The sequence below is a fragment of the Paramormyrops kingsleyae genome, chromosome 14 (genome assembly GCF_048594095.1).
Source record: "Paramormyrops kingsleyae isolate MSU_618 chromosome 14, PKINGS_0.4, whole genome shotgun sequence".
Taxonomy (NCBI): Eukaryota; Metazoa; Chordata; class Actinopteri; order Osteoglossiformes; family Mormyridae; genus Paramormyrops; species Paramormyrops kingsleyae.
This window is the reverse complement of record NC_132810.1, coordinates 19,739,242-19,874,555: the sequence shown is the minus strand read 5'-3', so window position 1 is coordinate 19,874,555 and position 135,314 is coordinate 19,739,242. Positions and strand designations below refer to the sequence as shown.

General features: G+C 43.0%; 5 protein-coding genes across 15 annotated transcripts; 4 read left to right on the top strand and 1 right to left on the bottom strand.

Moving 5' to 3' along the window:
* Nucleotides 1–14,293: 14,293 nt before the first annotated feature.
* On the top strand, nt 14,294–22,598 carry LOC140578375 (interphotoreceptor matrix proteoglycan 1-like). Its single transcript, XM_072698974.1, has 4 exons — nt 14,294–14,493; nt 20,872–21,087; nt 22,177–22,343; nt 22,560–22,598. Exons 1-4 carry the CDS (start codon nt 14,427–14,429, stop codon nt 22,596–22,598), a joined length of 489 nt encoding a protein of 162 aa, XP_072555075.1. The 5' UTR covers nt 14,294–14,426.
* A 639-nt stretch (nt 22,599–23,237) lies between these two features.
* Nucleotides 23,238–41,580, top strand: LOC111857992 (interphotoreceptor matrix proteoglycan 1-like). The gene is made up of 15 exons (XM_023839342.2): nt 23,238–23,277; nt 23,356–23,411; nt 23,503–23,676; nt 25,870–25,928; nt 26,393–26,598; nt 26,842–26,873; nt 26,958–27,453; nt 27,926–28,239; nt 28,727–28,816; nt 34,931–35,144; nt 35,529–35,739; nt 36,104–36,289; nt 36,393–36,576; nt 37,340–37,420; nt 41,045–41,580. Exons 3-15 carry the CDS (start codon nt 23,509–23,511, stop codon nt 41,060–41,062), a joined length of 2,259 nt encoding a protein of 752 aa, XP_023695110.2. The 5' UTR covers nt 23,238–23,277; nt 23,356–23,411; nt 23,503–23,508; the 3' UTR covers nt 41,063–41,580.
* A 1,305-nt stretch (nt 41,581–42,885) lies between these two features.
* Nucleotides 42,886–81,542, bottom strand: myo6b (myosin VIb). Of its 7 annotated transcripts, none has more exons than XM_023839225.2 (33): nt 81,367–81,540; nt 72,529–72,662; nt 70,595–70,664; nt 70,284–70,357; nt 69,523–69,652; nt 68,716–68,821; nt 68,384–68,439; nt 67,851–67,948; nt 67,548–67,712; nt 65,790–65,870; nt 63,629–63,809; nt 62,467–62,611; nt 60,900–61,057; nt 60,726–60,817; nt 59,925–59,997; nt 58,545–58,672; nt 57,750–57,845; nt 57,259–57,429; nt 54,861–54,899; nt 54,645–54,738; nt 54,307–54,437; nt 54,141–54,218; nt 53,575–53,704; nt 53,125–53,215; nt 52,751–52,901; nt 51,688–51,896; nt 50,552–50,630; nt 49,623–49,783; nt 47,098–47,201; nt 46,323–46,454; nt 45,207–45,233; nt 43,736–43,954; nt 42,886–43,370 (listed from the first exon to the last, which is right to left on the bottom strand). In XM_023839225.2, the coding sequence occupies exons 2-33, from the start codon at nt 72,643–72,645 to the stop codon at nt 43,171–43,173; spliced, it is 3,786 nt and encodes a 1,261-aa protein (XP_023694993.2). In that variant the 5' UTR covers nt 72,646–72,662; nt 81,367–81,540; the 3' UTR covers nt 42,886–43,170. The 7 variants fall into 7 exon arrangements, 6 of the variants coding, with proteins under 6 accessions (XP_023694993.2, XP_023694994.2, XP_023694995.2 ...); XM_023839226.2 differs by lacking the exon at nt 81,367–81,540 and adding an exon at nt 81,236–81,316; XM_023839227.2 differs by lacking the exon at nt 81,367–81,540 and adding an exon at nt 80,761–81,207.
* A 7,880-nt stretch (nt 81,543–89,422) lies between these two features.
* colec11 (collectin sub-family member 11) lies at nt 89,423–95,304 on the top strand. 5 transcript variants are annotated; one of them, XM_072698963.1, is made up of 7 exons: nt 89,423–89,716; nt 90,549–90,720; nt 91,441–91,512; nt 92,677–92,748; nt 93,348–93,401; nt 93,578–93,676; nt 94,439–95,304. In XM_072698963.1, the coding sequence occupies exons 2-7, from the start codon at nt 90,591–90,593 to the stop codon at nt 94,846–94,848; spliced, it is 837 nt and encodes a 278-aa protein (XP_072555064.1). In that variant the 5' UTR covers nt 89,423–89,716; nt 90,549–90,590; the 3' UTR covers nt 94,849–95,304. The 5 variants fall into 5 exon arrangements, with proteins under 5 accessions (XP_072555064.1, XP_023695115.2, XP_023695113.2 ...); XM_023839347.2 differs by lacking the exon at nt 89,423–89,716 and adding an exon at nt 90,193–90,391 and having other exon boundaries at nt 93,581–93,676; nt 94,457–95,304; XM_023839345.2 differs by lacking the exon at nt 89,423–89,716 and adding an exon at nt 90,193–90,391 and having other exon boundaries at nt 93,581–93,676.
* Nucleotides 95,305–97,251: 1,947 nt separating this feature from the next.
* LOC111858000 (doublecortin domain-containing protein 2) lies at nt 97,252–112,979 on the top strand. The gene is made up of 12 exons (XM_023839357.2): nt 97,252–97,488; nt 97,615–97,663; nt 98,362–98,438; nt 98,587–98,718; nt 99,333–99,482; nt 99,697–99,751; nt 103,719–103,863; nt 104,394–104,441; nt 105,689–105,789; nt 106,411–106,533; nt 112,071–112,110; nt 112,295–112,979. Exons 1-11 carry the CDS (start codon nt 97,358–97,360, stop codon nt 112,101–112,103), a joined length of 1,044 nt encoding a protein of 347 aa, XP_023695125.2. The 5' UTR covers nt 97,252–97,357; the 3' UTR covers nt 112,104–112,110; nt 112,295–112,979.
* Nucleotides 112,980–135,314: the final 22,335 nt, after the last annotated feature.

Sequence of the window (135,314 nt, the reverse complement as noted above, 5' to 3'; positions counted from 1 at the left end):
TTTACACAAAAACACCTTCATTTTTTAAATATTCCTTTTAGACAAGCCTGATGAACAAAAAGCCGTGACTGTAACATGACGACTGTAACTGGGTCATGCTTTAAACAGATGGCAGACAAAATAAGTAGCAGAAAAAATATTGATCTTCAAAATGTTTTAATTCCTTTAGCTTTAAAAGAGAATTCCGGAAAGAGATTTGAATTTGTCCAGGAATCCTTCTGTATCAGGTCACCTTTTCAGAGAAGGAAAGGTTAAAAGAGATTGTGCATTTTTTCATATAAACCATGATTCCATACCTGTGTCTGTAATGTCATGCCCCACCACGCCCTGGTCAAGGCCTGGTACTGTCAAGCTGACCTCCCAACAGCTGATTTAATCTTACGCCAAATTGGGGAGGGGGTGTTTGTTTGTGTGTGTGTGTGTGTGGGGGGGGGGGGGGGGGGGTTGGTGGTATATTCATTGGCAGAAGGTTTGCGCTGATGTAGCACACGGTCTTGCGTCTTGTATCTTGCACTTTCCACAGCACACTAACGGGGTCCGTTCACAGCGGTCACTTTCGCGTGCCCTGCATACTCTCATGGTGAATTGTTCACTCTGTGGCTGTGTGCTTGTTGTTCTGCCTTGGAGAGTAGGTTAAGTTTCAACACTTAGTGGGGCGAGAACGTCTCGCCCCACTAAATACATACTGTACTCATGCAATATTGGTACACTGTCAGAAATAAGAGTACCAGTTTGTACTGGGGCTGTACCCTCAACGGTCTGCCAGTTGTACCCTTAGCTGTAGGTATTTGTAACTTTTAAGGTTCACAAATGGACTCTGAGGAACATTTCTGCACCATTGATGGCATATTAATGTTGTTTGTACCTTTGGGAAGTTCTTCAGAGTCCTTTTCTTTACCTTAAATTAAAGCAAAGGTACAAATGGGTACTCTTTTTTCTGAGAGTGTAGTGATATGTCCTTACCATCCATACCCAAGTCTATGCCCTTGGTTTCGAGGGGTGACAGTCAGGTAAGTTAATAAAATCCCACCACTGCTTGGGAAGCTCACGATCGGATATATATGTATTTGGATATTGCTTGGATAGAAATGTTTGGGCATCCCTGAATATCTACGTTAGCTGAATACTCAAACCTGTTAAATTATTGTAAAGGGGATATTGCAGAGCATTTTACAAAAGGATAATTAGCATAATGAGCACTTGGTCTTTTATGCACGTTATAATGTGTCACAGTAATTGCATTTTTAAAGCATCCTTGCAGAAAATGTGTTCAAATGTGTACTTTAGGAAAAACAAAGATGCAGTTAGCTCCCCTATTAAATTTCACCTTGGTTCAGTACATCACAAAAAGATTGGATTTGGGTGGAGGATCAGCTTTGGTCGAAATGAGTTTTCCTTTCTGGAAACATCCGTATATCAATATAGCACTTTCACCGTTCTGCTGTTAGTCTTCATCGCGTAAATCGCTCCGTTTACCATTCAGTTCCGCCAAACCCTTTTTTGTTGTGGCATTGGGAAAAGGCTTTGTAATTCAAACTCCCAGCTCAACCGTGAAAGCTGGTGGAGTATTTTTGTGGACACAGAATAAATATGTATGTAACACAACCCCCCCCAACATCTGAGCACTACAAGAACAGGACATCTGCCTTGAATTTCCTCATTCTTTCTGCTCATTGATTAAAGTTCCCAGTGAGACAGTGCAGTGATAAGCAAATAATTATGTACTGCGACATTGGTAGTTGTTCCATTATTCCGGCTTTAACCTTTCCCATCCAAGTAAATCTTTCGGTGCTCAGAAAATTGCATATTGCCCACAGCACACTTAATATTGTTTTAGGGGACTGGCAGAGACGTTTCATTAAAACAGTCAAAAATGGAAATCAAGACAAGACTAATAATTACCTCTCCCTACACCATAAGTATATGTTGATTGGACCACTCATCTTGATGTGGCGTCCTATGTTAATGTTTTTTTTTTTTATGTTGAGAGGCAGGAAAATTAATGTTTTGTCAAATAGGGACATTATGTGTGGCTAAAGAATTACAGGCATGGAAAACACAGATTAGCAGAGCTGTGGGTGAGCACTACGGATTTACATATTAACTGTGTAGATGCGTTCACGAGCTGAGTATGGAGAATCCATAGAAATTGATGTCTTTTCAAACCTCTTACTTGCTGAAGTTATTCCCTTAACACGATGGTTCAAGTCTGACGAGAACTCGACAAGCTGTAAACCTCTGCTTCATACCATCTTAAGCCAAAATGCCCCCCCACTACTTCCAGAACCTTCTGAGTTTGACATACACTGTCAACACTCAGTTTTACACCGATTCCAATGGTGTACTCCTTCACACGCTCGTGCGCCATGCTCTCAGACTAAGCGATGTGTCCTCATCCGAAATAATTCTGCAAACACTCTAGAAAATAAAGTGTAAAATGCATGCTTTTCTGAACGGGCTGCTGACATCTCACACTTTGGTCTCCAGACTTGAAAAATGTCTCATGCATTTGTTTGAGTGAACTTTTTAACGCGCAGAGCTCTCGGCTATGTCTCCCTGTCACTGCATCGATTGGCGTGACGGCATCTGTGATTAGGCTTTGCTGAGATTTTGACACTTCAGTGGGTGAGAGCCAGAGTACGAAAAAGAAATGGAGAAGCTGTGTGAACCAAAGAGGTGGTTAAAATCAGACTGTAACCTGACATACTGAGCTGTTTTTGTGTGTGTGTGTGTGTACGGTGGCAAAGGGAATGGTGTATTTCAGTGAGCTACTGTATCAAAGGCCCGACAAATTTATAAAACATTAAATCTCAGATCCCAGATTTGAATGTAACCAAACTGAAGCTATTGAGCACCTTTTCTGTGATATATGCGTACAGCTTTGATGGTGTAATGTGCTGTTTATGAGTAGAGAAAAAAAACACGGTGAGATGCATGCTGGGAAATGGATCTGATTTGTATTGTATTGGTCAACTGATTGCTTCCCATTGACTTCCTGACATTTTGCTTTATATGGCCAGCAAAGAAATGCACTATGCCCTGTTTATTATGAGTTCCATGAGTTGGCGGCCAATGAAACCGTCTGTCTAGTAAACCTTCTATTGTGCAAATGCAAAGGAGACAGAATGAAGCTTATTCAGAGTTAATCATTTCCATGGTGCATACCTTTACTCTCTCTTTTTTGTAATGTACCGCCTGGTATTGTTGGTCCAGGTGTTTTGAGGTATTTCGGTTGTTGGCAGTAGATATATGATAGATTGACAAAGCCTTTAAACCTGAAATAGGGGATGTCATTCCTGTTTCTATTGATACAAATACCTTCTCTGTTTTCCACCTTATGAATTGTAACATGTCTGTCTTGATTCCATTTGATTCCATCTTCTCTTGTTCTGCTATTCACAGCAAAATGCAAGAAGTAACATCCTCCCTCAGTCATCCTTCAGTGATTTAAAAGAATTGCTTTTAAATGTTTTAAAGCAAAATTTCAGCAGGAGACCAGAAACAGCGTATTAGAAATATATGATAACGTCTATTCTTTCATCCATTCTGCCAGCCATATTCTAGCTGCTTATCCTCATCAGGGTCACAAGTGGCTCTGGTGACTATCCAGGAAGCATAGGGCACCAGGCTGGGGTGCACATTGGGTGGAGTGCCAGTCCATTAGAGGGAACACACACACACGCATGCACACACATACACACACACATACACAACACACATGCACACACATACACACACATGCACGCACATACACACTCGCATGTACACACATATGTACGCACACACACGCATGCATGCAGACATACATGCATGCACACACACACGCGCACACACACGCATGCATACATACACACACATGCACGCAGACACACACAATCAAAATCCTAATCCCATCTACAGTATGACAACCTTAATCCCTACCCAGCCCTAACTTTAACCATAAATAACCGAACAAAATACAAGGATTTTGTCATTTTTTAGTTATTTGATTGCAGCCTCGTATTTTTATAAAATTGAGTTTACCCTTGTGGGGACTGAGAAAATGGTCAGTCCCCCCCCCCACATGCATATTATAGAGAAACCAATTAGCCTAACTGCATGTCTTTGGACTTTGGAGGCAGTCAGAGCCTCCACAGGAAATCCATAGAGGCTGAGGCAGGCCATGCAGCCTCTACACACAGCCAGCAGAGGCAGGACGCCAAGCCCAGAGTGCGTGAGACAACAATGCTGCCCACTCAGCCACCATGCCTAAATAACAACAGGGATCCTAAATTACCATGATTTTGATTTTATTTCTTCTTTGGAGAATTTTTGAGTGGGTGTTTTCACGGAGAACAAGGCAACGAAGAAGATAATATTGAAATTAGTAGTGTCAGATTCAAATTCTGAGGTCTGTTTCTCTGTTAAAGCTGTAGATATGACAGTTTAAAAAAAGAAAAAACCTGCTTTTCTGGATATTATCACTCCTTGCCAGTCCAGCGACTGACGCACATGTTAATTTTGTCTTTAATTAGAGAATTGAGCTTAACAGGATGATTCATATATGTAGTTCTCTGTGACGCAACAACAATAATCTATACTATGTGCTCCTTCTTATTTAATACTGGGAAACAAAGGGAACACAGGTACTATAATGGTTACCTAACTGGTAACAGAAAGAAAAGCATTTTATTCATGTCCCCAATAAATGAAATGACTCCTTCATTAGAAACCGCGGAACTTGGTATGAGTAGAATTATATAACACCATGCTGTTTTGTGACTGAAGGTGCACAGCCGATGCCTCACATTAAAGTGAACAAAATAAAGTCAACTTTAAGCAAGTATGGATTATACACTCAGAAAAAAGGAAAAACATTGTACCTTTGCTTGTCACTGGGGCTGCACCCTCAAGGGTCTGCCAATTGTACCCTTAGCTGTAGGTATTTGTACCTTTTAAGGTACATAAATGAACTCTGAGGAACATTTCTGTACCATCGGGGGTACATTAATGCTGTTTGTACCTTTGGGATGTTTCCCAGATTCCATTTCTGTACAATTACAAGGGTACAGCCCCAGTAACAAGCAAAGGTACACATTTTTACACTTTTTCTGAGAGGGTATTACAAAACAAGGAGGTGCAAAGAGTTTCCGCCGTCCTTGGTACTAGTGGGTCTTGGGCGTGAGAGGGATGCTTTTGCTTGAATCACAATCTGGGTGTCTTAGGACATTTACCAAAGCTTTCAGGTAGTGTCAGACCACTTACATTGGGAATTTGAAACCTGCCCTGTGTTCGGTGTGCAAGGGGTTTGCATATTAGTTAAACTGGTGTCTACGAACGGCCCATTGGCCCGGAACGTGGGGCAGGGGGCTGCACTGTATCTTTGTACTTCATTTCATTTATACGGTTGCAGTTGATATATTTACTTTTATTATTGTTTCTTTATGGCTTCACTACAATAATGACAGATATGCCCCTTTTATTACATCTGAGCTTCTCTGGACAACTGTAAGGGGTGTTGATGTGGCCAGCAGGTTAGCCCATGTTGTGGTCAGTATGGATCCCAGTTCCCCAGTGCAGTGATGGGTACACTGTGGCCAGCAGGTTAACCCATGCTGTGGTCTGTGTGGGCCCCAGTGCCCTAGTGCAGTGATGGGTACACTGTGGCCAGCAGGTTAACCCATGCTGTGGTCTGTGTGGGCCCCAGTGCCCTAGTGCAGTGATGGGTACACTGTGGCCAGCAGGTTAACCCATGCTGTGATCTGTGTGGGCCCCAGTGCTCTAGTGCAGTTATGGGGACATTATGGACAGCAAGTTAGCCTATACTGTGGTCTGTGTGGACTCCAGTGCCCCAGTGCAGTGATGGGGACATTGTGGCCAGCAGGTTAGCCTATACTGTCGTCTGTGTGGACTCCAGTGCCCCAGTGCAGTGATGGGGACATTGTGGCCAGCAGGTTAGCCTATACTGTGGTCTGTGTGGATTCCAGTGCCCCAGTGCAGTGATGGGGACATTGTGGCCAGCAGGTTAGCCTATACTGTGGTCTGTGTGGACTCCAGTGCCCCAGTGCAGTGATGGGGACATTGTGGCCAGCAGGTTAGCCTATACTGTGGTCTGTGTGGATTCCAGTGCCCCAGTGCAGTGATGGGGACATTGTGGCCAGCAGGTTAGCCTATACTGTGGTCTGTGTGGACTCCAGTGCCCCAGTGCAGTGATGGGGACATTGTGGCCAGCAGGTTAGCCTATACTGTGGTCTGTGTGGATTCCAGTGCCCCAGTGCAGTGATGGGGACATTGTGGCCAGCAGGTTAGTCCATCCTGTGGTCAGTGTGGATCTCTGAGGTTATAAAAGATTCCTTGGCATCTTTCAAAAGAGTAGGGGTGGTACCCTGATGTCCTGGCTAAAACTACCCACTGTGGCCCTTTCATATCTGGCCTCCTAATCATCCCCTATATCCAACTGGTGAATTCTCTCCTGCCCCTTCACCACCTTAGCTACTGTGTGGTGAGCGTACTGGTGCAGAATGGTTACTGTTACACCGTCCAGGTGGGGGCTGCACAGTGGTGGTGGTTGTAGTGGCTCCCCATTGCTTCTGTAAAGCCCTTTGGGTGTCTTGCAAAGCTACATAAATGTAACATTCATTCATTCAACATTCAGAACATTCATTCTGCCATGGGGTGTGTGTGTGTGTGTGTGTGTGCGCCTTCTGATAGACTGGCATCTGTATTAATAGTATTCATGCCGATTATACTTTTCATATAGTATATCATTAAATACAGCTTACAGTGTATAGATGCTATGTGCCTCATTAACGATATAGATTTTTTTGTGCCTCTCCATTAAGCTTTCATGTCAAGTGAACAGTTTGCATAGAAATTTGCCGTAGCATTTGCACTTGGTGTTCCATCAGTTGCATCTTTTGATGTAAATCACAATATCATACTGCATTCTCCAATGTTTACCTCCATGTTGCAGTAATTTGACGTCCTTTAAATTACAGAGAAAGACTGTGCCCATGATATCAGGTAAATATCGTTTAATTAATTGCATAAGCGGTTCGCGTTTCTCATTATTTATAGATGGTTCATGCGCCAGGACGTGTTTAGGTGTGTGTGCTGTTGTGGAACAACTGGAAGACCCTGAGAAGACTGCTGAAAAGGGATTCTTCATTCCTGCATCTGCGTGACGCGCCCAGGCATACTTAGAAATATTTACAGCAAGCCGCACAGATCAGTAATGTGACAGAATATAATGTTCTATTCCAATGGCCAGTTCTTTTCAGAACAAAATGCCCATATGTATAAAATAGTTTTGGTACCACAGTAGTAATAATAATAATAATAATAATAATAATAATAAAACAGCATTATCCTGCTCCTCATTCAAGCTGTCCTTGATACCATCCTTTAACATTTCTTACCGCTACGCTGAATCCTTCCTTAACCTCCCGAGACCCAACCCATTCATTTATGTCCATTGTAGTGGACATTTTGTTTTTGCATCTATCTTTTCACTGATGTAAGGAAACATATTCATTCCTGTTGTACACTAAAGAGGACATGCTGTGAAATAAAAATAAATTTGAAAAAATCTAAATTGTAAGATGTCTTATTTCCCCCAAAGACAAATAACCTAAAATTGAAGGATACTTTTTCCTTGAGTCTCAGGAGGTTAAGACATACTCCCTTAGTCACAAGATTCATCGTCTTTATATTTTCCCCTCTTTTCTCATTACAGCTTCAGCCAGCCACAGTCGCTTCCGCACAGTGCTCAGACCACGAGGCCCTTCTGTCAGCTTCCTACCCATAATTCCTCTACTGCTCCTCTGGCCATCGCTCACCACGCCGTCCCTAATGGTGCTATTTCTGCAGGCTGTGAGCTTTGCAGACTGCCTCTGGGAGCATGCTGTTTAAGGATGTCAAACTTTTCAACGTTTAAGTTGCTGGTTGGCGTTCCTGTGGTGGTGGTGGGGGAGGGTGGTGTCCTACTGAGCAGCATTGACTTATAAAAGGGAGCTAAGCAACAAAATGATTTATAATAATAATGAAAGTTATCTGACAAACTGGCTCATACTGCTTCATGGGAATATTTCCATTTCTGGTTATTAACGTACAGAAATGCAACTTAAATCACTGCACCAAGTGACTGATACTGGCGGTTGTTCCACAATGCAATGCGATCAAAATAATGAAGATTGGGTCCGACCTCCAATGGCTAACATACTTTTTAATAGGGCTCCACCATGGGTTCAACTCAAACATTTTGACGCTGATAAAGACCTGGTGCAAAAATGTTTGTGTTGAACCCATGGTGAAAGACCAATAAAAAGACCGTAAGCCATCTGAGTTCAGATCAGAACTTTATTATTGCTGGTTATCATAAATATGCAAACATTAACATCTGAGATGTATTATTTTGCCTGTGCTAAAACGAGACATCTCTTTGAGTATTCTACATCAAATAATAATAATGCTACAGGAATTGTTACAAGCAATTTTGTGAGTTTAGAGTTAAAATACACAGTCACTTTACTTTTAAAAATGAACAAACGGTACAGTGTATTGATTCCCAGTATGCGCATCCAAGATATGCACATACAATTATGTAATTATACAGTACCAGTGAAAACTCTGGACTCACCTACAGAAAATCATTTGTCTTTCAACAAGATAACGACACTAAGCACACGTCGAGGTTATGTAAGCACTGTATTTTCTTGTGAGCAAGCAAAGAGATGCAGTGCTGTGACAAATGACCTGCCCCCCCCCCCCCCCCCCCCCCACAATCCCCCAACCTAAAACATACAGAGCTGATCTGGGATAAGTTAGATTGAAGACTAAGAGCAAGGTAGACAACTTCTGCCCAGAACTTGTAGAAACCGCTTCTGGACTGTTGGAGAAGCATTCCAGGTGGCTACATCTGGAAGCTGGTTCAATGAATGCCAAGAGTCTGCAATGCTGTCATCAAAGTAAAGGGGGCTATAAAGAGTCTAAAATTTGAGAAAATTCTGAGATGTTGAGCATTCTTGTTCATTGCAATATTTGATATGTAATACTTTGCCTCGAGGCCTTTTACTATAAAGTGAATAACAGCTGAAATAGAGAGAAATGCATTAGAAGCAGGTGGGTCCCAACTTTTGACTCGCACTGTATATAATTCAGCCTACGCAGGGGGACTCAGGAGGTTTCTTGTGAGTAATGTATAAGCATTTTGTAGGGGTCAATTAAGATGAAACAGTGAGAATAAACCTGTGATGCGAGAAATGATCATAAACGATGACACACTGAAATTCAGATGAGGCGCGGCGGGATGAACGATACCCAAACCAGCTTTGATCTTTATTCACGAAGCTCGGCATGAAGGACCTGCACAACCCGGGGGGTGGATGTCGACTGCGTGATAATGAATAACCAAATTATACTTTCCATATGCATGCTTCACTGTCCTGCTGTAAAACAAAAGGAACTCTTATTTTAGAATGTAAATATAGTGTCACCACATACGGTATATCTGATTTTTGTCATATATAAAACACAGCTGGGCTGGGGCAGTGGGTCACGCTATGGCCTTAAACCACTGCCGTCGTACATCGTCAAAGGCAAAGTAAAATTGGCTTGCTAAGTCAGCGCCCCCTATAGGAGACAAAGTGAAGATGTCTTGCTATGTCGGCACCCTCTGAAGGAGACAAAGTGAAATTGGCTTGCTAAGTCAGTGCCCCCTATGGGAGACCTAGTGAAGTCTGGTGGCTAAGTCAGTGCCCCCTATGGGGGACAAAGTGAAGTCGGCTGGCTAAGTAAGTGCCCCCTATGAGAGACGCAGTGAAGTCGGCTTGCTAAGTCAGTGCCCCCTATGGGAGACCTAGTGAAGTCGGGTGGCTAAGTCAGTGCCCCCTATGGGAGACCTAGTGAAGTCGGGTGGCTAAGTCAGTGCCCCCTATGAGAGACGCAGTGAAGTTGGCTTGCTAAGTCTGTGCCCCCTATGGGAGACCTAGTGAAGTTGGCTTGCTAAGTCAGTGCCCCCAATGGGAGATAAAGTGAAGTCGGCTAGCTAAGTCAGTGCCCCCTATGGGAGACATAGTGAAGTTGGCTTGCTAAGTCAGTGCCCCCAATGGGAGATAAAGTGAAGTCGGCTAGCTAAGTCAGTGCCCCCTATGGGAGACATAGTGAAGTTGGCTTGCTAAGTCAGTGCCCCCTATGGGAGATAAAGTGAAGTCGGCTTGCTAAGTCAGTGCCCCCTATGGGAGACATAGTGAAGTTGGCTTGCTAAGTCAGTGCCCCCTATGGGAGATAAAGTGAAGTCGGCTAGCTAAGTCAGTGCCCCCCTCAGCTGGTGCCCTAAATGGCTGCCTATGTCACCTTATGTTTTTACTGGCACTGCTTCACTCTGCCTTCTGTGTTAGTTTTGTTTCTGTCGCAGCTCTGTGTGTGTGTGACATTTGTATGCTCTCTTTTTTTTTGTTTGTGAAGGTCTCACCCAGGTACTCAGACTCACTCCCAGTCCAAAAATACGTAGTGAGATGAACTGCTGTCCTTAAATTGGCCACAGTGTTTGTGCGCGCGTGTGTGTGGTCCAGGTATATATTACATTCTGGGGACCAAATATTCCCACGATGTGTTAAAAACCTGTTATTTTGACGTTGTGGGGACCATTTTTCCGGTCCCCTAAGGATAACCTCAATTTCATAAAAATTGGTGACCGCAATAAAAAAAAACTGCCAAAAGACTTGTGTTTTATTTGTTTATTTATGGTTAAGGTTATGCCTGGGTAGGGGTCAAGGTCGTCATGCTGGGATTAGAGTTTTCCCCATAGAAATAAATGGATAGTCCCCACAAAGATATAATTACAAACCTGTGTGTGTGTGTGGGGGGGGTCAGGGTGTACCCCTGCCTTGTGCCCTGTGCTGCCTCAGATAGGCTCTATTGACCTGGGTATACAGTTGGCAAGATAGATGGGTTCATGGATGGATGTTTCTGGTCAGTGTCCCAGGAGTGGCGTTGTTTGAAAAAAGTTATCAAACTGCGTATGTGGCTAATGAAGTTATTCTAGTTTCTGAACTACCACCCGCAGCCGCCCTGAGCCAAGGGGAGACAGATGCTTCTTTATTTTACTTGAAATTCTTGCCGCTGTGACCTGCAGCTCATTATAACGGCATCTTAGCACCATCCTGCAAATGAAGCATCTCTGGGCCACAGGAGACCCCGGTCGCGCTAGCATTGTCTACAGAGAGTGCCTGTTATGAATTTACCCCTTCAAAAGCGTATTCATATTGAAATGAATGTCTGAAGCCATGCAAATTCATGAGAAATGTAACAAAACGATAATGCGGCAGATGGAAATTGTGGGGCAGATTATCTGCTGTGCCATGCTCATTCTTGCTGAATTGGTACAAATTCAAGGATTTATTGTTGTTTATTTCATGGGTCGTTTTAATCCTATTCTTGCTTTGGAAATGCAATTTTCCTACCCTTTCAATTTAATACCTCAGAAGCTCTGCCGCCTACTGGCAGTTGCAGGAACTGCACATCCTGCCCTTAAAACAGGCCTTCAAGGACAAATACTTTCTTTTCTGGTCTCAAAGCCAACAGGGATACTTGAGTGGACATTATCTTTTAAAGCAGCCAAAACCATTCCTGGTTTGGCATTAAAATTGCTTTAAAAATGGTTCAGAGTAAATGTTCAAAACTGTGAAATATCTTGGAATCAGCTCTGCAGGTACAATAAATCCACAGAAACTAAAGGTCACGCAAAGAATGTTAAAATGTTTTTTCTAGAAAAGTCTTAAAAACAGTTTCTTAAGAGCAGCCTTTTGTATCTAATATTTATTAGACATATTATTGTGAAATACAGTATAATTGCAAAAACACCGCTAGACGTCAGATACTGACAAATTTGCAAATGCATTTCTCTTAAATATATGAATAATTATGAATAAATCTGTGCAATGGTGTGGTCAACTTGCCAAAAATCTACAAAAGTGGACGTTTACTGAGTGATAACTTACCACTATGTAAAATATATACTACTGCAACACTGATGGAGATAACGGCACTTCAAACAATCCAGTTTTGTAAAAAGTATGCAAGTAGTGTGTGAAATTAATCACTATTTCAATTGTATAATTTTTCAAGGTGCAGATGGTTTTAACAAAATAAAAAATGAAAATAGCTCACAAGTTGACACAGATTTCTCCGTTTGTATCCAGGTTGGGATCATCGTTCAAGGGCACAGCAAACCACCGGGACAGAAGTCTTGCAAAGTTTAACCAACCCCCCCTCCCCAACTCCTGAGACACACAATCTCAGTTGCGGCACTGCAGTGAAATGTTCCCACCATCTTTTCCCAACAAATATTAGATATGTTTTTTTTTTTTTTTTTTTTTTGGAAGAGATGGACAAAATAAAGCTATTTCTCCACTGAAGATTTAATAACCCCAGAAAAGTGCTCAGTTTGAGATTTTTCTGGAAGAAATAAAAGGCATTTTTTAGTAGACCCTTTTGTCCAAAGTGATATTTACTTGAGAAAGTCCCTGAAGCAATTCGGGGTGCACGGACCTCCCCATGAACCCCACAATGAAATCACTCTGCTGACTGGGGGATTTGAACCAGCAACGTTTAGATCACAGTCCCAGCATTTTCACCTGCAGAACAACAAAACACATTTTTCTCTTAGAAAATAATAAAATATTATCATTCTGGTGGCCATACAGCCCAGTTAACTGCAAAGAGAAACAAGTTGTCATGCTTAAAGTCACACTAATGACTATAATGACTAAAAAAAAATCTGGGGCATTTGTGGCGCAGTGGGTTAGGATGATGCACTTGAGATTGGAGGGTCATTGGTTCAAATTCCAGGGTCAGCAGAGTGATGTCACCTTTGGACCCTTGGACAAGGTTCTTAACCTCCAATCACCCAAGGGACTATCTAAGCACACTTTAACAAAAAATGGGTGTCACTTGGGATAGAATTGTCTGCTAAAATGAATAAAAGGTAAAAAAAACAAACAGGCAGTGTAATATATTCACAACCTCAAAATGCTAATATAAGGGATTTGCTGCCACTGTAGTTTACTGGATTCGATTGGGGCAGTTCTCCACTTACAGACTTCCTGGAGCATGTGCTCCGATTTCTCTGAGTCCTGGGAGTATCAGAAGTGTGCTGTCGGTCCGATTTCCGGCGTCTTCCTGGGGCCAGCAAACGACAGCTGTTTTAAACTCCGGGATGGGTTGGGTTCTCGCATATGCACACAGAAGGCTCTGTGCTCGTCAAAGCTGCCCTCGATCAGTCATCCAGGGGGAGATACTCGTCCCATTTTAGAGGGACTTTGAAGAGAGAATAGGTCATTATTTTTATTTCGAGAGCTGTAAGAGTAAATCAACAGTAGCAGTTTGGTTAAATGATAAGAATAGGTTACCCTGCTGTGACAATCTTGGACCTCTGGCCTTATACAACTATTAAAATCTTCATGTATAAGGAATGTTCTGCCTGATCCGTGGCTTTTCAGCCTTTCTGAATTGAAAGATGTAGGTCAACAGAAGACGTAGACTACGATGCTCAATCATCCTTGTCATAGTAGCTTTCATCGCATATATTTGCCTGGATTGTTCAAGCTGAAAAAGTCCTGGTGTAGAAAACGTAGAAAGTACACTTAATACGAAGAAAGGGGTTAGACAGAAGGCTATCGATATAATGTTTTTCAGCAGGGTGCTGGTGTTATGGGTCTTCTTAGGATTTGCCTAAATAACAGGAGGTCAAACAACTTTTCCCCCAGTTACAGAAATCTACAGTCAGAGTTCCAAAATTGTATTTACATTGTGGTGGATTAGCACAGAAAAATGTTAATAAAGTAGCTGGATGCTAATCCCCTGTGGCATTTAGTGTTAGATGAGCACCCCCACAGCAGTGCAGATGGTGGAAGCAGAGAACCTGTGGCTCAACCGTGGACCTCGTGCAGAAATAAAGGCCGTCATCTTGTAGGGGGATCGAGGTTTTCGCTTTGGGTGATCTAGGAGGACGGAGCGATCGTGGAAGGGGTGACCGAAACAGTCCATGCCAGGCTCGGGCTCCTTTGAGTGACAAATGCTTCTCCAGGAGGTCAATAACAAGATGAAGATGCAGGATTATGTCTGAGCAGAAGATCAACAGATTACTCCCAAAACAGAATGTGATTTTTTTTGTTTTTTCCTCCTTCCACTTGGCTGCTTTTGTGACACTGGGCCCATCCTCTCTCTCTCTCTTTCTCTCTCTCTCTTTCTTTCTCTCTCACCCCAAATTCTCTGGGATCATCACTGTCCAATTCCCACCATCTCCGTTCTTTTCTCCCGACCTACCGTCCAACATCAATGTCCACCCCTCTACGTATTTGCTTGAAAGGAGCCCAGAAAGATCACCATTCCAAAGGACCTTTTCCCTTCCTATGGATGCAAGATGAAATGAATCACGAAAATCCATCATGCTTTTGAAAATTACACTTTTCTTTACATTTTTATTACTTGTGGTCCAAGCATCTACAATCAAAGGTAAGCATTGAAATGGGACCTTGTGTTGTGATCATTAAATGGAGAATTCCTAGCTTTACTTTGGTTTAAATGAGTTCTACAGAGAAATTCTTGCTTGATAATGCACAGGGATTAGGGAGATTATTGGTGCCAAGTGACTGACCCATTGTACAGGCAGAGTAGACAATTCCTTTATATGTCGGTTCTAAAGGGCATTTAACTTGATTAGTTTAGTTTAACTATGTTGATAATTGTTTCATGTTCTGATTTTTATCACAAAGACCAGATGCAATTGTTCAAACTTTTTAAATAAACTTTTAAACTTTTAGTACAGAATACTCACAGAAACTTAGGTCCTTTATCATACAAAACAAGCCAAAATGACTTCTCATTCAACAATAAACTTTGTTCCCAATAATAATATAAAAATTTTACAGCACTTCCTAAACTGTTAATGCATTAAAATGCCAAAACAAGTCCAATGACATGATGCACTATGATTTCACGACTGCATCAGCTGCTTAAAAATAATTTGCTAATGGCAGTGAAGCGCTCAGATGCAAGTTACCTTAAACGGTCTTGATTAATGAAACACATAATGTCTGAAACATTAAACTGAGAATGAACATGTTGTAAAATGAAGCGCTTGGTGTTTCTGGATGATTTCACCTTTTATATGTGCTCTTGTTTTAAATGACAAAGAATGTTTCTCCCTCGTCTCGTTATGGGTGACTTAATGAGACAGGCCGTTACCCCAGAATGCTCCTGAGTGTGTGTGTGTGTGTGTGTGTACCACTAATGTTTTCCCAGGAACCCTGGCCCTGAAATAGATATCTCAGAGCTAACACTTTAACGTGTCACCCATATCTCCTTAAAGTCCTCCATCAATAATGAATGCTTTTAACAAACTATAAGAGTGCTTGAAACACTTCACAGATCCAAATGCTCTTTGGACTTGGCTCTCATAATTTCAGTGATTATGGAAGCGCACAAAAGCCCTCTGTTCTTTGGCGTGTGGGACGTTAATCTCTTCTGGCTTGTGCCCCCCCTCCACCCCATAGAACACCCATAGAAAAGTAACAGCAGATCTTCAGAGACAGGCGTGATGTAGAGCGATTACCTTTCTGCAGGTGCTCTTTGGGTGGGAGTTTAATTTCATATTTAATAAGGTTCTCAGTAACTTGTCAGCACGCTGTTGAGAGGTTAATGCTTCTCGAGGCGGGACTGCACAGACTCTGCAGGTACACTGCTCAGTCACACCCGTGACATTTTAAACAGACTGAAATGAAATAGGTTTCGTTTCAGTGTTTTGAGAGTCTCAAGCCGACATCAGATGTCTGCAGCCCACACACAGACATGACAGAGACGAAATTGCTTCCAGATGATTCTACGGTACGGATGAACCAAAACCCCACTGATGAGTGCGAAGCTGTTAACAGGCAATTGTCTACTGTCTATTATTTGTACGCTTCTATTAATTAGGGTCAGGAAATGGTTAATTGCAAACTGATGCACATAAGGCAACAAAGAACATACCAATGAGGCAGTGAGGTCTGTTTTGAGACCATGCAGTTCCTGCCCTACGTCGAGTTCTAATTCAGTCAGACATTTACAGGATATGTCATTGTTTTTCCAATTTAATTGTTATCCAACGATGTATGATAACTCATTGGATTAATCCTGAGGACAATCATGTCACCCACTGTCAGATTTGCTGTCTCCACGTCATGGTTCTCATTTTAGGAGATCATTGTGGAAGTGAATAAAGAGCTTTGGGGTATTCACTTGGTTCATACCTAAAAACTAGCTTGGGTAGCTAGCTAATGTTTTAGCACAGATTTATCCAAATTTTTGTATCATGACAGTTTTATTTCATTTTAATTTTATACAAAAACCCATATAGCTGTTTTCTTGTGTTCTATCTAAACTCTGTCCTCAATTTTAGTATTTAAATTCACTGTATGATGTTTCTGTCATCAGTGTTTAGCCATCGTCAGGAAAAACAAGGAGTTACAAACTCTTCCACTGAGAGGTTGATTCTGCCCCCACCTAATAGTCTAATAAGGTGAATCAGTTTCGGGGTCTTGGCTCAGAACCCCCATCTATGCCTTGAATGCTGCCAGTTTAGGTCAGGTGTGCTCACTAGTATCATCCTATGAAAACTGTTTCTGGAAGGTTTCTGTTCCTATGCCAGTTAAGCTACTCTAGTTTCTGAGCAGAATTCCAGACACTATAACCGGCAAATTCCATTAACACAGAGACGTGAGCAGGAACCAAGCCCACACCTCAGCAACTACAGGGAATTGCTCAGTCACTCCCAATCCCCTTCATTCTATTCCATGCTAATGTTTGTGCTTCTATTTTGAGTTTACTGAGTGATGCATCCCAGGATATCTGGCATAGCAGCGAAAAATTTTCCGGCTCAAGGAACCGACAATTATATAGTTATGGGCTGTAGCAGATGACAGGGTAAGAATGCAGGCTGTTTCTGCATGACCAGGAAAAAAACAGGTGGGCAATGTTGGGGCAGGGTTTAAGTTACACAGCACTGAAGGACCCAGAAAGGACCCTGCTTAGTGTGTTAGGTAATCGTGCCTGATTTTTAAATTCTTTTTTCCCTTGGGTCTGGAATCATACCACAAGTAAATCAGAGGACATGAAACACAACTAGATATATCTGCGTGGCTGAGCTGCTGTCTGGTTTCTTGCAGTGCCAGTCATGGCTGGATTTTGGACTGGGCCAGTGGGACCAGTACCCCTGGGCCTCGGGTAGGAGGGGGCCTCGGAACACTAGTCGCCTCAGGTCAAAAATCTGAGCTAGGAATGATGTCACACCTGAGTTAACGAGCAATACCAAAAATTTAGCAATACTAGTTCTAGCCAGGTTCATTACAGTATGCTAGCCATTGTTAGCAATTTCAATTTATAACAACACATTATGCGGTATTTTGCGCATACAAATGCTATAGCAGTATGTCCTCAGATAGAAGTTGGACAGTACTGTGTGTACAGCCGGTTTAATCAGGCACAAATATGACATAAGTGCTAATAAACAGTGTAAAACTACAGCTTTTGCTTCTGTTGATAAAAGGCGCTGCCATCTTGAATTCTGAGATAGGGACTATAGTGCTTCCTCCAACTTTCCAAGTCAGAAATTCAACTTCAGGGGCTGTTTCAGTGGCTGTTCCAGTTGAAATTTATGACCAGGAACCATGAAATTCCGACTTCCCAGTTGAAATGGAACGCAGCATAGCAGTGCAAGCTAAACGCTATGAGCCTCATATACAATGTGAATTCACCAACAGTACCCTTTGCTTATAGAGCAAAAGAGGACCTTCAGAACCCCTGGATCCTTTGATAATTAACCACCAGGGGCTTCCAGGACCTTCTGTGAGTGAAATGCAAGCTGAGCCCCACCAGCATATACAGTGAGCACTGAGCATTGACCATCTCAACATATACATCGCATGTTAACCACGATCACTGCACCTGTATGCCCCCCCCCCCACCCCCCCATGACAGGGGAGCCCCCAAACGGCTCCTGAGCATTATCTGGTCTTGGCGCCAACCTACTGAGTTGCAGAATCCTTTTGCTTGTGTTTTGTTTCAAAGACCTTCTGAGTGAGTGTCGACCATAATGTTCATCCTTCATGTTGGTTTGGCTTCCACTGGATAATAGGCTGATTGGATTTCCATGTCCATAATAGACTTAAAGCTCTGTGTGGTTGACAATCTTGAGTATTACCATGAACAAATCTGATCAAAGTGTGTTAGCTGGTGGAGCTGAAGGAGTAGCGATTATTTAATCCCGTAATGTATGTTGGTGCACTGGAAATGTGTCAAGTAGCCTCAACGTCATGCTTTGTTAATAGCTGAAGTTGAAGTCTATGTCCAGTATGCAAATACATCAAATCAAAATATTGTACGTCATTGTCCTACGCACGAACATATAACAGAACAATATCAAACAATATTTCCATCAACATAATTCTATGGCAACAGGATCTTCCCAACAACCCTACACTGGATAAGAACTTAGAAAATGGATGAATGTGAAGAACCTTTCCATTACAGCTAAACACTAGAATCATAATTGTTCTAAATGTTCTATTAACAAGAATTTAATTTATAGAATTTTATTATCATAAATAATTACAAGTTTAGCTGCTAAAAATATATTCTATTAGTAACAGATGAAATGTTACGGACAGCATTATGAATCGAGCATCCATCCATGGTCTTTCTCATTCTGGGCTGTGTTTTGAAATATGTTTAGTCTTACTCTGGTAATTGAGATGATCCCATTTTGAACATATACATTAATAATATAAAAGTATTGTTAAAATTCTAAATTGTATATTTGTTTCAAATAAATTTAATCAAATTTCTTCCCATCATAGTTGGCCTGTCCTGCTTAAAATATTTTGCTGCTAAAACTTAAGAACACTATTATTATTATTATTATTATTATTATTAGTAGTAGTAGTAGTAATAGTATCAAGGTCAGTGCCATGTGACCCCTGCCCTTTGTGACTCATCCCCGTTTGGCCAGTAGGTGTCACTGGTCATCCCACTTTTCCCCTCCCTGTCTTATAGCCCTGTAGCCCTAGTGTATTTTCCCTGGATGCTCCCCAGACTGCCACATAGCTCAGTGGATTTAGTGTGGGGCTCTGAGGCTGTAACCCTCTGGTCATGGGTTTGGGGATGTTTATATTTATTGGTTTTCTGTTCCCTAGTGTTTGTTATTAGTTATTTTTGCTTCCCTGTTTTGGTTTGACCTACTTGTGTCCTGTTTGGTTTTGGTTTTGCTTGTACTTGTTCCTAGTCTTTCCTTAGCTTTGTTAGCCCTCTGTTAATGTTCCCTAGTTCCCGCTCTTGTTAATCACAAGTTATTTCACCTGTGTCTTGTTGTCTTGCTCCTTTTTTGAATGGTTGATTTTGTGTCGGTCCACACCCGCCGTTATCTGAGTGTATATTAGTGCCTGACCTTGTCCTGTTCCTCAGGTAGTCATTGTGTCAGTGTTACAGCGTGTTGTTACCTGTGTTAAGTTACTGCTTGTTTGTCACTCTGTTCCATTGCCTAGTCCTGCTCCGTGTGTTGCCCAGTTTGCTATTGTCTTACTTTATGGTTATTGTAGTTCATTCTTGTTTTTTTTCAATAGCTTTTTCTGACCCCGGTGCTTTTCCCCGGTGTATTCAGTTTGTTAATGAACCCTTTTATCTTGGAGCCATCAGTGGATCTTCACCTTTTTCCTACCTGCACCATGTCGCACCGCAGCTAGTAGCAGTAGTATGTAAACCAGGTGTTGTTTAGACATATACAAGTGATGTGATTTTCGTTTATAATATAAAAACAAGTAATAACAGGTGAAAGCTCAGAAAGTCAACTTATAAAGGTAAAAATTTTCAAAAAGTGTTTATTGAAAGGAGCTTATATATACACAAAAAATCATATTAAATGCACAGTGACCTGGGAAGTGACTTTTGTTGATAGTTTAGAGTGAAATTTATGTGAACTTAATCTGTGTATATACACTAAATGCCTCAATCCCTTCTGTTTTGTTTTAAAATGTAAAGTGTATTGTAATTTTGCATTAAGGAAGAGGCCTTCCAACATTTTACACATTTTAATCCTTCATATCCCATGGCAGTAAAATAACTGCTGGGAAAATTAAGTATGGTCCATGTGGTATCACATTGTCACGTTATTACTGTATAATTCCTAACACAGAAAGTATGACAAACCCGTGAAATGAACTTTGGAATTGTCCTTTAAGCAAAAACTTTAAATGTAGTTTAAAAACACACCCGCTTCACTTTTCATGTTTTTCTGAAAGCCAGTCAGAAGTGCATGTGGGTATCTGTGCACGATAGCAACCTGAAACACACCATGTCACACATACTCCGGTACCTGACGCATCCTGCCTGCTGTTTCGGCCTCGTCTGCATGTTTTGTGCTGCGAGGAAGTGAAAATAAAAGACTTTTATTGCATGCTAGTAGCCATGTTTTTTCTAGACTTACCTGTTGTGCTCGAATGAACTTTCAATGACGTTCTGTGCCACCTAATATGAAGAGGCGGTTTTCCATTAGAGAGAAATTTCCTGTTTCTCAACAGCAGAACAAAGATCCGGAGAAATAGAAAATGTTATTTAAACATGAAGAAATAAGGGTAGCTATTGATCTTTTTAGTTTAATTCTGATGTAAATGATGCTGGGTATAGAAATATATAGCAGGATCTAATGCTAGAAAAGTAATATATACCTTCTGTAATAAAAAAAATCACTACTTGTTAGACAGACTTCTCATCTGTTTGATGCACATGTCTTGTGCCCATTTCCCCTTCAAAAAAATGACATGAAGAGAGTCATTTCTTTTTTGCAATTCTTCTTTGCTGTAGATCTAAATGACCACGATGCCCCATTGCCCAGAGACAGCCGGAAACACACAGAAGAACTGCCAGAGATGACCAAACAATTCAATGTCAAAAGAATGTTTGATCTGGGAAGACGGAGAACAAAGAGGTCTATCATCTACCAAACAGGGGTTAAAGTCTGTCCTCAAGAAAGCATCAAAGATGCCCTTGCCAGTCACCAAGCTTATTACAAACTGAGAGGTAAGAGGTCCCGGCTCGATTGGACTTCACGGCCATTACATTACGAATCTCGATAATTCTTGCACTTTCTGTTCTTCTGTCCTGTTTCAAAAACCGACAAATCCGTTCAAGCCTTCTAAAGTAATGAGAAGTCTCCCTTTGATCGTGCGCTGGGCCTTTCTTCCTTTAAAACTCCCATTCCGAGCCAAACAAGACTTCAAGAATTTCAAAGGTTGAGCATAGAGATACCCGGCTCTGTCTGATGGTTCAGTGCATCGCAATCAGCAATGCAAGCCAGGGGATCGTCATGAACATCGCACTTTTATGTGAACATTCTCGCCGTTAAATTATTCAAGGCCATTCTATAATGTCTGACGAGAGAGTACGGCGGAGATTAAGGTAATATCAGAACTTCATCGCTCAGTAATGTGGACCCCTGTTCTGGACGCTTATCTGGACATAAAGCGATGTATATCGACCAAAATGATGCCACGCCCCCTTCAAATAATTGATGATGGGTTTATGAAAATGATCATGCTGTAGGGAATTTTCCTTGAATCAAATTCTAAACATCGACCAGGGCCACAGGAGTAATGTGGTGGTTAGGGGCACATATTCAGATACAGTCTCCAGGAATAGAATAAATTGAATAGAATAGAATAGAATAGAATAGAATAGAATATCTTGATTATTATTGTACATGTACAATGAAACTCTATGTGCATTTAATAAAAAAATAATAATAATACATACAATGTACAGTCCATCTATCTATCCATCCATCCATCCAACCATCCATTTTCTGTAATCGCTTGTCCTATTTAGGATTGTGGGGCAAATATACAGTATATGGTTAAACAGTGAACCACAGTGCAGAACTTCCACCATATATTATTTTTATCGTCATTAAACATAATACTGATTTTTTTTTTTTTATTAGCATTTGTTTAAAAATTAGCTGCATGCTAATTGTTTGGAGTCAGTTGTTTGAAGTTGTGCATCTGATGGTATCGGCTGAATGAAGCAGGGAATTTGCTTGGGTTATAGAGCTAGATGTCAGGCCCCGGCCTTAGAGCTCGATGGAGAGGGAGGGACTGATTCTGCTCTCAGTTTGCCAGACGGCAGTGTGGGAGGCCTTCCGCATTTTCCTGGACCGGGTCCCCAGCACCAGCGAGTATGACAGCTGGGTCTCCACCTGTCAGCAGGAATCCCTCTGCATGAGCGACCTGCTCCAAAGCTTCAGCAGCTCTCGGGAGCACGTGGAGATGCTGCACAAGGTGCATGACTTGGTGGACACTGTAACCTTCTCGCTCTGCTGGAAAAACACAATTGTGCCTGTAAATTCTGATGACTGGTAATTTATCAAGATACAAATTCAGAAACTTTTCTCGAGCTGACCTTGCTACAAACTTTATGTTGGTACAAATCTGCATTTTTGCACTGCGTGTACTATTGTGTTCCTGCCCTCACCTCACAATCTTCTTTGTTTACAGACGGTGAATGTGCAACATAAGATTGACCGAGAAAGGTAGACACAGAGACAATCTGTTGTATTATAACGATCTTGACGTTAGGATAGGGGACGTCACACTGTTGTTTGGGGGCCATTTTCATTACCGAATCTCAACAGGAAATTAAGGACTGAGTTCCTAAAATTGAAATACACAGCTTGCTTTAGCGTTGCAGAGCTATCGGCTGTAAAGGGCCAGCTGCAGAATACAGATAAGGATTTGATACGGGAAAAGGTAATTCGCTGTGTACCACAAACTCAACCATCACAAACTGTCAGAGATGTCTGAAGAGTGCAGACATAATGCTATACTGGCTCAAAGTTAAAATAGCTAAAAATTCAAATGTTTTAGCTAAAGTTACTTCAATAGTTCAGAGCGTGAAAGAAATTGAAGCTAAACTTGAAATACAGCATTACTGTTCCTACTCTGAGCCAATCCCCAGACTATAAGCACAAAAAAAATCAAGCGCAAGAAATAAAAACCTTCTGAAATTGATCATGATCTGGTTAAGTCTGCATGGATCCATGCAGGAATGTGAGAAGATATGGGGAAAACACCTTTAGTGTTATTCAGTCTTTGCATTTAAATTTAAATTTTTATCTAAAACTGATTTTTTCCACCAGATTTCAATCTGACTGTAAAATCTTTCATCTCAGGTCAAAACAGCATGATCCAGAAAGAGCGAGCGAGAAAGTCCAAGGTGAGCATTGATTACTGCTAAAACCTTCAGTTTGCTAAACGAGGTCCTCACATTTAATGAATAATTTCTGCCCCATAGAAATTCCTTCTGCGAATCCTTGTGAATTCCTCCTTCCCAGCCAAGCGTCTGAAGAGGTGAGAACCTCGCCGACATCGGCCCGAACGAGGCCAGGATTGTCCCATAATCCTGACGTCGCTCATGTGGCCATAATCGCTTGCCTCGCAGAAGGTTATGGTCCATAAAGAGGCAGAAGCTGAGCTCTCCAGACCATCACCAGAGGAGCCTGAGGACCAGGTGCTGGAGTTCAGCATCACCATTGCAGATCCATCCTTAAGTGAGCTGGCGAATGAAACGCACGGCGACCGATATGAGGAGCTGACCCTCAACCTACGAAACCAGGTGATTACCGATGTTTCATACTGAATGGCCTTCAAAGGAAAGAGGAGACTGATTGCTTATAATGTGTATTAATGTCAGCCCAGTGTAATAGCCTTTCAGTCCTGCCCTTGGGGAACTCATACCACTGTGTTTTATTGGTTTAATCCAGAGTGACACTCGCATCTGTATTTTTCTTTTTCCCAAATTGGTGCTGTGATATAGGATTGTAAATGAGCTTGGACCTGAAACGGGTTTATGGGGGGAATGGAAGTGCAATAGGAAGGTGTGCTGAGTGTAACAGTGGAGGGCAGTGTGTGACTCAGTAGGTTAGGCTGCTGTGCCTGCAATCAGAAGGTTGTTGGTTTGAATCCCCGGGTCAGAAGAGTGACCTCACCAATGGCCCTTTAAGTAAAGCCCTTAACCCTCAATTAGTGCAGAAACAGGTTGACCCTGCTGAAATGTAGCTGTACGTTGCTTTGGATAAAAGCATATAATGAAATATACTGGAGCAGAGAATGTGATGAATCACCAAGGGCAGGCTGCCATCTGCCAAGATGTCAGAAGAACTTAAAAACATGCATTTTCAGTTTAGTACACTTAGAAATTATTATTGAGATATGCCATATAAAAGTTAATATGTTTTTCTTAAATTGAACTGAATCAATAATGAATCAAAAAGTACTTCGCAGAATTTCATAATTTTATAAGAAAAGATTAACAACAACAAATTTATTTTTGTATAGCGCGTTTTCACAACATTACATCGTCTCAAAGCGCTTTACAGCATCCCCACCCAAAGCCCCCAGTGAGTAAGCCAGAGGCGACAGTGGCAAGGAAAAACTCCTGAGAAGGAAGAAACCTTGGGAAGGACCAGACTCAAAGGGGGAGCCCGTCCTCCTGGCCCCAGCAGGGAAAGTCAAATCGGAGAGATGGTTAAGTGCCAAGTCACCCTGTCTAAGTCATAAAATTTGAGTCACACCTGGGGAGCAGGGAGGTGATGACAAGCCGGTGTTGGCGCTCCTTCAGATCGCCGGCCAACCAGTAGTGAGGCAGCCATGCATACGTGGAGGATGACACAGGCAGAAGGGCGAGCTGGACAGAAGGACGTCATGCGTAGTGGAGACGTCGCATGTACCAGGGTGTGCAGGATATCTTGATAATTTGGGGTCTCCGGGCAGCACAACCCAGGAGGAGCAGGGGAAATAAAATGTGCAATTAACCAAAGTAGGGGAGACTATAGGCATTGCTAACAGTTAGGTGAGTGCAGTGTGTAAGTGCAGTGTGTAAGCTCTGGCAGATATGGTATGGTAACATGAGTAGGAGGGAGAGGCAAGTGGGAATGCAGGCATGGGGAGTCCCTGAAACGTCAGCACTGCAATTCCACAAGGGATTGTGAAGCTAGAGTGACCGACTGACAGCTCAATTTATCCAAAGCCAGTGGCACCGATCCCCACCCAGCTCTACACCTCACACTACAGGTCTAACTGGGGGTGAACAATTAGCTAAAGCTATTTTATAAGAAAAGATTAATAACAACAATATTTTTTTGTATAGCTAGGTGAGGCTAGACTGAACAAGTGTGTTTTTAGTCTAGACTTGAATATTGAGAGTGAGCCTGAATCCCGCATATCTGGTGGAAGACCATTCCACAGCTGAGGAGCTCTATAGGAGAAAGCTCTGCAGCCTGCCGTAGCTCTTTCTACCCTGGGTACTAACAGATACCCTGCGCCTTGAGAACGAAGCAAGCGTGGGGGGTTGTATGAGGCCAGCAGATCACTAAGGTATTCTGGTACTGTTGCAGAGCTGCTCATATTGTAGAATTTAAGGAACAATATTACTGTAAATACTGAAGTTTAGCTGGCATATCATATGATTAAAGTGATTACCGACTCCTTAATAAATTATCTTGCTATGCTAAAGTGGTCGGGCTAAATTCTGAAGCACTAGGATAATTGTTTCAAATAGGTAAAGGCTCTATCGAGATCACTGGCATTTTTGCCACAGAGATTGAGGGTCGATATGGGCGAAAAGGGCAGAACCATAGATGATAGATTGCAAATTACCATTCATATGTCTCCAGTGATGTAACATCTAATACCTGAAGCCACATTGCAGTGTGCAGTCAATTTGCAACAAAGTGCTGCTGGAGTTAATTTCATTCAAGTAAAACTTTTGAACTTCGTTTTAAGTCTCACTTTCACTTTCTTTCGACAGATGCTGCATGTTCTTGAAAAACTGTCAGGATTTAAAGAGATTAGAGTTTTAGGATTTAGGTGGGTTTTCTGTCTGTCTGTCTGTCTGTCTGTCTGTCTGACAGAGGCTTGTATTTCTCCTGGAGCCTGATGCAGGAATCGCATGTCTTGGGGCAGGGGCAGCCTAGAGCACACACACCCTGACACACTGGGGGCTCCAATTCATCTAAATGCATGTCTTTGGCCTGTGGTGTGAAAAAATAGAGCGGCAAGGACAACCTGTGCAGACACAAGTATTAGAGGCTCCAAGCTAAACACTGAGCCACAATGCTAACTCACCCACCACCTATCCACAACCAGAAAGCAGAAATATGAGGAAGCCATCCATGCATCCATCCATGCGTCCATCCATGCATCCATCCATGCATCCATCCATGTTCCACCTGCCTGTCTAAGTCAGTTGGGGGAAAACAGGAGAAGGCCTCCATCATGTATTCTGTGATTTGACTAAACTCCTACCTTTCACTGTCATTTTTCCTTGGCAGGTCTGGGGATGTCTCCGTCCGCTACGCTGCTGTCTTTGACGGAGACGTGTTGGTCTCCGAGACAGCTGGCAGCGAGAGCACGGTACCGGGTTCTGGTCTGGGTGACCAGATGACAATTAAGACTCATCTTAAGGACATGGTCACCAAAGCCCTCAGAGAAGATACGTCACTGCCGTTGGACATCCATTCTGTCTGTTTTGCACCTGGTTAGGAACCTTCGACAATATGCACTCAGCAGGATTTAGGCAAAACTTTAAAATGACCTTATGTTGCATCATGTACTGGATATAATCCAAAAGAATAGTATCATTTGACAGATGATATATATATGTATATATTTCTGTGAATGCACTGTTCAGGTGGAAAGTAGCTTTTCACCCAGTATTTAGCATTGTCAAGAGTTTTTGATGTTGTAAAATAATTTTTCTTTTCACTTTTCATCCTGAAAGAGCAGGTAACAGTAAGATCAACGTTAGAAGAGGTAATTCTATCACCTCTAATAACAAGTTAATAATAAATAGCTTAACTGACGTTTTTTGATGTTTCATAATGTGTGTTTTCTCAGACGCCAACACCGGAATTTCACAGTGAAATGAAGATGACTACAGAGACCACAGCAACTGCAATTGAGGAACCTCATCTTTCTCCTGCCTCTGTGGAGGTGGGAAAGCATCAGGAGGAGAATGATCTAGAGAATCTTCTAGAGTCAGATGTCTTCATGAAAGAAGACATAGATCAGAGTGTGGAAACCACGAGCGGACCTGTGATACGCAACAAAGGGTCGGCAAGGACGGAGAGTGTCCCCATCACTCGAGGATATGACCTTTCCACAGGTGTCGGTGATAGGGGTCGTGATGTCGTCAACCACCCCGTGCTTTCATTCATGGACGGAGTGTTGGGCCTTTATGAAAATGTATCTGGCACTGTGCTGGTCACCATGACACAGCCACTGGATGAGCCAATCACAGAAGCTCAGCCTGGCGAAGGCACAGACAAGGCAGAGCAAGGGCAAGATCTGAGGTCAAAACACCCTGAAATCCCAGATTCACATGCTACAACAGGTGAGCAAATCACTTATGATCACTAATATTTGTTAGTTCTTGTGCGAATATTGGTGAACATTGGTAATATATCAGTTCCTTTCAATCCAGTCCTCTGGGACCCAAAGGCAGTCCACATTTTTGTTCCCTCCCAACTTCCAACACATTCATGCATCCGGTACCAGGCATTCGGTGTTTTTGTTTGCTTTGTTCAAATATGGTGGGAGCAGGGAGGGAGCCGAAACCTGGACCGTGTGGACGTCCCCAAGTACTGGGTTGAGACACACTGCTTTAGATGAAGGTACAAGAATATAATACAGTATCCCATCATTAATGTACATGAAGTATTTCATTTCAGGCACATGGGGGTCTTCTGCCTCACTGATTGAAAGTGCCCCGATTAGGATCGGTTGTATATGGTATGGTTGAACGAGGAAATAGCTCAATGCACATAGCCAATATGACATCTTGATTCTTCCCAAATTTGTTGCAGATAGTGTGGTCTCTGCTGTCCTCACCACTGCCCGTGGACAGGAGGATATGGACGATACCAGGCAGAAAGAGAAGGAGCAACGTTCTGAAACCAGCACCCCTATCCCGATAGATTATGACGGTGGAGATCCGGCTGGGACAGACTATCCCCGTGAACATGCATCTCCATCTTCAAAGACCATGACCGCAGAGAGTCACAGCAGAGAGATGGCAGTGGTGTTTAGCTTGCGGGTCGCTAATTTGATGTTTGCTAACAACCTGCTGAACAAAAGCTCCCCTGATTACAGATTACTGGAAAACGTCTTTCTTCAAGTGGTAGGTAAACAAGTTCCTATATTATTTTCTTCCCAATGGCTCCAAGCGAAACAAGGCAAACGATTCAGATCAAAGTAATTCATGCACGTTTTTTAGGCTGCAGTGTTTCAGTAGGAGACTGGACTTTCTGCTAATTGTTTAGATGTTTCAGACATAGACAAACGCGGTTTAAATAATTAAACATGACGAATGTTTGTTCTACATCAAGGAGCAGTGAGAAACCCCTGCAAACATTTATATTAAGTTTCAGTATGAGGAATAACACTCACTCCTCACTTTATTAGCTGCAAAAATCAAATATTCAATATGATAAATTATGATAATGCTTGATTTATCAGAAATTTGGTAATTGTGTTTTTCATTGTTGGTTTGTTTTGATTAAATCAGCCGTACTTTGTTTTTCAAAAGCGATTTCAGGGGTTTTAACCGATGCAAATGATCTTAAACAATCTTCATCAAACAGGTGGCTGTGTTTTCTCTCGCTTAGATGCAGATTTCCAGTTCTCACGACGGGCCAAACTCTGGATCCTCCGATAAATCTGAGCCTGGGAAACAGAGAATAGCCTTATCCATCCCGGTACCTATCTGCTATGTGCCTTTCATTCTTTATAACCAGCTAATTATAAGTTATTCGGTAATCACATGCACGTATGTTTTCATTGTCTACCGCTAAGGATTCATTTAGCTATGGAATGGAAATAGTCCTGTGCTGTAGTCTGCATCAAACTAGGCATGGCTGAGATCGACTCATTCCCCTATAGGTGTGCAGTGACGTTTCGATTCATCGCAATCGATTCCTCAGTCCCAGCTGCAGTATCCATGAAAAACTTGAAAGATTCATTGAGTACCCCTCCCCCCAACCCCCCACCCGTCCCCCATGCTGTCAAAATGAGTTTCGGGTGGTTGGCAGATTTCAAAGGCGATCCAAACTCTTTATTTTACTACCTCTCTGGTGCCTGATCAGGTGCAAACCAATTTCAGGAGGGTGTGAGGTCAAACCCGTGACTTTCCCACGTGGCCACATGCCTGCCCCAGTCACACAGCGCCGTCTCCAGCTGGTCTTGGTGTTTGTAGTACAGGCTGCATCTTCCCAACATCCATTTAAACGTTATTTTGTAACTTTTTATCGGTTTTATTTTCCTTTAAACATCCCTTGTCCCCCTCCCCCAGTTTCAGAGTGTGACAGTTTCCAGCTGTAAAACTTACCATGTTTTATACCATGCCTCTTGTGTGTGCCTCGTGGGAGATGACCTTTCTACCAGGGTGCTGCAGAACGAGGCCAAAGTGTCTCTTTCATCTCCCTGTGTCTCTGCCTGCATCAGAGGCGACTGCTGCCTCATTAAATCTTTCCTGTGAATCATCATTCGTTGCGATATGTAACCTATAACTGGTCACTTAAGTCAGAGATGCATATTTCATCGGGAGTTATCCGACGGAAGTACTGCTGTGGTTCCTAGTTTTAGGTGCCCCGTTGATGTTACTGTCGTGTACGTGTGGTTAGACACAGAAACATGTTGGAGTGAGTCAGCGGCAAAGCTGTGAAATAAGGGTCCTCTGTCTTCATAGCTTTGCGTGTGTGACCGGGCTGTGTGAATGCGGATACGCTTTGTTTCCCATAAACTGCCTATAAGTGGATTGTAGGATACGGAAGATGGCCTCGTGACTATGCAGCCTAATGACTAAAGCGCACTTCACTGTGGACTGGAGAGAAATGAAAAGATTTGGGTAATATGTAGTTAGACCTGGAGCTTTGTGATAGCGTGTTGAGTGCTATGACGCCCTCTAACATACACGTGTGTGTGTGTGTGTGGGTATGTGTCGGTGTGTGTGGTCTCCCGCTATGTGCGAGTGGGTAATATTTAAGTAATGCAGTCCTTAGCATGTGAGGATGGGCTGTTTTTAAACATGCACCCACTGCAACAGCTCAATTGCTCAATATTTTATGAGGAATTGATCCCCCCCCCTTCCACCAGACAATAATATGCGCTAAGCCTAGAAAGCAGCTATTTATGGATTTGTGGTTTGTTTGCATGTTTTGGATGTGGCTGGTGTTCAGTGGAGTGTTTTGAGATTAATTGTAGGAGTATATACCTCATTTAACGGTCTCAGGTCTCTGCAGACATGTCAGATATTTTGTCCTAGCCACCTTTCTGTTATTTGAATTTTTGCTTGTCAAAGTCACATTAGTTGCAGTACTGCATTTCTGATTATGTGAAATTTGAGAATGATATATAGCGAAGAACATTTATATACATTTCTGTTGTTTATCTAAATTGGTGTGGTTTCAGATTTAATTACCACAGTAACGTAATTTTATTGAGCACTGATGATATTTTGATATACCTGTTTTGGTGGGGGAGGGCACTGTGGTGCAGTGCTTAGCACTGTTGCCTCCCACCTCTGGGACCTGGGTTCAAGTCTCCACCAGGGTTCTGGGTGTGTGGAGTTTGCATGTTCTCCTCATGTCACCATGGGGTTTCCTTCCCGTACTCTGGTTTTCCTCCTACACACTGAGGTTAATTGTAGTTGCCAAATTGCCCATATGTATGCATGTGTGAGCAGAGTTTGGTAATTCAGGTCCAGAGAGTGAAAGTCCAGACTGGGATTTGTCACCATGGGGTTTCCCAACTCTGTGTGTGAGCGAATGGTATGTGAGTGTGCCCTGTGTTGGGCTGTTGCCTGCCTTGTGCCCATCGGGTCCAGACCCCCCACAACCCTGGATAGGATAAGCAGTTACTGTACAGAAGATGGATGGATGGATTGATGTCCTTACTCAGAAGATGGGACTGTAACTTGCATTCTGTTGAAATTTCATCCATTGATTTGCAGCCTCATCAGTGCACTTCTCTTGATTTTCTTAACCATGGAAGGGCAACTCTGCCTAGTACTTAAAGAGTTGCCTAATGTTAACACTTTGTAATTTGTAGCTGTGTTAGTTTCCATACTCAATCTCACAAACATAGAACCAATTTGCTGAACAGAAAGTGTTTTACAACCAGAGAGTGTTAACCACAAAGCACAAAAGAGAGGCATCTTGTTGTGCCTTCAGATCTTAGGAGAATGTGTCCACATGGACTCGGTATCTCATTCAGGTGGCCTTTGATGGCACCAGGCGTTGTTAAGGAACAGAAGAACAGAAGAGAAGCGAACACATGTAGACAACAGAGAAGATGGCATCTACTGCAACCAACTGTGGAAGGGCTGGGAATCTGCAGTGACCCGTTTTTATGAGTTCTGTTGGTCCCAGGTAGAATGGGGAGACTCCCCCGAGCTTACAGAATGAGGGAACAACACTGTCTAAAAATATACGTGGCAAGGAACACATATCCGGGTGATGGGGAAGCGTGCAGAGTACGATCCCTGGTCTGACTTGATGAACGTTGACCTGAATTCCGATCTGGCAGCTCTCGCTCAGAGAGATGCCGATGTGAATGCTGCCTTCTCGCAACTGGGGCGAGGTGATCCCAGAGACACTTGGCGGTCTGGTGGATGGTGGATGAAAATGAAAAAAATATTGTGTCCCTTTGTACCCTTGAATTGAATAGAAAGTTGGTGCACTAAAAATAAATGGTTGAAATCAAGAAAATATGGAGGAATTGAAAGTGTCAGAAAGGACTGAAAGATGCAAATATTGGCTGTGACTTTGTAATGAGGTATTTTACTATTTTTCTGTTGAATTCACTCCAGCGATCTTGTGCTGGATTGGTGGTTAGACGGCGGATGGCTTATTTAACTGCCAAACACTCAGAGGTTGAACACAAGTCCGTCTTCATCAGATTGTTGCTGGCTCATTTGGTTGGGATTATGTTAGTACCCTTGAATACGAGGTCCTTAACTTTAATTATTCTAGGAAAAATGTCCGTCATTGCACAACTGCATCTTATAAACAAGTGGATCCCGACCTGCGTCATTAGCTGACTTTCCAATTATGCTTTGCAGTCCAGCAAGCTTGAACTTACTCTTATTCTCAAAATCAGGACCAGACGTATTTGTTTTTAGGGTTACAGAGTGATTGTACTGTGCAGTATGTTCCATATTTAATAAGAACACGGTGTGAATTCACCCAGCACAATTTCACATTTCAGTTCACTTAGAAGCTATTAAGTACCTGCCCAGAATTATTTTGGCGATATCGTCCGTAGAAATGGTCAGGCTTCTCTCCAATACAATGGGAATGAATATTATTCTTTCTGTGGTGTTTAAAGCACCAAGAAAAATACATTTGAAACATTAAATAGCGACGTCATTTACCAGAAATCATGCCCCGGTTACTCAAGATATCCACAGACATTCTAGTGAGCAGTTTCATGTAGGAACTATTTTCTTCTACCAAACTCCACACACCAATCGTATCATTCTGCAGAAGATATCGCCGGAGTGCTTGTGCTCGTATCTTCTGCACGATGATACGATTGGTGTGTGGAAATAGGTCTTACATTAAAACTGGCAGCTTCCAGCAGAACAACCTAGATGGATAGATAGCACGAAGCCCCTCTAACTGCCCCTTTATGAATGTAGCTAGAAATAGTTCTAAAGTATGCATGTATGCATCTTTATTAAATATTTTAAAAGGCAAACAAATCAAAGGTGAGGGAAATACCCCACTAAGGGCGATTTTTAATAACTGCACAGTAGCTAATGCTCTTTGAAGGGGCATGTGTTTCATTAGCTCCAGCATAAACATCTGCTTCTGCCAGGGAGTTGAGCAAATGGTATTTGGAGTCAGTTTGATGGGAGAAGTGGCCTGGGGCGCAGGTCACGGGGCTGCTTACGGTGTCCGCTAATGCCTCACTGCAGCTGTTTGCGGGGCTCGACCAAAGAGGGCCCTCCAAATCGTTCCCATCTGTGTCCACCGGCTGTGCGCTGCAAAACTCATGTTATATTAGACTCATTTAGTTTTTAAAGATCAGCTTATGCACTTATTTGGCAGACATTTCATCCAATAACAGCGTGATCGGCCAGTCTCAGGAGTAATTGAAGGTTAAGGGTCTTGCTAAAGGGAACAATGGTGAAAATCATTCTACCAACTATGGGATTTGAACCAACAACCATCTGATCACGGACACAGCAACCAAACCAGCACAGCCACACACCCCCTGATTTTGTTATGTTAATTATTTATTATAATAATCTTTAATTAAGTTTTGGTCATTTTTTCCCACAAACTTTTCAAATCTAATATTTCCCTTTTTGGAGTTTTTAATGTAGTATCTCCCATAGGTTTTTTAGTATGCAAAACAATGCAATTAAATATACATTTTCATCTAACTTTATCCCAATATCACTTTTTTCTTACTGATTCTTATTTCTTATTCTATATTTCCAATAGCTTAATTACAGAAAATTGCACTACTTCTGTGAGAGTAGTATTTTGCGATCCTTCCCAGATTAACAGTAGCCCCTGCTGTTGTCTGTACTGTAAGTGGAGCGTAACCGAATGCAAAGTTAACTGTTGAGATGTGACCTAAGAGTCTGTATCAGGGAATGGATCTGAACAAGGGGCAGCACAATTGCAAAGCAGCAGTGGGGGGGTATGTTCACTGTTTCAGCTGCATGTTACTGACGTGTGACGTCAGCAGTTATTTACTTTTACACAACACACTCCGCCACATGTTTGCATCCACAGTGAACACACACACATTGAAATACTCACATTCTAATCAGCCTCTCTGATCTGCCACTAGCGAACAGGAAAGAGAAAAACAGGTATCGTTTGCCATGCAGGAAAACCTCATTCTTAAAAAAAAACTCTTTTAATCAGCGACTTTTTGGGGGGCAGGTAAAAATTGCTGGTGCCCCACAATTAAATAGTGCTGTAGCACTCTGTAAAATTTGCAGACTGGGGGGTGACCCCAGCCCTCCCTTCGCACATCCATGGATATAATTCATACTTTTATTATAAATTTACTTATTTGTAGGCCATTTTCCATGGTGCAGGGCGGAGAATGAGCTCTTAGAATACAGTGTATTCATCATTCCAAGCTCAGCTCCCACAACACTCATCTTGCTGTAATGATCCAATTTTTCCAGAACTCTGTCATTCTGTGCATTAGAACCTGACTTCTTCCTCTGTGCGCTGATTGTAAATGATGTCCTATAGACAGGCACTTGCCCTGGTCTTGAACCTAAGGGGTGACAGCTGGATTAACACTGGCTCTCCATTTATTTTTTAATGGGAGCGATGGATTCACTTCCCAGCCCCTGTTCCATTTTGCAGAAGCTGCTTATAGGTTTCAGTCCAGGTGACGTGCTCTTTTAGGAACCAGACCTACAAATATTGTGTGAAGAGCATCTGCGGTTGGGGTAGATTTTAAAGCCATTATATGCTGTAAGCACATTACCTACTACATTGATCCTCTTTTAACCTCGCTGGATGATGACAGTATTTGTAGTTGTAGTTTTTAGCCTAAAACTTTCAAGAAGGTAATCCGACAGCATGAATAGCACTTATTCAAGCATTATAAAGCTCTGAAGAGCGATCATTGATTTATTTCAGGTTTTATGATTTTATTTACCACCTTTCATTCTAATCCAGAAATAATTCTGAAATAATAGGTAATATTCTAGAAAATTCTATACTGCTTTAATAGTAGGGGTGCTGTTAGATTGCCAAGGAAAGGACAGAGTGAATATAACTCAGCCTCTCTGCTGCTTTTGGCTCTTACTTTTCTCGTTCTCCTTTTCACTCCAGTTGCTCCCATATCTGCATTCCAGTGTGACTGGATTTAAGGAGCTCGAGATTCTCAGCTTCAGGAACGGAAGCGTGATCTTCAACAGGGAAATGAAGACGTCTGGGCCGTATAATGTCACAGAAGCGGTCCATCGTGTCATCGCGAACTTCTGCTGCGGTGTGCCCAAGCGCCTCGACGTCGAGGTGGAGCACACGTCCCCGGGTGTCGAGTCTGGTAAGTTGTACCTGTCAGGTAGATCAGGTGACAGCAAAGCCGATGGCCGCCTTCACCTCTGACAGTGTAGTGTATGTGATCTACAGAACAGTCAGATTCGAAAGGATTATTCCAGAAGACAGGACGTCAGCTGAGTCAACAGTAACGCGCGGATGGCCTCGATGTCTCAGCCATTGTTTGCCATCTTAATTAAACAAAGCTGGATCACTTTCAAAAAACTTTACAAGGTTAAAAGCCTGTGTAAGCCAGGATATCCTAATTGAAGTGAGTCATGACTTTGGCCGTCCGCCAGGTGCGAGAGGAACATCATGTGCGTTAAGCAGAAGGGACGAGAGGGTAGGGAAATGTCATTAAAGTTAACGTGACCTTCCCTCCTGGCCCCAGCGGAGGTGACGGACCCTTGCAGGTTCCTGGCTTGCGGCGAGTTCTCACGCTGTGCGGTTAACGCATTGACCCGCGAGGCCGAGTGCGTTTGCGAGCCCGGCTACGGCGCTCCGGACGGGCCTCCCTGTCGGAGTCTCTGCAGCCTCCAGCCGGACTACTGCCTCAACGGGGGGCAGTGCCACATCGTACCAGGAGGAGGCGCTACCTGCAGGTACCCCGGCTGCAAGGCACCAGGCCCTACCCAACTCACCCGGGCGTCTAAGGGAGAGAACGTTTCCTCAGTTGCGAATAAGCCGTGGAAGTCATTTTATTTTCATTTCACACATGAAACCAATAGCGTAGCAGAGAGTTTGATATTGGGTGGGGGCACAACTTAGTAATTTAAATACAAAGGTCTATCTATTCATTGGGGGGTGAATAAAGCTAAAATTAAATAATGCAACCATCTGTGGCCCCCGAGGACGGGATTGGGAATTCGATCTTGCTTGTTGCGGTTGGTACTGTGCTTTACAAATGGCTGAGTGACTTCCCTGTTTATGTCGCTCATTCTTCTCTTTTTCTTTAACGATCCTTAGATGCCCTGTTGGTAGATACTGGCACTTTCACGGAGAGCGTTGCACTGAGCTGGTCTCGCTGCCTGTTGACCCATTTCTAATCATCAGCTGCCTTGTTGGCTTCCTTGCATTGGTCTTGGCCGTGATTGGGATCTTGCTGTTAATTAACAGGAAATGCATCCAGACCAGGAGGACAGTGAGTTTTGTGTAAGCACGGCTGTCTTATCAATTTCAAATTCACTTTTTTTCCCCCCGCAACACGCATGAACATGTAAAAAGCAGTAGGTCGCGTGTCTCTTCTGTACCACAGACACAAAAATGGCCCTTTTGCATTTGCTCGCACTGTGAAGTTAAACCCGCTTTTTGAAAGTGACGATGGTACCCTGATTCGCGTGTCCAGCTTGACCCGCACCCCGAGCACCGGGCCTGGCTTCACCGGACTCTCTGAGCAGGACACCTTGAGTTCAGTCGATGACACGCAGTTCACTATCGAGGTAAATAACTCCCCATCTTCCTCACTCTAAGAACCTTAGAATAGATTACAGTGCTTTTCTTGTCATAGTACAGGTAGCTGGATGCATCGCAAGCCTGGAATGAAGCCCCAGATTAATCCAAATAAGCCCTGAATGGTTTGTTTAACTCAGCAGCCAAAACCTCCATAAAGCTACAATCACTGTAACTTCAGAGACAGCGGGGGTGGTGGTCTTGCTTAAGGACCCAACGGCAATATGAGGCGTGTACCATCCACTTAGAACTCAAACTGTTAACACAATTTTTAAGTTTTTAAAGTTTTTTGCATTAAAATGTATGAGCAGAGCCCTGGAAAAGTTAAATAAACCAGTTATCGTATTTATGAATGCTATTTCCTACGTCAACAGATGCTATCATTTCTGATTAAGTGGAATTGTTCTTGAATAAGGAGAGACAATAGAGGAAAACAATTTCACTTCTGCAAAAAGTATGCAAACATAATTAAATAACTGAAATGACCCCGAGCAACAGTAAATCTTGCCAATATATGACACAGCAAATGCAAAATTATATTATGTTTGTCAGGTCAAGTTCCCGCTATAGAATTTTGATTATTATATCTCCCTACAGCCAAATTATTTCCATACTTTTCCTCTTGTGGTCATGTAATTACAAATATTTTGTCAAAATGAATATTTTGTATTATGTATAGTATATTCCATTCTCGTTCAGTATCTTGATATATTTGAATGTATATCGTATAATCATTTTAGATTACATCCACAGATCTCACGGCCACTACATGCCACAAGACCAGACAAGTTAGATTCAGAAATGGACGATTTCCGCCAATGTTTCCCTTTTGAGGTAAGAGCATGTCCACAAATCCTCTGTCGAATACAGCTGTAAAGGCTTTTCTGGTCTGATCGATTCGTTCAAGGTTCGGGAATTAAGTATCGTTTTACCTTTTCTGTCCATCTTGTTCACAGAGTCCAGCAAATGTGAACAATTCATTAATATCCCCGACCGATTCCCATTCATGAAAGAGATATTTTGCCCTGGTTGACTGCAGTTAATCAAAGATACGGCTCAGCAGAATAGGTCATTTTGTTACCGAAGGACCGTTTCATCGAACCAAATCACCTCCAGAGAGATTTAAGGTTTTATTCCGAAATGCCATAACCGATAATGAGATTTTTTTTTGTCTTTAAACTGGAAGAAAAGTTGTGAGAACAACACGTGAGGACCTTGGAAACATATAAACTACTTTCGAATGAAAAAAACAAATATTTAACAGCATTTCGTAAATTTGTTTTCAGAGTTAAATGCTATATAAAAAATATGGTACAGGGGAGTATGAGATAAAAGTGAGGGGATATTCAGTTTTTACGAAAATGCTCAGGGTTGCTGCTGTTAATTGTTACATTTTTAAAACGTAACTTAAAGCTAACATTCCTTTTTCGAAGAACATGATTGAAGATAAATGCGGCTGGACTGCAAACTGAAAGCAGTGATCGAGTTACTTTGTACCTTTCGATTTGCTTCGCTTGTGACCTTGCAAGCATAAACTACGTTTGAGGGTGTTTGGCGAGCATGGATGTTTATTATTTTATAATTGTATATGATGCAATGACTGAAACGTGGAAATTAGTTTCAGCCCATAATTTTCCTTGAGTGAACGTGGGATGGAGACCAAGGCTAACAGCCAGATTCTTTGTTCTTCTTCCTGGAACCATACTGTATGCAGTGACATTTGGGGGAATCATGCTTCAACTTTAATCATGCTTTATTTTGGGATCTCTGCTCTATTGTGGAAAGGGGAAAAACTTTTGCTTCTGTCCTACATCAATTCTGAAAACCTTTTTAGCTATGTATTACCTAAGATTTGTAAATACAGATGTTCTGTTCAATCCTTTATAAATATGAAACATGTCAGTTGCATGTAAAAAGGAGGGAATATCATTTTCATAAAAGAATCTCTGAGTGGTTTCTTCCAGGTACGCCGTTTCCCCCCACAGTCCAAAAACATTGGAGTTACCAAATTGCCCGTAGGTGTGAGTGTGAGAGTGAATGGTGTGTGAGTGTGAGAGTGCATGGTGTGTGAGTGTGCCCTGCCATGGGTTAGCGCCCCATCCTGGGCTGTTCTCTGCCCTCTCTCTGGACCCCCCACCACCCTGTATAGGACAAGTGGGTACAGAAAAATAGATGGATGGATGGATCCTCTATGAATTCTAACTAAACCACAAAAACATTATACAGTACTTGCAAATTGTTTTCTTTTTTAAAAAATAAAACAGTAATATACATTAATGACATACAAATTAAAGTATTGTTATATCCAGATAGTATATGTCATATATTGAAGGTAATTATTGTGTAATTAAATTAACTTGCATTAATTCACTGATGTTGACTTTGCCAATGATGCTGTGATCTTTGCGGAGTCAGTGGAGGCTCCGATCGGGGGTCTCGAGAGACTGAGCGAGGGGTCTGAGTGTCTGGGCTTGCAAGTGTCCTGGATAAAAACCAAGATCCAGGCCTTTAATGACCTCTTGGGCACAGCCGTCAGTAGTGTGTCTGTCTGCGGGGAGAATCCCGACCTCATCCAGAGGTTCACTGACCTGGGCAGCAACATTCATGTCTCTGGTGATTCTTCCTATGAAGTCAGCAGATGGATTGGGAGAGCATGGGGGGGGGTCATGAGGTCGCTGGAAAGGGGCGTGCGGCGTTCCCGATATCTTTGTAAGCGGACGGAGGTCTAAGTCTTCAGAGTCCTGGCTCTCCCTGTCTTGCTGTATGGCTGTGAGACGTGGACGCTACCCAGTGACCTGAGACGAGGACTGGACTCGGTACTGTGTCTCTTCGGAGAATCCTTGGGTACCGCTGGTTTGACTTTGTGTCGAACGAGCCGCTGCTAAAGGAGTCCCAATTGAGGCACATTACCTTACGGCACTACGGCCATGCGGCGTTTCCCTGAGGGTGATCCGGCTCGCAGGATCCTCATTTCTGAGGACCTGAGGGGCTGGACCAGGCCAAGGGGACGCCCACGTAACACCTGGCTGTGGCAGATAGACGGCCATTTCCGGAAAGTGGGACTGGACCACATGTTGGCCTTGGCGGGTCGCCAACCGGGATCCTGAGGGGTTTCATCGTATGGTGGCTGCGGCAACGTGCTGTACCAGTGCCTGCCCATCAACCTAACCTGACTTGACATCATTGCCGATTATATTGTAATTATTGGATGTTTTTGCTGTATAATAATAGTAAATAATATGGATATATACTAACTTACGCTTTTTAGTTAATATTGATTCACTTGGACTCATTTTCTGGTTTCCATGACCAAAGCTACACAATAAATAATTTACATTTTAAATTGTTCTTGTTTCTATATTGATATAATGTGTGCAACAACGAGTTTTCAGTCACATCAAATGTGCGTGATGGTACATTCTTCCGGTGATTATAAAATCATTTTAATTGTAAAAGTGATGACTGCTATACCTTGTCTCATGTTGTCCTCTGGTTAGACCTCGAGATTGCCTCGAGATTTCGGTCAACCCATTAGGCAACATAGGCGGCTGCCTAGGGCGCCATCTTCTGTCGGGGCGCTGACTTAGCAAGCTGATTTCACTTTGCCTCCTGTGGGGGGCGCTATGTGGTAAAGCTTTCCTAGGGCGCCACATGGACTGCTCATCCGTGTGTGAATCTGTCGCTGGGATTTTTTTGTTTTTCTTTAGTTTCTGACCTTATGGGCAGCCATATCTTACTAGGATTGCGAACTGAAAAGCCAGTGAGCAGTGGAATGTTCCACAGATGTGTTGAGCCCACCTCTGTCAATAGGAAACGTGAATGTATGCACTGAACTGGCAGTTGGCTTTGGAATGACTTGATCTCTGGGTGTTAGCTGTCTAAGGAGTATGTGTGCAGCCTTGAGATTAGTTTTTTCATTCTTTACCTCACAATGAGATTTTTATCTGCACCTTAACATATGGTAGTACCACTACAAGACCCTAAATGACATGAACTTCCTGAATCTGTATATTGTATATTTGTCTGAATATGTGTACAAATATAAACAATTGTGTCATTATTTATGAAAAATACTGTTTGGTTAGTCATACCTGGTATATTAATGCTGTTTTCCCACAATTCTTGTCTGTCCTGTTAGTGTTGTGACAGTCCAAATCAGGCATCTGAACATGCTAGTGGAACATTGAAAAAATGCAATTGTACCTGGAATGCAATATGCTGAATGTTTTTAAAAGGCTCATGTTGGATTATAAAAAGAAACACATCAAATTACCATTGTGTGTTTACAATGTAAACTCATGTCAATTTCACAACTAAGAATTAAACTAAAACTACAGTAACATCAGACTACTAAAGTCATTGTGATTTAATTTTGATATTTCTGAACTGTTACAAAAATTGTTTTTAATCAGTGTCTATTAGTAATACAAATTATTGTATTTTTCTCTTCTTTTTTAGAGCACGACAGATGTTTGAAATGTATCCACTTGCTTTTTCTCCTGTCTGCCAGAATATTCACGGTTCCCAGGAGAGTGCAAGTCAGTCTCAGATTATGGGAAAAGCAAGTAAAGAATGAACAGTGACTAATTAGGTATTTAATGACTACAATAATAAGCAAGCCATTATAACCTATAGAAATACTTTGTATATTGTGTTCTAATATTTTCTCACTTCCCACCTAGTTGTGAAAATTCTTGCATCTAGAATAAGAGAATGCAAACACTGCTAATTCCCAAGTACAATCCTAACTTTTAAGGAAATCGAATATCACTGCTAATTGAATTGTACCAGGTCATATTGTTATATACAGGTTTTAAAGGCAATCTTAACACATTTTTTTTCCGATAAACAGAACATACTGTTACTGTTCTGTGTAACACTCGGTGATACAGGACTGTACAAGTTGTTTCCTACACCAGAGACAGGTGGAAAAGAAAAAAGAAACTATATGCAGAAAGTATGATTCATGTAGGGCAGTTAGTCGAAAAAGAATTAAACCGGAGACACTGCATTACTGTTAATAGTTTTTATGTCACAAAATAAATAGCTATATCTTTTCTGTGGCTTGGGGTGAATGAGAATTTCCCCACAGGGATCAATAAAGGTATCAATTATTATTATTAACCTTAGAACATTACAGAAGATGCAATATACAGTAAAACCGGTCTAAGTCGACACCAGCTTAAAAGTGACGACTTAGAGAATTGACGAGATACACCTAAGTCGACACTTCGGCGACTTATGTCTATCTCGCCGTTTTGTCGACTAGTAAATATAACTCGCCGTTTTGCCGACTTATAAAGTCGACACTTCGGCGACTTATGTCTATCTCGCCGTTTTGCCGACTAGTAAATATAACACCATACCTCTACTACACCGCACTATACACGCGAGACTTAAGACCAGGGAGCGACTAGTGCGATAGGTGGGGACTCCCCGTTTCTACATTGCCGTGGTGACAAGCAGGCGGCGGGAATGCAGCGATTGGGGTGTCGACTTACAGGTAGGAAAATCCATTCATTTGTGTTGTTCGGGACCGGGATTTAGGTGACGACTAAGGGAATTTGACGACAAACGGCGAGTTACACAAGGAATTTTAAAGGAAACATCATTAGGAAAAATCGGGACTTTTGCTTGAGCGTCGACTTGCTTGACGAGTTACAAGCCGGCGACTTAGACCAGTTTTACTGTAGTGCAATATAGCACGAGTCTTAATTTGTTGTATTAAATATCAGAATATGTTTTTAATGTATGGTTTCCCCCCCAATATAAAATGTGCATTTTTTTTTTTTAAAAATCGTCTCCTAGCCTCAGTGATGGAGAATATGCATTAAAACTATGGTACTCAAAGTTACGCAATGCATCAATTAGGTCTGACATTTACCTCAGCAGCCTGAAATTATATCAGTACAGTTAAAGCTCCAGTAAATTAAATTCTTTTAGTAAGTGGTAACATAAATGTAAAAAGCCACTTAATTTCTGAAAAAGACAAATTACAATGGTTAGAAAATGGCAAAAAATGAAATGTTTTAAATGATATGCCTTTAAGTCAAATTGTATTTATATGGATGGTAAATGGTATCTGACTCATACAGATTAGCTTTTACATTTTGATATGATTTCGAATGTCATTCTTTGTGTAGAACCATTTCGGTATAACTTAGTCACACCTTGATGATGAGATGAGTCAATGTGAAATGTTGACCTATACCCAATCTTTCATACACAACGCATCAGAGGAATCCCCAATCTTGGTGTGAAAACAACCGTTGTGATAAATCAAAAACCATTTGGGAACATTCTTTGCTAATATTCTTTTATTAAACAATTCAAAATGCACACTATGCAGACTGACTTTCAGAGGAACAGCTCAGTAGCTAATTACAGTAATAACTTAGAAATGTCTCAAGGCCTCAGTAATCAGTAAGATTTAAGCGTAGGTCAGATCTTGTATAATAGAGGATCCACACTTTACCGATTCCTCTGAACAAGTTCACTGCAAAATGCAAAAATCAAAACTAAGTGATTAACAATAAAAATAACGATTAACAAAAGGTCCGTTATTCGCCGTTTGCAGACCGGTTCTACTTGAGCAGGTTCTGCAGCATGGCCGTGGCGTACGTGGGCCGGGCCTGCTTGTTCTCGATGGCGCTCCGCAGGTACTGGATCCCACCACAGCGCTCCCAGATTTCCTCAAACTGCCGGGGCAGGATCTCGGCGCCACGCTTCCGGGTCAGGCCCGTCTCCTCAAGGCTCAGCTCGCACATCTCCATGTCATCCTTTCCTGTATGAGAGTAGGGGGAGGAGCAGGATCAGAGCAAAGAAAAATTCTAATCAAATAGGCAATGCTGAAATTGTCAGCAGGCAATGGACATTTGTGGGAAAAAAAGAGGGAAAATGCTGAAAGCTGATTGGCCCCCAGAAAGTCCCCTGCCTTGTCACTCACCAATTCTAAACACATCATTGGCTAATGATAAGTTTGGCCCCTCTGTATGAGTTATGGCCCCTCTTATGCCCCCCACCTTTAAAAAAACATCTCAGAATTGCCCCAGTCTAGAAGTGCTAAATGAGTAAGACCGAGGTGTTATGGGTAATCATGATCATGGCGGCCATTTTTTTTTTTGGGGGGGGGGATTCCTTCCTTTTTACCTGCTACCAGCAGGATCGGCTGCTTGTCGGGGTGCAGTTCCATCTGGCGCGCGATCCAGGGCCCGTCGAAGTGGGCGTACCACCAGCCCTTCTTCTTGTTCTGTGGGTCCTTGTATTGGTCAGCTGGCCGGATGAAGGGGATGCGGAAATAGCGCTGCTGCCGGTTAACGGTGATCTCCTGCTGCCGTGTCGGAACAGCGGGGGTGGGGTTCTGCTGGGCTGTGGGGGGGAGGGGGGAGGTTAGAATAGCGTTTCTCAACCCGATCCTCGGAGACCCCCCAGATGGTCCACGCTTCTGTGGACTGTCTGCCAGGCAGCTGGGAGGGAGCAAAAATGTGGACCATCTGGGGGTTCCTGAGGACCAGGTTGGGAAACACTGGCTTAGAACACATCTACATTCTCAGGACGACTTAATCACTGTAATTCTGATTGATTGTCCCTTTAAGAGCCTGACAAATGGTCCTATATCAGAGACAGACAGATGTTTTCCGACATTAAATGTACCATATAATATACACAGCATGCGTGGCTGTACCTATAATGTACATTTTAGATGTTTAATGGCGCATTATCGAAAGACCCATCTACACCTACGATCAGTCACCGCAACCAGGACAGGAAAGCACAGCCGACTTTAACAGACCCCAGAGATCCAATGAAAAGCAGTGAGGAAAAGTTCACGTAGCTATTCTCCAGCAGGTTTCCCGACAGCTGAGTTGTAAAGATCGCCCACACCCCACAAGAGCAACAGGAAATGAACTTGACCGAATTGGCAGCCCCTTAGCACCTTAATTAGACAAAGAATCGACGACGGGTCATTACCGCCCTTATCACTTCTAATAAATCTGGCCGTCAACTTTGACTGCTCGGGGGAGGGGATAGAGATGTTTTTCCAGGGGCTGACGAAACGTCGCTAGGGACCGTCTGACTTTCAATTTGAAAAATGTTAATGGAATTAAGATGCCAGGAAGCACCAGAGCACAAACGATTGAGCGCACCTCTGGGTCTCCACTTAAGCGGGGGCCGGGCCCTCGCCTCCCTTTCGGGATACTTGGCCACGTCTTTATGCCGTCGTGGTCCAGCGAGCCCGAGGTGGACCTCGAGCGGAAGCAGTGCCGCGGCAAGCCCGCCTTCATCACTCCGTCAAGTTCAATCGTTTCTCTCCTTTCTAATCTGTCTGTTTATCTCACAATTAACTTGAGGGCTTCTGAGCGGGTAGCTGAGGCAATGTTGACGTCATACCCAACTGGGGGAAAGGTTGGGGGGGGGGGGGTTGAGTGTGAAGAGGTGACTTCTGACAGAAACAGAAAATGTTCAAGACAGAGGTTGTGACACCACACAGCCAAAGCGGACAAAGAAAATTCCCGAAGCAGCTAAAAGGGGCTGGCAGATTTCTCCTCATTCACACCCAACTGAAGATTTGAGACGACAGGGTATTAGTCTAGTTATTGGTGCTCCGATTACCACTTACGTGACCTTCTCAAGACAGTGGTGTGATCTGAAAACATTTTCATAAAACAGAACCAGAATTTTACCACTATATATATACATGATTCAAACAAATAAATAAAAAAGTGAACAAACAAATACATAAAAACCATAATTAATGCAGGGTTAGAGCACATGCAGTAACCATTTTAACCGGATAATTTTCAAAAAAAGACAAACTTGCCTAATCATCAAATTAAGTGTAGCTAGTAATATTCAGCGTTTCCTTTCAGACGGCAGGAAGACCGTCAGCTTTGGCACTTCTGCCTATGATAGCAGATTAGAAATGCCCATGAGATAAGAGCCTCCCTGCGGACGCTGCGTCAGAAGGGTAGCTGACTTCCAAACCGGAGACTCTCCTCTTTCGCCGTAGCGCAGATTTCAAAATTTAAAAGAGAGAGAGAGAGAGTGGCTTTTCCGACTCAGAAAAGGCAGAGATGTGTACGTCACGAGTCGGGTCCGGTGATGTGTACGTCACGAGTCGGGTCCGGTGTTGGAGGGTCATGTGAAATGTAACGAGGTGTGCATTCCTTTCAATTCCAACACCCTAATCTCTTTCATCGCCCTGACCGGTGGTCGGCTGTCACGTCGAAAGCCATTTCTAAATGACCTCAAAAACCTTTTAATCAGAAGATTAAAAAACACCCCCAGGAACTCAAAGTGCAATAAAGCAGTTTAGCAGTACTTATCATCATTTCTGTCATTATATAAAGAGTGACCTACGACTGCCACCGTTTCAGTTGGAGGTGAAGCAAACCATATTACTATTGTTGGTTTTTTTTAATATAGCCAGCAGATATTTTCATCTGAGCGTTAGAATCCGACCAGCATTCATGTTGGGTTTAATCTCTTCGCGATCGATCCGCTGCTGCCCTTCCCAGCTTCCACGCCATAGGTGTCTCCGGCTGAGGGACGTACAGGAAGGGGTGCCGATCCGGTTTGGTGGATTTGGCTGGGCCTTCTTTCCTCCCCTCCATGGTTCCCTCCCTCCCTCTCTTCCTTTCCCTCCCACCACCTCCCAGACTCGCACCCATTTGAAGCTATCCAGGGGTCATTAAAAAAAAAAGGAAAATTCTCTTCAAAGGGCCGAGCCTCTTACCGTAGTCGGTGACCGACTTCGGGGCCCTTTGCTCAGCGTCGCCGTTGCGCTTCTTGTTCTTCGACTTCCAGGCGTGGTAGACCTTCAAACGCCGGTGGAACTCTTCCCGGCAAGCTGCCAGGAGCTCAATATCTACCCAGGGGCCAGGAATATTAAATCCGGTCGTTAATATAGCGCTCAATGGCACACATATGCCCCGGCTAAAGTCAACACCGATCAAGGTGGCAGGCAGGGGAAGAGACTGGGAGATGGAGATAGCACAGCCATGGATGGGTATGACACGGCTTGCGATAATAGATGATGATTGGACAATAAAATGTTCACAATAGATTAGGCTAATTCTGTGAAAACTGCGAGGACATATTAATTAAACCCCAGGACTACAATTAAAAATGTTTCAATAGGCAAGAAAAATTCATGCCAGGGATGGTGGGAAATCGGGCCCCCTGAACGGTGCAACACAAAAGGCAAGCAAAGACAATGCAGAGACGTGACGTTCATGCTAATCAATTAATACTTCTTTTGAGCTACAAAACTCACATCTTAATTGGCTGTATGCCGGAACGCACAAAGGAAATCTCCAAGGACGCTGGAGTTTTATGCTGGATATTTTTTGAGGAGCTGGAATTATCTATCAATACTTTCTCAAATGAATTGCTTTGGTCATGTTGGGGGGAAGCAGATCTTCAGGATAACAGATGATCTTTGCGGCAAGCGTGTGTACAAGAATTCCCTGGTTCCCGCTAAGCGCTAGGGGGATTCCGGGTCAGCGTACCGCAGGACGTGTTGATGGCGTCCCGCAGCTCGGCGTACTTCCACTTGCTCAGGTCGTACTTCTTGGTGACAGCAGCTGCCTTGGTGGCCTGGACTTGGGGGCCCCTGGAAGGAGGAACAGATCCGTAAGCAGGCGAGTGGGACGTCCGGCCAGGCGGGCAGGGTCATTTTGGCGTGACGCAGAAACACAGTCTTACGTCGAATTACAGCTCATCGAGTCACATTGCATTTGCGCCCGAGGTCCATAGTAAATAAACACTGATTGAGAGATGCCTGAAAGCAGACTTGGGAGGACATTAGCGGGACCCCGAAACAGGCCCAAATGCAAGCCCAGGTTGACTGAAGGCTGTATAAATAAAAATAAAAACCCATTCAGGAGCAAAAATGCCCCAGGGTTTTGTTTTTATCCTGTATAAAAATGTATCTTTCTTCAAGCTAAAAATGGAAGGTGAGAACTGTAGGTCAATCAACTCACAGAAGCAGCCAGTGTGGCTAAACTTAAATTCTCATTTGTAAGGATAGGGGGCGGAATAGAGCTGCGCCCTGTCAGTTCCCTTTGTCCCCCACACACCCCCTCACCCCCCCCCCCCCGGACACTTTGAAGTTGCCAGTGTCGCCCTCTCCCTGCTGCTCTGTCACGACTAAATCCATCAGCTCAGCTTGGACTCTTCCTGGGGTGATTCTCAAAGCCTGGTTTGGGGGTGGGGGGGATCTTCACTATTAGAGAGAAATGGACCCCCCCCATTTTCCCTCAAAGCTTCTTTTAATGACTGCTATGGCCAACAAAAGGCTGGTCCAGCTTTTAGGAGAACCGATAGAATTCTCCCCTCCAGAGCAGTGTTTGATGCACATGGGTACGGGAGAAGGGTGGAAGAGGCTGGAGCCAATCAGAGATGTCGGCAAGGATCACCAGATCATGTGACACCTATCAAACCAACGAGCAAACGTGCGACTGGTGTCCGTGCCCAACGCCATCATCAGTGATGGTGGCTTTTGACCTGGCGCTGCCAAAACCTGTGCCGATGATGAGCTGCTTTCTCAAACCGCCATGTTGGGGCAGAAATGAGAACACAGGAATGCACAGGTGCGGCAGACCCTCAGCGAGAGGGACTGCCATTTTGTTACATCGCTGAGAGGTTAAAACGGGAGATGCACCCTTTGGTGACGCACATGTCATTTCTTAATGAAAGAGCCCTATTCAGGTTCTCTTTTCAGCTACATTAGCCTTCCTAATTCATGTACAATAACTTTCATGAGAATTTAAGTAAGAATTTACAGACACACAACACTGCAAAACACTGCAAATGTTATGGAGATTACACTTGAAATCTGTAACCTTCAAGAAACTAAGTCTAATCATTGAATATTATCAAGGAAGACTATACTGAATCAGTAGAGTAGTACACCTGTCAAGAACACGGTTTAAAAAATGAGGGACTTGTTCCGGCTAAGACTTCCAGGGCTATTTTGAGATTCAATGCTCTGTTTAATAAATTAGTACTTTAAAGCGAGTCAACATCTGTGCCTGAATGAATGTAGATCACACCCTCAGGACAATACAAAACACGGCTGCAACCAGAGCCCAGAATGTCTCCGCAAAGGCACCATCATCCATCGATGTAACGCGGTACTTAACGTTTCGGCACGCTTGGCCCACAGGCCCCCAAGCTATGCTACAGAAATTCAGGCTGAGTAACATCTCTCAAGGGCATGTTTCTGCCCTGGATTTTCACCTGCAACCCTTTCCTGACTGCTACAAAAATCAATTCCTTTTTGTAATTAATAAAAAAAACAAATATGAAATTATACTTTTTGCATTGGCATGCAAGCAACTAAATCATTCAATCATTCAACTAAATCATCATTCACTGCGATGCCTCTGACCTTTGGAGATCTGATAGTGCTACAATGAATGGACAATAAAAAAAAATGTATATATAAAAAAGATGAATATCACTGATTTATCAATTTTTGATTATGAATGTGTCTTCTATGGGCTGTCTGGCAATGAAATGATCCGTGAGCACCTTATTCACACCCAAATAATTTTGGAACACAATGATGCACTCATTAGTGATTTAAAAACACTATTAACAGCTGAACTGTTTTCTGGGTCAGTAGATCATGGGCGTGCAGGGCTGATCGCTGATGGGCTGGATAAAGGGGGTTTCTTGGGGGTTAGGGCTGTTTACTGGCTTACTTAGATCTCTCTGGGGATGCATATCACCCAAAAGGTTCTCGAAGGTTCCATATAGTTATGCAGGAGCTGCTACTCAGAAAGGGTTAAGGCTCCTTCTGGGGTTTTTGGCTATGAAATGCTCTTCCTGTTCCCCGTTTTCCATGTTTTTCCTTAAACTGGCTCAAGACCAGGCCTGTTTTTTGTCATTCTGAATAAAAGAGCAAAAAAGCATTTTCATCCATGTCTTGGATGAAATTCTGGTCCAGATCCCTGACAGGGAGTCCCCCACAAACGCCCAGCCGTGAACGAGCGGGCGTCTGCGCAATGGGTGCTCGCAGCCGGCGTACCTGCGCAGCGCTGCGTCCGCCTGCGCCTCCTCGGTGATGAGCTCGGCCTCACTCTGGGCGATGCGCATGGCCAGCTCGCGGTCGCGGCGCTCCTGCTCCAGCACGGCCTGCCTCTGCACCTCCTCCTCACGCTCCAGGGCCAGCTGCAGCTCCATCTCCTCCTGAGACACACCGCATGCCCCCCCCCCAGGGGTCAACCGAGCGTGACGTACAATGGACCCCACAGCCATCGGGAATCCCACATGCTAACATCGAGCAATGCTAACGCTAACAGGCTAAAGGTCAAAGGACACTAATACATGGATGTTTCCCAATATGCGTACTTGACCATACTTGTGTTCCCATGTACCCAGTTTACGTCATCTTCCATTGCTGATGATCAGTTCCAATACTAAGAACACAGGAAGGTAAAAATCCCCAGATTTGGTTCTTGCCCCACCCCAAATATCAAGGATACATCGGTTGCATCCTTACCAACCACTCCCATGATTCAATGCGCCTCAAGTTCATTCTTGGGAGACAAGTTTGCAAGACCGGTCTTGCCAAGACCATAAGTATGCATTCTTGGCATTGAGAAACGCCCCACGTCATTGGCTGATTTGGTCAAGGCCACAGCCAATGAGAGAAACCCTGGAAGTAGGCTGATGAGTAAATGACCAGGGAAGGGCAAAATAAATACTGAGACAGGGAGCAGGGGGGTGTATAAGTAACTGGAGCAACCCAAGAGCAACTAGCTAAAGTGAACAGGCAGCTGCCTGGGGCTAGGGGACGACAGAGAGGCCACCAGGACAGCACGCTCACCCCCCGCCCCAGGGCGGCAGTGTATTAGCCAAATGGGTCAGTCCACTGGTACTCAGAGACAGGAGGACCAGCTCAGTCTAGATCAGCCACACCAGAGCAGTTAACGGCAGTCCGTGGCCAGGCCGCACCTGTAGCCTCTTCTCATCCTCCTCCCGCTTTTTCCTCTCCTCCTCCTCGCGCTTCCGTTTCTGCTCCATTTCGGCTTTCCTGCAACAACGCATTGAATTTGTTCCTCTGATCTAAAGCAACATCTGATTTTTCTTGTGAGCAATGGGGGGGTTAAGGGCCTCGCTCAGGGGACCAATGGTGACATCACTCTGCCGAACCTGGGATTTGAACCTTCTGATCGCGGGCACCGAGTCTTGACCCACAGAGCCACAAACACTTTTAAGGCTAAGAAAAAAAAAAATATGCTGGTGGCTTCTCAACCCAGTTAACTGCGAAAGCGAAACATTGTGCTTAAAATCTCATAATGACTAATGATTACAATAATGGGGGTGCGATGTTTGTCTCAGTGGGTGAGGGTGCCGTGCTTGTGATCAGAAGGTCACTGGTTCAAATCCCAGGGTCGGCAGAGTGATTTTTGCCCTAACCCACTGAACCATACACCACCCCTGGTACTACCACACATGAAAAGCCAGATTATGTCACACGCTAGAAAATGGCTACCAGTCTATAACCCGAACAAGCTATAAACTCTCACATTTATAAAGTCTCTAGCACCATCTTACACCCGTTAATCCTCCCCTTGACCTTGACCTTAGGATGTTAATTCAAATCCAATTTGAGTTTTCAAAAAAACATTTAAAAAAAAAAAACAAAAAACAAACTTCAATGTTTCCAATAAATACTGGAGGCCTGAGACTGATTAAACAGTTATGCTCAACCAAAGAATTTCATTGGCACCTTCGTTTCTTGAAGGCGACACTGCGTGCCCTTCGAAATATTTAAGCAGGACGAATTAGCATAATGTGAATTATAATAGAGCTATAAAGTTACTGCCATTCTGTCACACTTCAGGTAACTTTAAAATTTAATACACAGTAAATTTTCCTGCCGGTGCCCTTCACAAACACAGTGGGTGTGTTCTTGGCTGTGGGCTATTAAATCCTGCAGTCTGGCCTGTCTAATTTAATAGCCTAGCTTTAACAGACTGATTCGGGGGACCAGGAATGAGCCATCAGTCCTAAATAAAGATTATGTGTGCAGGCAAATGTGTTAGCTAGCTACCACCGCCGCTGGACGTGAAGGACCCCTCACTCACAGGCGTCGGTCGTCTTCTTCCTGCTTGCGACGGGCCTCCTCCTCCTCGCGCCTCTTCCTCTCCCGTCCCATCTCCTCCTCGATCCTCCGGAGGCGCTCTCGCTCCTCCTCCTCCTGCTTCTTCCTCTGCATGGAGGCCAATAGCTGCTCGGACCGTCGCACCAAGCCCTGATGCTCCCGGTCGATCTCCTCGTGGGTCATGACCGTGGTCTGCCATTTGTGGGGGGGGGGGGAGGGGGGGAGCAGCATCATTCACGTGAGGAATTTCAGAGGCACCGAAAAAAAAAAGAATTATCCACAGAGGCGGCCTATTTTGACTCACTGCTTCAGAAGAAAGTACTACAAATTGCACAAATCACCACTTTACATTACTATGACAACGGTTTTCCATACTAATGGTCTCCAAGCGAAGACAGACGAGATACCAGGTTTCACTGGTGAATATGAAGTCCATGAAACAGATTTGTTGTATGGTATCCACTTCACAAATTCCATTTTTACCAAAAGAAGTCTACACTGCGTCTGCAATAATATACTCATTGATGAATATATTTATGTTACAATATTTGGTAGATTGTTGTTCTACCAAACATTAAGCATTTTGGAAAAGACAATCCCAGATGCTATAAAAGGATATTACAGTGACCTATACAATACAGCTATCAAGCATGAAAGGAAAAAAAAACGACAGATGCCCAACAGATGTTGGTGGACACAGACTGCTAATCACCTCACGCAAGGTACTGGATTAGGACAATGACTTGACCTTCGAGTTTCTTTCTGAGAACTAAATAATTACGAATCATACAAAAAAAAAGTATGGGTAATTAACACAGTACTTGTGTTCTGAAGTCATTCAATCAGTGTGGGATAGTACAAAAGTTACAAGTCATTATCATTCATGAGAAATAATTATCAAAGTGGAAAAAAAGAAGCCTGATGGATGACGGAAAAATTACTCAAACGACGTGGGTCAGCACATAATGATTCAGGGGTGGGGGCACAAAATTTCAAATGGCGGCCTGAACAGCAGTGAGCACAGGGTTCTGCTTGAATGGCTGCACCTTGACTTTTGCCATGAGGGCTCCGATAGAGGCGTCCAGCTCCTGGATCTGCTTGCTCATCTCCTGTTTCCCCTCCTTCAGGCCGTTCACCACCTCGTTGAACCTCTCCATCCTCTTCTTCAGGTTCCTGACCTTCACCAGGCCATTAATTCTGCAACAAAAGAATGTCAAAAGCCAGTAATTAGAACTACAATCACCGCACACACACAGACACACACACAGACACACACACAGCAACAAATCAAACGGAACTGGCTATCCAGTCATCTCATTCCCACCCAACCATTTCATTCCAAAGACAGAAGACTACTGATTAATTAACATGTTAAGTGGCCAATGGTGTCGCAGCATTCTCTACAGAGGCGGAGCCAAACCTTGGCATGTGTTTCCTCTTGCAGAGCCACATGCGGACCGTCTTCTGAATGGTCACACAGGCAGAGGCCCGGTATTTCATCTTATTCTTTACTACGGTAACAATGAGAGAGAGGCAAAGTTCGTGTGGCTCACCTACGCGGGACTTACACAGACTGCAGGTTAGGAAATAACTCGTGAAAATGGAAGTGAACATGAAGTAAAAAGCACAGCAACTCAAATAAAAGAATGTTTCTTCAAATCTGTGCAAGTGGAAAATATTTCCATATAACAGGAAATTGAAGGTGAAGGCAGCGAACAATTTGACACAAATTCTGGACAAAATTTTGGAGCATTGCAGGAGTATTTCAGCAAAGCGCTTTGTGAGATGTTTTCTGAATGAAGGACAGTGAATGAAGGCTCCTCATTCCAGGTGATTGAGTGGTCGGTGGTGGTGGTGGGGGGGTACGTACGCTTGATGACGGACAGCGAACACCACTGGACCTTCTTCCAGCGGCTGCAGACCAGCCACTTATTGACACGTTTCAGCAGCTCTGCCAGGTGGTCGGGGTCCGACTTCATGATCTGGTCAAACTCTGCAAACTGAGAGAGGGGCACATTTTTGTTGGGGGGGAGGGGGTGTCCCCGGTACAGGGACAATCACAGACAGTTAAATCCCGACTCTTCGATCCATGAGCTCTTTATATCCCAAACTTCATATATCACAATTACTGTTGGTGCAAGAGAGCCCAACCAGATACATTTCTAAAAAGAAAAATACATTTACAATACATTATTACTACACATTTACAATACATTATTACTACACATGGATTTGACTAGCACTAGCCACATTTTAAAATGTATCTTTTCAACATAAATTTATTTTATTTAGCAGAAGTTGCTCAAATGGCATTTTCATATGACCAGTAGGGGGTGCAATTGCACCCTCTGCACCCCTGGTAAAACTGCCTGTACCTCTGGTAGGGAGATCATTACCCATCTAATGATGGGGAAGAGCTAGTGGAGCACAAATCACCTTTCCGGGTCGGAAGAACACGCGGGTCAGGCCAAACTTGTAGTCCTTGTCATTCAGCCCCAGTGCTTTAAATAAAGCCTGGAGCAGGAAAGGAGAGCACAGGTCAGGGATATGGAGGAAGGCAGGGGGCAGGCGAGCAGGCGGGGGGGCTAATCCGCAGACAGACCTTGCAGAAGAGCCGGGGGTCCAGTCGAGTCAGCTTGGCTGGCATGTACTGCTTGTACATGTTGTAGAGCTCGTGGAACGGGGCCCGAGAAGGAAACCCCCCCTGCATGAGGTCCAGAACCGACACCATTCCTGATGGGGGCACAGAATACTCTGTCATGCATGAAGACCCCCACCCCTAAGCCAGGGTAGATTTTACACACACACTGCGCGCCACTTCATGAAAAATTTGTGCGTGAAAATACTGCAGCTACACATTGAGCATGTGGATGGAAATGATGCCGTAAGTCTCATCTCCAGTTTTTCAGCGGGTTCAGGATACATCGGGTCCATAGATACCTGAACACTGCAGCTGGGAAAGAATCTGGGATCCTTCAAACTGGTGGCTCACCATCTTGAGATTGGGCTTCACACAACGAATGAAGCTAGACCCCTTAAAACAAACACAAACAAACGGATAGTTACCTAACTAAACTATGAATGAGAGACAGGGATTCTGCTTCCCAATGGGGGAATGTCAATCAAAAAGCCTGAGTTACACCTATAGAAACTCACCGTGCTGCGAAGCTTTTCAAGTAGAAGGTTCAACTGTGTCTGTAAAAGAAGGTGAATACAGGGGCTGTTACTCGATGGCCGACACTCTTGGCTATAACATAAAGCAAGCCGGACAAGGACCTTAACGACAGTCAAATCTGCACACGCGCGTCTAAAGAGCAACTAGCAATTTAACGTGAAACATCCATTCTAGGAGCCGGAGGAAACTTCATGCGATCATATGTCATATGTCACACGCATGTTTGGGCTGGGATGTCGGACAGACGGTCTCTGAACACTCCCCACCAGCCACTGTGTAACACAACCATACAGAAATGGGGGCGGGGGGGGGGGGGAACCTGGGCCCGTGCAGGATAACTTCTGGTGCATTATTAAGGACACAGTGATGAACCATCACGAAAAAATGCCATAAATTACCGAAAACAGAAAATAAATAAATAAAATAATAAATTAGAATTTAACTTAAGCCTGAATTATATCTGTTTTCCAGGTGAGGCAAATGAAATAGATTATTCATTGAGTGGTGCATATTGAAATCTACCAATGAACATCTACTGTTGCATCATCAGCAGCATTAGCCAAATCTCAACATGCACTAGAAAGCAAAAAAAGTGTATCGTATGGTGAACAGGCTTTGGCAATTTAGAAATAAAATGAAGCAGAAGAAGGTTATAACCAAGTCAAAAGCAGACAGATGAGTGGACGTGACTTCATGCCCCCCCATGACCCCCATTGTTCAGATGCTTTCCGTGGTTCATGAATACAGCTGTTATAAATGTCCATCTAAATGTCATGACGTTGCCTCTCTTAATCGATAAATACCAGTCGAGACCAGTTCAGAGGGCCTCTAATCAGTATGTCAAATACAATTAAACATTTTCAACTTTTAACGACCCCTCACATTTGTGTGTTCTGTTCACATCTGGAAAAAAAATGTAAACGATTAAACTTGTGAAACTGAACAATCAGGTCATCATGAGCACTGGCTAACAGGCTGTTGGGGTGTCACTCAAGCTGTTCTCTCATTTATGATTAATACACTATAGGGAAATTTCAAGTGCTGAATACAACCAAGTGTCAAAATCGATTCTGCTGTTTTGGGAAAGTGTAGAAAGTGAAACTAATAAATGACATAGCTATTGATCTAACCGGTCAAGCTATTTCGTTCTATCCTAAGAAGCGATCTTCTTATTGTGAAGACTTTACGGTTCACTTACGTTTAGTCGCTTTTGCTGTTTCTTTAAAAACAAATTTGCACCGATAAAGCTGGATATTTTATTTGAGTAAATAATGGCTCTGCTAAACTGTTTTAACCAATTTACCACCTGCTGCCCGCTTTTCATTATAGACGTTTTGCATGAACGGCTCCTAAAATGTGATCTGTTCTTAATCTAAGCCATTCATGCAGAAATCAAGATAATTCCAAAGCATTCGCAAACCTCTCACAGCTGCACAAAAGCTATCGGGTTTTTTTTTGCAATCTAAAAAACTTTCCTGAATAATTCAATTGAAAGCACCGTAAACCGAAACTAACTTCCAGTTACGAGTTGAGATCCTTAACTATTTATGGGGCCGATGCACGGCTGAGTGGGTTAGGACGCTGAGCCTGTGATCAGAAGGTCACTGGTTCGAATCCCGTGGTCAGTAGAGTGATGTCATTGTTGGACCCTTGAGCAAGGCCCTTAATCCCGATTGCTCCAGGGACTGGCTGACCTTGACTTATCAAATGTACATCACTTTGGATAATAGTGTCTGCTGAATGTGTTTAGGCTACCTGTGATGCGGCAAACAGCACAGTTCAGTTTTATCACTAGAATGAATAGCTCCGCTCATCCTTGAGCTCAGAGAGGAGACGTGAATACAGTGGGTGGTTAGCAGACTAGGGAACAGAAGCACGGCCTTCACATTCCTCACAGATAGAACAAATTCACCACACGAGAACCAGTTACCTTCTCGCCCTGGCTGATTCTGTGTTACACCAACCACTACTTTACTCCCTACCGCCATCTGTCCCCCCCTCTAGACATGCTGAGCTGACTTTATTCAGCACACAAATCACGGCTCTTAGGGAAGAGATCTGGAGACAGGAGGTGGTGGTCTCTGATTGGAGGGGGAACATACAACAGAGAGGGAAGAGTCAAAAGGAGAGGTATCAGAACATTCAAGAACACAGATACAGGCAGCAGAATTTAGCAGAGATTATAAAAAAATCTACCACAACTTATCCTTCAGATTTAATACAAAGTCTTTTAAAGAGTTCTAATGCTAAGGAGTACTTGGTCAAAGCAAGTGTTTATATTCCCATTATGTATAAAACTCCATTATGACACCAATGACTTCTACACTGAAAGGCCTCTTTGTCCAGCAGAGTCACCACAAAGGCGTCTGCATTCTTCACCTTGAATTTGTTGCCCACACTGATGAAGTTGAGCTTGCCGGCCTTTTGCTTGGAGTCCTTGGAGTTATTGGAGTTTTCGAAGAGCTCGCGAACAAAGGCGTCCTTCGATTCACACACGAGACACTCCAAGGACATGTGGAGAGCATCATTGTTCTTCTCCACAAACTGGGCCTAGGAGCACACCGACATACCCCAGAGCATGAAGATCAAGCCAGGAGAGAGGAACATGATACATCTGATGCACATTCTCACGTGATGCCATAGGATGGCAGTTTATAAACAGTTTCAGAATTACACAATTACGATCTAATTAAGAGCTAAGCCCTTAATTGTCTGACTTAGTTTCAGTCATATAAAATGCCCCTAATTTTATGGCAAGATAAGGATGCAAGAGGTTTAACTCCAAATAGCATTACTGAAGCTAGACCCAAAAAACAAAAGATTCTTAAAGTCAGCATATGGACGAAGAGTCTTATTGTGGATCAAATTACCGTTTCGTAGCACACGGCGCCTGCAAAGTGCCTGATGATGAATCCCTCGTCATCTCTCACGTTCCGGTGGACCGTCAGCTTGGACTTCCTGGGAACCTGAGGTCGGGAGGGGGGGGGGGGGGGGCACTCAGCCATGACCTCACGTAACCTCACACTCCCCAAACCACAGGGCCGGGCCCATGTCGCCACTGACGGCTGGGATGCAAGGTCGATGCTCACATCAAGATAAACAAGCACCATTTCTCAGGAGAAACAAACGTAGCATAGAAAACGGACCAGAGCAATGGAATGAGCAGAAATGCTCGTGCTCAACCTCGCCAGAGCGAAGACAAGGCGAGAGAAAAAGCAGCGGAAAGGACAACAAAACAAAAACAACAAAAAACTAAATTTGCTCTTCTCCAGTGTACAGTTATGATTCTCAACTACTCTGCAGAAGCTACTCCAATAGCCGGACACTTAATTAAGAAGAGCAACATCGACCCATGTATGTGTCCCCACACTTATTTGTGCCGTCCTCAAGCAAAAACACAGGACAGATATAAAAACTTAATGATCCGAATATGCCAGGCATTAATTTCTGTGTATGATCAAATCCATACTGGGAGAGAATAAGTTTGGGGGGGGGGGGTCCACCATACACCTCCTTCCTGACATTAAGTGGAATATAGGGTCTAAGAAAAAATTGATCAAAAAAGTCAATGCAGCCTGACTAACAGGTGAAATTATGGCACCGTCTCTTTAACAGCAGGCCCCGCCCACCCGGCTGTGATATAAAAACACGAAGGTGCATCTCACGGTCAGACGGAAGTGGTCCTTGTGCTTGCTGTGCACAGTCTCCACAAAGTGCTGGTCACTAGGCTGAGGTAGGCGATTCTCTTCGTCCAGGATGTCGAGGATGCCGATGACCTTGGCCTCCACCAGGTCTGCGAGATAACATGGAAATTCAGCTTCCTTCTGCAGCTCACCAACTGATGCTAGAGTAACTTTATAAGGTTATGACTTTTATCCAATTTAAATCCAGCAGAATGGCTATAACTCCTATAGTATATTACCAAATACACATTTCTTCCAATACAAGAAATGATGACATTTCTTCTCTGATTAATAGAAAATTTTTGTTTTTATGTAAATATGCAACCATACAATAAAGGCAGAAGAACATTAGCTAATATTTTTTTTACAAAACAAATTGTAATCTATGACAAAATAAAGTGTTTGTTGGGTTTATTGTTAACATCAAACACTGCACAACTAAACTGAATAAAATTAATTTCCCAAACATTTCCATAATAAAGGCTTCAGAAATCCCAGATGCTTGTGAAATGAAGTCTGTCAACTGCAAAGCAAAAGTGTGTCAATTGCAGAAAGACACCCGTTTAATGGTTCTGAAATCTGCAACAATTCTGATAAATGGTCAGACCCAGATCCCTCTCCGTCAGATGCGGGGGTGTCCCTGTCGATTACGCTACCAGCCTCTCATCAGTATTTTATCTATCCTGTATTTTTATTGAAATATTTCTTCACAATGTGCAAGATTCTAAAAACATTCTCTCTCTGATCATCATCTTAGCAAATAACAAATATTAGGGGATTCAAGATGGTTAGCAAAAGGTTACCAGTGTGATCCACCGGAAGGACAAACGCAGCCTCTTTGAAGAGGTTAACTAGGGAAGCAGATGCTGCTCTTGGCACGAAGAATTTGTACATCGCAGATAAAAAGCTAAAGACAAATTAGCTAGGAAAGTGAAAGTGGCATCTTAAGCTCACTGGCTGTACTGGGCAGGCTCCAGTGATTCCAAAGACTATGGCTTTTCTGTCTAGCCCTTGTCTCCGCCGCTGGCCTATAGGATCAGTGCCAAGACTTTTGTTCCCAAGCACCTCTGTCCATCGCCACATTCGCTGCCAGTTTATCGGAGTCTGTTCCAATTTATGGTTGGATGAATTTTGCTTTTGTGTGTAGGCTGAACCTGAGTTTGATCTTGACTGCTGCCTGCTTTCTTTGTTCCTAGATTGCGAGCCGTTGTCGGAGGGGGGGGATGGGGGGACTGTCAAACTCAGTGTCGGCGACACACGATGTCGGACTTGAGAGGGCTTTTTAGCCGGCAGAGCTCAGGGCTATGGGAGACCGGGGGGGAGGGGGTCGTGCAGAAGATTTTGCTAGCGATCAGGACAGACCTATGCAGTCTTGGTTGTCGACGTAATGAACTTCGTTGACACCAAGGCCCTCCTTCTGGTACAGCTCCTGTTCCTGTAATCATGAAGAGAAAAAAAAGAAAAATCATCAGTTCATCATTTTACTTTGCCTTTATCTATAGGTATTTATGAATTCAGCAGTATATCCATCATTTAATTTTTAATCCTAGGCTGGGTCTCAGAGTAGCCTGGAGAATATCCGAGGCAGCATAGGGCACAAGACAGGGGGATGGGATGTTAGTCCCTTGTATGGTACAATGACACACTACATGTAATATAGAAACACCGATTCGTATCACTGAATGTCTCTGGACTGCAGCAAGAAACCTGCATGACAGGGGAGAACATGCAAACTCCATCCAAACAGAGAAAAAGATGGTCAGATTCAAACTCCAAGAGGCAAGATTGCTTCGCACAGAACCACACTACCACCCCCAGATCAGAAATATATTCCAAGAGAAAAATTGTCTGCCTTAAAAATATTCAATATTTTTGAACAAAATATATTTAGCAAAAATTTTTAGGCCTTAAGGTGCGTGATCTCGATGGTCCTAATGAATATGCATTTCTCTTACATCCCCAAGGCAACCCTACAAATGAATTAAACAGAGGGGAGATTTAACTTCATCACCTTCCCTTCTAGGCTAGGATTTAACATTTTGGCCTCTCCAAAGTGACGGAAAAGTCACCCGGCATTTCAGAGGGCTGCCTGGCGGCCAGGCAGCCAATTGGAACGCGAGGCACGTAAAGGAGCAGGACCGCAGCTACGTCCGGGGTCCTCACCTCCTTCAGGATGCGCTCGTTGAAGAACTGCTGCAGCTTCTCGTTACAGTAGTTGATGCAGAACTGCTCAAAGCTGTTGTGCTCGAAGTATTCTTGAGGAAATAAAATCGATAGTCAATACACGTTCATCCCAAAACACTATCATCATCATCATCATCATCATCATCCACTGACCAAAACCAGCGATGTCCAGGACTCCAATGAAGTTGGTCGAGTTCTCGAAAGGGAAGCACTGGTTGACCCTTTTCACTACATGATCAAAGAGACGGCTATAGACGGCCTTGGCCAGTGCGTCCCGGGCGTTGTTTGCTTGTTCTACCTTCAGTGGAACCCTAGGGAGACGAAGTAGGTCAAGAAAAGACGCCAGTCATTCCGTGGGTATACCTCATACTTGTAAGGCAGATGCAAATGATTCTATCAATGTGGGTAGGTGATTTTTCCTACAAATGAGCATGAAACTACAAAAAACAAAAATTTTGCATAAAAGTTGTGGGAATAGTAGGGCAATCCGTGAGCGGATTGGCCCGAGGCAAAGCGTGACCTTCCCACCTCTCTTCCGGCTACCAGACTAAGTAACGTGCAGCTTAAGGCTATGATCTTCGGAGGTGTGAGGCAGATGGTTCTGCGGATCCGACTGAATATGCCAGAAGCCTTCGGCACTGACCCAAGCCTCAGGGAACGGACCAGCGCTGAGGCTGACTTGGAAATGTGCCGGTAATCTACCGTCACCATGGATTTACGTATTTACACATTTTAATCACGTTGTTACTAAAGGGGGGGGGGAGGGGAGGTTTCAATCAACTCCTTGGCTTTACCACTAGGTGGAGCGATGCATCCACTGTCAGCAATCTAAACTCCTGGTGCCTCTCAGCTCCTCCTATCCTCCGCCATCTTTGCCATACCAGACACCAAACACCGCCCTACAAGTGTCACCTGGTTCTGCCCACCGTGACCACGACCTCCCTAGGGGGCTCCCGATGTGACTGCTGCCACCTTGCTGACCCTCTAGGACATCTGATCCTCAGAACCGGGGGTCGGGGGATGGGGGGGACCAGGTTCTCTGTGATACCACCCCTCTAAGGCCCCTTTCGAGACACCGGGATACTCTCTGTCTACATTATTCATCGGCTGAAATACTCCGAGGCCAGCATCTGTATATGCTAAAATATTAATCCGCTTGGCATTTCAAAGACTTATAGAAGCAACAAAAACAAATGGGGGAGGGAGGGGGGGGCTTCTGTTCAATGTAGCTTCCTGCTCCTTTATAAACCTTTGAGTCAAGTGCTCGATTCCAACCGAGATCATTGGTTCTGTCAAAAGACGACACAGAGGGCAACGGGAGCCTCAGCCTCCTGCACCCGCCACTCTGTCTGCACCCGCGCAGCGACCGCTCCCCGTCGCATTTCTGCCAGGCGGGATCCTGTGGAAAGTACCTGAACCCTATCAGCTTACCAGGGGCATCGCTTACCGCAGACTGTGCGCCTACGGATAACCAAAACATCAATATTCCTTTCACAAACCGACTCAAGTCACACTCTTGGAGATAAAAGTGGAAATAAAGTCTCCCAGGAGCATCAATGGTAGGCGGTCATGTCTAAGGCCACATTCTTGCATGAATAATCAAAATTATATTACTGAATTCCTTATTAATAAATGCACAAATTGTCAAGAGCATAAATGAAGATCATAAATTCACAACAGAATCAGAAATGATGTGGTACAACATTTAGGCAGCTCTTACTTGATTACGGTCCCTTTGGTGCCCCCTGATGTTGTGAGCATGACCCTGGTGGTGAGGCTGACTTTCAGATCCTCCTGGTCCAGCCCCAGCAGCTCTGCACAGTACTCTAGCGTCGGACTGGACGTGTTCTTCAAGGTGCAGCCTCCTGGAGAGAGACACAGGCCTTCGGGGTTCAAAATCTCATTCATGGGCACGCACACAGCTTAAAAAAACATGAAGAAAAGCTCAATAATCCAGGTGCTGTTGGAACGACAAAAACATATTAAGCAGATGGGCCCATCATTAAAAATAAGATTCTAATCAGATGAGCTCTAGATCTTTTCCCATGTAACATCTCTGCGGAGTTTAAAACAGATCTGTCAAATACTTTTTGAGTTATTGTGCTAATGAGATAAGTCATCTGAGGTGGTGGACCGGTAACAAAACCAGCAGCAGGTCTTTCAGGGTACCTAGCTTCAGGTGCCGTGGAACTGCAGGACAGTCAAGGCTCCCTTAGTCCTTCTACAACCCAGACCGAGCTGGCTGTTCATATCTGGACACGGCAAGATCGCTGCAATACATCACTCAAGGGTGGAATGTGGGGAATAAAATTACACTCTAAACAAACTTAAGCACAAATGATTTAACACGGGGGTGTAATGTCTTGTGACCTACAGGGTCATCACTAAACTGTGTCATACTTCGGGATCATCTAAATAACACAGACTGTCTCAGGGTAGACCAGGAGGGCAACATCACTTCTTCGCTTGACTGGACAATTTCAAATCTTGATGACTAACTGGAAACTTCAGTGTCCTGCATAAAGTTCCCCGTCAGCATTTCCAACCAAGGAGGTACTATTTGCTTTTTGAAGACCTGATCGTCGTTGCAGGAGTCTAATCTTCAGCAAGCAGCACCTGATGGTTTCTCTGCAGGTTTGGCACCATGGCGATAAACTTCAAATCAATCCCTGGCATTCCCTTGCAAATGTTAAACCGTTTAACCCTTCGTAATGTGCGAGAATGAGCACACATTTCTGGAGTGGGCACCTATGAGCCAAAAAAGGCCTAGATAAATGAAAGTAGAACTGGCAAGACATCAAAGAATTGATCTGGCAGCAAGTACATGTGGGTCATGTCCCATCCACTGTGGCGATGGGGAAGAAGATGGGGAGGGACGTCACCTGAGGTACTGCCGGTGTCTTCAAAGTCGATGTTCCCCAGGTGTAAAACCCCTGCGACCACCCGGAAGAGGTTGAGCTTCTCAGCATCATCCAGGCCGATCTTCTTCATGGCCACGCACATCCTGTTGAAGTCACCCTGGTCGTCCAACAGTGGGTCCTTCAGGGCACTAAGCTTCAGGTGCTGTGGAACCGCAGGACAGTCAAGGCTCCATTAGCCCTTCTGGTACCACCCAGACTGAGCTGGCTGTTCATAACTGGACACGGCAACATCACTGCAATGCCACACTCAAGATGGACATCAAACATGCAATAAGACTCCCAAGCCACAAGGGGGCACTTATACTTCCCTGGGCACACCTCGAACCAAACAAGGAGAGGGCATGCAGAATATTGCAGTTATTTCATATAAAATAACATAATCAGAATGCCACAGTACGAATGGACAATCCTTGTGTGGTGACAGTGCAACAACAATTACATTAAGTGGTTTCGCTTCTGCAAAAAAGGTCACATTTCCAAATTATGGTGGATCGCAGCTGAATATAACCTGCTAGACTCACTGCAGAGCCAAAATGTCTTCACAGTAAAAGCAAGACAGTAAGTAGGCTACCATCACAGCTATACGTGCTGTGCTGTTGTATACCGTACATTGCAATATGATTTCGTTAAAGACCTGGTGCATTTTTAGTTTGTACCTGACTGCCGATAAAAACGACAGCATCGTGCTCGGAGTGCAGTGGATTTTGTAGCCGAACCAGATTTTTGGGTGCGATCAGGGCATCATCCAGGTGGCATTCTGGGAAACTAGTTAAAACGGCACTTCAGATCCCACACCGTTGGCATAAAACCAAAACGCTTAATTAACGAGCAGCGGCATGCGCCTCCGCTTTAGACGGCTTCGATGCGGAGGCGGGCATTCACGGCACACAAGCACAGGCGAATCACCTTATCCTGCGTTAAACAGAGGAGGTGCCGTGTGGAGAGACGGCGTGGAATTAATGTCAGCAGGGAGTACATGGTGTTAACAGACAGTGTGGAAAAAGGAACAAAGACTCGCACCATGGGGCCCATATTTGTGGGGGGAAAAAAACCCAGTATTCAACCTGTGGGTCTTTATGAACATGTCTAAAGTTCACGCAGATTGACACTAAAAATAGCAGCCAGACTAATAAAGGAATCGTTAAGGTAGCTTTTGAACCGAGTACTTAAAATATCTCCATATATCTACAGACTTTGACATCTTTAGGAAGAATTCCTAGGATCTTTAGGGAATCGTTTCAAAGCACCAAACGTTGCGCGAGTCGCACCGCAGGTGGCCTTTTGTAACTGTGCTAAGTGGAAGCTAATTAAAAATAATCCCCTTAAAAGTGCTAGATGGCGAGTAACACCAGCTACACCACAGACATGCATAATTAGAGCATTAAGTAGAAAAAAAAGCCTTTTCAGTAATCAGTAAGTAATTAGCAATTAATGTTGCTTATTATTACTTGAAGATAATTAATAGCACAGAATCACTCAACAGATAAGTACCTAACACATATTTTGTCTATGTCATTAATAAGGCCTAGTTCTTAAGGGAAAATTATATTTTGTTTATTGATAGGTGTGTATACAGCAGTCAGCAATAGGAACATCTGCCCGGCTACATTTTCGGAAAATACACGACCTTTGGGTAATAATTACCATTAAGCTAATTCGGAGCAGAATTCATGTCTACACCGAGATAATTGCAAGTAATTTCACTGCACTCAATGTCCTGTTAATTACGGAGAAAAAATATGTGGAACTGATTAATCGTATCTGACAGCGAAATCTCATCCACTAAAATGCAAAATGTATAAGTTGTGTAAAACTGTAAGTATGAAGACATACCTGCAATACTATACAAGAACGATCTGCAAGATATTTTCCAATGTATTAACTCTAATCATCTTTAAAAAAAATATTTTAATAAAATTACCATAACCTGTTCTCTCGGTAATTATAAGAAAGATAAGCTTCACTAACTTGGAACACTCAAAAGCCTGTTTATAAAGGTGAGGTACATTAACAGGGACATTTTGTGAAAAATATCCCCTAATTTCCCTAATTTACAGGCGTGACTTTGCCCTGAATTTGTGGTGGAGAGATGCTGAAGGATGCAGGTTTAAACGTTCCCTACCTCTGGACTCTTGCGGTTCTGCAGAATCTGTTTTTCAGTGTCTTTGTTTGCGAAGAAGCGCGTGCATCCTCGATTCAGATACTGTCAAGAGAGAAGAAGCAAATAAATATTTAAACTGTACACAATAAAAATGTAAGCCAATACTATGTTATCAGATAAGGAAAGTAATCCTGAACCGAGTAATGCAAATAGTGGAGGGAAGTAATTCGGATAGTTATGCCATGCAGTGTTACCGATTTTAATATCATGTCACTAATACAAAATGCCCACCGGACCAATCTCAGCTAACGTCATTTGCACCGCTAGAGGTACACAGCTCAGGGCGATGTGTGCCTCAGACGTGGGTTAGGATATCATGCCTATGATCAGAAGGTCACTGGTTCAAATCCCAGAGTCGGCAGAGTGATGTCACCATTGGGCCCCTTAGCAAGGTACTTAACCCCCAGTTGGTCCAGTGACCGGGTAACCCAGATTTTTTTCAAAAAGTGTGCTTTGCTTTGGATAAAAGTGTCTGTTTAATAAATGTATTTCGATTCAAATTCCTACGCCTCACATCCACCCGGTTAGCATTCCTCTGTTTGACAGTACACTCCATATCCAGAGTGTGAAAAAGAGGGAACAGCCACACTCAATGCGGCGCAGAGGCTGGATTCACATAACCGGCCAGCGAATTAACGGGCCACCGTCCACTGAGCCACAGAGACGGTGACAGCAAGACACTTAATAAGTTCACAGAAATGTTAATATCCCTGTAAACAAGAGCAGCCCTATAAATCACCATAATGGCTGACTTTTCAGCAGGCTATTTTGCTCCAGATAATTTGGAAATTGCAATTGATAACTGGAAAAAAAAACACCAGCGTTAACATTTATGAGGAGAAAAAAACGCTCACTAGAGCAAGGTACATCAATTAAGACCAATAATTCTCATGCTACACCTAAAAGCTCATAAATAAAAACGATTTCTTTGTTTTCATTTCCAACATGATGAAATGCAAATGTCAAACACGGCCAGAACGGTATCAGATAATTCTTTTTATTAAATATGAAATATTATATTGGAGTTTTATTTTTATGAGTCTCAGGGACTTGGATAATGGTGAATAGACAATTATGTGAGCAAAAAGTTATAGAAAGTTTTAATTTTAGGCCTGGTAAAAAAAAAAAAGCGATTAAGTTATCAACACTATGACAACATGCATAATTGTAAGGTAATGAGCAGAGAACCAGAAAAATGAGGGAGCTGACAGCAAACGACGGCCCTGACAATTGACCTACTGCACCAGCATCACACCTTTGCATCACATGCTTTACTGAAAGAACCAAGCTCACAACACAGGAAAACATATCAAATGTAGCTGTTATTTGTTTATACTTTCAACTACCATATTGCTTTGCTGGTTGCGGACACTATTAAGTATATTCTAGCGACATCTAGTGGTCATTAAAAAAACAGTTTCATTAAGTCAGATCTTAACACTTATCTAGTCCCTTTAATGTCTTATCTGGGGAGAAATATGCAAATTAGGCAAAGTAGTAGCATTTACAGTATTGAGGTAATTAAACATCATTAGCATTCTTGCTGATAACCAACTACATATTTATAAAAATGACAAATAAATTGAATAAGATTCTGTTCCTATTAGCTTGACATGATAGTGCTGGACTCACATAACATCCACCATGCACACAGCCAGAAGGGGTGATGAGTAAACTCTGTTCAGATACCATATTCTGAAGATCGAATTCCCATCTCACCCTAAAGTTGTCCGGGGATCCAAGATGCAGCTTTTGTCGGATTTCCTCAGAGGCTCCGGCACACAGACGATAAAAGATGTGGTAGTTCCTCTCCTCCTTGCTCTGCATGCAGATGCGAGACTTCTCCAGTAGGTAGTGGGACACGAAACCCCCCACCACTGTGTTCTGAATGGTACGGACGAGACAGGTGGCTAATGTTAGCAAGCCCCCTCACCCTTAACAGTAATACTTATCAAAGTGCACTTTGCCTATGATCGCTGAGAAACGCCATCGCTTAATACGCCTCACGCGGGACAACTGTACCTTCTCGTTGAAATGGATCTCCACAAACTTCCCGAACCGGCTGCTGTTGTTGTTCCGGACAGTTTTCGCGTTGCCGAAGGCTTCCAGCAGAGGGTTGGCTGCAGAGAAACAGTGACTGTTCAACACCAGCCATGACAGGGATTCGTTTGCCTAACATAACACTGAAAATCCCAACCGAAAAGCGTTTTGTTGTTCTCCAGGTTCCAGATTTACCCCGTTACTGTGTTTGGAAGGTTACAATTAGAGTTAGTAATTATTTGCCAGGGGTGATTTTATCATTTGGAGAACATAACTGGGGCCATAATTCATACAGAAGGGCCGGACTTATTATCAGCCAATGACAGATTTTGAATGTGTGAGTGACAGTGAAGGGGACATTATGGGGGCCAATCACCTTCGAGCTGGCCCCTATAGCTCCACCCCTGTTGACTGCATTTGTAAACTTGAAGCCCCTTATTTATTTTAATGATGAATTCAGTTTTTTTTTCTTTAATGAAACTTCTACGTGACTTTATTACACATACAATCAGTACCTTCAACTATTCTCTCATCGATATCTTGACCCGTGCCATACGACGTTGTTAAATACCTGAAGAAAAAGAACATTAAAACAAACAATAAGCTGGAAAAAAACACTTTAATAATATTGCTTAGAAGTATAATTTAACATAAATACCCTCTAATATATTTGCATATTTTTTTTAAATAAATCAGTACATCCATAAACTCGTTTTAGACACATACCATCACCATCTCAGAAAAATACATTTTACAAAAAATAGGGATTCAGCATCTTCGCTGCTTGGACCCCATAATAAATATTTTTTGGGAATATCGCAAATGGGGTGGGGGGGATAACTCATACCTGAGAACAAACTTAGTGTTTTCCGTCTTTCCAGCTCCCGATTCCCCGGATACGATGATCGACTGGCTCAACTTAAGAACCTTCATGTCGCGGTAAGCCTTGTCCGCTGAGAAAAAAAAACAAAAGTATGGCTTCATGCTCCATTACTTACACATTTTAAACACTAAGGAGGACAAAATCCATGGCAAGGTTTCAAAGGGTGGGTAACACTCTGAAAAGATGTTGCTCCTGCCATTTAAGCAGCAATACAGAGGTATATTAACGAAAATTGGGGGATAGGAAATGTTTTACAGCCAGCCAGTCACCCATCACCTCTTAGCGTGACGACGCATGGGGCAACTATCTGACCAGATTCCCATTGATATTGGGCAAAATAATCCTATTTGAAAAGCTTTGATTGGCAGTAGGCAACTTTCCATGATCATCCAGATGCAGATGAGTTGCCCTTTTTCTCACTTGGTTGGCAGTTGCCCGGCAACACTGCTCAGAAAGTTGCCCTGTGTATCATCGCCTTTTTGGCATCACAGATGAGTTGCATACCGATGAAATAAAGATGCTGTTATTGCATTGAGCGTGCAGGCAAGAGCACCAATGACATAAGGAAATGTACAGCCACACTAGGGAAACTTCATATACTGTCTTGACAGTCAGTTAATACCAGCCACAACTTAAGCAATACATGTTCAGATAAATAGTAGTGAAGAAAGCATTTGGATCCATCCATCCATCCATCGCACGTCTTCAGAATGTGGGAGGTACTGTGCAGATGGGATGTAATAGCCCCCCTCCCCCAAGCATGATGCTCACCGACTGCGTAAACGTGGGGTGGCAGTGTGCCCAGGGATTTCCCCTGGTACTGCTTGATGGTTTCCGCAGAGTAGAGTTTGGGAATGTCATAATAAGGATTCACCGCAATCAGGATGTTGGCGACGAAGGTCTAGCAGGAAGAGTGAGTGATAAAAGTCACATTGCAGAAGGTAATCCGGGAAGACATCCCAGCCCCAAGAACGCCGTCAGGCACACAGAAGCACGTCAGGAGGAACATCTGGCTGACAGGCTGGTTTCCACAGACCAGACCAAGGCGTGAGGTTTAAAAGATGCTCAGTTACTCCTCACCTCAACCAGATAGGGGGGGGAGGCAGGCTCGTCACCGCAATAGACCTAATTAACTTCATGGTGCAACATGATAGCGATGCAGGAGAGATTAGGAGGGTCACCTGAGATGGGGGGGGGGGGGGGGTTGGGTTTGTTGAGGGTGGGGTAGGGACAGAGAGACAGCCCCCCCCAACAACAACAGCCCTCAGGACGCTCAGGAAACTCAGGAAGGGAGGCGGGACACAAATAACACCGCTGTCTCCTGCCACTACAATCTCTGTTACTGCTACACCCATGGGGACCTGGAAAATTCAGGAAGGAGGACGATTCCCAAACGAGTTCAAATGTGGGGAATTATTCTGCGTCCAAGTTGTGACTGAACCACCTCATGAATTACGCAAATTCACGGGGAAAATGAAAACCTCTCTCTGTATTACAGGGGCCCGGAGACGGAAAGGGAGCCCAATACTTACATATATTTTATCTTTGCTGTAGCGAACACGGATGTTGTTCAGCAGGGTGGCTTCATTCAGGTACATGAGGGAGCCTGGGACAGAATAAAATGGATTCCTTTGTTTTCATTTCCGACATGATAAAACGCAAACGTCAAACACGGCTGGAACTGTTCAAAATCACCCAAATCACAGACAACACATGACGGAATCAAAATGCCTCACGTGACACGAAACATTATAGCAAACTGAGGTTCTATAATTTTGCCCCCTGATGATTTTTTTTTTTAACTAAAGATTAATTACCGTCTCCCCGTCCATCATTAACTTACAGTTGTCTTCAACATGTTTGTTGACATCATCCTCAGCAGGGAACACTTGGCTGATTGGTGCTAAAAGAGTCTACAAAAGATGACAGAAATATATACATCTCAATACCTTTAATTTTCTCACACACACACACACACACACACAGGATTCATATCATTATGGTGACTCTCCATTCATTTATATGGGAAAAACCCTACACAGGCAACAGAGGCATTGCAAACTTTTAAATTTCTATAAATAAAAATATAAATATATATCATGAAGGTGCAGCCAAGAAATCTGCAGCAGCTGCGTGATGCTATCATATCAACATGGACCAAAGTCTCTGGTACGTTTCATGCACCCTGTTGAATCTGTGCCACTTTCATTTAAGGCAATTCTGAAGGCAAAAGCAGGTCCAACCCAACGCTGACAAGGTGTAAATAATCAAGTGGCCAGTGAGTATCACTGGTTATTCTGATGGAAAAGATGTGTGTTGGTTTTGATTTTGGCCTGTACCTCTAAAGAGGCGCCATACGACAGAGCAAACTGTCCTCCTCCTTTTCATGGGGTCACGGCGAATCAGTGTCGCATCAACAATCCACATTCCGAGCCTGAGCCGTCATGGTGAATCATGATAATTGTTGAGGGGGGGGGGGGTGATTTGACCCTCCAGCCAGTGCCCCCCCCCCTTTCCACCACATTAAAGAACCCCCCCCCGTAATAAAGTCGGCCTGTTTAAAGAGTGCTGGCTCCTCCGCACAATGACACATTGTTGCCGCCGTGCGTCACGTGGCCCCCGGCTGCCGTACCCTCACGCGAGCGGGATTGGGGGGGGGCGCATACGCAGCACAGACAAGACCGTGGCGTGAAACAGGCACCAATGAAGACAGACCAGCATTGTGTGTTGACCCGCTACAGCTCCAGGCTCGGCGGCTGGGAACGGAGGCGCTCGCTGCTCGCTAATGAGCGTGTTTCACACGGCGGGCCACCTCTCAACTCGCAGCCGGGCCGCAGGAGGCCTTCAATGGTTGGAGGAATTTGTATGGGATGCAACTCGACCTCCACTTGCGGTTTAGGATTCTGACGGACAAGGGAGTAGCGTGTCTTCGGGGGGGGAGAGTCGGATAACGGGAATATTGGGCGCCTTCGATCCACCACTCCTTTTTTGTGTAGCTACCATAAATGTTGGGTTTATAGTCACTTCCGCCCCCAGTCACCCTACCCACACCCAACCTATCGCTTATTACCCAGAAGCCCCTCAAATACCCAGGCTCGAATTAGCCCTTCTCCCGTACCGACTCGTACCGAAACTGAAAATTTTTGTGCAGCCCCACTTCTTCTATACTGATCCTTTTCCAGCTCCCTCCCTTGGGGCTCATAAGAGAAATACCGTTCACCCTATAAAAACCAGTCCATTCTCCCCCCTCCCGAGTCACATGGTTTTGTTTTTCCACTGTTCTGACCAGAATGGTTCTCACATTTCCACTGTGCTCCTTTGCATGGCAACACACAGCGTCCATCATAGGGTCTCTGAAGGAGGTAGTGAAGTGAACAGGGGGACGCAGTGGTTACATGCTCTCACTAGCCCGGCATCATGCCAGATATTAATATGCACATGCAACTGTCACACCACAAGGACCACGATACCGAAAAATCAATGTTACGCTAAAACATTTTTACTCTGTCATACGCAGGTATCAATTTAGCGAAAAAAGCCAGAGGAGAAGTGGTCATTCGTCTTCCGCTGTATGGAAATATTTTGGATTCCATAGAAACAATAATCGGCAAAGATAAATGACTTTTCACGCTGCGTTGTGTCTATCAATAGATAAGATTTATTTGGCTGCAGTTTGCTTTGAGTACATTTTCAACTGCAATATTTATCACAAAACATTTCAAACAACGGAACGTGCATTTTCCCACTCGAGTCGTTCAGCCCCTAAGCCTAACTTACCTTGCCCTTCTGATTCAGGGGCTCTATGGTCAGCGTGTCGGCCCCGATGTCCACGATGACTCCCAGCTGGAAGCCCTCCGTCGGGTGGGGTGCCCACACTGGTTTCCCGTCCTCCATTGCTCACGGCGTCCGAGCTGCGGAGCAGAAGAGGAGGTGCAGGTGTGGCTAAGCACGGCTTGCTAATACCTTACAGGATCCACATGGAATTGCAGATTGGACATTATTATCCTTCAGAAATAAAGCAACATCGCTCCCTTTTAATTGTCCTCTCACTAGATGTTAGATAAAACATCACCATTTATTTCTAGCACAGGCTAAACCAAACCATCTCCACTGTGCCCTTCAGCACAGCCCTACCCCCCTCCCCCCCAAAAAAAAAAATGCTCCTGGGATGTTGGATAAATGAGATCCTGCACTTAGACTACAAGCTTCACTCTCAACTGTTTGTGTGTGCACGTCTGAAAGCAAAGCATGATGGGATATGTGAAAAAAAGCATTCCAGTGTACCTGTACCCGTACCTGTGCAAATGGCAAATAAAGGATCATGTGATTTCATATCACAGTTTGTGCTAAGCTGGGATGCCACCTCTGCGATAAGAATGTGACCTTAAGTACCACAAAGACATTACAGAATCACAAAAGCGTCACGAGAAACATTTAGCTGAAGAAGAAATGTCACCCATCATTTTACTGTTTCTTTTTTTTTTTTGGCATGACAGCTTTATCAGCCAGCAAATACCACGGCGTTGTGCAAACTGCAGGGAGGATTGTGCAATCGACAGCCTGCTTGTGGGATTTCAAAAAAAAAAAAGAACACGACGGAATATTCAGCTTGGCTTCAGAGCCCACATTGCAGGATTGAGCTGCCAGCTTGTCTTATAATACACAAGATCTTATCAAAGGTGATCAAATGAGGACCAATCACAGGTGGCCTTGCTCTGGCGAGCAGAGCAGCGCTTCTCAGAAACTCTGACTGGCGTTTAATCACCTCAGAGCATGACTGAACTTGAGCATCTCCGAAAACAGTCGCTCATCACCTTGGCATTTCTCTTCCTGCTTGAATTACTTCCCTAAAAACAAACACTTCAGAAAAGGCCCAACAAATTTTTATTTATTCAGAAGTGAAGGAAGTACGGAAGAACATGCTATATGGCATGACACCTTTTCGGAGTGCTGGACCGTAAACAAGAATAAATCAAATGACAAAGGAATATGTCGCACTTTGGTCAGTGTGCTGACGATGCTGTTGGGATGTCTCTTGGACACAAAGACTCGTTTACCGTGTTAAGTTTCAATAATTCAGTCAATCCCCTGTGACTTTGCAACAACCGAGTTATTGTCTGCACACTGGAAAATATCTGCATCATCAGCTGGACTAGACCAACACCTCTAAAAATAATTAATACCCACGAGGAAATATGATGAACTGTCCACCACGAGATGAGGACTGCCAAGCTAATGAGCTAAAGATCGAACATTCGCATTCAAAGGCTTCCCTTCAAGTGCCTCTTAACGTGGTAATGCTGATAGATGAGAATCAAGAACCATCAAAAGATACAGCCTAGATGTGTCCCAAAGTTTTCATATAAAATTAAAGCTAAGAAATAGTCAGTATCCTAACTGGGTGCTATTTAGAATTGATGTCAACACGTGGTGCTAAGTTAAGGCTAACTTTTGGCTTTGACAACTCAACTAAAGCTGAAACCACAAGACTGAAGGGAACATCGAGGTGCATCTTAAACTTCCAGACTATGATGTGAACGGCAACAGAAGCAGAGTAGACTTTCTCAGACAGACTGGAGGTTAGGAATCACAAACTTGATCTATACCTTTGGGTCAATGACAGACCTGATTTCTATAATCCTGTCTGGGTCAAATGCATGGTTAAAGCAGTAGATCAATGACCAGCTGTTGTTCAGACACAATGAATGACAAAAGAGGATTTATTTCCTCTCTAAGATAGGATCATACTGCTGGATTCAGCAGACATACGCTCCCAAGATGTATCTCGTCACCACACAATCTTTCCTGAGCAGCTACTCTGAATATTAAACTTCTGCTACTGAAGGGGGCTCTACTGAGAGGTGCATCACGACAAACAGCAGCTTGCAGAGTTGAGAGAGCTCAGGCCTAAGCAGACGGCGCACTGAGTCTGACTGCGGTATTCAAGACGCTGCGATAAAACGCCATAATCTCTGAATGGGTAATTGCGGTTTACTGATAGCGTTCTGGAAACACGCATTACGTAAACAATCAAGATCGACATGCGGTGCATTAGCCTCATGTTTATCCACAGCAATCGAGTCATTTTATTTAAATGCTCCACCACAATCACCCAAGGGAACATTTTTAATTTATTTTTTTTTAATCCCGGTGGTTCAAAACTGCAGACCAACTATAGACAGTATTTCACTTGAAGATGTTACTCTACACGTTACACCTTTTTTAAAGTATCCTTGAAAGTATTCCTGCAGGGACGTTAAAGTCGAGCCAGTAAAACAGAGAGCGCAGTACCATATTAAAGATGTGACCTTACAAAAATCCAAATGATCCCCAGAACAGTAATCAAAAAGAACCGCTAAATCTTAGCGATGTAACTTCTGAAAGCATTTAAACCACCGCTATCAGTGCTCCTTCCCACTGCCTGGATTATACTACATTTAGTTACATTTATTTTATTTAGCAGACTATTTTGTCCAAAGCAGCGTGAAAGGGGGCAGATAACACATTACAAACATTTGGTTGTCAAAGTCAACTAGGCATAAGTGCAGCCAGGCCGAGCTTCCGATGAATGCCCAGGTACAAGAGTAAGCAGCACTGGAGCAGACTGGCCACCAACAGACTGCCACTGCCGTCTGAAGACTGTCTCGACGCACAGCCAGAATGAGGCGAACTAACGACCCGAGCCGCCCATGCTAACAAGCTACCGTAGCCTAACAAGCCTGGATGACTCAGCGTCTCAGTTCCCACAGGAAATGTGGTAAACAGAGCAGCTATATTAAATGCACAGCAAACGTATCCTGGCTTCAAACACGCAACACGCAAGTGACTTAATGATGATGTCATTTCAATACCGCAGTGAAAACAGTGCAGACTGAAGTGTAATAAGTGGGAAAGGGCACCCCCGCCCCCCCGCCCCACAATATTTAATGTGGCTCATCCATCCATCGCACTCAAGAATTAGACTTCTACATTTAAATTAACCATGTCCCCCCTTCCCCATATTAAACTGTCTCTTATGCCACTGCAACTTAGTATAAACATTTCAACAGAAATATTAAATCCGACGGATAGGGTCTCTCACACACGTTGCCAGTGTATGTTTTACTCCAGTCTAGACTGTCCCGCTGGTGCCTGTCATTTAATCACATCCGTAGTGATGTAGGGAGAGAGCTTTGTATATGAAAATGCGACGTCTTGAAAAGTAGCCGATGAAGTAAACAGACATTAAAATAACATGGTACTGGGGGGGGGGGGTTGGTCTCAGGAGGGAATCTCAGGACTCAGGTGACTCCAGGTAACCATGGAGATCCCTAACACTGCATTCCACCTGTTCCTTGCTGTGGGGTTTCTATACCCTGGTGTGCCGGCATGATCCGTTTTGTTTTGCAAGGAAAAAGCACCAGAGTCTTCCTGTCAGATGAAGGCCGTGCGGCTGTGTACCTGCGGTGTACTTCTTAAAAACACTTTTTTCACTGTCCTGATTCCACCTCACTCTCAATAGTCCCCGACAATGAAATACTGCAAACGAACCCGGACTGGTTACGTAATCTGGGCCCCACGTGGCTCCAGCGTTCCCACGGAATCCCAACAGCAGGATGTGAAAGATTTGCATATTTGCACATCACACAATCCGGACATATAGCACCAAAACCCGTGTGTGTATCTGCCGTATCGGAAGTGCCTTCAGCAAATTTAACATCTGCTCTCCGGGATTGCAAGCAGATAGAGATCACTATAAAAAAAATAATTAGAAAAACTTGAACATCTGGGAAGGGAGAAAGAGCGAGAGAGTGAGAGAGCGAGAGAGTGAGAGCGAGAGAGCAGCAGTCATGCAGTTTCCATATGAGGCAGGTGCTGCATTGGCGGGGAAATTTGGGGCATGTTTTGAGTAACCAGCAGGCAGTCAAAAGGGGGGCAACTTCACAGATACTCATTTGCCAACATGTTCCTGATGTTAGCAGTTTTTTTTTTGGGAGGAGACCTAATTTCTCCTGAAAACCACATTCCAAAGACTCCCTGGGTCTGACCACTATACAGCCACTGCTCTCTGAACCAAACTCATTTCCATTTCATTTCCATGAACATGATACACGACAGCAGTAGGAGGGACGTGCAATGTCAAGGACCAAGTAAATTAATTAAATCTTAAAACTGCTCGAGGTTTCCGGCAACCAACCTCATATGAAATTTTGCCGTCTGAGGCATTAATCATTTTCTGGGAGGTTTTTATTTTAACCATAAACAAAGCTGTTATCTAAATTCAAACTCAATTACAGCATTCACAATCATGAATTTCATTATAATTAGCTATATACTTTATTGCCCAGAGCCCAAATATATTTATAATGTGGACGCTGTTGAAAACAGGTTTAAAAATGCCTTCTGAAAATGCCTGAGAGGAAACAAAAGGGAATTTGAAATTAATGCAAATCTTTGCCTTCAGATGCAAAAGTAAAATGCCTCAGGACTTCCTTGCTGAATATCATTCACTGTGTTCTGCTTTTTCTGTTACATCTGATACACAACAGAACAGAAAAAAACAGCAGTTTAGAAAAGACGCAGCTTAGTGTGGATTATCGGGTCGCGTTACACACCCTTAAACACACCCCTGCGGCAGCAGCAGTAACACCACAGCCTGGCGTTCCAATTTTAGCTTTAATGAGAGCTTCTGCGAGAGCCACCACAGGCTGAAATCTATACTCTAGTGATGCAATCTCAGTAGCTGAGTGCTAAGCTCTACTCGTTAGCATCGTACGGGACAAAGGCAAACGTAAATCAGCACCAACTTGCCTTTTTAATACTTTATGCTGCGAGTGAAAATGATTATTACATGCCAGACAAAGCAAGTAAATTCAAAACAATACAAAACACTGCGATTTCGAAATAAATGCAACAACCAGCTTTTAAAATTCAAAATTCTTTTCAATCCATATTGATAAACTGTTCATTAAGATATAAATCTATATTCAAGTAAACTGTGTAACACAGGGTTAAGGACTATCCATCAGACCATCCATCCATCCATCCATCTTCCCCAATCTCTTATTCAGCAGATGTTCATGACGACCCCATCATGGGATACATTGGGCACAAAGCAGATATCACCAGTTCATTGCAGACCATCAAAACAATATCATATTCTATAGTCATTCTAACAGTTAAATGCCTGCTTCAAGATTACAGCAGTTTCAAGACCCCTGAATGCTCATAAAAGTTGTTATAGGTTCTGGTTGACTCCAGAACACCGACAGCCAAGCTAATACCAATCTTATCACATTAATCTGAGTTTTCATTGCAAAAATTCACAGCTACCAGCAAAGAACCTATGCTGCAGGATCTGGGCCATCTCAGTATATGTCTCAGCATACTGTGGCAGAAGATCAGAACCACACAAGATATTAATCATTTTAACTGTCAAAAAGAATGAATAAAATGTGTCTGTAACAATTCAGAACAACCAGTAGCGGACTCCGAGCAAGGGAATGCATATGGTGTAAAGAGACTTGGCCCAAACCACCTGAGTGTGTTCCCAGTTCAGAATACGAGTGAGATGTTTCTCCTGGCTGCTAGAGTCAGATTTCACTGGATGTGTGAGCTACGTGCTCACAACCCCCACCCCCATTGCCCCCCCCCCGACCCACCCTACATCAATGGAAAAACCAGCCGGCGGCCCAATGAAAGCCACCATCCATCCTGAAGATGTTTCCCGGTCTCCTCACAAAAAAGGCCGACTTGCATTTCCTGCTCGCATGGATGGTGGCGATAGCTGGGGGAAGGATGGGGTGGGGGTGGATGGAAAAACACATCTCCGGTATCTGGGAGGGGCAGGCCTGGCAGACGGACGGCAGGGGCCTGGCAGACGGACGGCAGGGTGAGCTAAACGAGAGGTCCCTGTACCTACTGGGGTCCCTGTACCTACTGGGGTCCCTGTACCTACTGGGATAAATAAAGTCATTTATATTACAGCACGAGCAACTGTGTTATACTGAGGTCACCCTTTGCCACCATAATATTACAATCATAACATATTACTGTCATGACATAGTTGCATCTTGGAAATTCAAGGATCTTCTTCAATTTCAGCGAGTGCCACAAGAGAGAGAAGCCAAAGCTTCAGGAAGCGATTCATCGGCAAACGTACAGTGCATTTAGGAGGGTCAACACCACAGAGCATTTAACTGCTAGAGTACTGCACTATTAACTGGAGCAGGACAACCAATCAGTTGCCGGAAGCCTCTGCCTGTATGCAAACGTGCTTTATTCATCAGGCCTGATTTCATTGTAAAAGAACCATCAAGAAACATTACAGTCAGTCTTTTTTTTCTATACAGCATTTCCCACCGATTCAGGGCAAAGGGCATCGCCATGAGGAGGTTTAGCAAGAAAAGAAATGTAACTGGATAAAACAGTAACTGTAGCTGAAGATTGTAAAATACAAATTATTTTGCCAGGGGGGCAGGGGGGGACAGATACAGGGTAAAGGACATGTCAACTACGACCGCAGTGACTCATTATGTTATCTCTCTGGGGAAGAATAAGTCCATTCAGGGACAGACAGATCTCCGCCACTCAGTTGGCGCGGCGGGGGGGCGGGGTGTTTCAATAGTGGAAAAGTGTTTATGCAAAACCTGGCCTGTCACTGATCAGGGACACTGCAGACGGCAGGGAAACCATGTACTGACAGGCAGTATCTGAAAAACCACCTGCGTACAGAATTGTGCTATTATAGATTTAATTACACTGTCACAAAAAAAGAGCACCAATGTGTACCTTTGCCTGTCACTGGGGCTATACCCTCAAGGATCTGCCAATTGTACCCTTACCTGTAGGTAAATGTACCTTTTAAGGTACAGAAATGAACTCTGAGGAACATCCCTAAGGTACAAACAGCATTAATGTACTATCAATGGTACAAAAATATTCCTCAGAGTCCATTTCTGTACCTTAAAAGGTACATATACCCTTGAGGGTACAGCCCCAGTGACAGCAATGTATTCTTTCTTCTTACAGTGTAATTGTTAAAGTTGTTAAAATTTATTTTCGTATGTTATTTTATATGAGTTTATGCAAATGTTTTGGTAACACGTTACTTGATGGGGCACAAATACTTAGTAATAACACAGCTATTACTGAAGCACAAATCATGAACAAATATAGTCGCTACTTGAGATAAAAGATGTATCACGATTCATTAATGATGAACAAACATGAGTTAAGTATGTAACTTGTTATTCATTACTTGTTCCTTCAGTAATTCACAAACGTTTACAGAATTAAGACAGTAACATATAGTAACTGCTTGAAATAAAACATGCCTCACGATTCATTAATGATAAATTAACATATCAGTATGTGACTAAGACTTAGTTTGTGGTTGATTAATACATAAGTAATAGCATAACACTATATTATTTGTGCGCCGTCAAGTGTTACAATGTTTTATTATAGTTTTCGTTAACAATAATAACCCTGCCAGATAATCTGTCTGAGGACAGTGGAAGTGATTTCGGGACGTCACTCAAGGACTGATCTCCCAGGCGAGGTCACTTATCGGCATTGCTGAACTGCGAGGACAATTTGTAGTGACGATTGCTTCACAGAGTATAATATTAAATATCATAAGTTGGCAGCACAAGGACTGGCGGAAACACTGCATATTGACTCTAACACCGCCACCCCCAAAATAAAGACGCACGGATTTGCTCACTTCCTAAACTCCAACTCAGCAAATTTTAACAATGCAACAACTTGCATTTTTACAATTACTTGTCTCCATTTGAATGAAAACATTCGTCTGGATCTTACCTTAGTTTAATACAGTTAACGTATTATACAAATGAAATTACCACATTAAAACAATCAGTATTTCAAAACCTATTAAATGACACTGACAAACACCTCCAGTTTTTGTGTTGTACTGCACTGCCCAGGTGCAGACCTGAAAACCACCGGTACCTGAAAACTACGATCGCAATTAATTACTTTTAAAAGCTCTGCACATTTACTCACAAGACGTATTCCGGGGCCTTGTTGTGTTTAATTTTCGGTCCCTGATGTAAGCTTTCTCCGCCTCTTTAAGCATAACATAAGTGCCGATTGCGGCTGAATTATTTAAAACCAAGAATACATTTTACCACATCCACTTAGCCAGAGAGCTGTTCCAACTAGCCGAGTCGGGAACAGAGTTCCACCCCAACTTCCAAAAAAAGAGTGTATATATAGTGTTATTTTAGATTAAGTAGCCCTATTATCGGTCTGCGATTGAGTGAAAAACCCGCACCAAACAATCGGTTACATGCAGGGGCAAGCAAATATAACTGTGTTTTTATACGATATATTTCCAGTAACGGGGGAATGTTACATCATTAAATGGTGGGACGGGAAAAGCAAACTAGGCGCCCCTCTATCCAGCTTGATGCATTCGCGAAAAAATATCCCGTCCCGCAGCCTGCACGCCACAATACATTAATGCAACAATACTTACAGTAAATATGCAGGCTTTTAGATCCGCGATCAAAGGGTCGCTCGGAACAACCCAAAGACAGCATCCGGGACGCTGTACCCAGCTTCAGGAAAAAAATAAATAAAATAAAAGTCATGCAAGTTCATACTTACTTATCTACGTCCGTCAAGATCTGCTATCCGTGCCTCTTTGTTCTATTTATTTAAAAAATAAAAAGAAAAGTTCTAGGTTTCTTTAACAAGTACCCATTGGCAGATCCGGTGTCCGTGTCCTTCCTGCCGTAAGCATAAGCTTCCAGTCCCGCGGAATAAGCGCAGGGAAAAGGGATAATCTGACGTCAGCAGGCGCGAGACGTAGTGGCGGTTCACTGTCAGTGGCGGCGCCACGCTATACACCCGTTTCATTCTCTCTTTTTCTATAGCGCCCATACTCGCATGACAAAAGATTTGGCCAGAAACGAGTTGTCTTGAAATTTCAGTTTAAGTCTAATGCATGGGCATAAAGGAATTAATGATGTGCAATTTACAAAAAGAAAAAAAAACTTAACTAAGAACTGCTCTGCTTTCCATAGGCTATAAAATTATAGACCCTTGTTATTTATATGTCAGGTATTTTACTACGGAAGAGGATTGGGGCCACCATGAAAATATTATTTGAATTCTGACTTTAATCTTAGAATTCTAACTTTAATGTCAGAATTCTGACTTTTTTCTCAGAATTCTGACTTTAATGTCAGAATTCTGAGATTAAAGTCAGAATTCAAATAATATTTTCATGGTGGCCCTAATCCTCTTCCGTAATTTTACAGCGCGTAGAATTTGTGGAAATTACGTGACTTAGACAAGGAAGATAATGAATCGACGTATTGGATTCCGTTCACTATGGGTAGTATAGCTATCTGATAATGTGATTACTGTGACTTCCTTGCTGCAAAAACCAGAATAGACCAGCATTACTGGTTACCAGTATGACCAGCATAAAGCACGCTAGTTATACCAGCATATGCTGTGTTTCGGTTTAATATTTAATATTGCTGATGGACCAGCTTCATGTGCAGGTAGACCAGCACAGCTACACTGGTCCGCCAGTTACACCAGTATGGAAATCATGCTGGTCAATGCTGTTTTTTTTTCTCTTAGCAGGGTTTTAATGACAGTGACTCAATCATGAGCGCTAATAGGCTCACCTACAATACCGAGCAAAAATGCTCATAGTCAGTCCCATTAATATCTGGATTCGTGCCACCCATCAGTTTCTAGTGAAAAAATAAACGAGGAGTTATTAACCGGGAATGTGAGGTTTCGCGTGGCTGCAAGATGTGTTTCTGCAGCGGGTTCAACAACAAGCCCGAAGCGGCTCTTCATGGGAACGTCGCGGCACCTGAAATCGCACCGCGTTTTACACGGAGGTGCCAGTTCGTGAGCTCATTTATTTTTTAAGGGCGGGTAACCCAAAACTTATGTACTAAGAAGATACCGTACCCCAGATGGAAAGTTAATACTAGATGAGTAAATTTAATTAGAAGGACGCCCGATGCAAGCCGAGCTGAAACGATCACGTTTCTGGTTAGGAGACAATGGCACACAAGCATGTCTCATGAAGTGTTTACACGACAGTTCATTTTCTTCATGTATAAGAAACATGGAGGTCCGGTGCCAGGTTGCACACTCGCAGCCGCAAAAAAGTGCCCCAACGCCGCATTTCCTCACCACAAGCTTGCACGCTAGGCAACTGATAGTTTTCTTTGAATATATTTAACTATCTGGCATATTCAGCCAATGCAGAAAGTCCGCCACTTAGGACAATGATGGATTTGATAGTATTCTTGAATCATATTACCCTTGCGTCAGCAAGGATTTGGGGTGCCTTTTGGCATTTTATGTAGAAAGACAGAGTGCTTATTAAAGATTCAAGAGATAAGGCTGTTAGAAGAGTAACTGCAATGTCTTAGCAGGAACAGGACATTTTATGGCCCAATTAAGCAAATCTTCACCTAAAGTCCATTTACAATTGTAGGGTTCCAGAATATATACTTACATTTAAGGAGGGAAAAGGAGTTCCTACTGACAGTTCAGAGATCCTACACAGATATTACTATTAAAGCATAGTGAGTTCATCAGAAACTCCATCCATTTAAGTTTCGTCATAGATCCTTTCAAAGTCATCATTTCAAAGTTGTGTTCTTTGTGTTTTTACGTACTTTCAACAACATTTTCCATGCAACAGTTAGGATAAAGGGGAAGTGTTGCATGTGGTAAATTCACCAAGAAACAACATAAGAAATAAAATATTAGCCTCTGTGCTAACAGGAAGCACAGAAAACTGGCCTGCGCTATGTCCGCTGCTCTGGAATGGCTGGAGTCTCCCACTCAACGGCGCCACCTGTTGATGGTACTTGAATAGCGCCTCCTTTTTAAGCATTGGAATATCTGCTGATGAAGCCTGCAGCCACTTCATTGCTGTCGGAGAGCTCACAGCTTTTGCGTTGTTGCTTTGAAAACATTAATGTCTTGAAGTCACTGTCTGATTTATCTATCTGTTTAATATTCGGGAAACAAGAGATATTTTTGTAATTTATAAAGTCACAGCTTATCCATCCATCCATCCATCATCTTCCGCTTGTCCGGGGTTCAGGTTGCGGGGGTAGCAGCTTCAGGAGAGATACCCAGACCTTCCTCTCCCCGGCTACCTCTACCAGCTCCTCAGGGAGGACACCGAGGCGTTCCCAGGCTAGCCGAGAGATATAATCCCACCAGCGAGTCCTGGGTCTGCCCCGGGGCCTCCTCCCTGTAGGACATGCACGGAAAACCTCTCCGGATAGCCGCCCAGGAGGCATCCGCACCAGGTGTCCAAACCACCTCAACTGGCTCCTTTCGATGTGGAGAAGCAGCGGTTCTACTCTGAGACCCTCCCGGATATCCGAACTTCTCACCCTATACCTAAGGGAAAGCCCAGACACCCTGCGGAGAAACCTCATTTCGGCCGCCTGTATTCGCAATCTCATTCTTTCGGTCATTACCCATAGCTCATGACCATATGTGAGGGTAGGGACGAAGATGGACCAATAGATTGAGAGCTTTGCTTTCCGGCTCAGTTCTTCCTTAGCCACGACGGACCGGTTAAGTGCCTGCAAAACTGCAGACACCACTCCGATCTGTCTGTCCAGCTCCCGATCTCGCCTACCCTCAGTCGTGAACGAGACCCCGAGATACTTGAACTCCTCCACTTGAGGCAGTAACTCCTCCCTGAGCTGAAGAGGGCAATCCACCCGTTTCTGGCTGAGAACCATGGTCTCGGACTTGGAGGTGCTCATACTCATCTTCGCACTCGGCTGAGATCCGCCCCAGAGCATGCTGGAGATCCCCAGCAGATGAAGCCAACAGGACGATATCATCCACAAAAAGCAGTGAGGCAATCCTGAGGCCACCAAACTGGACACCCTCCACACCCTGGCTGCGCCTAGAAATCCTGTCCATAAATACTATAAACAGGACCGATGACAAAGGGCAGCCCTGGCGGAGACCAACCCATACTGGGAACACGTCTGACTTATTACCGGCAATGCGGACCAAGCTTCTGCTCCGTTCATACAGGGGCCGACTCACCCACAGTAGTGAGCTCTGAACCCCATACTCCCAAAGCCCCCCCACAGAGCACCTCGGGGAACCCAGTCGTAAGCCTTTTCCAAGTCCACAAAACACAGATGAGTAAACGGGTGAGGTAAACAGCACCCCCTCCCCACTATAAATAGGAGGAACCAGGAGCTGCTCCCCCCTCCTGATATTCCGGATGGTTTGCCAGAACCTTTTTGAGGCCGACCGAAAGTCACTTTCCATGGCCTCACCGAACTCCTCCCACGTCCAGGTTTTTGCTTCTGCGACCGCCCGAGCTGTGTTCCGCCTGGCCTGCTGGTACCCGTCAGCTGCCTCCGGAGACCCCCAGGCTAATAATTCCCGGTAGGCCTCCTTCTTCAGCTTCACGGCCCCCCTCACCTCTGGTGTCCACCATCGGGTACGGGGGTTACTGCCACGACTGGCAACGACCACCCTGCAGCCACAGCTCCGTACGGCCGCTTCCACAATGGAGGCCCGGAACAGTGTCCATTCAGACTCAGTATCCCCAACTATGTAGTTGGAATTCTGCCGGAGGTGCGAGTTAAAGCTCCGGCAAACAGGAGCCTCTGCCAGATGTTCCCAGCAGACCCTCACTATGCTCTTGGGCCTACCAGGTCTGACCGGCTTCCTCCCCCGCCACCTGAGCCAACTCATCACCAGGTGGTGATCAGTTGACAGCTCTGCTCCTCTCTTCACCCGAGTGTCCAAGACAGAAGGCCGCAGATCAGATGATACGATTATGAAATCGATCATCGCCCTGTAGCCCCAGGCATGTTCGTACCATGTCCACTTATGGACGCCCTTATGCTCGAACATGGTGTTCGTTATGGACAAACCATGCATTGCACAGAATTCCAATAAGAGAACACCACTCGGGTTCAGATCAGGGAGTCCGTTCCTCCCAATCACCCCCCTCCAGGCCACACTGTCCTTGCCCACGTGAGCGTTGAAGTCCCCCAGCAGAACGATCAGAGCTAGATAAGATTTTAACAACTCTGAGCTATTACTTAAGTTCTCCCCAAACGAGCTTGATGGGCCAAATGGCCTCCTCTCATTTGTAAATTTCTTATGTTCTAAACCCCTCCACCACGATAAGGTGGCAATCCAAAGAGGAGGTCACAGCTTATCCAAATTCAAAGGTAATCTAACATGAATAGAGGAGATGTATTTTAATCACATTCCATCAGTGACAGCTATGCCACATCAAAATATAAATTGTGTAAACAAGAAATTAGAAGAAGGTCTGCAATTAAAATTGGAGAACGGTGACAATTTATTTGTCGAAGAAGCCTACAAATTAATTCTGTCAAATTTTTTGATGGTTACAACATTCAGAAGTTAATAGGAAGCATAGAGGCGCTTGGCACGCCAACGCCCCCAGGACATAAACAATTTCTTGCACTACTCTGACACAATTTGGTAACTGTAGTGGGTTTGTTTGCTATAATTTTGATGCCAGTTACCTTCCTGAGATTCTTGATAGGGTTCAGATCAGGACTCTGGGTGGGTCATTTCATCACCTACATGTCCTCAGCTTTGTGGAATTGGTTCACCTGTTTTGCAGTGTGGTAAGGGGCATTGTCTTTTTTGCAGTGTGGTAAGGGGCACTGTCTTTTTTGCAGTGTGGTAAGGGGCACTGTCTTTTTTGCAGTGTGGTAAGGGGCACTGTCTTGAATAAAAATGACTGGCTGACTGGGTGATGCTCATAGGGAAGGGACTGCATGTTCCTGAAGGAGATTCTGATGCTCATTAGCATTCACATCGTCATGCAGCATCTTGAGAGGCCTGACTCCTGAGGCAGAGAACACACCCCACACAGTTACACTTACCCGTCGAGCTGTTACTGACTTCTTCACACACTTTTGGTGGCATCTTTCCCCAATTCAGCGCCACACATAATGTTTCCCATTGGAACCAACGAAATTGAACTTGAGCTTTTGTCACCGAAATGAACCTTGGAGCAGTTCTCTGTCCACAAGCTCCTCAGCAGAGATAGTCTAGCCTTTTTATTCTTCTTGTTGATGAGTGGCTTGGTCACTGTGGATGACAAGACCCTGTCAAGACAGGTTCTTGTCTTGCCCAGACCTACACTGCTCAAAAACATTAAGGGAACACTTAATCATCCCAGTGCAACAGCAAGTCAATTAAACTTCTGGGATATTGATCTGTCCAGTTCGTAAGCGTAAGCGATTGTGAATCGGTCTCACCTGCTTTGGTGCAATGAAAGCAATAACAGCTGAACAGGAGGGGCAAGAACCAGACAAACCCCCCCCCCCCCCAAAAAAAAAAATTATGGTTTTGCAGGTGGTTTCGACAGACCACTTCTCTCTCCTTATCCTTCCTGATTTTTCTCTAGTTTTGCATTTTGGTGGAGGTATATCTTTGGAGGGTTGCATAGACCTCCACGTACTAGCTAACGGTACCCTGATTGCTGTTAGTTACCAGGATGTAATCCTCAGACCCAGTGTCAGAGCTTACAGTGGTGCAGTGGGCCCTGGGTTCCTCCTGGTGCAGGACAATATCTGGCCTCATGTGGACACCGTGAGTAGGGCATTCTAGGATGACGAAGATATTGACGCCATTGACTGGCCCCCATGTGCCCTAGACCTGAATCCAATCCAGGACCTCTTGGACATGATGCATCCGTGCATCTGATACCACCAAGTAGCTCCACAGACTGTCCAGGAGCTCATTGATGCCCTGATCCAGGTCTGGGAGGAGATTCCCCAGGTCACCCTCCGCCTTCTCATCAGGAGCATACCCAGATGTTGTCAGCAGTGCATACAGGCTTGTGAGGGCCATACACACTACTGAGCCACATAATGAAGTGCCGTGATGTGATTTGGAATCCAGCCCTCAGTGGATTAATGATTTTGATTTCCATTGACCGTTATTACATCATTTTGTTCTCAATGAATTACACAATATATATCAATAAAGATTTTGAACTTGCATGTTTCGTTCTTGGAGGTCAGAAGTGTGATTTAAGTGTTCCTATAATCGGTTTGGGGAGTAGAATTCGGCGAGCAATTCCAGCTGCGGTCTGATCCCCCACCGAGAGTCTCCTCATCAATCATGTCACTCGTGCCCTAGTCATATGTGGGGAACCAGCCTTTTTTACGGACTTGAATGGTTTAGTTTCTTTGTTCAGCTTCAATATTTGAGCAATGAAGCTCTTAAAATGACTGCTGTCTCCTCCAGTGGCTCAGAAAGTCATCCCATCTGCCTTCATCTGAACGTTCTGATGCCACTGGGTCTAACCTTGGAGAGGCCCACCGTCCTGCAAAATGCCTATTAATATAGCCAAATTGACTGGGGTTGCCAGATATTTCAAGATATTTTTCAGATTACATCCAAAAAATGTCCAGTACAGCAAATCGTTCTCTAATTTTGATCGCAGACCTTATTTGACTGTCTCGTTCGAACCTTCAATTTCAATGTGCGATAACTTTCATTGATGAAAAATGATTAAAATATCTCTCGTCTTTTCTTGTTAGAATAACTTATTGAATTCTGATAAGCAACGACTTTGTGAATTACAAAAATGTCATTCATACTCTAATTTTGATCGCCACTGTAGTAAAGTATATATATTTTTTTTTATTGAATTGCTGTCAGCCTAATGTCTGAAAGGACAGATGACAATTCTTTCATTTAGTAGGACAGGCTTCTTTATCCTGTCCATTGAACAATACGAGTTCCTGTCATCCACCTTGGCTTCCCTGATGAAAGAAAAATTACTGGTTCGCAGAAGCAAAAACTCCAATGACAGTTTTCTCTAAATCACACCCAGTCATTAACAAAAACATAACGGTTGTACTTAGATACAGTATAATATGTGCACATTTATCAATTGCTTTAGTTAAGAAAACCTTCCAATGCGCTACAACTTAGCGTTTGTAATTCAGCAAAGAGCAATGAATGTGTCATGGACTGTGTCATAGCGACATCTAGCGACACTTTGAGGCAAACACAATAAAACGACAGCTAATGGAAAAAAGTTTAAAATCTGTTTATATCTTGATCCTAAAATAATGTCGTAGACAACGCGCGCTTACTTTGGATATATGGATACCCGGATGATAGTTAACTTTAATAATTACAAAATTAAATTAATCGTTGCTGTTCCATAGACTGGATGCAGTTGTGACATATCACCACTAGAGGGCAGGAGCCTATGTAATTTTAATTTCCATCGCAAAACTTTCCCGAATGAGCTCCTTTCGAGTGAATAAGGGAGAGCGCCGTTCGACCATTTGTCAAATGAGGATGCAAATTTTATGCAAAGTTCAAGGTTTGTTAATTACGTGTCTCCTGCAGATAATTACAAGACAATAAGAAGGGCAAGGTAACGAGCTCCGTAACGACATTTAGAGAAAAGTATCGGGATATTAGATTGCATGCAATAAAAATGTAGCTGCTATAATCTACTTGAAGAAGGATGAAACTTCTAAGATTAATACACTGAATAGTCCATGACTCATTTTGTGAAGAAATTAAAAATATGTAACACTATTACCAAGTCTTCCTGGGCCCTTAATCATGATAATTCAGACATTTTTTTTCCAATCAGGGACCATGTCTGCTAATGACCGCAGAGCCGGTGCCGCCGGAGTCCTCGCCCCTGTCGGCCCTTATCGCATAAGCGGAGTCTTCCCACGCATTTTATCGCCGCTCCCTCCAGCTGTCACTCTATCAGGGAAAAGTGTTTACGGCTGCTCTGTCTCTCTCGCTGGCCTCGGTTCACTGGGGGTCCCGATGAGGAATAAGCAAAGGTCTCGGACAGGCCACCGGCGTGCATCCTTCTGCAGGCGGCCATGAAGCTCATTTATGCCCTTCTGCCCGCAGAGTGCGCTTGTCCTGGCGGCTTGAAAGGCTACATTAAAAGGTAAGGGCTTTTCTCATCTTTTTCTGTTCGGTTCCAATCTATAGAAACCTGTCTCGGGTGCAGAATGCAGAAACGAGAATTCGTAACACCTTCACAGAGGAGCACTTCTTTAATGTAAATTGCGCAACATAAACGACACCTAAAAGTTCCGTCTGCCTCTAGAGACCTGTTAATATATGATCAGGTTATGCGACTTATCCTGCCAAATGTTAAATTTTACTATTTATTTTTCCCCTATTTTTTTCCCATAAAGTCAAAGTTACAACTTAAATTAGGCCTTAATTACTTAATTAAAAACTATTTTTTTACATGTTTGCAACAATATTTTTACTTATCTTAAGTCTCATAGGTGGGGCAAAAGTTTTAGAATTCCTCACGAAACGGGGAAAATGAGAACGTAATGACCTTTAATTTAAGATCTGCAATAGGTCCCCGCTGTATTTCTGTCTGCTTTTAACCTGAGTAGTTACGCGATATCCATCGTTATTTAGCCCGCGTCAATTTTGAGGCACATCGTCCGTCATGCCGGGGTCCGTGTGTCTCCGGCACCGGCTTGCTGATAATGCCGCTCAGTGTGCCACTTGGGAGCCGAAAATCAGCGCACATTGCTGCTTTCCTAAAGGGGCGCTCTCGGCTTTTGTTCAGATAAATAATTGCGTGCATTGTGAATTTATGGTCAGCATCGTCAGTATGTCAGTGTTTCTGCATCATGTATGTCTTTCGGCCACAGTCCAGCAGCTTATTATCTTGTCTTATTGCACCTGGCTGAGTTTGCACGGATTATTTATTTATTTATCTGGTTACTTGTTAGGTTTTGCTCTTACCTTCCCAGGAGCTGAATAGCGAAAGGAGCTGTCTTTCCGCCGGCCGTGGGATGAGGGTGGGGGCGCTGTTCCTGTGTGGTCTTATTACTGTGCTGGGTTTGACACAGCCGAGGTCAGCCCTGTGTCAACACATGTCCGAAGAGTCTTGCTCAGTCCAGATCCTCATCCCTGGACTCAAAGGTATGGCTAGGGTTGCAGAGTTCTATGATTTTTGCTGTTAATTCCTGTATATTCCTGTTAATTCCCATGCAAAGTTTTCAACTTGGAATATTTCCAAAATTCCCCAGCCTAACTTCCCATGGAATGGAAAGTTTCAGGAAATTTTCCATCTCTTTGCAAACCTAGGTATGGGTTCACCTGCCTTGGGCTTAACAGTGAGGTGGGAAATGCAATTACTGTACTAGCAAAAGGGGTGCTGTAAAGGGGGAGGGGGGGGGGCAATAAAAGAATTTCAGGGACCCCTGAGTGACAGGCGCCCTGAAAAATTCAGAACATAATTGGATTGGTCGAGATTGGGGCCCAACATGATATTCTTTCATGGGCCCTGACATCTCTAGCAGCACCAGCAGTCATGCAAGGAGAATCAGGCAATAACTTGCTACAGTCGACACTGACACCATACTTGAAAAATGGTCATTGCTGTCACACAACAATGAAATGTGTCCTCTGCATTTAACCCGTATGTGACATAGTAGCAGACAGCTATTATTTAACATCCAGGGAGCAGTGCGTGTGGGCGGTACCTTGCTGGTCAGGGATTTGAACCAACAACTTTTCAGTCGCAGGCGTGTTTCCCTAAGCCTTAGGTCACCACTGCCCCGAGGGCATCGATACATCCAAACCACAGGCTGTGATCTTATTACCTTTTTCTCATTAATAATGATTTTCTTTTATTGATAGGTGAGGTAGGAGACAAAGGAGAGAAAGGTGCACCTGGAAGACCTGGAAGAGTTGGACCTTCTGGAGATACAGGTTGGTGTTCATGCTCCTTATGCATTTAATACCCAGTTCAGGGTGAGAACAAGGCAGGATTCCACCATTAAGCACTGGGAACTCCTGTTCCCTGAGGCTGTAATAGCATGAAAACGTCGCGTGACCAACACTGCTGCACCATCATATTTATAATTATAAATTTTAGCGTAAAATATCATGGTGTAGGATTTATGATTTGGCCCCGGGGGAAACTGTGGGATAAAGCCTTACACTTTCAGATGTTTCGCAAATTATATTTTTGTTTGCCTCTAATGAGTGACATGATGCTTAGGAAGTACAGAGCTGAGGAATGTTTACGCAAGGGGTCAGAGGTCACGAGAGCAGCATTAGCAGAGGCGCAGGGAGCCGTGCTCCCAGGCCGCTAATGATAGCGCACTTCTCTGGTGGCTGCTAATGAGGGGATATCATGGCTGAACTTAACCCCCCCCCCCCCTCCGCTGATAGGAATAAGGCAGATTTTCTTTCTGCATTTCCAGCTGAACTCCAGGCATGAAAACTGATCAGAACACCTCCAGCAGAACAGAAAGAGAATCTGGCATGTTTACGGCATGCAAAGTGGAGGAATGGACAATGAAAACCTTAGATCTGCCACTAAAGCCATATCTATTTTAGCCCCAATTCTCTGCGCTGACCCTGGCGACTCAAATCCGAAACGTCTTTTCTAAAACAATCCAGGCTGATATCGGAGAATCGCTAGCTAGCTCCCAGTAAAGCAACCGACAGTGTGTGTCTGACAGTAGCATTACTTCAAAAACTAATATAAATCTAGTTATAAAAGCCTTTTGCATTTTAATTTAGCTCAGTCTTTGCCATCATTGGCAAGGACAAAACAAAGTAGCCAATTCCAGGTAAATTTACTTATTATTCCAAAAGTTCCTTGCTAATTATGACACCTGCTTCATCCATTTGATGCTGGAAAATCCCCTGATCTCCTTCCTACCGTTTTCTGTAGTTGTATTAAAAGAGCAGCAGGTACGCAAATTAAACAGGGAACAGCACTTGTGGCAAAAGTTATAGCCTCGCGGAAGCAACTTTAAATCGCTTCTGTACAATTTCTATCCGAAATGCTGAGGCAAATATAGCATTTTAATCCTAATGATGATGGTGCTGTGTGGGATGTATCTACAAATCTCCATTTTCCAGGACATCCAGGGCCTAAAGGAGAGAAGGGATTGGTGGGGCGCTATGGAAAGATGGGTCCTGCTGGATCTCAAGGTAGAAACGTTTCTGGATATTAAATAGAGTGATGTGATTAATTGGATTGTGCCTGATATTCAGGATTTGCACTACAAGTCAAAAGTCTTTGCACCAGTGGTTTATTTATAACCACTTTTCCATTTATTCCATAAACTGCAGATTTTTTATTCTTGTTGAGCATTGAGAAGTTGAGTAAACAACTAATAATGAAAATATAAGTTAAAACAAAATTCCTTTATAATATGGAAAGAGTATGTAATAGTCTGACATCCTATTAACTGGTTGTGTGGTGATGACATAGTCAAATTCTAGGCTGTCCTTTAACTTTAAATGCACCAGTTAAGTGTTTCATCCATGGGAGAGAGCAGTATGTAATGTCCCTTGTAGTAAGAATGCCTCAGATTTTCTCTGCTGTTATAACTGCTAGAGGAGGTTACTTAGATGAATCAAAGATACAAAATTTTCTTGCTAGTAAAGGTACTCAAATGGTGAACATACTGTAAATGTATTTTTTGGCAAAGAATATTGAGTATACATGTTAAGTGAGTAACATGCAAATGTAGAAAATCTCAGTGTGTGCAAAAAGTTTTGACTGGTAGTATATGTTGGCTGGACAGGTTTAAAGGGGGATATGGGCGATCCTGGACCCAAAGGACCCGATGGAGAGCCGGGTATGACATACCGCATATAGCCACTACACTTACAGTGTACAGTAGCAAATGATTTTTTTTTTAATCTAATGATGCTAGTTGACTTATGTCGGGAACAAAATACCAGGAACTGTATTATACAATTAAGATATGAAGAAGATATACTTGAACTACGTAATGTGAACTTATGATGTCAGCAGGAGTTCCTTGTGAGTGTACACCACTGAGGAAGATGATTGGGGAAATGGATATCCTCGTGGCACAACTATCAAATGAGCTTAAGTTCATAAAAAGTGGTAAGTTCATAAATATACCGCTAAACTGTCGGCCCATAGCAATGCTAAATCTTCACAGAAGATTAACGCAGCTCAATTCCAGGCACCGTATCCTTAGTTCACACTATTTTATCATTTCAGTATTGTTTATAATGTAGACAATATGTCATTCAGACCTTTAAATGCCACAACTGACAAGAATTTCAGTTTGTAGAATAAGTGTTGTAAGCGGGGCAAGGCTTTATGAAATTTGGACATGAACAGCTACGCTGTCTGACGTCAAAATGTGAAAATGAAGCGCAGAAAGTTCTATGAATCATCAAACACAGTGGAGAGCACAGATATCGAACATTTGATTACCGCGCTCTGATGTAACAGGTGTAATCTACATGAACATTTGATAATGAGTCGTAAAGCAGGCTAGCTAGGCTACACTTGCTCATGTTATGTTTCTTCTCTGAACCCCATGTGCCATTTGCCAGGGTCACATGCCTCACACGTCTGACTTTCTTACACCTCCAGTCACAAAAGACCAACAAAAGAAATCATATCCAACCATGAAACCCAAGCTAGCCCCGAATCCCGTAGTGAGATTACCCGTCAGCTGCCAAACTTTTGTTTGCCTTGTATAATTAATGTTTCCAGATTAAAACGGCATGATCACATGACACGTATACAGCCTTGCTTCTTGTTATTCGTTTTCTTTGTTGTTTTTTTTTTTTTTAGCACATTAACCATGTATGTGGCAGAGTGATTATAGAGTCATAGGTGCCCATTTTTCAGCAATACGCTCCCCCGCAGCTGTCGCTGGCGTGAAAGAGACGGATAGCAAGGTGTACCTGCTGGTGAAGGAAGAGAAGCGGTACAGGGAGGCCGAGGATTACTGCCAGGGCAGAGGAGGTCACCTGGTCATGCCCAAGGACGACGCCTCCAACGCTGTGCTAGCTACCTACATCGGCCAGGCCGGCCTCAGCCGGGTTTTCATCGGCATCAACGACCTGCACCGCGAGGGCCAGTTTACGTACGTCGACCGCTCTCCCATGTCCACCTTCAGCAAGTGGAGGGATGGAGAGCCCAACAACGCCTACGAAGACGAGGACTGCGCCGAGATGGTGGCCTCGGGGGGCTGGAATGATGTCGCCTGTCACCTCACCATGTATTTTATCTGCGAGTTTGAGAAAGACAGCATCTGAGGTCCATCACAGTCTCAGACAACATCTACATACTCAGGAGGGCGGGGCCAGTCATTATGATTAGCATTACAGGAATATTTCAACCAATCATTGAGAATCTCTGATGCCAAATATAGAATTATCATTGTTAAAAACTGTACTTGCATTAATATGTTAAACATGAGTTTATTCATGCTAAAGCCATTTATCTGTGGAATTCATAATCTTTGACTAATCTATTTATTACCGCACTAATATATAAGTTGTAAGGATGCTCTGTGAAAGCACAAATAAATCTTTTACAGCCAAAAGTTACACCTACTGGAGTTATTACATTTTTGGAAGACTGTGTTTAGTTAATTTCTTTGTTTCCCTGAAAAGCCCAATGTATTGTCAGCATTCATGACAGCACAATGAAACCTTTCAGCCCTTCATGCTCTGGATTGAGTTAATTCAGTTGAACTGTCTATTTGGAGTAAATACACACAATAAAAATATATTTTGTAATAAATAATGAAAAGATTTCTCTTGTCTGCATTCTTATTTGTTACTTGGGGAAAAAGCTGTAATTATATTGAATTTCCCCCTGCACCAAACTTGATTTGAATGATCTTCAATGTCCACACAGTAATTCCGCATCATTCGGTCCAGCATACATCCTGATTTGGGTCACCGGGACCTTTGGTCTGTAGTATTATAATTTATAGGCAATAAATTTCTAGGTCAACTTTTGGATTTATCCAAAGCAATGAAAACAGTTAAAAATATCTTTGTTGCAAAAATAGTACAACATCTCAGACTTCATACAATTTATTTGAATAATTTGTAAAGAATGGGGCATTGTACACATACAATCCTCAGCCACAGGTCTAAACAAACCGAAACCTAACTATCAGAACTGTAGTTCTTAAGACTTTACATCAATTTATTTGATGCTTTCTTGAATGCAAGAAAACATCTGCAGGTGTTTCCTAAGAGACAGCGTAACCTCCAGAGGTCACCTGGGGGGAGGTGCCGTGGACGGATCGGGGGTGAGTTTCCTGAAACATTCTTAATGCAACGTCGTTAGTAAGTTCTATGTTAAAAGATGGAACTTACGAATGACGTAGCGTTAAGGAGGCTTCGGGAAAGTCACCCTGGCTCAGCAGACAGGGAAAGGGTAACTCTTCATACGTACTGCATGAAGCCAATATAAGCCAATCTTATTCCTCGTAGCAGGCAGCTACACTGCTGAGATTGCTGAGTTAGTTGAATAATATAAACATGTATATTTCGCTTTTCCATTCCCTAAGTTTCAGGGTCTGACGCTGATTCCTGATGAGACTGAAATACTGGCATTTTAACATCTGTTTATATTCATTATAGGAACAGTATCTTGTTTACATAGCCTATTTCCTATGCGAACTACATGCTTAGCTCTCCGGCCATACCGAGCGCTCCCTGCATTTGACTAAATTCTTTCTATTTAATATACCTCAACTAGGCCAACATTTTAATTTTGGAATAAATACTTTTATATCGCAACAATGTAGTAGATGAAATGATACGGATAAGTATTATTATCTATTTGTATGTAAGAAAATGAGTTAGGTGTGTAACACAATTGAATATGTAATAACGGGATGAATTATAGGCTACTGACAGGGAATTGATTGTTAGGAAACACAATGAGCTCCATTGTAACGAGGGGGTTTCCGGTTACTGCTCTCTTAAACAAATAATACTAATTATGGTTTCAAGGCTACAAATAAGGGCGTGAATTGGACGGAGTTATCAGTTTGCTTGAGTATTTTTAGAAAATAGCCGAGTTCAAAGCAACTTGTTTGTTTCTTTTTATGCAGTGTTTTATTTTCCTAGAAGACTAGAGAAGTTTGCTTTAAGTATATAGGCACATTTCATGTTAAGCAAATATAGTCTGTAGCTACTCAACGTTGTGACGCTAGTGTCTAAATTAATGTATAAATGTAATATTAACGTAATATGCAATGTATGCACGATTCAGAGGAATTTGGGATTAATGTACAGAAACCTGGACTGACTTAATGCATGCATTTTCGTAATCCTTCTGTCACGGTTATCAATTAAATTAAATTATTATTTATGATAATAAAAATCACTGTCTTCGGTAGCCAGGGAAACAGACCAAATAGCGCGAGTGAAAACCTCAATCGAATAAGAAATATTGGTCTCCCTAGGGTAAAAGAAAAAACAAGGACACTTGATAAGACGCTGCACGCTTGAGGGAGCGCCGCTGCCTTGATCGGATACCTCCGTGTCTCACCTTACCTGTAGCTATTTTAATAACTTTTGCCACCTGACCTGGGCGCTTGCACGAAGTGGCTGCTGCCTAAGACTTAAATTAACGGGGTTATGTCTGGGACCTCAGGTAGGTTACCTTGCGCAGCCTCCGCCCGCAAAAACCGTCCTTGTGTACCGCAATGGGGACCCATTCTTTCCTGGGAGGAAGATCGTGGTAAGCCAGCGTCGCACCTCGACATTTGACGGCTTTTTGAGCTCGGTGACTCGCGGGATGGAGGCTCCTTTCGGGGCGGTGAGAAACGTTTACACTCCGCGGGAAGGACACAAAATCGTTGCTTTGGAGCAACTGCAACACGGGGAAGGATATGTTGCAGCCGGGGCAGAGCGCTTCAAAAAGCTGGAGTATGTGTCTATGTGACTACAAATGCGATTGTCATTTATCTCTGTCATGCTATAATGCTAGAAGATCTCTGACCTCAGATCTAGGATCTAACTCATCAGTCTGACACAATGTTCTCCTTCTTTTAGTTACTGTCAAATAACGCCCAAAAAACCACAGAGAAAGAAGAACGAAATGGTAAGATAGTGTGTTAAATAACCGAGAAAGTAAGGATTTCCATTCTGGCATGAGGTTGTGCGGGAAATAGACTTGCTGGAAGTTAAGGGCCTGTCACAAATTATTGACATTACCGCGGAGCGGACCGGCCGCTGCTGCGGTCACGTCGGATCCAGTAAACGAGCAAGAGCGTGATCCGTATGATCTAAACCGTCTATAACTCTATAATTTTAATTTGCGAAAGGTTTTCTCGGGGAAACTCCGGGAATGGTTTGTTTTATAATGGAAACCAACCCAATGTCATTCTCTATTACCTGCAATGTACATAAAATCAGAGTTCAAGGCTATTCTGATTGCTTCTCTTCCTTCTGATTTTGTGCTTAATTTGTGGTGAAGGGCCAGGCTTTTGAACTGCAAGTGTGTTAATAAACGACTGAATCAAACAAGGGCAAAGAGCTGGCCTTAAGTTAACCCCATGCGCGGCCCCTTAGAATGCAGTCACGACTGCCGCTATGGATGACGGGTAACCAGCCTACTGAAAGACATTTCGGGAATCCATTTTCAGATTTAGCTTTCTAAACAAATTGGATTTCCATGAAATAACTGAAGGCAAATTGTAAAATGAAAAGACCCCACTTATTTTTTTTTTTTTGAAAAAAAAAAAATCAGTTATTACCAGTTTGGCTTCTTTGCAAAGCTTTTGTCCCGTTTCCTTACAGATACGACCCGTTGTTCACAGCAAAATAGCGGTTTCTGCGCGTTGGAAAAAAAGCGCCAATGAGCCATGCACTATAAAGTGAGTGTCTACCCTCTATTTTCACTGCGGATTAAAACATATCGTTTCCCCTTTACATACCGCAATGTGTTTAAGGAGAAAGTTTAAAAGTCTCATATTTATTGACAACTGGGCCACATTCCTAAGTACCACCCATTGTGTTTTGTAGTGTTTTTACCAACGGAAATATCTTGGTTCCTCCAGTTAGGATACTAATACCAAAGTACACTCTTAGAAGCTGGGAGAATGTACTCGCTATGGTAACGGAGAAAGTGCATCTTCGCACAGGAGCCGTTCACAGGTGGGTGTTGGAAGAAACTGTTACAGTCCTGGGGTGAGTTTCCCGAAGCGTTCTTAACGCTACGTCGTTCTTAAGTTCTGTGTTAAAAGATAGAACTAACGAACGCCGTAGCGTTAAGAAGGCTTCGGGAAACTCACCCCTGATTTGTAGGCTGCATCGCCCTTATCTTCTGAGACTGCAGGCGGTGCTGGAACGTTTATTTTATTCTACAAACAGGTGCTGTCCTCTACACAAGGGGCAATATATTTATTTAAAACCCATGATTTGCGAGTCGTTATAGTTCACTGCATGACGACAGAAACAAGCTTTTTGAATGTCTGATGAATTCCATTAATGTTGAATTTCAAGGATGCATTTATACCCTTTCATAAAAATGTGTACTTTAGCTTGTGACTGGGGCTGTACACTTGTAATTGTACCTTTTAAGGTACAGAAATTGACTCTGAGGGACATCCCCAAGGTACAAACAGCATTAATGTACCATCGATGGTATAGTAATGTTGAGTCCATTTTTGTACCTTAAAATAAGGTAAAGCTAAACCTTTGTTTCTAATAGTGATGGGTAACTACCTGTTTATAGAGAAAGAACCTCTCTGTGTTCTTTTGTCCTGCAGAATTTGCACGTTGAATGGGACTCCGTTACTGGGTTCAGTCGAATTAGAGAATGACCAGTATTACGTTGCCGTGGGTGCAGAGAAATTCCGATTCCTGCCGTACTTTCACTGGATTACTAAGAAAGGGAGGAGCCTGGACAAGAGTCAAAGGTCAGCAACGCTGGGATCAGTTTAGCAAGAATGCATTTAAGTGGCAGAAATGCCCGTGCTCTCAATAGACTATTTAAAGGTTTAAGAATCAGATTAGATCATGTATTACATGTACTTTGGCAGTGTGTATTATTTTCCTTGTACATTTATTTTGTTGCATGTCTGTGTTTTCTTCATGTGATTCATAATGGAAAAAATATTTTTTTCAATTTAGGGTCTTCGATGACTGTCATCCATCAACAAGAAAATATAAAAATGCAGAAGCTATGGTAGGTATTCATGCCTGTGAATGACTGAGGTGTAACGTCTGACTGGCACTGTTAACCACAAGGCTGATCATTTCTTAAATCATATCAGGTTTTCTAATTAGTTATTTAATATTGTAAAACAGAGTTTCCTTTCAAAGTGCACAGCAGAGACTGTGAGTACTACACTGACTCTTTTCATTCAGCCAGCGCCGCTGCCCCTGAATGCCTAGCCAAGATTCAATTACCAATACAAACATTAAAAAAAAATGTGATTCTAAAGTAAAAACTGCGTGTTTGACAGCCTGACCTGTGATTCCTTTTGGAATAAGTTACATTCTTCGGTCAGTCCGCGTTGCCTGTTATCTGTGAGGAGAACGATTAGGTGATGTTTATATAAAAACGATTTAAGCATGATTTTTTTTTCCCCGTCTGTTTTTCGTCTCCTTTAGACAGTTCGCTGAAACATTCCTTCCCAAAAGGATACTGCCTTTGAATGTTGCCTGCTGATTCAGACATTCAAAATATACTGTATACATACATAACGTATTCTATGTTTTTCACACCATTTTTTAATAGCAGTGATCAGTTACAAAGAATGATCATCCGTGCTTCTATATTGCAATTAAAAGTGCAATTGGCATGATCCAGGCAATCTGAGTTCTTGCATGAGACGTAAGCGACATCAATCACTGTCCGTGGGAGGTTCAGCGTTACCCCGTCTAACACTATGATAAGCACACCCCCCCCCCAGTACGACGTGGCCGTGCCGCATGATCAAGTGCGTCTACTCCTTGGGAGCGAGCGGACTCACCGGGGGAGGGGATGGGGAGAGGGGGGAAGGGCGAAGGGGATGAGCGTAAACAAAAATCGCTCTTTCTGCCAGCACGGAGCATTTCGGATTGTGATTAAATATGTGGCGCTCAAGTGTGTTCGCTAGGCATTCAGAAATGGCAGGTATACGGAGAAAGGCGCAGCTTGAGCGCCGACAGGGGAGAAACACGCACACTCAGCACTTCTGACTGGGACAGCATCACAAAGATATATCTGATGTCTGTTTATTATAACCATGAAAAATCATTGTTCACCCTCAACCGGTGAAGGTTGTTTTCTTTGTTTTGCCGCCTTGTCACAAACGTATAAGGATTTATATGAAGGAGTGCGATTTTCCACTCAGAAACAACAAGAGGTAGTTCAGTAAGAAAGCTGATTTATTTGTGTGTGTTGATTTTGTGCTTCATGTATGTTAAATCAAAATGAAACCGTGGCGGTTTAGTACACTGAATGGCGAATACGGGATTATGGTATTACTTCGAATCTTATGACCTGGTTTTAATGCAGTCATTCATTTAGGTGAATCAGCATATTACATATATGACTTGGTATATTTGCGGTATGTTTTTTTTAATTTGACTTTTTCATTTTAACATAGCTTTTTCAAGCATATAGTTATAACTTATGTTATTGACTGTATGGTGTGCATCTGCAGAAAGGCAGTCCTGCATAAAGAGTCGTTTCTCCAATATTCACCACTAGGGGGAGACAGTGACTAAGTAATTCATATGCGCTTTCCTCTTGGAGCGCTGTTCAACGCACTGTGGAAAAACATGACCTCATACATGCTATATAGCTGTTCGCTCCATCACACAATGATTCATTTTGATTTTTCTTCTTGCTTTCGCTTTTTTTCTCCCCTCCAAACACAATCTGACCCTTGCTTCTCACATGGGCACTTTCCCTCCGATAACGGAAGCCTCAGAATTTTTACACCTTTTCCACTCAATTCTTTTATTTATCGTCTGTTTATTTATGGAGGCCCTGTGAATTTTACAAATCCCCGTTCTTCCTGCTACAGTTTGCCACACTGTGGAAACTATAACTCACACCGCAGCGTGAAGGCATTTATTCACGGCCGCTTTCTCGTTGCGTTTTATCCCGAGCTGTTTTCTTAGTTTTTATTGTGCATGAGTCAGAAATTACGTGTGGGGGGCGCTGGCCGACCTGATCACCGACACACACAGCCACAGTATAGACACCGAATCGGGCGAACGCCGCGCTTTTTTTAATTTACTCACGTCCCCCCCCGCACTCTTCGCCCAGCATCTCGGTGACGTGGGCGCAGTTTCAGTCGCAGCGACCCTAGACGAATTGGCAGACCGGACAATGTGCCCCCACGAAGCCCCCGCTTGTTGTCCGGCACGGACCCCGGTGAGACGTGACCCCCCCCCCCCCCCCCCCCCTCATCGGTAACGCGCTCCCAGCACAGCGGGCCGTTTGAAATAGATACCTCCTCAGCTCACTATCATATCAGAGTTAGGGCGTGTGGGGAAACGGATTATTATTGCATTTCACACACTGATTACTCCTCAGTCTCAGCTTAGATTGATTCAATAAAAAATGCAAGGAACTATTCATGTTTTTTTTTAACAACTCTTGTACTTAATTCTGTGTTGTTGCCTTTTTACAGCTTTCATTTTACATAAAAAAGTGTTCCGAAGACCCAGCACACACATACACGCACACACACACACACACACACACACACACACACACACACACACACACACACAGGTTTGTAATTATATCTTTGTGGGGACTCTCCATTCACTTCCATGGGGAAAACTCTAATCCCAATATGACGACCTTAACCCCTATCCAGCCCTAACCTTAATCATAAGTAACCAAACAAAATACAAGTCTTTTGGCATTTTTACTTTTTTGATTGGATTCACAGATCTTTGTGGGGACCTGAAAAATGGCCTCCACAACGTCAAATAACATGTTTTCATCATATTGTGTGGTACATTTGGTCCCCACAATGTAATATAAACCTAATCCACTCACACCCACACACAGATCAGTCAGACGTATTACATAACAAAGCACCATCATAAATACATTTCTGTCATAATCTTTGCTCGGCTCTTTTTTATCAGCCCTGCAAATCTTGGAACTTTTGTTCCCCGTTTCTCCAGTCCACTCTTGGTTTGATAGTCACCAGTTTGCCAAACAGGGCTTGCGTTCAAGTTAAGTTTAAACGTTTTGTTCTTCCACAAACCCAGTGCTGTTAAACCAGCAGCTGCCCCTAGTGTGTGCTTGTGGATAGGCAGAGATTTGTTAACTACTGCTAAATGGGCTTCCCTTTCAAGTTAACCAAATACAGAAGATAAAAATGGAATTCAATTATTAAATTTAAAGTATAAACTGTGTGCCCTCCTCAGTCTATGACATGGTGAACCAGTAACACTGATTAGCACTGCTGACAGTAGGGTTTGGGTTTGAATCCCACCCTCAGCTCTGTTCATGTATGGAGTTTGCATGTTCTCCTGAGATACTCTACTTATGAACATGGATGGATTTTCCTTCATCCTCAGAAGAGACACATATCACCTAGATACCTACCACAAACGTGTAGGCGCCGTGAAGAGAGAATTGGCTCATTCAGGGGCATTAATTCAGATGTGTAAGCCACCGTGGGTAAAGCAGTTCGAGGTCATTTCCTACCTGCTGCTTTCTTTGACTTCCTCTATCTAGTCACCAAGACCTTTCCATCAATACCAGTCGCCGTCTGCCTCAGAATAAGTTATTCCCACGGAACACTTTTCTCTTCCGCTCCTTTTAGCTTGTTTGGATTTTCATTGTTTGAACTTGATAAATAAGACAAATGCAATTGGAAATTCATGGCTGGCCTGTTTCATCAATAAATGATTAGTTTGCAGTGCTCTCCGGTGATTGATAGGCTGTTCATGGGGTTGTATTGGAACCAGATGAATTCAATACCACGAGAGTCATCGGGGAACTACAAAGTATATGCTCATGAAAAATTGAGGTCAATGTAGAATGAAGAAAAAAAATAGGAAAGGAAAAACAAGTTTGTATCATATGAGCCAAGCAAGAAAGAATCCCCAGAAACGTTTCCGTGGTGATGGAACTACAAAAGTATACATCCACTGATTCAAAGCCTAAATGTGTGTTACTGTTATCTGTGTAGCTTAATGGTGGAAGGGGTCCGTCTCCGGAAGGAGGTCAGGAGCACGGGGTGCCGCTGAAAAACCACTGGGGCTCCTTATTCTACACCAGGCCGGAGCGAACGACACAGCAGATCGCTAAGGGCCCACATCTCCTCTCGACGGGAGGTGGGTACAGTACCTCCTCCTCCTGACCTCCCGTCGCTTAATGTATGGGTGTAAACCTCCACCACATGCTGGCTCTCCTGATATAAATTGGATGCGCCGTGGTTGTCGGAGGCCGGTGTGTGTGTGTACGGGTGTTTCTTTGTACGTGCAGGTTTCTCGGGCTGGCGGAGAAGGTCGATTGTGATCCTTGGAAGTATTCTCCCGAGGACAGCAAGAATTCGGAAAATCCTCGAGTTGGAATCTACACACTTAGGAATGAAATGCTTTATTTCCCATTTGCATAAGTACAGGTACATTGTAATGCGTGTTTCCACACATCCCATCAGGTCAGGCCATTTAATCCGACACCCCTGGGGGGGTTTCAGGGGTAAGGGCTTTGCCCGGGGGCCCAACAGAGATGGGGCTATGCTGCCAAGGACAAGATTCAAGCTGGTGCCCTTCTGTTCGCAGGCACAGAGGCGTAACCCGCTGAGCCTCAGACCCAAAAACATTGGATGCAGCTCCCTTACTCGATTAATTCTTCCAATCAGGAATCGCTGCAAGTGAAGAAAATGCAACCTTTGAACATAGAAATACAGGTTTGCCTTTTTACACATCGACAATGTATTCTTGGTTTTATTAACTGCCCAGCAGACAATCACACGTCACAGTGTTTCTCAGTCCGGTCCTCGGGGAACCCCAGCCGGTCCACATTTCTCCCTCCCGGCTACCAACAGGCCTGTATGATGTATTCGGTGTTCTGCACTGTTTGGGTCGTTCTTGATTGTTTGGTTCAGGTGTGTTGGGAGCAGGGAGGGGGAGTTAAAATGTGGACTTTCTAGGGGTCCCTGGGTACTGGGTTGAGAAATACTGGTGTATGAGGTCTCTGAAGAATCTCTCCCACTAGCGGACCCGAAAATCGGGGCCCTTAACGCGGCATGAGGCCACATCCCTGGCCGCTACTTGGACACGCCGTTGTCAGTAATGGTAAAAACAGTGATCCAGCAGGCCGTCTCTTTTAAGTAGCCCAGCCATCCACAGCAGGACAGTCTGGAGAGGCACGATGCCAGGCCCCGCTGTGGAGCGCCCCCGACGACAGATGTTTCCGGAACCTCGCCTTAGCCGATAAAGTTTATAAGCCGAGCAGAGCACAGCTTGCTCATTAAGTCTGATTTAGTAGCGCTTCACTGCTAAAGTATCATATATTCTCCTGTTCCTGGTTATTGCTCGGTTAGACAGAGCATTCGTAGTAATTATAAGTGTTGGGGCACCTTGCGATATTTTACACCGACCTGGTAGGTTGATGGCTTAGGTGGTGGAAGGCAGAGTAAGGAAATAAAGAATATGGAATAAACTAAACATATTATTTCATATATTATTTACCCCTATTAATTGCAACAGTTTTTAACAGATATAGCTGAACTTACCGTATTTTTCCATGACAGTTTGAGGTCAATCCATTTAGTATTAATAATAAGCTAGATTTGATTGTTTCATTTATTTGCAGATTTTTTTTTTATTGTGAGCTAGCTGGGTGTATTAAAGTTCTCTCAGGCTTTTATGTCAACTGTTTGGTTAATCAAGCAATAAAAGTGGACCTTGTGCTTTAGGGTTTTTCAAAAGGCTATTATGCATTAATGCGTTAATTCGAGTTCAATAACAAAACTTTGTTTCGTCTGCAGTGAGGACTTACGTTTGTTTTTCAGCTGCCTTGAAATGTTTTGTCTGGATGCGCATGTTGTATAAATGAATTGACTGAAGAGACTATTGATTACCCTGAGCACAATTTGGCTTGTTCGGTGACTGGCAGCAGTCAGAGTAAATAGTGATTTATTTCTTTCTTTAGACTGGGGTGTCTTCAAGGCAAAAGGCGTACGGAATGAAGTGGCAGGAGCGACCGTGGTGCACGAGGATGGCAGGACGATGGCGGAGCTGCCCCTGGATCAGGTAGAGGTCACCCGTCCGTGCGGCTCAGGTGACACTGCAGATATATCACGCAGTTACTATTAACATAGCAAGAATTTTGAACTCCCTCGGCAATTCTATGAAAATTAATTTAATACGGGACATTTCTACAAGGACATTGTCACGAACTGGTTTATAGTAATTGGTGGTATTTTTTTTTAAAAAAAAGAAGAAGAAGAAGAATTTGGGATATTGAAAATCTGATCCCAGTTTGGTTGTCTAATTTCTTGCTTATAAGAAATTGACTTACTGGGAAATTTTATGACCACAAGTCCTTATCTGAAATGGTGCTTTATTTGCCATTTGCACAAGTACGAGCACATTGGAATGTGTCTCATTTCATATCCCATCATGCTCTCCTTTGAGATGCACACACACACAAACACCCCTGGAGCACTTTTCAGGTGGTTATGATCCTCAGTCAAGGGCCCGATGTCGATTTTGCCAAGTGTGGATCTCAAACCGACGACCTTCCGCTCTCCGGCAGAGACCTGACTGGCTGACCCCACATCAGCCACGCCGCACCCTGCCTAAGGACCAAACACAGCATTGCTGCTCCCTCTCTGCTTACATTTATTGAGTAATTGCTGCAAATCTCCACAGACCAAAGCGGAGGTGGTTGATGAAGTGCAGGATCGGCATGGGACCTCCTGGCCAGGAAGCGATGCTCTGATACAGCCAGAAGCTCCCAGCGCTCAGAGAGCCGTGTCAGAGGGCTCCAGAACGGTTAGTCTGAGTACCATGGCGGTGCAGTTCTGGATTGGCACCGCCACACTATTAACCAGTGTGGTCCTTGGTGGCAGGCTTCAGCCAACACCGCGACAGGGGAATCACAGAGACCCTCAGCCGGTTTCAGAATCAAACCAACACCCGCTTCAGAACCGGAGACGTAGAACCGGAGACAGCTTACCGATCACACTAATCATTCTTTTCTTCTAATTAACTTAACTCAGTGTTTCCCAACTCAGTCCTTGGGGACCCCAAGTCAGTCCACGTTTTTTTTCCCTCCCAGCTCCCAACACAGCTGCATCAGGCATTCGCTGTTCTCAATTGGTTGGTTTGTTAATCATTGTTTGGTTCAGGCACACTGGGAGCACACTGGGTGCTTTAACTAATACTGCTTTAAAAACATCGATTGTAAATGTGGAGAAGGGGTGCAAACAGACTGTATTTTAGTTCTCGACCCCTGGTAACCAGTCCACAAGAAAATCCATTGTTGAAATCACCCAGACCTTACGATGAAACATAAACGGTTTACGATACGCAGAGTTAATCGTGCACTGTTTACGTTTGCTGCACCAATAGCAGTGACATAATGAGGTCCTGACCATGAAACGGGGGGGGGTTCTCCACAGCACTTTTGACCACAGGTCAGACACACACTTTCATAGCGTTTAGTAATTAGTTTCCATTTTTATATTCATGAAAGGGCCATTTTCCCATAATGCTAATTCTTTTTAATGGATCATATGAGCATAACAGAAGGTGTGATCGCAAATAATAACCATGTATATTACAATATCATGCAGTTTCATTCCCTTTTAAAACACCAAGACTTATTTTAGTAATCACCAACTGACCATTCTGCTTAATGAAATCTATAATTCCAGGCCAAAGCAATTACAATGAAGGAACTTCACCATGAGGATTATGAGAATGCTGTGCCTTGCACTTTTGCAATTAAGATACTGTTGTCAAAAAATATTGATTTCTGGAGGCAGTTATGACCTTCTTATAGGCCATATAAATAATACTATTAATTATAGCATTTCGTCAAATTGAGACATTGCTGGGTTAGAAACGTAATAGTCACTGGGAATGGCAGGGATATAATAGAAAGTATTGAATCATACTTCCTATCCCAAACTGGACTAATTAATGGAATAATCTTCAGTGAGAAGATTGAATGCCTCCTGCAGACCTTTGTTTGGAAAAATTTTTGAATAACAGTCAATGTCCAGCAAAGCATTTCTGCAGTTGGTAGAGGATTATAATATAATTCTCAATTAATAGAAATATGATATCATTGTAATATAAAGTCATTATGGGAGAGAGTAATCGGTGAAGGAAAAATACTGTGGGTGGGTGGGGTTTTTTCCTACAGTAATTGACAAAGTAAGTTGTTATGTTCACTTTGAAAAGGAAATTGTAGCTGTATTTTATTATGTGAGCCTAACTTCCCCGTAAAACATTGTTAAATTGCACCAGTCACTCACAGTGCAGCATGCTAATGTGAGAAAACCATGGATATTCATGCGGCATATTTTTTGTGGTAGAAATTTACGTTTACGTTTATTTCTTTGCGTTCCTTTGTCCAAACATAGATGCATTGCACATAATCTAATGTAAGCGTCGCAGTTAAATTATGACTCAGGTCAATTTAATGATTACATAATTTTGTTTTTTTTTATGATCTATTGTGGCACATTATTTACTCTAGCAATTAAATGAGAATAAATCTTTGTTGAGGGCGTTATGTTGATGCTAGTGCCGTGTTATACCGTGTTATACCGAGTTATCGTAATGATCTGTTGTTATCTTGACTGCGCCACTGTGTCAAAGCTACACAGTAAGACGTATGCCTGCTCTCAAGAGCCAGACCAGTCGTCTGTATCAGCGCCAATCATCTTTGCTTAGTCTAACTGTTTATTATAATGTAATCATATTGACAGCACAGCCAGTAATTTGGCTAAGCAGTTTTTCCTCATTTAATAGCTACATTAGTCAATATTAAACAAGACTTTGCCTTTTCCATCCTTTTTTGTGGAATTTCATCATAAATATCAAATGTGAATTGATTTTTCCCATTGATTTCTATATTACTTGAAGTTCATCCAACCCCCCCCCATACTTTTCAGTCTTATGAGAATTTCCTACCTACCTTCCTTTTGATGTTTTTTTTAAATATACTTCAAGGTGGGTGATCATTAACTCCTTGATGCTACTTGTGATGCTACTTACTGCATCCTTTCTGCTGTAAAGGTTCATGCACGGACTAAGGGTGTTACTGACGAGTAGGATTCGCTTAACGACTATGTTACTGACGAGTAGGATTCGCTTAACGACTACATTACTGAGGAGTAGGATTTGCTTAATGACTAAGTTACTGACGAGTAGGATTCGCTTAACAACTACGTTACTGAGGAGTAGGACTTGCTTAATGACTATGCACTATGTCTAACGAGCAGCGATAAAAACAAGCTCTTGGTTATGCACTGCCGAGCAATTGAATAACTTTTAAAAACAACTTTTAACTGAGTATAAGCTTCCAGTTTGTCAGCTTAATATTTGACTTTGAATCAATTTGCTTAATATGGCAATAAAATATAGTCACAATCATACACAAATATTGCATAAAGTAAGATAACAAATTAGAAAGAAAACATTAACACTGAAGGAGAACAGAGTAGCTTTGATTTTGCGAGTGTGCATGTTACACCACTGCGGATGTCCTGATGAGGTAACAATAGAATATATACAGTTTAGTTAACTTTTACTATAACTCCTTGCTGGGGGGCCGCTAGAGATTTTGGGCCCCATGAAAACATGTGATATTGGACCCCAAACCTAGACCGATCCAATTATGCTCCACATTTTTAAGGGGCCCCTGACTGACATGGGCCCTTGGAATCATCTTAACTCCCTGCCCCCCCCCGTTATGGTGCCCCTGACTCCTTGACTAGTTTAACTAGTCACCCTCCAAACTCAGTTATGGAGTTTATGATCTGGTACGGATTTGATCACTATATCTTAAAGTTCTGGGTATATAACATTTAGTCTGTGTTTTTGTCCAGTGCCTGGTTCAATGGTGCAGTACAGAGTACAGAGTCTCTCCTGGGGAATGAATGCACAAGCTTAATACCCTTAACAACTACGCCCCCCGCTGTTAGGGGCTTTATACTGTTTTTTTGTTTTGTTGTGTTACTTACTGAATATCAAATTTGGTTTGTGAGGCTGTTATTTCTCAGCGTGGATAGAAGTTGGGCAGTATTGACAGTGGAGAAAAATGGACCACATTTTGTGGAAGTCTATAAATGCACATTTTTTTTATTGTTTATTGTATTGCACTTTTTCTCGCATATACCTTTGGTAACATAATGTATTTTGCACAATATAAAATGTAAAATATGGTCAGTCTTTAGGACCATGACAGAATCAGCATCATTTCTGAATGAATCCAGATCTTATAATATCACCTACTGTGAAACAACGTGAGCTGCAGACCATGGTAGACAAGGACATTTTTCACACTCAAAAATAGTCAGAGAAACTACACATCTCCTGTAACAATATTAAAGTGTACGGCATAAACATATAAAGGAAACCCTGTTTGCTAACCTTCTATCCTGCCTGTCAGAATTGCATGCAGTGTGGAGTTGGCCATCTGTTGCCAGTGTTGTTCAGCTCCATCGCTTGCGGTGGGACCTCAGTTTGGCCCAGAACCACATGTCTGGCTCCATTTAAATAAAGCCAACATAAGAATGTCAAGCTTAACGGGCAGCCTCAATGGTTCACGGAATGTTCTGCCCCTTCCGTAAGGCCGACCAGCTAGAATACCAAGAACCAGCTCAGGTACAATCACAGCTTCAGTCTCCCATCATCAGTCACCAACAAGCATGTGATTTGTTCTACAACAGCTTAATGGCTCTACATTACCATTTACTTGATCCAGTTTTATTTCATAACAATATAATGAAGTCATTATGTATTCCAACACGTTTTGGGACGTTCATCTCATCCATTCTATTTGTACATTGAATGGCACTCTCCCTACAAACAGTACAAATTAATCTTAGCCATCTTCATTCTTAGAGAGCTCTGGAAGCTTCTCTGTCACCCTTTTAGAATAATGTGTCAGTGTGGATCGTTATATCAGTGTAACTATGAGTACAGTAAAAGAGTTTTGGATATCATGTAGGTATGTATTTCATGTGTGGTGGGAAAAGCTGTATTAACTCTGACGCTCGCTTGAAGATGATCCAAACACCAGTTATTTATAACAAACCTGTTCTGGGTGGCGATTCCGCCCCCCCCCCCCCATCTGTCGGGAAAACACAAAACATTCATCAAGGAAAACTCGTCAGCGCGACGCGCACATAAAGTGGTGGCAGGTTTTGATTATGCCGCCGCCTGTCACGCACTTTCGCGGGACGCAGGACGATGTGCGCTTCTTGGCCGAGGTTCTCCTTCAGAAGTTATTGGCGGCGTGAACAATGGCCGCCTAATTTATGAGCACCGTTAGGGTCTGCTGATATTGGCAGTAAAATACCGCAATTGACTGCAGATAAAAGATGTCTCCAGTCGCCATATATTTCCCCCTGCATGCATATCTTCTGCCCTCGTGCAGCTTCATGCATTACAGTTAAATTATTCCAAGAGCCTAAATGAATGTGCCGTACATCAAATTCACTACCAGGAATGATTATTCCTGAATGATGACCTTTACGTCGATTTTTGTTTTACTTGTATACATCATGGTTGCGACATTGATGAATACGGCGTATTAGACAGATACAAAAGAGACTGCATCAAAGGCTACACAATGTTTTTTTGCCATACAGACAAATGGCTACCAGAGCCTGTTCAATGCCTTGATTTTAATATTTGTTGACATGCTTCTCTCTTCATCATAATTTAAGAGCTGCTGTCTTTAAGTCCTGCAGATTTTGCATGTCAAAGTGACAAAAATGTTACACGTCGTTATAAAATGCGATATTAACTCACCTTGTTGGTGTAATTCTTCATATCTATCCTTCCTCCTAATGGATTATTATTATGTTATTATGAAACTATTATACGCCTCTGAAGATCATGACCTTGGGGTGCTGGAGAGGTGTTTGTGCTTCAGTGATCCACGAAGCTATGTTGTCTGGAGTGTGAGATCCTGGCAGGACCTTGGTGAGAATGGCACGTACCACTAGTTGGGGGTTGCGGGGACAGACCCAAGGCCTGCTGGAGGAGTCTCTTTTTCCAGCTGGCTTAGGGGCATTAGAGGAAGTTCCAGAATGACCTGGGGCCTCTGGCCTTCGAAAGGGAGGCCTGATCCATCCTGCTTGGCTCCCTGCCGCTGTTATACTCATCAGGAGAAGCATTATCATCATGATTATTATCATCACCATCAAACTATTATAGACGTCTCTTAGTGGCGGACCAGCTATTCAGCATTTTTAACTGACCATGACATCATGCTCAAAATTATCGGCTGATAATGCATAGTTTGCTTGGTAATCATTTCTGATATTCCTTTGTCTTATTCGCTTCAGATAACAAATGATGGTCAGCTCACAGACCAGTAATTAAGAGGTGAGTGAGTATTTCCCAGTATGTCAGAGTGCTGATGTTGTATGTCATTGATTAGTTGGAGCAGTATTGTTGGGCAAACATTTACAAAAACACATATACATTTTATTTTTTATGTTTTCCTTTTGAATATGCTTATAATGTTTTTATGTTTCCGTTGACATTTCTGCTTCTACGTACATCAAAGAGGAAACAGAGAATGGGCCGGAACGCTTTTGCTTTCCCAAGACTACACACAACAATACTCAGCCTCACTTCAGCTTTGGTTGTCAGTTTATCCCTCTGTCAGTTAAGTTCCCAATCCGGTCCTTGGGGAACCGCAGACAGTCCACATTTTTGCTACCTGGAGCTGGGAGGGAGATAAAATGTGGATCTAGGGTCTGTGGGTCCCTAAAGACTGGTTTGGGAAACACAGCTCTAGCGGAATGTTCTAGACTACCATCGTCCAGTGTGTCTGCAGTGTTCTGTATCCATTCTGGGAGCCGTCTAGGACCATGCTGACCTCAGCACACTAAGCTGAGGAGCATAGCGTAGAATTTACCAGAGTATTAGTTACCTGTCTACTTTGTTCTGTGTCAGTGTAAAAGTTCAGCTCTCAGATGTACCAACTCAGGAAAATGTTGGATCTGTTTTGCACTGATTGGAATTTGTTACGTCTTGAGCCCTTAAAGGCTAATGGCTAAATGATTCTCAAGACATGGATGGTGTCCTTGCTAGTTTAAGATTGTAGAGTATAAAGAATTTTTCAGGAATCCATGTTGCAGAGACTGTGGAAATAGGGGTATTTCTCACTCATAGTCTCCTTATATGTATGGTTTAAAAAAGCGTTAAAAGAGTGTTATAAACCAAATAAAATATCCAAATGTCATATACCCCATTGTGAACCTATATCTTTTTTGTTTCAGAAAATATGTGGGATAATTATGTATCTTATGAATATTACATGGACCTTCACACTGTGTGTAGGGTAAGTAGGGTAATTGTAGGGATTAATTATTAAAAAGAGAAAGTCCAGAGTGGATATCAAAGTAGCAGGCTTGATGGATTATTTTTTGCAATTTTCCGATGAATTATTATTGGGCTTTTTGTCTAATCAGCAAGTGCGGCATGCAGCATAATTGCGCGTGAGAGAAGCCTGTCGTCTCCCGAGACGAATTACTGCGATGATTAAAACCGGTGGAATCAACTAATAGCATAATGATATATACACTTACTGTCAGGCCAGTGGGGCGCGTTGGAGCTGCGGGGGCGTGTGATTATGTGCTGTCATGATCGCGAAGGCTGTGGTCAACCCTGGCCGCAAACTCAGTCCTCGGGAACGCTGAATGTTTCAGCCAGTAAATACTGCACAGCAATGTAAGACACGCTTGTCGTTTGGCAAGGAGATGAGGTCATACAGCTGTTTCCATTATTTACACGACACGAGCCTGCAATTAAATCCAATCCGTTAATATAGATGGAAACTTGCCCGCTCATGATTTAGTACCAAGAAAGTGACCTCCCCCCCCCCCCGGAAAACTTTACTTTCCCTTCAGGCTTAATTTATTACCCATATTTACTCTGAACAATGAAGTTTAGTCTCAGGTTTTAAAAAGCAAGCTTAAGTCACAGACTCAATACAGCTCAGGCTTATATTATGGCCACAAGGCACAAGTGAAGTAGGTGACTGACTGTGCTTGGCACCTGACCCCCCCATACACACCCCCCAATCTTACATTAGTAACAAGTTATACTACACGGATAAAACTGTCTACCGGCAAATAAATTAATATTGGATTAAAAACCAAATGGAACTTTTACAACTGGTTTTCAAAGCCATAGGGAGTTAGGGAGCAGAAAGTGGAAATTATATTTTACGTAGCTATTTTTTAGGGTAATGAAAGTACCCTTGCATTTTAAATTTCTGTAAAAAAAATATGATGCACAAAACTAATTTGTAGCAGGGCCTAATTCAGTGTTGCACGTGTGGCCTTTCACATATGTGCTTGCACCCCCTGCGACTCCACAGACAAATACACTTTATTTTTGCGGTGGTCAGCTTTCATTGCGCTAGCAGATACTCTAAGCGTACAGTGACTTCTGTGCCATTTTTAAGGTGCATCATGACCCCATTAGCAAATGCGAACTCGCAGATATTTCAGTTCAATGAAATGGACGGGCCTGCATCAATCTCGGGGGCCAGCCAAGCTGATTCCCAGTGCTGACCTCCCTCGTTACAGCCAGGGCTGCAGGGAATCAGTTTAACCCCTGGATTGCATGCGAGTCGAGTCCAACGTGAAGGTCATAAATCTGCCCCCTCAGCAGAGTTATACGCAAAAATAAATAGTAGTTTGGGCAATATGAAAAAGAATAAAAACATTAGATAGTAAAATCATACTTTATATTCATTATAGTCCTTGTATTCTTGCCTATAGATAAATTGCTCTAGATTTTAAGCATGCTGTAAGCATTAGGGATGGGAGAAATTAGGAAGTAAATTAAGAGAATTACAAATGAATTACAACAGTCCATTCAACATCATCCTACTTAGTATGCTTAAAAGATTACAATTAGATGCAATAGGATCGCAAATTGGCCTGCAATTTGTAACAAACATGGTAAAATGGCTCTGTGAAATAATAATAATAATAAAAATAATAAATGACAGTGCTTTTTTAAAAAACCAGAGCATCCCCAACACAGAACGATAAGACGGGTCACCATTTCATCACGGGACGATGGTGAGAAAGTCATTTGTTCACAGGATTATACCGTTAATGAGGGCCCCAAAAGGGGAAGATTGATTACACTGATGCAGCATTGATGGATTCAATTTATTGATGCCAGCGACTGCTGGCTAATTAGCTGACTGTCAGCACAGGGGAAGCTAAACAGAAAACACAGCTGGATGGAGCCCAGAACCGCTGCATTATTCAGAATTTACCGTGAGTCGCTTTTGTGGCGCCTTTAACTTGTATTCAGCTATCAAGAGTCGGCTAATCATTTTAACGTTGAACCTGTAGGTATCCTGAACGTTAAATTAAGAGTGAAATCAGCTAGACACAGCAATACCCGATCTCTCTTCAGGAATCCTTCTGGGACTGTGAAACTATAGATTACCAAGAAATAATGACTGCTCCTCTATCTTGGCAGTTTAATTACTGAGGTTAAGTTCAAGGATTCTTTGCTAAGTAATGTTTGGCGTTACAAATTTATGGCTTGAAGGTGCTACTTAAGGTTGCCCAAACGATTTTGGGACCATTGATGAGTGACTCGAGTCATATTACCTGTGTCCTGTTGTGTTAAGAATCTGAGGTGATCCAGTGTAAATCGCTCAAACGCAGCAGTAAACACATGAATACGGAATGTGACATTAGATGTCAACACATGCAGATGGTGACGGCCCATAAACCCTTGTGCAGACAGAGGCCATGTGACCTTATAAAAAAATAATTTCTTTAAGAGAGCTGTAATTTTTCCGCCCATATCGTTTGAGGGTGGTCTGAAATTGTGGTAGTGAGTTAGCAGGAGAGAGGAAGGGCTTCATCCAGAATAACAAGCTGTGTCTGTTTTCCCCTGGTGCTGTTCGCGGGTCGATTCCCATAATGCCCTTGAAAAGCTCAGCTGAAGCGGTGTGATAAGAGAAGGCTCTGAAAAATGTCACTGGGGCTCACATGCTGATTATACTGCCTTGAGTAAATGTACTAAAAACAAAAACGTATGCAGGCAGATTATGTCGTTTTCAATGTGGCTGGGAGCTGGAGAAGAATCACCTCCTGGGATTCTGTAATGACTGTGAGTTTTCCACTCGCACCTTCTGCCTCTGATAGTTCAAGGGGTGTTTTCTTCTGCTGTAATCTAAACCCTGTCACCCGCCTAGTAGGCAGAGATTATGTCAATTTCCTCATTATCATTGTCTGTACAAGGCAGTGGTGACACAGAATCCCATGTATTCGCATAACAATGTAAATCTGTGATGTCACAATTGCATATGTGATGCAAGAATAGGTTTTGTTAACATTGCATTCAAATGGGAATGCTGCCAGCAGCTGTTTCGTCTGCCGCAGTTGATTTCCTCCAACACAGCGCGAGGACGGGGAAATTTGCTAGCATTTTTTTCAGTTTTCACCCTCTAAATAATTAACACATGAAGTTTCTGAGATTTCTCACACTTAGTGGTCGGATCAGGGAGTCAAGAAACACGCTCACAAAAAACAGCGATACAAATGTTACAAAAACGTAAAAGCAGGATTTACAGTGAGTACAGTGGCAAAGGATGTGACTGGGCCGTGCTGATCTTTAAGCTTCAGTGTCTGACAGTCTGCAAACTTTCCATAATGATCTTCTTTCCACGCACATGATGTCATGAGAACCGTATTGCTGGGGATTAGCAACACAAAATATTGTAGAGAAAATTCACGCCTGACTAAAATACTGACTCAACACTGAATGCAAATTCTATCAAATTATTTATTTAAATGCAGCTCACTGCCTGTTCTTATGCAGTAATATTTTGAGCTCAAACATAATTATATATTGAGTATTATCATACTTCCCACAGTATTCTAATTTTAAAGGGATGTTTATTTTAATTATGGGAAAAGGAAGAATTTCACAGTAAAAAATATTTAAATATTTTAAGACATTTATATATAATAAAATAAAAATACTCAACTGCATCATAATAGAAAATTAAATCATTTTATTTTGCAGATGTTAAGTTTTTTAGTTAATATGTTGCCAGTCTTTATTTTACCAGAGTAATATCATTTTTTAAAGCCTCTGACAAAGTACAGCTACCTATTCAATGCATGTAGATATAGATATTAAGCTTTACATCCCCAGATCACCCCAGGAAAAGTGTCTGAGATAATTTATTGGGCCCCCCAACACGTATCAACCTCCCCCCCCCCCCCCAGGCCAAACCTTCAGCTGCTAGGGTCTTTTCACGACACCTCATATATATGCTCCTACCCCACAGGAATCATCTTGTCAGCCAGGATTAAAAACGACAGAGATGAATTCTTTAATTAATTAGTCAACAAGCGGCAAACAACCACGGCGACTGCGTGGAATAGACCATCTTCTTGCTCTTCAGATATCGGTATTCTAACGCTCCATAGTGACAGCCTAAGAGGATGCAGACATATGCTTTCTCATTGACGTACAGTCTACCGCGCATCAAAACAGCCTTCATGACAACCATTCCGATGCTCTTCTGATTTAACGGCCAGCGGCTGTAAAACAAACAAACCTTACCTTTTGTTATAACACTGTGATTTCGGAAGCTTCTGAGAAAGTGCCGCCCCCCCCCCCCCAACACAAGCTGGCAGTGTATGAAGTTCCATAGGAGACTTGTGCACATTTACATGCTAAAGTATCTGAGCAGGACCAAGGGAGGGAGTTGAGAAAATGTGCAGCTTCTCACTCATTTATATCATGTGGTACCAGCCTCCTAAATCCTCATAGGAGGGAACATTCGGGAATCGAACCTAAGTGTCTGGCCCGGAAAAACAGGAATGTTTGATCCTATTTTCGGAAAAATACTGCAAGAGCCTAACCATGAAAAAAAACATATGTATGTCATTTGCCCTAAAATAATCTTGTGTATAACCTCAGTGTCCTGCAAGCTGTATTGGGATCTTGCAGTATATTTATATACTGTACATATATATTGTGTATATATACCTTTGGGGATTAAACCAAATGAAGGGGAGATGAAAACCAAAGTCTTGCTATTTGTGTGAAATTTCCACTCAAACTGTCATGGCTGACACCTAGAAATGCCACCCTTGCCGTCAAATGAAAGGAGATAAAATGCCATCTTAAGCAGTTTGGTCATTATTTTCAAATGAACTCATCGCTCGTCTCCACCCCCCGAAATGGTCAGCCCCCCCCCCACCTGGGGGTATATATATACGACAGGGGATGAGAAAAGCAAGAGGATGCAACAGAAGCTGTCATTTCTATAAACATGATGTTTTTCCTCTGTCAGCTGGTATCTTGGTGATTGTCTCCTGCCGGGAGATCACCGTTTTCGTTTTGGGGAGGGTGGGTGCTTTGTTAAAGGCCTTATCTAAATGCATTGAAAACATCTCACCTCTCTGCATATGCCCTGCTGAGGACGGCCTCCATCTCCTGGCAGCATTCTGCAGACTCAGCACATTTCTGCTGCACGGCTGTGCGCTGGCAAAACTCGTGTGGGGATGATGAGCTCAAGGGGGAAAAAATGGAAAATATAACCAAATTAGAATATGTGTTCTCGCCCCGCCGCTATTTGCGTTTTGAGGAGCGATGTATCAATTACGTAACACTTAGGATCATGTTTACAGACCCCCCCTCCACACACACACACACCCCCAAACCTAAAACTGCAGGCTGCCATATTATTAAAAAATCTGTTTATTGAATTGCTCGGGGCTAGAAAACAGAAAACAAAATTCTTGCGGATAAAACAGTTCTCTTCTTCGCTACCCAATGACGTGAGTTTTTCTTATCTTAGGCTGCAGGATCCATGATTGAGATGGGCAAGCGTTGTCACGCCAGCAGGATTTCCCAAGATGCAATGCACTCGTTTGTTCCAAAGACGTGCTTAAAGATCGACGGCGTAGTTAATTGGGCAGATTAAACATCCATCAACATCATTCACAATAAGGCAAATAAACACAGATTTTAAAAATAGTACTGGATGTCAGGTCAATTTCAGGGTAATGCACTTCTAAATCTGTCTATTTTAATTTATATTTTTCACATTTCATTGATTTAGCTATTGTTTATTTTCATACTTGTGTTGAAAAACAAAGCAAAACTGAAGCCTGTGGGATACTTGCGTCCACTCTGCAGTCGTGATGGTCACCCGCTTTGGGCGAGAGGTTAAAGCTCTTCTGAAGCCACCTGCAAGGTGCAGGAGGCGCAGAGACAACAGTTTACGACAAGCTAAAGATCACGTGAAAACGAGCGAAAAAGAAACAACGCAGAGCAGATCCAGCGAACATGTGGAATGAGGTTTTCTGTGTGGGGCCAGAGGCAGGAGAACCAGGATTTCTATGTAGAATGTGCCGACGTACACGGCTCTCTGAACCCAGGCGGGGAATCAAGGCTTCAGGCAATTTTCGATCCGTCATCATTTCTCATAAATCCAAACGGCGGGCGAGCCCGTGGCCTCTGACAGCATGACTGATGAGTTCGCCGTCGTGAATGTCAGGAGAAATGGTCTCCGGCACCTTATCTAGCCATTCCTCATTGTACGTAAGACTTAAGTTTTATGGGAAAATACAGCTGTTCTGATGGGCTTCGCTTGCCGATAAGGAGGGGGCCACTGATACGGAGCCGGGCATTATGGGATGGACTGGTACCCATTTGTGCGCTCTTTGTAGCCGGAAAATGAGTCCCATGCTCTGAATTCATAGTCATTCTAGGTCTGTGTAATGACTGAATGTTTTACAATCACACCTAGAATTAGTCATTTGAAAGGCAATCATTGCAAATGTCTTACTGGTATTATGCTCTATATTTTAATGACGCTACAATAATGTAGAAGTGTAAATTCTCCAACCTAATTTTCATCAATTCTGTTTAATCTCACGTGGGACATATAGCCTTTGAGTACAGTTTTTTGTGGGTCGACTCAACTTTACTTTCAAAATGGATCGTTTGAATCCAGGGGCACAGCTACAAATCATGGTGCCCTTGATGAAATGTCATGAGCCCTTTGAGGCAGTTGCCCAGAATGTGCCAGTGTCCTTATGCCCCTGTATGTAAGTATCAAATGTATTCTAACAAGTATTCCATTGAACCACTGTAGCTGAAACAGTACTTGCTGCTTGTAGTACAAGAGTGTTTTATTTTGCTAGTACGTTTCATGCTTACAAAGCAGCCATATGCTATGACTAATTCTCCAAATAAAAGTGGAACAGTGATCAAAACATTGTTTAAAGTCAGCAATAGAAAGGTGCTTTTATACCATATCTGTTTCATTCTATCCATACCCTTCCAATGCCCCTATATATACTATAAGTAGCAAAAGTATTTTTTTTTACAGTATTTCATGTGACATTGAAAAACAGCAGCTGGGACAATACTTGTAGCTCGTAGCACAAAAAGTACTTTATTTTTGCAAAATGCTTTATTCTTATAAAGTAGCCAGATAATATGACTCTCCAACAAACAGGACAGTGGGAAAGTGACGGAAACATTGGGTAACATGAGCAACGGAAACATGTTAATTTTTTAAGCATAATGTTCCCATACGTCCGTTCCAATCATATTCGGCTGAATAACATAATCGATAAACTCGTTGCCGCTGTGCTGCGGCTCATCCCGCTTCACCTTTGACTCCGCCCACCCTCTCCCAGGTTCATTTCTATATTCATGGCTCCTTTCTACTCTCTGTCACCCTGCCACTGAAAACATGACCTCAGCGCTTGCTGTCGCCTGGCCCAACTCACGCCGCTAATTGGTTATTTAATAATTCCAGACAGGAGCTTGGATTTCTTTCCGTGTTCTAATGCCAGCGTCAAACTGAAACTAATTAGCCATCCATTGAGAGTCCTGTGACATCACCCGTTTGAGTGCTTCTTACAGGATATATGGACTTCTTTCTTCCCACGATACAAAGCCTTAATGATAATATTTATCATTCTCAGCTGTTTGTGCCACTGCTCTTTTTAGCTAGTTAGCTATCAGTGTATGTCTGATGTATGTTGTATGTAATCTTGGCCATTCGCGAAGAAAATGGGGTTTTGAATGTTTTTTTCCCCACTCTATGAAATTAACTTTTGAATGACTAGTCTCGCTTTACATATAAATTAGCAGACAACCTTACTGAAGTGAAGTTGTAATTCCAAAAGATACACACTTACCAATAATCTAAACCAAATCAGTATTCTTTGCTCAGGCATGGATTAAATTCAACCATATTATTTAACTCTACAGATAAAAATCTGTAAAAACAGCTGATTTTTTGCCTTTACCAAAAAAATTAATTCCAATTATATATAATATACTCAAATACTAATATAAATCGATATCTATAATGATGCACATTCGTGGCTACAGTTACCCCCCATTTTTTAAGCCTAACTGGATCAGTTTTTTGGAATTGCAAAGGGAATATTTATAGGGGAACTCATAAGAAAAATGTTGAGATTTACTTATCAGCTCGTATCCTTTGTATGTGAGTCCCAGCGGATGTGAAGCTAATCAGAGCTGAGCTGGGTTTTAGCAGTAGCTATTAGCCTGCCATCTGCATATTCATGAAAGCGTTCGGGAACATTTTCTGCTATATTTCAGACAGTTTTGCACGGGGACTTGACAGCCCTCCTTTGAGATTAGGATCTAATACCCTTGTTAGATGACAGTGCTAGTTGAGAATCTCGCTGCTCCCGCCCACTCTGACTTTTTTTCCAGCCCCAAGCTTGCTAATTTTCGTGAAAAGAACCTGCTTATCTAATGGAAGTGGATTTGTGGTCCGTGTGGTTGTTCCTCGCATGACGGTAAATGGCTGCAGCTACAAGTTGATGATGTAGACCTCTGGAACAATAGCTTAGCAGTCTTTACCTCACCTCATAGACTACGTGAAACAATTTGAAGCCCTTTATTTATTTGTTCAAGCTCTATGACTTCATAAGAGACTAAATTCGCATATATACTCTCATGCATATAAATATTCACCACTAATCAAGGAAGCACTAGCATAACACCAACAGATGAGCCCGGAGACAACAAAATATTACAATTTCACCATAATTTAGACTTTGCTGTACAATAAAGAGAGTCATTTATATCAGCTATGACAGTACATGCATTTTCCAACAAACATTGATTAATTGATTAATATAAGCATCCACCCATCCATCCATCCATCCTTCAGGGATGCAATACTTGCAGCAACAGATCGGTGTACTCTGTTATTATTTATCCATGCATTGAGATGAAAATCCCTCCACCCATATTCCATAAACACTTGTCCAGTACAGGGTGACGATGAACCTGGTGCCTATCATGGGAATCACAGGACTCGAGGTGGGGGGCATCCTGGATGGGACCCCAGCCCATTGCAGTGGAAACCTAAACAATCATGCAGATCTTACATGCTTTTATATTATAAATAAAGAAATCTTAACAACAACAGGATTAGTGGAAGTGAAAAAGATAACAGTAACCACTAGTTAGTAGAGTAACTGACCATGATATAGGGTGCCAGAGCATGGAAACGAGGTTAGGAAATGGGTTTGTGTTTTAACAGGAAAGTTGACCAGTTCAGGAGGTACCATAGACCCTTGTCTTGCTAAAGAGAGGTCCAGAGACTTGGGAAGCTATGTTAGATAGATACCTCTTTGGGTAGCATATTCTCTATAAAGGATTCTTGTTGCTGCATGAAATAAATCCTTAAATTAGTTCCCGTTATGTCGACATACAGTAACATATGTATTTAGCCAGTAATAATTACAAAAATTCCAAACATCATCACATCCTTAGGCAAGTGGTTTAAAGACTGTGATAAAAATTCCCTTATTTTCCTTTTCTAATCCCTTCATGTGTTACAGTGCTTCAAAGTGTGAGATTACAAAGTCTATCTTTAAAGATGTTTGTTTTTTTGTTCATAAGCTCTCTGGAGACTGACTTTTGAAAACACGCTCAATAACTGTCATCTTACAGTCACCTGATACATTACACTTGATGTACTTTGTTTTATGACTGGATCCAACAATGCATCTTTGTATACATCCAAGCACATCTGAATTCATATTACACATTCAGCACAAATACTTGACCATCAAAGCTTTCCTTAAGATATTCCGTGTGAGACGCCTTGAGTTTGAATGAAGAGCGGTTGCAATAGAAATATCTACCAGAAACAGCAAAGCTGTCTGTATTTCGCAACAAAAACACGTGTTGGTAACTCAAGTTTCAGAAATCAATCCTGTTTGTAATAAATGACTTCTTATTCCTTGGTTTGTCTTTGATTTCTCTTAATGTAAACATTCGATCCATAAATCAGTTTAAATGGACCAGTTTGGTGAATGTAAAATCAAACAAAATGAGGTTAGTATAAAACAGTGCTCAAGCAAAATAAGTCACCCGGAGGATAGATGCACTCTTTCTCTGCAGTGTATTTCATCAGACTTGAATTACTGTCTAATTTACTGTTTTAGATATAATACATTTGGTGTGACTACAAATATAAATTCTTGTAAAATAATAATAGTCTGTCACACACAATTTTTAACTCAGAAAATTTATTGTTGAATTTTGAGGGCACAGTACAAATTCCCTGCCTGTGGTGTTATTCTGCAGTATTTTCAAGTTGAGTTCCTCATCCAACAAAACTGGTGTTTAGACACACTACATCGTTCTATTGTCTTGTCTGAAACATCTGGGAACTTTGTGTCGCGTTTCAAGTTTTTATTGTCATGTGTTCAGAGGAACACAGTGAAATTCTTATGCCACAGCTGCAGGGGAGGGGAGGGGTGCATAGGGGCACAATGGGGCAAGCTGTGTGACACAGGACAAACAACAGTGTAACACAGGACAGAGAGCAACACGATGCAGGACAGACAGCAGCAAGATACAGGACAGACAGCAGTGTGACACAGGACAAACAACAGTGTAATACAGGACAGACAGCAACGAGATACAGGACAGACAGCTGCGAGATACAGGACAAACAACAGTGTAATACAGGACAGACAGCAACGAGATACAGGACAGACAGCAACGAGATACAGGACAGACAGCTGCGAGATACAGGACAGATAGCAGTGTGATACAGGACGGACAGCAGCGTGATACAGGACAGAGAGCAGTGTGATACAGGACAGACAGCAGTGCGATACAGGACAGAGAACAGTGTGATACAGGACAGAAAGCAGTGCGATACAGGACAGACAGCAGTGAGATACTGGACAGAGAGCAGTGCGATACAGGACAGACAGCAGTGCGATACAGGACAGAGAACAGTGTGATACAGGACAGAAAGCAGTGCGATACAGGACAGACAGCAGTGAGATACTGGACAGACAGCAGTGCGATACAGGACAGACAGCAGTGCGATACAGGACAGACAGCAGTGAGATACTGGACAGACAGCAGCGAGATACAGGACAGACAGCAGCGTGATACAGGACAGACAGCAGCGTGATACAGGACAGACAGCAGCGTGATACAGGACAGACAGCAGCGAGATACAGGACAGAGAGCAGCGTGATACTGGACAGAGAGCAGCGTGATACAGGACAGACAGCAGTGTGATACAGGACAGACAGCAGTGTGATACAGGACAGACAGCAGCGTGATACAGGACAGACAGCAGAGCAATAAGACACAAGACAAAGTGCAATTTGCGTCTAACACATCCATTGATCACACAGGATTAAACGTGGTGGATGTAAATATGAGGATTTCTACGACCGCGTCTCTGATCCGCTTCCACACCAGGGGTTGGGTGGTCCTGCAAAGCATTGATTTCAGCTTGACGGGAAGGGAGGGAGACCAGCTCCCACTGGCATCGTCGTGTTTACCAGCCCTATTGCGATGCGGCCCACATCGGCATGGAACTCGCCCACTGCAGTGCGCTGCTGTACATTATGAGTGTTCTGGGAATAACTCGCGCTTGGCTCTTAAGCTACAGCAATCAATATAAATTCAGCACAGTAATAATCATATACTCTTGCTGGAGCTCTCTTGTGCTTTTTTGCCTCATATTGCAAGTGGCAACAGTATATAAACCCAGGCATTTATATAAAGAGAAAGTTGGATCCGTTTGCAGTCTGAGCCTCAGTGAAAATTATGAGGGGGAAAAAATAAATAAATAAGCTGAGAGCGGAGGGCTCTTGCAAATGAAAACCACATGTCACTTCAACGACACAAGACAGCGTGACATTAAAGTCTGTTAGGCCCCTGAATGGGACAGGCAGCGCGGTACCAGAATACTGCTTTGACGAGAACCGTGTCCTGGAGTCCAGGTCCGAAGTGGAATCTGTAAGCACAGGAGACCAAACGTCATTGCATATAGGGGGTGGCGCAGGCTCGGGGTAGGGTAGGGTAGGGTGGGGTGGGGATGATGTCGAAGATGGGGCTGTTTAAGTAATCCGACTACGCTAAAGGGTTTGTTTTGTTTGAGGATCACCGAACAAGCCCTTTGTGCATCAGAGAGCCAGGGATAGAACGTAATTTCACGTAGCATAAACAGGAGCAAACTTTGAAAACGAGCAGAACTTCCAGAAGTTACTTCCATTAAGATAAAAGGATATTTTTTTCTCATATAAACGAACACAAGTGTTTACCAATTCATGTTAAATTCATGTTGTTTTCATTTCCTTTTGTTTTTTTTACTTTTTTATTTTTTGGGGGGCTGACGTACCGTTTGTTGTGACACCATTGAGGCATCATTTAGCAGAGACCTGAGCCAAAGCTCACTGCCATCTTAAGCACTTACCGGTTTTTAAAAATTTGTCATGTGGAGCACACAGAAACCCAAAGGGAAGCCCTAATGCGATGAACAACCCTGTGTCCCTGACATTAATAAAGATTGAACACGTGCAAGAAATTAAACTTGCACTTTTTCTCCCCATTGTGATGAGACGTTATCCATCACCAGACTGTTTAGTCCGGCGATCAAATTGGAGCTTAGTCAGCCCTCAAGCGATGCTGTTTTTATGCCTGACTGAATGCCTTTTATAAAACTATGGAAAGATTTAAATAATCTCTCTATATGTTAATGGTTTAGCCTGAGCTGCCGGCTATTCCGCAGCCTCCGGTGTATGGAGGACAGAGGCCACAAACCTTCCACCTGCACACCAGCATCACAAAGCACAGCAGACAAAAAAAATTAACGCAGCTTGGCACCAATTAGCTTATATACTTATGTAAATGCTGCTCAACGTGCAGCGCTCTGGTTTAATCATAAACAAAATCCGTTCTCATAGTGGCCACAAGAGGGAGGTAGTTACACAGAGGAGGGCCTCGCTAATGCCCAGAAGCAGGTTAGTTTCGAACCAAACACAATAGGGTCCAAGGTGCATTCATTTGATTCGGTTCTTCAAGATCACCGGGACTTTTTTGTGTTTTCTTGAGAGTCGTCTGTCTAATGTATACAGGGGAAAAGCACTAGAGGCAGATAGAGGCAATACTGGCTCTGATGTAACAGGCTTTTATAGGTAATAAGGACCGTGATCAAAGGTTTGCATTACCCAAACGCGGTGAGGTTGCACTGAAGAGGGGAACAAGTGCTCTTTCTCTCATCTTGCTTACTAAATTGCCACATCGGCCAATCGGATTTTTCCACCGGATCGAGCTCACGCTACAGTAGCTGAGGGTAATTGAAAACAACTCTTGAATGTACACATCTGGACACTTACATACTCTCTCCCCAGAAGCAAGGTGACACGAATGTTTTACGGGTAACGGTGGTCCTGTAAAAACAAACATGTTCGGAAGTACTTGGTCCTGCAGTTTACTGGGTGTGACTTTCGCCTACGGTGTGACGAAGACCCTCACTGGCATTGAAAAATCTAAACCAGCAGCACTGACAGGTAATTGTGTAAGACGAAATAAATGTATCCCAATTAATAAAGCATTAGCTATGGCTCAACTATCAACAGTTGTTTGTCCTGAGTTTTGTCAACGGGTGGTACTCCATGAATTCTATCCGGCTTACAAAGGGAGGGAAAACGAGAAATAAAAAAATGGCGGATGGCTGCTACCCTTTAGCATAAAGCGCAGATTAATGAAATACGATATGAGAAGTACAAGCGTCACCTCTGGGAAGGATTCACAAATTTATGAAACAACCTTCCCTGTGCAAAGAACAATTATTTTAAGACCCGGTCAGTTGGCGTTGAGCGATTTTTCACATGGGCGACAACTGAGATCAGTCCAAGATGCCGTGTTTCCTGCCGGATATCCTACGTGGCCCAGGCTACATCGTTTGTCATATAAACGATAAACAGAGCCATGCCGCTGCATGCAGGAAAATGGCCACAAGTATGTCGTATTTATCTGTAACGGCAGAAGATAGCTAGGGCGTGCAGCATAGACGTCCTTCAGCGTGATTCTGAAACTGTGGTACCCTTGTCTTCTGGGAAAGCCTGTGGGATATGGAAAGGCTATTATCTTACGAAAGTAGTTCTCTGTGCGAAATGTGTACTTCCTGTTACTGATGTCTAATGACGAAGAAGATAGCGGTAGCGATGAAAATTATTAGGCTACCATCTCGGTCCATGTGAAGCCCGTTTCTTTATTTATCTTTTTGTTCTATGTGAATTTTCCACTTTGCCTGTGGGGAGTTGGTGCACCTTGCTTAATCTGCGAGCGAGCGCATAGTCAAAACGGCACTAAGGAGGCAGGTGTCTGGTTTCAATTCCCCAAACAAACCAGTGCAGCTAGGTGCAGATTGCATGCGGAGATCGCATTTGGCACTAAAATGATAGGGTGTGGGGGGGTATCCACCGAACACTGGCACAGAGTATTTTGAAACAAATGAATTCCACTCCGAGGAGCAAATGTCATAATGACAGTTCCCAAGTCAAAACTTACAGTTTCAGATTTGTTTATTTCAAAAAAGAAATAAGCGTGAAGTAACAAATGAGAAATAAGAAACATGCTGTAGATTTTAGTATAATTTATATTGCGTGTACAGTTACTTTATAGATATTGTCATAGATATTTAAAGATTTTAAAAAAATATATATATCTGCACACATTTTCACAGGACTTCTTCTTATGGAGCACATTCAGCAGAACACAGCGAAGTAATGCATAATGCATCATTCATATTCAAGATAACTGACAATGCTTTTAAAGTTCATGTTTGAGTTGGGTAGTGTTCAAATTGTTTTATACTAACTATGTGCACAACTACAGATAAAGATTGGCAATAAAGGGGTTTCTAAGCATCCGTATTAATGGTCTGACACCATTTCCATTCCCCAGTTGCCAACATGATTTCTGGATGCTTCTGCGGAAACAGCCGATATAGTCGATGTATAGTAATGAAGGTAGAAAATGTATGCTTGTAAGAATTTCAGATGAGTGTCTGAGTTCTTTCATGGTCTATATTGAAATCAGTTCAATTTATTTTCAATTTCTTTTATTCTTGTACGGCACTGTTCCTGCATGCTACCATTCAGCACTACATATACAAAATCACAACAAAATAAGCGAATGGGCTATATCAGCGTAGCACCATACATGGAAAGTCAATCATTCATAGGGTAGAGAGCTATCAGTGTGCAGTACTATATGTTTTCCTAACACTATGTGCATATTATACTCCATCATATATAGATACTGTATCTATATAGAACAGGAATCCCTGACTCATGCACAGACTAGTAAAATTCCCTACCATGTAATTGTTTTCAAATTATAATTAAGTTACTGGAGGAAAATAAAATATTGATTCTATACATTTTATCTGTTCTGGAATGCAGAAAAAATGGTTCTGCTTGCATAGTGCTGGGAGATGGATTATGGAAAGGCGGTGTCACCTTTCGTTATTTGAACAAAATGAGATTTATGCATATGCTGTCTTCTAAAAATGTTGTGTGTGTGTGTAAATACACTTTATCCCCCTTGTAAGTACAGTGAGTGTCTTCTGGAAAGTTCTGCAGCAGCTCAGGAAAATATCTAAGGAAACGGCTATGTGGCACTCCCCAGAAGAGTAGTAAAACGCCCTTAATTACCACTTCATATTTATTTGGGAGGTCTTAAAAACACTGTAGGAAGAGGGAAGGGCGACATCTGTCAGGGGAGCAGACGGTGACCAGGGGATTCCAGCTGATTAGTTACACCTGTTCCTTGTTCCCAGCAGGATTATTGAGTGGTGTTTTATGTTTTGTACAGGCCAGTAACCTCAAGTATACCTTAGTACCATCTAGTACAGGGTTCCGTAATTCCAGGGATTGTCTGCAATGCAGTTTCCTTGCTCAAACACACCTTATTCAGCTCACCAGCTAATTGCCAGGATTAGTATTTGTGTTTGAGCAGGGAAATCCGCAAACTGTGGGGCAGTCTGACCCTCCAGGACTGGAACTGGTAAACCCTGGCCTAGTACCTGAAATCTCTGTCTCAGTTTGTGCTTTTCAACCCATAAATGATTCCTTCTTGTCAAATATTGAGGTCATGTGACTCCGTTTGCTTTTTGGGCTGACGGGATTCTAACGAGCATATTTGGAGACTCAGTTCCAGAAGCATTCCTATTCAGAAAGAAGATCTTTCCATTCAAGCGTCTCTATGTAATGTAATGGTGTAGGAGAAGGTCCAGTGACTTTGGAGGCCATGTCAGATGCTCACCTTTGTTTCAGTGATCTTATGCATCATCTTCTGTAGCATCATGCGCATCCAATCTTATAAACAACAGTAACTGCTAATGCATTTTGGTGCCTGGCCTGCATGGAAATCGCAGTGTTATGGTGGCTATTTTAGAATTGCCTCAATAGGCATGAGCAATAAATCAGGCAGCACGTCTGTGTGGTTTTATCCATTTGCCAGAAGGCACCAACAACACACAACTGGCCCTCCATTAAAGCCCAAATGCACAAACACAGGCCAAGACCAGCGTATTTGTAGCTTCTGAGAGCCAGACCCCAAACACGCCGCCTACGGAAGCCCAAAGGGAAGCCTTTATAATTCGTAGAGGCCTTGATGTGAATCTCCCTAATACAGATCCTTCAGTCTTGCAGGTCAGATGGGGTTTAATTGACTGCCTGAAATATTCATGGCGACATCAGATAGACAAATGAAGTTATAAGCACGCTGTAAAATTTATGACGGGTCAGGTGTCGCCGTCTACTTGGGAACAATTTACTGTTTGATTTTTAAAATGTAATATCAATTAATATGTTAAGCACATTAACAATAACCCAATGGCACCAGTCATTCATCAGTTATGAAATTGATTATTTGAATGAGACCTGCTACGCTAACGCCTGAGCTCCCAGATACTCTGCAATGAATGATTTACGTCATTTTATTTGAGATACAATTATCTTTATGAATGGTTTCAGGATAGATGAGACCTTGTAAATCTCCACATTACATTTCAGTGGTCAGGATCCCATGTGTAATGTTCTGTTCCAAAAACATCCCAGCATCTCCACGTTAAGGCTGTCTTGTTGTCTTACGGTGCATGTTGTATTTGTAGATAATTACCCCAGAATCATACCATCTGCAGTGCCGTGGTACACACGATTAATAACTTGACTTCTCAGCAAAGTCCACACTCACTCCTGTGTATGTCTTAAAGCACGGAAAGGAGACCATGGCACACCAACGTTTACTGGCTTGCCGAGCGGGAGCAGATCTTGGCAGATCACAGTCTGCGCGCGAGTATCGGCATCTCGCCACAGTAAATACGGCGCGGCTAATTCGGCGGCATCTCCGACACCCTCGCAGGTGTCCGTGTCGCGTTGAAGACCCGCCTCTGTTCAGGAAACAGACATAAACACCTAACGCCCCTCAGATCTCTAACACACCTGAAGTCGTTTGCATTCCGAACTAGAGCCCTGCCGTAAATGAGATTTCAAATTAACAACCGACAACCCGTCTCAATAGCTTAATGACTGTGAATTGCGAATGTTGTCAGAGATAGAGGCCTTATTTATTTCCTATGTGTCAAACCTCCACATCCACCCCAGACAGAAAAATAAAACCTTCCCCCCTACCCAGGTGTTTGCGCTCTAGCTGCTTATTCCACTGGAAGTAAACCAGCCTCGTTGGCACTGGAAATCCATGCTTTTGAAGAAGACGGACCACTGTCTTCACTTTCCCTACTTGTACGCGAGTGGCTGTCCAGGAAAGTTGTCCAGAACTCTCGCTCAGAAGGACGTGCTGCCGGGGTCCCTGTCCCCCCAGCTGCGGCCGCCGAACAAAGGCGGAGCGCGTTTAATTTTTCATAAACAGAGAAACCGCTGAACGCACCCGAAGTGCAGTGCGGCCTCAAGCAGATGTACTGGCTTTTAATTTACAGGCAGCAATACGGGCAGATGGAATAGTTTGTGAGGTCCAGGTCTGCCATGGGACTCAGTGTTTTTCCCCCCTTCTCTGATCTGCCTTTTCTCCGCAACCCGTACACACACACGCACACACACACACACACGACGGCTAGGAACTGGCCGCACTGATTATCTGCGCCAAACAAATGCCCCCCGACTTCATTCATTTTCACATTTGGTGGAGGGTGTATAAAGGAGAGGCAGTGCAGTGAAATCAGACAGAGCTCACGCTGCGTGGCCATATGCCAGTATGAATATGCATGGGAATCTGTTACACACACCAACAGGAAACGCATAAAAAAAAAATAAACCACAGGTCATTTATCTGAGGAGGCAAATTAAGTCACCTCTGGGCAAAGTACACTGTGATACTATATTAAGACATACAAGAGTGTGAATAGGATAAATTTCACATGATGTATAAGGTCATTAGTGGGTTTTTGTGTGATTTTTGTTGTTTTAAAAGCACATACATTAAATGGGTAAGTCCTTCTAGCAGGTGATACATGAAGAGAATCATAGTACTGTAATGCTACAGGATCTTCATCAAATCCGCATTGATCCAGCTCGGTGAGTTTAGTTCTTAAGCAATGCCTTATGAACCTCTAAAAGATTAATTACATGAGATAATGAGGACCTTACTAATTGCTAATCCACACTTCTCCGTTAAATTAAATTATCATAATTCTTCTACCACTTTAAGTGTTTCATGATTTTTTTTTTTCCCATCCCATTAGTGTTTTGGGGATTTTAATCCAAAACTGACAGAAATATTAGGTTTGCTGTTTTACGAAGTGAATAAACGGAGCCTCCGTTTTGGTTAAATGTAATGGCACCATGCATATTTCACTGGCATTTCAGATTTATTCATTATATTTCCCAGGTACTGAATCAAATTTAAATGTATCATATTTCCGGTGAGTCCAAACAGGCAGTGAAACTCCCTAACTGGCACATTGATTAATTTGCGCCTGCAACTATGTGACTGACACACTTCTAAGCCCGGAAATCCTTGGGTTGTCATCTATTTGAATCCCACAGGAGCTTTACGACTCAAGGTAGAGTTCCCCAGCACCAGTGGGAATTAAGAAAAGAAAAAAAAAAAGAGTGATTTTAATTGTACCGGGCTTTCTTATTGGTCCCAGTAAAGGAAAATGACAGCACCTTCCGGAATGTTCTGATACAATAAAATGCCTGTGGGTTTGTTCGATAAAAGCGGAGCGGTTTTCACCTCATCAACGTGGTACTCCTTCGAGTGCCAGCAGTTGCATTGGGACCAGCCGTGGTGTCGAGCCATAAACGTCCGGAAAATGACTAGTTGATAAGCACTTCCTGGATATGCTAGTTTAGGTTAGACAGGAAAATTACAGGGTTTACTGATCTGAATAGATATCCTATAGCCTGAAAGATTCCCCTGTAACCGTTTTTAATTGTCACAGCACAATTTATAGGAAGGTCTTTGCCAATCATGATATTAACCTTAAATAGGTCTAACTATTTATGGAAACGTGGTGTTTTTGCCATTGAATTGTAAGCTCTTTCAACAAGAGGCGATGTACAAGGCCTCTGCAATTCATCACCATCAGCTGTGTTATTGGGGTAGAAATTGGCTCAAAGACCGTTTCTGCTAATGATGTGACTTCGTTTTGTTCGCTAACTGCCTCCAAGTTATTTCAGAATCAGCCAAATGCAAAGGAGAAAGATGGATGCAAGCGCCATGTCAAAACTTAAGCCTGGCCACCCAAATTAAGCCAAATGGAATTCCTTCACCAATAACTAAGTAGTAGACAATGCAGCTGATTCCTCAGTTTAGTCTGAATGGGTCTGATAACAGTCCAAGTAAAAAACATGTAACGGACATATCGGCATGACAACAAGGAATCGCATCTTATATGGAAAGATCAGTAGTGCAGACTTGGGATCAGTCTCCTGATTAGCACAGCATGAAGCTCCAGTTGAGTTCACAAAACAGATTTAGTAAAACCTTATTTGATCTTGTTGTGACCCATTTGGATCTTTCTCTTTTGTGTTTTTCTCTTTCTGAATCCACTAAAAAAATATTATTCCATACTTGTACCATCAAATGATACATAGTTTAATCCAATATACACCAGAACAATAACCATAAACAGGGTATTAAACGGCCATATTTTTCCTACTCTTGAAAAGCTGCTGTCAGACATGAGAGCCCACGGATCCTGCCTCTCTAAAGTCCACCTACCCGACGCAACAGGATTACAGCTCGGCCACAGTGATGGGACTTGGTGACAGACAGATATCTATGTTTGCTGCACTGCCTATGTCGCATCACCCTGTTACCCGTTACGAGCTGCGTGGGGCGTCTGCTGTGTCGCATCTCCAAGCCCCTGAGTAGCTTGTTAACTCTTTCTTCTGTAAGTGTCGGTCAAGCTTCACGCCCAATAAAACCCATGCGTTCGACCCCGGGAGGGTCTCGGATGGCGCTGACCGCGGTGACCGCGATGGTGCTTGGGTAAAATTTCTGCATGATCTGCCCTGCAGGGATCTTCCTCCATCAATAAGACATTCTCGAACTTAATAACCATAACTGCATAGGCCAGGCCATCAAAAACCTATTTGTTTCATCTAGAGAGCTCACCTCCGTGATGCTTGGTTGTAGTGCTGCATAGGTTTTAAGGGTAATCAATTGCTGAAATATCATTTTCTCTCTCCCACCTCCCCTTCCTCCTTCCCCTCATTCCAGAACATTATATTAAACACTTAATTATTCATTGGTTATGTCCGTCATGGTTAAAATATTGTCCGAAGCCAGTCGGAATGCATCGAGTCGCTCTCTTCTCCCCCGCGAGGTTAATGGCGACTCCTGCACTTTCATTAGCTTTACTAAAAATGCTCTCCCCCATAACTCAAAGCTCCATAAGTAAGTAGAAATGTCTCAGCACAGGCTTTTGTGGTCAACCGTCCGGCTCGTCTTAGACACGATCGCTCATCGTATCGTTTGACGTTACCGTGGACTTGCTCTCGCGCAAAGTGGTTTAGGTACTTTTCAAGATACAGCTTTATAATCCAACCAATTCATATCGGTGAAGCAGAATATGCTAAGTATCATGGCCATAGATGAAATAAAACACCCAGGGCCCACCCAGAATTTGAACCAGGAACTGCTTGGACAGAATTTCACAGCCTTAATCTCTGCAATTAATTGTTCTAGTTCCGTTAATAAAAACATGACAGGGAGATGTTTGTGTGTGCTTATGTAGTGTGTGTTTTTCTGTGTTGGTACAAAAAGGAAAATCTTAACCTAAAAACAAAGCCTGCAGCGGAATGATGAGTTTCGACTAAATTATGGCAGTGACCATCACAACAAGGAACATGTCACTGGACCCCTGAAGACCCAGACCCCAGATCCTGAAAAGAGGGCATTCTACAGATATGCCGTCTACCCGTTTGCCAGGAATCACCATCAACTTAATGGTACCTAATAACAATTACACCAGGGACTTCAATGACGTCTGACAGCATCTCCAGTTGGAGCCTATGAATGGTGTTAAATGGATCATAGTCGAGAGCCTCGAGGTCCAGTGGGACGACATGTCAGGGCTGTGGTGGTTAATGCTTCGAGCTGTGAAATACGTAACCTCGACGAAAACGACAGTTTCGTGCACTTAGCGAGATTGCACGTTGATCGCATCTCCCGGATATTGCCCAGATGAAATCCAGTTTATCACTGGTTTAACAGGGTATTACACATAACGTAAAGCTTTTCCAGGATAAAAAATGTACACGTTTAGGTTCCGGCCAATAAAGTGAACTGCTGACGTGGACGTTTACATTTCACTACCAATGAAGGTTTATTTGTCACCATGAAAAAAAGCACTGAAAATAATGAATTTTGCTTTATAGGAAGTCGGTCTGTTTTAATTGGAAATGATGGAATGACAGAGGATGAAAGGTGATGGATGTCAAAGACCGATGTCCTTAAAGCAAATGCAAATCTTTTTTCATGCACTTGCACACTTTGGCAGCGAAATGTTTTTTTAAATATTCATGAGTCAAGGTGCATTACGATATACCACACAACACTCAGGATGAATTGACTGGAATCAAATTAAGTCAAACTCAGGGAAAATTAGATTATTTAAAAGTTTCCATTGCTTTTCATATTTTACACAACCTAGTACAGGTGGGTTAAGTTGTCTGTTAGTATCTAAAATTCCATTTAACATTTTAAACATTGGTACATAAACTAAGTAA

Bases quoted from the DNA above. Each gene is read 5' to 3' on its own strand.
- LOC111857992 (XM_023839342.2), top strand. From the start codon at position 23,509: ATGGTCCATAAAGAGGCAGAAGCTGAGCTCTCCAGACCATCACCAGAG. The intron at 23,677-25,869 runs GTGATTACCGAT...TTCTTTCGACAG, and splicing joins CCCTCAACCTACGAAACCAG to ATGCTGCATGTTCTTGAAAA. The intron at 26,599-26,841 runs GTTAGGAACCTT...TCATCCTGAAAG, and splicing joins TTCTGTCTGTTTTGCACCTG to AGCAGGTAACAGTAAGATCA.
- myo6b (XM_023839225.2), bottom strand. From the start codon at position 72,645: ATGGAGGACGGGAAACCAGTGTGGGCACCCCACCCGACGGAGGGCTTC. The intron at 70,358-70,594 runs GTAAGTTAATGA...ATTCTGTCCCAG, and splicing joins CAAACATGTTGAAGACAACT to GCTCCCTCATGTACCTGAAT. The intron at 52,902-53,124 runs GTTTGGCTCCGC...CTTTTGTTGCAG, and splicing joins AAGAGGAAACACATGCCAAG to AATTAATGGCCTGGTGAAGG.
- LOC140578375 (XM_072698974.1), top strand. From the start codon at position 14,427: ATGCTTTTGAAAATTACACTTTTCTTTACATTTTTATTACTTGTGGTC. The intron at 14,494-20,871 runs GTAAGCATTGAA...TCTTTGCTGTAG, and splicing joins CCAAGCATCTACAATCAAAG to ATCTAAATGACCACGATGCC. The intron at 21,088-22,176 runs GTAAGAGGTCCC...TTCTGCTCTCAG, and splicing joins AGCTTATTACAAACTGAGAG to TTTGCCAGACGGCAGTGTGG.
- colec11 (XM_023839344.2), top strand. From the start codon at position 90,239: ATGCCGGGGTCCGTGTGTCTCCGGCACCGGCTTGCTGATAATGCCGCT. The intron at 91,513-92,676 runs GTTGGTGTTCAT...TCCATTTTCCAG, and splicing joins TGGACCTTCTGGAGATACAG to GACATCCAGGGCCTAAAGGA. The intron at 93,677-94,438 runs GTAAGTTCATAA...CCCATTTTTCAG, and splicing joins GCTTAAGTTCATAAAAAGTG to CAATACGCTCCCCCGCAGCT.
- LOC111858000 (XM_023839357.2), top strand. From the start codon at position 97,358: ATGGAGGCTCCTTTCGGGGCGGTGAGAAACGTTTACACTCCGCGGGAA. The intron at 103,864-104,393 runs GTGGGTACAGTA...TCTTCCAATCAG, and splicing joins ACATCTCCTCTCGACGGGAG to GAATCGCTGCAAGTGAAGAA. The intron at 105,790-106,410 runs GTAGAGGTCACC...AAATCTCCACAG, and splicing joins CGGAGCTGCCCCTGGATCAG to ACCAAAGCGGAGGTGGTTGA.